The 142,452-nt window shown below is 49.0% G+C and overlaps 2 protein-coding genes and 1 long non-coding RNA gene across 7 annotated transcripts; 2 read left to right on the top strand and 1 right to left on the bottom strand.

The window, feature by feature from the left end:
- The first annotated feature begins 42,471 nt into the window (after nt 1-42,471).
- SIX2 (SIX homeobox 2) lies at nt 42,472-46,777 on the top strand. 2 transcript variants are annotated; one of them, XM_019970086.2, is made up of 2 exons: nt 42,472-43,303; nt 45,462-46,777. In XM_019970086.2, the coding sequence occupies exons 1-2, from the start codon at nt 42,738-42,740 to the stop codon at nt 45,790-45,792; spliced, it is 897 nt and encodes a 298-aa protein (XP_019825645.1). In that variant the 5' UTR covers nt 42,472-42,737; the 3' UTR covers nt 45,793-46,777. The 2 variants fall into 2 exon arrangements, with proteins under 2 accessions (XP_019825645.1, XP_019825647.1); XM_019970088.2 differs by having other exon boundaries at nt 42,474-43,297.
- A 26,142-nt stretch (nt 46,778-72,919) lies between these two features.
- On the bottom strand, nt 72,920-114,271 carry SIX3 (SIX homeobox 3). 2 transcript variants are annotated; one of them, XM_070798589.1, is made up of 4 exons: nt 114,136-114,271; nt 104,831-105,632; nt 102,862-103,021; nt 72,920-73,235 (listed from the first exon to the last, which is right to left on the bottom strand). In XM_070798589.1, exons 1-4 carry the CDS (start codon nt 114,269-114,271, stop codon nt 73,137-73,139), a joined length of 1,197 nt encoding a protein of 398 aa, XP_070654690.1. In that variant the 3' UTR covers nt 72,920-73,136. The 2 variants fall into 2 exon arrangements, with proteins under 2 accessions (XP_070654690.1, XP_070654691.1); XM_070798590.1 differs by lacking the exon at nt 114,136-114,271 and adding an exon at nt 113,266-113,418.
- LOC139185759 (uncharacterized) lies at nt 105,818-119,123 on the top strand. Of its 3 annotated transcripts, XR_011569236.1 has the most exons (5): nt 105,818-106,013; nt 108,303-108,835; nt 112,210-112,372; nt 114,193-114,399; nt 117,418-119,123. It is a non-coding gene; the product is annotated as an uncharacterized lncRNA (long non-coding RNA). The 3 variants fall into 3 exon arrangements; XR_011569237.1 differs by lacking the exons at nt 105,818-106,013; nt 108,303-108,835 and adding an exon at nt 108,855-111,553 and having other exon boundaries at nt 114,193-114,469; XR_011569235.1 differs by lacking the exons at nt 105,818-106,013; nt 108,303-108,835 and adding an exon at nt 108,860-111,553.
- Nucleotides 119,124-142,452: the final 23,329 nt, after the last annotated feature.

The following is a 142,452-nucleotide window of genomic DNA, read 5'->3' as shown; positions in this document are numbered from 1 at the left end:
CAGGGCATCTGGGAGAAGAGGGCTTGACCTGCCTTTAAGGACCCTGTTCTCTGTGTGGGAGGTAAACCATATGCAAAAAGGACCAGGGAGGTGGTGCCCTGAGGGAGGGTCCTCAGAAAAGCAGAAAGGATGGTCTGGTGGGAGCTCCGTTCCCTGAAACACTGGAAACAAATTCAGTGCTGTACTTGCCGGGGGGGGGGGGGGGGGGGGGGTTGGGGGGGTGGGGGGGGGGCGCGTCATCTGAGGGAGCAAGGTACACCCTGACTGGCTAGGCACGCAGAGTCTGGGAGGAGCAGGAGGGGGCTGGCTGGAGGGGATAGCCCAGCAGGAGCACAGCTGTGAGCCCTTGTGGGGTCATAGTCCTGCTAGGGTCTGAGACGGAGCCGTCCTTTGCTCCACAGCCTGCCTGGGGCCAGATTGAGGGGCCCCAGCTCGGAACTAATGCCCCCGGTGGCCAGGGGCAATCATTTCAAAATGAAGGTAATGATCCAATTAGTGGTTATCCATCAAGTTCAGTTATCTTTCCTTGGGCTGGGGAGCAGAGAAGCTGAGTAAACACGTGCCTTGGACTGTGACATAAAACCAGACCCCCTCGCGCTGGAAAATGAGTTCAAGATGCGGCCTAAGCTGCCTCTCAGGACCTGTAGGTTGGCGTCTCTCTGGCCCCAAGAGCCAGGAGAGCCATGGAGCTTACAAGAAGCAGCACTGGTGAGAGAGCAGCCCCCAGCCTCGGCTCCTTCTGAGCAGGTGGGAGGGGGCTGTGAAGATTGGGGGAGGCCTGGCAGCTGGGGGTCTGGGAAAGAGCTTCACAACCCCTGCCAGTATCCGACCCATGTCCCAGTCAGAAGGCTTGGGTTCAGCTCAGTCCTGGCCCCCAGGCCCCAGCTCTGAGCTTCCCGAAGCATCTCAGGCCTCCCTGGCTCCCCCCCGCCCCCCATCCTCCCCACATTCACCATTTGTGCAACTCAGCTCCACACTGTGCTCTGTGTGAACCTCCTGACTTAGACTTGAGGTTCCCTGAAGATGCGGGCTTTCTGTATCTTCTCATAGGACAGAATTTACAGTTGGAAGGCACTCCCGGGAGTCCTCTAGTCCAAGCATCTCACTCAAAAATGAGGAAACAGGGACTTCCCTGGCAGTCCAGGGGTTAAGAATTTGACTTGCAATGCAGGGCACACGGGTTTGATCCCTGGTCTGGGAGGATTTCACATGCAGTAGGCTACTGAGCCTGCGTGTCACAACGAGAGAAAAGTCCAAGTGCCACAATGAAGAGCCCATGTGCCATAACTAAGACCTGATGCAGCCAAGCAAATACATAAATAAAATGTTCAAAAAGAAAAATGAGGAAACGGTAGCCTGGGAATGAAAAGTGATTTCAGGCACACCCTGACTGTGAGAGCTCTCATTCACTGAATGGATGTCCTCCAGTCTCTTACCCTCATCCTCCCCAGAGGAGGGCACCAACCATCATGTTCAACAACCACTCTAAAATTGGTGCGTCATTCACCAGCCCTCCCCTCGCTCTGTCCCCTCATCTGGAAGGCCCTGGAATTGTTATCATTGAGTTTGAAACTAGCCCTCAGTTTTCCCTCATGGTACCCCCACTCCCTGCTCAGACTGTTGGAAGAAGGCATCACGGGATTATCCTGCCCCATCGTTTTCCTCTCAGAATCTCACACCACTGTACCCCAACCCCACCTGATGTTCAGTGCTGCCTCAGGAAATTATTTGGCAGAACACAACTCAAACCTCCCACTGACTTGGCTCAGCATGGCCTTGCCACACCAGTGCATCCCGGCTCCTCTTGCTGCTGCTGCTGCTAAGTCGCTTCAGTCGTGTCCGACTCTGTGCGACCCCAGAGACGGCAGCCCACCAGGCTTCTCCATCCCTGGGATTCTCTAGGCAAGAACATTGAGGTGGGTTGCCATTTCCTTCTCCAATGGCTCCTCTCGCTAGCCAGACTTTACAGGGACCATTGAATGACACACCATGCCCCCCAAGTCTGGAAAGATCAGAGAATGAGATGACTGAGCCTGGAGCACCACCCACCCCTCTGCACTCTGTTCTCTACAATGAACCATGATGTGGAGGGACTCCTCTACCCGTCCTGGAACCTACCCCTCCAGTCATGATCTGTCCTCCAGGCTCTTCAGAGAAGATGGTACAGGGGCCCAGCACTGAGGCCTGCCCTCTTCTGTAGCAAGTGTGCAGGAATTGAGGCACAGAACTCACCAGTCTGCAGAAGTTTTCTAGTGGATTCACTGCTCCTTCCTTTTGGCCTGACGAGTGATCAATGACCTTGAGTGGCTCTCTCTTCTCTGGAATGCAGGTCCTTCTTTCAAATGGGCCAGTTTTCCTTGTGTGTTCCTCTTACATTGATCTCATTACGCATGAGCCACCTGCATATTAATCGCAAAATGTTTTAAACAGTTATCAATTTTCTTTTCCTCAGGCCTCTTCTGTCCCCTTCTCTCTGTTTCCATAAAGGGTATAAGTTCTGTATCTAGATTCATCTCTTTTTTGTGCACGTCCAGTAGTTCCAGCACCATTTGTTTTTTTATCTTTGCTCCAGTGATTTGCCTTTGCTCCTTTGTCAGAGATCAGTTGACTGTGTTTAAGTGGGTCTATTTCTGGGCTCCCCATCCTGTCCCACTGATCTATTTGTCTATTTGGCTCCAACATTGTTCTCTTTCGATTTCGTGTTGGCTCTACTGGGCCATAAAAATGTCTCTCCATATACATTTAAGAATAGGTTTGTTGATATACACAAAATAACTTGTTGGAATTTTTATTGGGATTGCCTTGAACCTATAGATAAAGTTGAAAAGAACTGACTTCTTGACAGTATTGTGTCTCCCTTATCCATGAATATGGAATATCTGTCCTTTTTTTTTTGATGGAGATGGTTTGACATCTCTGATATCTTTCATCAGAGCTTCATAGTTTTCCTCATATAGATCTTGTACATATAAACTTTGTTAGATTTATACCTAAATATCACATTTTTTTATTGTGCTACTAGGGGCCTCCTCTGTCTCTTTCCTTCTATTTCAATCTATGAAAATCCTACTCAACCATCAGCTACCAAGTTGAATCTCAGCTCTGCACCTGTATGCAGTGTGTTCCTGGGCAAGTGATTTAACACTTTTTGATTCTCAGTTTCTTCACCTGTAAGATGGCAGAAATAAGTATCTTGAAGTATTGTTAGGATTAGTAAGATCAAGGGCAGGCTCAATGCCTGTCACTGAACAGGCAATCTGCTAAATGGTAGTGGTTATTAGTGTCATTGTTCTAATATTATTTCAAATGCCACCTCTTCCATGATGCTGCTCCTCATTGCTTCATCCAAAAATCATACCCACTGCATCTTTCTCATAGAATTCCTGCATGTCACCAAGGAAACTAAGGGACTAGGGAAGATGGGAAGATAAAAAAAACTTAAGTCAAAAAAAAAAAAAAAAGAAAGAAAGCTATTCAATAATAGACTGGTGATTGAATGAATAAACCCAGGAGGAAAATGAGTTTCATCTCGTGGTAACATGAGTTGGGAAGGTATTATTTGAAGCATAGAAAAACAGTACTGTAATTAATTAATGGTGTCTACTATGGGCAATGAACCCTATGTAATGTATTTGCCAGTGATGAAATAAACTATAGATCTATAGGATATTATTAGCTGGATGTGACTTCCAGAGAAATTTAATCAAAACTCTTCATTCCATAGGTGAAGAAATTAGAGTGTATATTAAAACGTACAGTTGTATAAAATTTCTTCCCTCCTCCTTTTCTTTCTTTTTTCTGTCATTTGATTATTTCTTTAAAAGCATACAGCTGTGTCTCAGAGGAATTAGAATATAGTAAGTTATATAGTTCACTGTAGTCTACAATGCTCCTCCGTCCATGGGATTATCCAGTCAAGAGTACTGGAGTGGATTGCCATTTCCTTCTCAGAGGATCTTCCCAACCCAGGGATCGAATCTGGGTCTCCCACATTGCAGGCAGATGCTTTACCATCTGAGCCACCAGGAAAGTCCAAGTTATATAGTTCTCAACTACAATTCTTATTTGCATCCAGCTCTTTCTTCCCCAAGTGAAACCCCAGAATGTTCCAGAAACTTCGAATCTAGAAAGAAGAAATATGTTGCTCCAGAACATAGTGAATGCTTACCATGGTCTCAAGAAAAACAAATAATGTATAAAACCATCAAATGAACAAAGCATGTGTGTTGCTCCTGCAGAAGAAGGATGAGAGGAGAGGTTACAAGGGAGAAGGATCCCCTGGCTCATGAGAATCTAAAGCCTGTCATCAAAATCTAGTGTCTGGGTACTTCAGTAAGCGAGGACTCAGGACCCATGAGGACTGTTGGTCAAAGTGTGGGGGATTCAGGATGCCAGCAGGTGACCTTATTGTCCTAAGACTTGGTTTCCTTGGGAGTTTAAGCGCTTATGGAGGAGGAATCATGCTACAAGTGAGGTCATCCACAGGTTGCCTCCCTGAGTTGAAGCCACCATCTACAAAACAACTCAGATGACCGAGCATTTTACCTGTGTCAGCATTTGGTTCTCTCAACAACCTTCTGAGGTGCAAAACGTTATTTCCATTTTACCTGTAAAAACTGAGGTTTAGGTAAGTGAGTTTCCCAAGACAACACAAACAGTGGCCGAGCCAAGACGTGCAGGCAGGGATTCTGACTCCAAATCCTTACACCACCCCACACTGTCTGATGGGCCAGGCCCTCCATACGTGCTGTGCAGAGGTTTGAACAGAGTCCTGCTTCCACTCCAAGCGTGAAGGAGCTGTCCTCTTGAACTCCAGTCCTCTTAGATCCTAGGGTTTTGTTTCCACTGTTGCCGAGGCCAGGTCTCTGAGAAGAATATCCTTACCTCTGATGATCCCACTGGAGAGTCCCTGCTTCCTGAGGGGGAGTTCCACGAGGAAGGTGCAAAACCTGAAGCCCCATTTTCCATCAGGCCTCACGCGGCTACGCGGCACTGGCCGTCCACGAGGAGCCAGCCAGCTCTCGCTTGTTGTGTTTTGTTGATTATGCATCCTCTGCAGGGTCCAACCATATTAAATTGCTTCAAGCAGCCTATAAAATGAAGACAATTGCAATGCCATGAGGAATAGTGTATCTCCAACCATAAATAAATTAGGGCTCTAATTCCATCAAGGCATGTGGGTGACATCACACATCGTGAGAGCAGAGCTTTCACGGGCTGTTCACAGCACCACAAATCTAAGATGGAATTACCATCTTCGTTTATTTACATCTTCTGGTGGCTGGATTGCTGTGACAGATGATCTCTGGAAAGTCTGGTCCCTCCAGATTATGACCTCATGTTCTGCTCTTCTCCCCGCTCGCTTTTCCCTCCCCTACACTCTCTCTCCCACCCCCTTTCCTCTCTTGTTTCTCTCTCTCATACCCCTAAGCATTTCTCTCATTGTGTTTTATTTTCTCCTTGGTCTTGATAAAGAATGGAAGGAGGGAAGCACCTAGCACCAGGAAAAGATGGCAAATTCCAGACGTGGGGGAGGCTCAGGAGGAATGAACATTTCCTACAGCCGTGATTTGTGGCATTGCCCCAGGGCCATTTATCCATGACCTCTCTGGGGACATATAGCCTTTCCTTGCTTAAAATTTCAATTTAATTAAATCCACTAGGTGTGTTCTTGGATGTCAACCATGTCCTAGGCAACATGGGGCAGTTAGAACCATATGGAACCAAGGAATTTCAGAAGCAGACAGGCTTTCAGCAGTCTCTGAGTGAGTTCGACTCCTCGTTTTACAAATGAGTGACTCAAGGCCCAGAGAAATAAGGTGGCTAATTAATGACAGAGCCACGTCTAGACTGCAGAAAGAGTGAGAAACCTTAGCAATGTCCGCCTGGGCCTTACAGCCTAGTCAGAGAAGAAAGGCATCATCAAAAGAATTAGCTAATAACAAGAGAGGGCACATAATCAGAGCCAAACCGAGGATTACAAAAACTGAATTTGAAGGAGAAAGGAAGTGATATGGGTAGGCAAGTTTGGGACAAATTTCACAGAGAAAGCAGCAGTTGGGTTGGAGGCTGAAGGGTAGAAGGGGTCTCACTGGCAGAGATCAGAAGGGAAAACATTATAGGCAGAGAGACAGCCTGACCCATGGAATAAGCCTGGGGGCTGGAGGAAGCATTGCCTAGACACAGAAGTTAATTGGAACCCCAGTGAGAAAGATGGGTCAATATCCAAGTATCAAAACTTGATGGAGCCACTGGACCCTGGGACTTAACCCTGAAGTCAGCTGAGGGTACTGGAAGTTCTTGAATAAGAAACTATAAAAAAAAAAAAAAAAAAAAAAGGCATGTTTTGGAGCTTTGCTATGCAAAACGTGGTCTAGCGATAACTAGCATCAGCTTTACCCCACCTTGGAGCTTTTCTAGAAAAGCCCAATCTCAGTCCCACCCCAGGCCGACCAAATCAGAATTACATCATAACTAGATGCCCATGACTCACCAGGCACATCAACCTTTGTGAAGCTCTGTGTTAAGAAAACTGGCCTAGTGTGAAGGCCGCTTCTGGGTTATTCTAGAGTTGTCCTCTCGTGTTGCCAGTTTTTTTCTGATTAAGGTTGACTTAGCAAATGTTATTACACTCAGAAATCCTTGCAAAATGAGAGAAACCAATTAACTTTTCACATCAAATGTGGTATTCATGAATATTAACAATTGATGAAGATGACAATATTAGATTTTTAAACACAAACATTTCTTCGTTTCCATTTTGCTGTTCTCTTTCTGGATTTTAGAGCCCACAGGCTTTCTTCCAATCATCAGGTATTCTCTGAGCCCTTGAAAAGCTCTTAGGCATGTGTATCTGATGGATAAAACAGGCTGCGATGGGTCCTACAGGAGCAGGGACCCCCATACAACTCCAGGCAGCTTCTGGGGGGACATGGTAAGACCATGCAGGAAAGATGAGAGTCCCTGCTGCATCCAAGACCCTCATTTCATGTTGCCAGACGTTAAGGGAGCACTCAGTCCTGGAATTTGATTCACTAAGGCTTTAAGGCTCTTCCCCAGATCCTGGTCCTGCCTGGGCCCAGGTGGTAGATGGAGCCAGCGATAACCCCATGAGCCCACAGGATGGGAGCTTAGAACTGGAATTAAGCAGATTTGAAGAAAATACATAAAGTCATATGTGTGTGTACCTGGATTTATAGACCAAGATGAGTACTTGCTCTATTTTCTTTAAAAAGGAAAAACGTACTCGCCTCCCAGGGCCTCCTTCTGCGGGGAGGGGAGAGTGCATTGCTTGAGGTAAGCCACAAGGGAAAGTGCAAAGAGTCAAAGGAGTCTTTCAAGCCCTCAGCTCTAGACTGACACTGACGCAGACCAGTGCTCCCACTACCACCACCAAACCACAAAGTATGTGCCGAGTCTGGGTCAGAGCTTCCTCTCCCAGGGACCATCACGAAGTGCTTGGGGTGTGCTGTCAAAGGCAGAAATTCCACCAGGGTGCCCTCAGTCAGTAGTGGCTGACTTGCTTTGGTCTTCTGGGGACGGGGTTGCCCAGTGAAGAACAGGCCTGGGGGGCCAGAGTGGGTGTCTGTCTGCCTCTCCCTCCACAGGAGGTCTATGCAGGGCTGGGGAGTGCAAGGGTCTGCTTAGAGTCTAGTCCTCAGTCAGCCCCCTCAGTGGGAGGCATTCTCTGAAGCTCTGGGTCCCTGGGCTTCCCCTCCTGTCAGAGAGACGGCCACAGTGAGGAATCTTCTGTGTCAATGAGAACCTTGCTGGGAGCCTCCTCTCTTGATTTCATCTTTTTAAACTGAGATTTAATTCACATACCACGAAATCCACACTTTTAAACAATGTGCTGGTAGGGACTCCCCTGGTGGTCCAGTGGCTAAAATTCCAGGCTCCCAAAGTAAGGGGCCCTGACCAGGGTTCCCTGACCAGGTTTGATCCCTGGTCAGTGAACAAGATCCCACACGCTGCAACAAAAGATCCTGCATGCCACAACCTTGATCTCCGGCACAGCAAATAAATAAAATAAATATTTTTTAAAAACTAAACAAAGTATACTATTCAATGCTTAATGTATTCCCAAGATCATACCATCATCACCATCTAATTCCAGAATATTTTTATCACCCTCAAAAAGAAACCCATGCCCATCAGCAATCATTCCCCATTCCTTATTCCTCTCATCCTCCAGCAACTGTTAATCTGGTTTCTGTCTCTATGGATTTGCCTTTTCTGGGAACTTCATGTAAATGGAATCACACACTATGTAGCCATTTGTGTGTGGCTTCTCTTCCCTTTTATTTTGCCCCAAGCCAACTTGTCTCAGTAATTTCTTATGAAGGTCTCGAAGTTACTAGTCTGAGAAAGGTGGTAATGGTCCTGGAGAAAGTTCTCCTAAGAAAAGTCATTGGCCTTTATCTTTTTTCAAGTGTTTCTCAGGGCAGTTCCTCCAGACCCCACATCCTTGGTACTCACCTTTACTGAGGGACAGGTCAACGCAAGTGACTACATTTCAGTTGAGGGCTGAGGACCAAGTCCTGTGCTTACAATACAAAGCAAAGGTTGGCCTCTGGTACAGAAATTAGCTCTGCTCAAGTACATCCCACCTCGCCATAGACATTTCATAACATTTGAATGGCCCTTGACAGTATAAAAAAGGCATGTGCAGTTGCTCGTAACTAAGGGGAAAGTGGGGTAAAAGACTAATCCAAGGTCACGCGGGTAAGAAGCAGTAAAGGGAGAGTTCAAATTCAGGACTCATGTTCCAGGGCTTTCCCCATCAGCTGCTTTCAAGTTTCTTAATGGCTCAGATGGCACCTGTGTAGACTAACCCACTAATCCTGTGGTCCTTATCCCTCCCCCCAAATTCACTCCCCACCACCAGAAAACCAACCTGGGGAAAAGGAAGTGAGCTGACAAGCAGACTCTTCCTTTTCTTTCTCTCCCCATCCTCCCTCACTGAGCTTCCTTCTTTCCACATCCTGCAATTGCATGAGTGGTCACCAACATTGCTCACAGTCCCATCAGCACTGAAGCCAAATGCTTAGTTTTCCAACTTTCTGACTGTGATCTCGAGAAAGTTATTGAACTTATATCTCAGTTTCTTCCTTTTACAAGTGAGGATAATATTCATACCTACCGTCAAGGCTGACAGTTGATATGTGTAAAGGGATTTGAACAATACCTGATATGTGGTAAGCATTCAATAAATGATAGATTTCATTTGGTACCATATTTGTATTTGGTACCATATTTGTATTTGTATTTCTCATGCTGCTGAGTAAAAAACTGTGCATACTAAGTCTTGAATGAAAGACATGTTCATAAATATGAAAGGAAAGACGAAAGAAAGGAAGGAAGGAAAAGGAAAGGGTGGAAGGAAGGCAGGGAAGGGGGGCAGAAAGGGATTCATAGTAGCCTCTAACTGCAGAACAGGGGACTTCCCTGGTGTCCAGTGGTTAAGACTGCACACTTCACCTGCACAGGGTACCGTTCAATCCCTATTTGGGTAACTAAGATCCCACATACCGCATGATGAGACCCACCCCCCACCCAAAACAAAAATCAAAATTAAACACAGAACAATCTGAAGCTAAGTTTTCTTTCATCTTTTAAAATAGCATCATATTCATGCCAAGAGAAAATTCCTGGAGTGCAGAAAAGACAAATGCATTGGCAATTATGAAGTTCACTTGAAGTTGCAGACAGAAAGGCTAGGCTGTGTCCTCTTTGTTGGTCAACTCCATAACAGGATTGGAGAATCAATACTCAGTCCTTTAAAGTGCGCTCTCATAACTAAGGCTGCTTAATTACATCAATTGCCATTTTATTAGATTCTCATTTCAGCATCCTAAGGGCTTGGCTTATTTCATCCTCTAAGTTGGCTGGCTATCAAGTTCTCTGTTGGCTTTATCTAACTTTTCTCTCTTTGTGATCTTCCTAGTGAAGTTTGATGTTCTCACTTCTAAAATGCACAGCATTTCCTCACGTCAGTATTAGGACTGCTTATTTGCTGATTTCCTTCTAGCTCACCCACCCTCATGTTGGGCAATGTTCTCAGCATCTGGTGAGAAGATGATGGGGGCAGGAGGAGGTGATATTACGAGAGGACTGAGATTCAACCAATGAAGAGGTTCTTTCTCTTGACTTTTCCTACATTTACTTGGTTTCCTGGTTCCCAATGCAGCAGCCAGAAAGAGCACTGGATGACAAACCTAAACTGGGCAAGACCAGCCACGGAAGCCTTCCACACCCTCCATGCTACGCGCAGAGGACATCTGTGTCATGAGTAGCCTTTAAGTAGCCATATTTGGACCTTAATGGCCCACTCTTCCCACTGTTCCAGAACTCTAAAAGCTGATTGGACCATGGGAAGACACCTAATCCACACCCAATCTAAAAAAAAATTCATATTCATCAGATTCTTTTCCTATGGCCTTTGAACCAGGAAATGACAAGGGCCGTATGTAGCCATAAGGCTACAACATAAAGTTTGTGATGTAAGAAGAAACCAGAGAAGCCATGATAACCTAGTATAAGCCAACATTACATGGAAGCAAAATTTATAAGTAACAGATCAGAACAGTCGCTCAGTCATGTCTGACTCTTTGCAACCCCATAAATCGCAGCACGCCAGGCCTCCCTGTCCATCACCAACCCCCGGAGTTCACTCAGACTCACGTCCATCGAGTCAGTGATGCCATCCAGCCATCTCATCCTCTGTCATCCCCTTCTCCCCTTGCCCCCAGTCCCTCCCAGCCTCAGAGTCTTTTCCAATGAGTCAGCTCTTCGCATGAGGTGGCCAAAGTACTGGAGTTTCAGCTTTAGCATCATTCCTTCCAAAGAAATCCCAGGGCTGATCTCCTTCAGAATGGACTGGTTGGATCTCCTTGCAGTCCAAGGGACTCTCAAGAGTCTTCTCCAACACCACAGTTCAAAAGCATCAGTTCTTCGGCACTCAGCCTTCTTCACAGTCCAACTCTCACATCCATACATGACCACTGGAAAAACCATAGCCTTGACTAGACAGACCTTTGTTGGCAAAGTAATGTCTTTGCTTTTCAATATGCTATCTAGGTTGGTCATAACTTTCCTTCCAAGGAGTAAGTGTCTTTTCATTTCATGGCTGCAGTCACCATCTGCAGTGATTTTGGAGTCCAGAAAAATACAGTCTGACACTGTTTCCACTGTTTCCCCATCTATTTCCCATGAAGTGATGGGACCAGATGCCATGATCTTTGTTTTCTGAATGTTGAGCTTTAAGCCAACTTTTTCACTCTCCACTTTCACTTTCATCAAGAGGCTTTTGAGTTCCTCTTCACTTTCTGCCATAAGGGTGGTGTCATTTGCATATCTGAGGTTATTGATATTTCTCCCAGCAATCTTGATTTCAGCTTGTGTTTCTTCCAGTCCAGTGTTTCTCATGATGTACTCTGCATATAAGTTAAATAAACAGGGTGACAATATACAGCCTTGACGTACTCCTTTTCCTATTTGGAACCAGTCTGTTGTTCCATGTCCAGTTCTAACTGTTGCTTCCTGACCTGCATACAAATTTCTCAAGAGGCAGGTCAGGTGGTCTGGTATTCCCATCACTTTCAGAATTTTCCACAGTTTATTGTGATCCACACAGTCAAAGGCTTTGGCATAGTCAATAAAGCAGAAATAGATGTTTTTCTGGAACTCTCTTGCTTTTTCCATGATCCAGCGGATGTTGGCAATTTGATCTCTGGTTCCTCTGCCTTTTCTAAAACCAGCTTGAACATCAGGAAGTTCACAGTTCATGTATTGCTGAAGACTGGCTTGGAGAATTTTGAGCATTACTTTACTAGCGTGTGAGATGAGGGCAATTGTGTGGTAGTTTGAGCATTCTTTGGCGTTGCCTTTCTTTGGGATTGGAATGAAAACTGACCTTTTCCAGTCCTGTGGCCACTGCTGAGTTTTCTAAATTTGAGCCAGACTCAAAGAATTAGCAGGAGAATGGAGAAGATATACCAAAAGATTCAGAAATACAGTGAGTTGGAGCAACCAGGCCATTAATGAAAGAGACAAGTTTATAGAACGTTAAATCTCAGGGTTGGGGTGGGGGTAGGGGTAGACTCCCTGGTGGCTCAGACAGTAAAGAATCTGCCTGCAATCCAGGAAACCTGGGTTCAGTCCCTAGGTCAGGAAGATCTCCTGGAGAAGGGAACGGCAACCCACTCCAGTATTTTTGCCTGGAGAATTCCTTGGACAGAGGAGCCTGGCAGGTCAAAGTCCATGGGGTCGCAAAGAGTCAGACAGGACTGAGCGACTAACACACACAAGCTCATCTCATACCAGCCCCCATAGACCTTTATTTTTTAAAGTACTTTTGTGTATTTTATAATTTTATAAACAAAAGTTTCCTAGTTTTGTTTTTTTAATTTTTTAAATGAAGTATGTTTGAGTTACAATCTTATATTAGTTTCAGGTGTATAACATAATGATTCAATATTTTTATAGATTATACTCCACTTAAAGTTATTATAAAAATATTGGCTATGTTCCCTGTGCTGTACATTACATCTTTGTATCTTGTGTATTTTATCCCTAGGAGTGTGTACCTCTTAATCAATCCCCTTCCCCTATTTTGTCCCTCCCCCTACTGCTCTCCCCACTGGTAACCATTAGTTTGTTCTCCGTATCTATGAGTTCGTTTCTGTTTTGTTATGCTCAGATACCTTGGTTTTTCAAAAGGATTCAAAGAAGGCAGAAGCCCTTAAAATAACAAGTGAAAGTATGCTGCAAATCCTCTCTCCCTAAAGAAAAGCACCATTTATTTTTTCCAAAATAGTCTATGCACATGAAAACACAATTCACTCTCTTTAAAGTAAAAAAAAAAAGTATACACACTGATGGGCAGCTTAGGGTGGTTTTTTTTCTTTAATTTTTGAGCATATTGTGAACCTTCTCCCAGATGGGTATAAACAGATTCACTTCAACTTTTTTCAATAATCATACAGGATCCCATTGTGTGGATTATGGAATTACAATTATTTATTTAACTAATTCCCTAATGATTCATCATTAGGGGGTTTCCAACTTTATGCTATTATAAATAATGTAATGAATGTATCTATTTCCCCCCCCAATTGTATGAGTATTTCCAAAGGATAAATTCCTATCTGTGGAATTTCTGGTTCAAAGGATATGTACATTCTAATTTTTATAAACAAGACCAAATTGCTTTCCAAAAAATGTGCCAATTTACTCTTCCATTCCAGCACAGAAGTGTCTATTTCCCACACACATTTGCCAAGTGGGTATTAGCAGTATCTGTCATATTTCCTACTCTGATAGAAAATTTTTAAAGTTGCTATTGTTTTACTTTGCCTTATATGTGATTGGAGAGACTGAGAATATTTTTTAAATTAATTTATAAGTAACAATTATTGTTTTGTATAATTAACATAGTATATTAATATATATTGTTTTATATAATTATATAATAATTAAAGTAACAATTATTTTAATTGGAGGATAATTACTTTACAATAGTATGGTGGTTTTTGCCATACATCGACGTGAATCAGCCACGGGTACACATGTGTCCCCCCCCATCTTGAACCCCCTCCCTCCTCCGTCCCCATCCCATCCCTCTGGGTTGTCCCAGAGCACTGGCTTCGAGGGCCCTGCTTCATGCATTGAACTTGCCCTGGTCATCTATTTTACATATGGTAATATACATGTTTTAATGCTATTCTCTCAAATCATCCCACCCTCGCCTTCTCCCACCTAGTCCAAAAGTCTGTTCTTTACATTTGTGTCTTTTTTGCTGCCTTGCATAAGACTTAAACATGTGTAACTTACCTTCTATTGATTTCTTCTGCAAGATTCTGTAAATGTTCTTTTCCCATTTTCTAATGAGTTGATGGGTTTTCCCCTACTCAGAATATACATATTCAAAGAATTACACAGATATCTGTGCTAGGAAACATTTCTAAACTGTTTAGTATATCCAGAGAGCATACCATTTCCAACAATTAAGTACTTCATGGGTCTTCATGGTAACAAAGTGGATAGTTTATGCAGTAGAAGTACCATTGATATTGTTTATAAGACTGAACTTGGGGGATTGCCTGGTGGTCCAGTGGTTAGAACTTCATGCTTTCACTGCCCAGGGCATGGGTTCAATCCCATGTCAGAGAACCAAGATCATGGAAGTTGTAGAACAACCAAAAGAACCACCAGAAACAACAAAAACTGAACCTCAGCATGAGAGACATCAGTAATAAGAATGTTTGCAATGACATATTACCTTGGATTCAAGGAAGGAGCACTTCAACACAGACACCACCTTGTGATGCAGAAGCAGACTGGACAACGACTCAAAACCAGGACAGAACGCTGCCTTGGACACCTCTTCTTTAGAAAGAGCATTACGGAGCTTGGGCGAGGCGGCATTAACCACCAGAGCACGGCTACTATCATACACCTCTGTAATATCTAACTTACTGTTTCTACTGATGTGCTTGGGTTAGCTGCTTAATAAACTGTGTATTCTATTCCATCGTGTAAGTTCGGATCTGCTCAATTAATCTTTTGCTGTCCTTACAAAGACCCAAGAATCCTATTTTATTAAGGGATGATACCGCGACCAGGGCAAAAATATGTGAATTAGGAGGCAGGGGTGAGGCAGAAACAGAGAAGACCAGCCAACACTTCCATTTACACAAAAAGAGGAGGGGTCATATTCTAATCCCATGGTGCCCAAGACCAGACACTTGATAAATATTTGTTAGTTCAATGGAAATTTTGATGGTGAAAGTCCCCCCTGAAAACAAAGGATAAAAATGTAAAGCTAAAACTTGAAATGAAAACCAAGCATAAATAGGTTCATTTATATTTTATCCTTAGGCAACAGCTCTTCCCCAGGGGACATGGTTTTTTTCCTTCTCCTGGTTTTCAGTTTCTTCCTTCTGCAGCGCACACTTGCTTCTCCTTCTTTTACGGGTTGCATGAGACCAAAGGTATTACCAACTGCTGCTCAGTTTCACTGTGACCAATGATTGCACCCTTTCAAAGCACCAGCTGACTGGGGGCTTGTCCTGGCAGCCCCGTAGTCCAAAAGGCCTGCCTCGATGGCTCTGTAGCTTTCTCCAATGCACATGACTGAAAACATGCCTTTCCCAAGGAGGAAAATATGTAAGCTTTAGTTCTCAAGTTATGTTTCATGTTTACAACGGTCTTCTCATCATCGTTAGTTGGATTAAATTTAGTGATTACAAAGATTTTTGTTTTTATCAATAATACCCTTGATCTTGAAAAACAAGGGCAATTTAAATAGACCCAGATGCTCTAAATTCCACCACATGTTTATTGCATGTTTTTAATTGCATTGTATTTGAGGCTGTCATTTAAATCAATTAAATGTGAATGTTATTCCTGTGGCCACGTTTCCCCAACTTCTCACACTAACCCTTTGCTGTTTCTAGTCATTAGGTTGCAAAATCCTTGAAGAGAAACGATTAATGGTAATTGTTATGTTCTCCCCCACACTTCTGTGAAACAGGTATATCCTCCAACCAAAGCCCACATGGAGCTGAAACATAACCCCAGGAAAAATTCCCTTGGCCCTGCAAAGTCATTGGATTTTAAGTCACTGCTCTCTTTTTATCCCCTTTCAATGAAAGATCTATCCCGCTTGAAAATGCATCAGTTAGTTTCATTATTATCACTACGATTATCAAGGACTCTGTCAATGTAATTCAACCAGGACTTGCTGTGTGTCTGCTGAGCCTATAAACATTTCCTCCATCTGTAAATCAAAGCAGCTTCAGTGATGTTGGTCACGCGATGGTGAATTTTGGTGGGAGAGCAAAGAGGAGTGGGGACGAAAGGCATGAAATAATAAAAATAGCAGGCTATGTGGACAAAATAAAGAGAAGGCAGCTTGGCATGAGGGGACATGAATTGAATCCTGGCCTTCACATCAATCAGGGACCCTGGGCATGTCATTTAACTCTGTTTGAATTTTATTAGTAGTTTTCTCACCTGTGAAATAAGTGAGTCGGTAAATCCTGTACGAGAAACCACCCCTCCTGACACGTTGTATGACTGTTTCTGCAACGGACCTGAACAGGGCCAGACTGCCTCCTGTTTGTGCATCACAGGGCCTTCTTTGAGAGCCAAGCTTCTTCCTGGGTCCCTGAAGTCTTGCAGATTAAGGGGGAGCCTGAGATGTTGGCCAGAACCAGGGGAGGGCTAGGATGTAGAGGGGGCCCTCCTGGATGGTACTGGGGATCTGGTGCTAAGAAGGAAAGTCAGCAAGGGGCCTGCCCAACCCTTGGGATGAGGATGAAGGAGTGAATCTCTCTGTGGGACCCTCCCGGGAATGAGACAGGGCTGAAGGGACTGGATTTCTTAAAGCTTGACCGATTTTTACTCTTACACTCTTGCTTTCTGGTTTATCTCCCTTTTGCCCTCTTTTAAGAAGATTTCTTAAAGAAATTCCAGTTGTCACAGCTGAGCTAAGGCAAGTTGAGAAGAGGATTTGTGTCCAGTTAGGCTAGGCCATTAGAAGAGCAGCCCCCACCCTTGGGGTCAACAAGGCAGGAGAGGTGGGGATCAGGATGAGAGAGCCCCAGGGACCTCTCACACTGCAGACCAGGGCCTCTTGGTCCCAGCTGTTCTTCCACCTGGAGAATCTTCTTCCACAGCTAAATTCTTTTGGAGTTTTACTTTACCACAAAAGGCAGAATTCTGTCACATTATTTCCAAGTCTCATACCCCAGATATCCCAGTCTTTGATATCCCAGTTGGCTAACAACCCCTGTCTCATGGTTAGCTGGATCAAACACTCTGAACTGTTTTTAGCAGTGGTAAAGGGTTCCATGAGCCATCCACACTCTCTCCCAGGTCCCCAGATGACCCATAGCACATACTAGCTAGCTAAAGAAAGGTGCAGCCTGTGGTCTGAAAGAGCATTTCTCTGGTTTCCGTGCTCAAAGGTTGACTTCATCATCTCAGATTTAGCTCCAATCAATAGTGCAGAGCAGCCCACATGACTCTTCTTTTGTGATGTAAAGAGTTGGATAACCATGAATGGACACCAAGGTTGGGACCCTGTTCAAGAAGTTAATTTGCTGTCAGGGGTCAAGTGCCTTCCACTGGATGTCAAAAGGCCACTTAAAGATCAGTGTGAAACCCTTTGTCTTCTGTTTGTTGGCTAAGTGCTCCACCAAGCATGGTAAACAGGAACTCAGGGTTCCAGCAGCCTGCTTCCAACTCTTTAAGCTCAAATTGTAATAATAACAGCAGCTAACATGTTTGCTTGTTTATTTTTTCAGAACATAATGCATGCCAGACATAGATTATCTCATAAAATCCTCAGGATAAATGTATGCATTCGGTCTTATTTTCCTTATTTTGATAAGAAAACAGATTCAGAGAAAGTGATCCACCCAGAGTCACATAGCTGGTGAGCCAGGGAGGCCAGACACACACACAAGCTTGGCTGCCTCCCCACGAAGCCACACTGTAACAGTGGCTGGTCCTCATTAAGTTTCTTGTGGTCACTGGGACCAGACACCAACAGCGGCCGGATAAATAAATAAATACAGAAATAAGAGGGTATGGAGAGGACTTAGCATTTACTGGAAGATTTCTAGAAGAGCCCTCAGAATCCAGTGAAGAGCTCTGCCCCCAGGCCAGAAGGAAACAGGGTGGCTGGGGGCCTTTCTCTTCAGGGCGCTTGGTACCAGCTCTCATCTTCAGTGGCTCAAAGTGACACCCTAGGGAAAAGAAGTCAGGCTATCCCAGCGTAGCCAGGTGTACATCTGCATCAATTAGCTTTGCCCAACAGGTCAGGGGCAGGAGGAGACACAAGGGTACCAGGAAGAGACAGGGGTACCCCCAGCTTCTCATGCAGGTGTCATTCTCCTCCCTGGCAACTGATGGGTGATACATGAATGGATTATCTACATAAAGGTGGCCACAGGGCCAAGAAGGAGCTGTTCCAGTGCGCTTCTCTGCTTCTGTGCTTTCCTCAGACCCCTCATATCATTTTGGACTCTAACAAAGTCTGAGAGGTGCCCACTTTCGAGGCGCTGAGAAATAATTCTCTTTGCTAGCTAAGGAAAAAAAATAAAATGAAGACATCAGTGCCAGATGTGTGCATTGTGTATTGATCATGATATCAGCGAGCAGATTTGTCTGTGGCCCGTTTCAGGGGCCAGCTCCACAATCGTGCACAGCAGTTAGGGCTGAGGCTGGAGGCTGAGGCTGGGGCCCAGGAATCAGAGGTCTTTGACTGCTCTGCTTTTCAACTCCATCTGACACTCAACTCAGAGCCTGCATGCCTATTCACACATCTGTTCAGCACTCGCCTGCAATCATTTAAGTTTTATTATTGGACTTGTCACCATATTAATGTAGCTGTACATTTAAATTGATTTTAATTGTAAGTTTCCTGAAAAACCTCGAGTTTTCTGCAAGCATTAATTAACCGATGCACTTACATTAAAAACAATTATGTAACCTTAGACCTGCCTTCCTTGCTCACCATGTCAAAAATGGGGGTTTCATGTAATGCATAAAACATGTGGATTAATATTTCACAATTAAGGTCAATTTCCATTTAGAAAGGAAAGATAATTAACTGCCTCTCACCTGTACTCTCCTGACATGTTTCAATTAAGAAAACAATTCTTTATAAACTTTGTAATCTGGGTACTCGGAGAACATGTTAATGAAGCTCCCAATAAATAGAATTATTCACAAAATAAATCAGGACCCTTGGCTGCAAAACTAAAGTGGCATCTGTTGGCACATTAAGCCAATAAGGCTGGGGTTTGGGAAAGCTCGCACAAATGCACAGCTGGGTCCTTAAGCAACAGAGGGAAAAAATGTGGGGTTCTCTGGCCTCCACATTCACCTCACAGTAAGGCGAAGCCCTTCTCACAAAAGTGGAGTTAGGTGCCAAGACTTTTCCTTCTTCTGCTGCAACTTCCTAGCTGGGTGACTCTGCAAGAGAGACTTGATCTCCATTCCCATTTATTAAATGGAAATAAGCTGTAACTGATGTTTTGATGCTTTTGAACTGTGACAATGGAGAAGACTCTTGAGAGTCCCTTGGACAGCAAGGAGATCAAACCAGCCAATCCTAGAGGAACTCAACCCTGAATATTCATTGGAAGGACTGATACTGAAGCTGAAGCTCCCATACTTTGGCCACCTGATGGAAAGAACTGACTCATTGAAAAAGACCCTGATGCTGGAAAAGATTGAAGGCAGGAAGAGAAGGGGACCACAGAGGATGATATGGTTAAATAGCATCACCGACTCAATAGACATGAATTTGAGCAAGTTCCAAGAGATCGCGGAGGACTGGCATGCTGCAGTCCATGGGGTCGCAAAGAGTCAGACACAACTCACCGATCGAACAACAAGTGTTGCTCATATTGCCGCTGGAATTGTACATGAGCCAGTATGTGCTTAGCACTGCTGCTGGCCTTCACAGGGACTCAGTAAAAGGAAGATGTTACTCTCCTGTTCGCTGAGTCCAGGAGGAGAGGTCAAGAGAGAGTGTGGGGAATCTCTAGCTGTGGAACCTTGGGCAAGTTCCTCCCCCTCTCTAACCCTCCAACCCTATCTGTGGAGGAAGGTTCCTGGATCCTGTCCTTCCCAGTGGCCCTCCTTGACTTTGCCCCCAGGTCCCTGATCCCTCACTCCCTCTCACATGCAAGCAGCTTACCCAAAACCCCACACCCACCCATCAAGTTAAGGATGGAAGCTCCTGGAAGCCAAGGATATCATTCTTTAACAAGGTCTGCTCAAGATCATGGCAAAAGAGCAAATAAATCCCACAGCCCACAGCCACTGTTGCAACAAGGCTCTGCCTCCTTTCCTTGCCTGGAGAAACCAGCACCAGAAACACTTCTTGTTCCTGTTTTAAAGACTCTACGCCCCTCAGTTCAGTTCAGTCGTTCAGTCATGTCCGACTCTTTGCAACCCCATGGACGCAGCACGCCAGGCTTCCCTGTCCATCACCAACTCCTGGAGCTTGCTCAAACTCATGTCCATAGAGTTGGTGATACCATCCAACCATCTCATCTTCTGTCATCCCCTTTTCCTCCTGCCTTCAATCTTTCCCAGCATCAGGGTCTTTTCAAATGAGTCAGTTCTTTGCATCAGGTGTTCAAAGTATTGGAGCTTCAGTTTCAGCATCAGTCCTTCCAATGAATATTCAAGACTGATTTCCTTTAGGATTGACTGGTTTGATCTCCTTGCAGTCCAAAGGACTCTCAAGAGTCTTCTCCAACACCACAGTTCAAAAGCATCAATTCTTCAGCACTCAGCTTTCTTTATAGTCCAACTATCACATCCATGATTACTGGAAAAATCCCTCAGGCCTAAGCCCCTCGGGGCTGCTTAACTCTCCAAATGATAGACCTGACCCCTTGAGACCCAGAGTCACCCAATTGCATTCACTTCTAGATGTGTGAGGGTAGCAAGATGGGGGAAAGGGAGCCTGGGTCTATCATCACCCCCACCCCCCACCTCTTCCGAGTGGCAAGAGAACTGGGCCCATCCCACTCAGCCTCTCCCACCTTCGTTTCCTTATCAGTAAGTGGGGTCTGATCAAAAGACCTCGAAGGTCCCTTGTGCTCCAGTTACATATAATTCTCTTTCTTCTTTCCTCCAGAATCTCTTATTTTATTATTTTCACAAAGTCAGAGACTCAACAGAGGTGTTTGACATTATTTTTCTGAAACAAGACATTTGCCTCCATTGGACTGGTGTTTTGAGATATGTCTTCGGTAATGTGTGTGTGTGGCGGGGAGCGGGGCAGTGCAGTTCTTTCCCTAACTCATCCATTCCACGTGGCTGTGAGATAGCTCAGTGAGATGAGCCTTCATCCAGGTTCAGTGGCCAGTGAAGTTCCATGGGGCAGATGATAGGCTGGGGCTCAGAATCGAGCCAAGGAGGCTGAGGGACAGGGGTCACCACCCCCACCCGTGAGGGTGTCAGGTCAATTTCCCATCATCCTCCACCCCTCAGTAGGCGGTAACTGGTGGAGCAGAGATAGGCACTCTGCCACACTGGGTTACTTTAGTCCAGATCTCTTTCCAGAATACCTCTGCCTCTCTATTCTGAGCAGAAAGCAGCGCTGTTGGGAAAAGGCAATGTTCTGGGCTAAGTTCTCATCATTGCAGAGAGCGCCCCCCTCTGCGTACTAGTCACACCCTTTGCCCCTCCTGGGAGTCCTTTGGCTCACTCTCCTGCCTGACACCAGCACCTGCTGATACCCAGCAGGATGGTAGGAGTGCCTGGGATTTCAGGACACAGCTCAAAATACTGCCCTCCCCAAGCCCACCCCTAACATGCATCCTCACACAGTCCCCCAGAAGCAGCTGTTGCATAAATTCCCTGGCTCCAAGAAGGCTGCAGGGCAGCAAAGAGATGACAGGGAAAGCAGACAGCCTCAGAAAGACAGAATCTGACTGTAAGCCAGGAGTCTCGGATTCCCTCATTCATCCATTCAACAAATGTTTCCTGCAAACCAACAAACTGCCAGGCCCTAGGGGACACAGATGTAGGAATGGAGATATGAAAGACACAGATGAGATCTGTGCCATCAGGGAGCTTACACTCTAGTAGGCTTAGAGAGACTATAAAAGAAGTAAATAAGACAGATAATATGGAGGAAAAGTACAACAAGGAAGATTCCCACTGGATGGGTCTACAATCTCAAATGGGCAATCAGGGACAGTCTCATTGATAAGGTGAAATTGGAACAAAGACCTAACACTGGTAAGCTTTCAGCCTGACTCATGGCTGGCTCTCTGGGGGAGCTGGAAAAGTCACTTTCCTTCCCTGGGTTTTCTTGGAAAATAATCAAGAGGATTAATCTAAATCAATAACTTGTAAACATACTTTCCTCTGTAGCAGACCTCTTTATTCAAATGAAGAAATACCTACAGCCCCATAAATTAGAATCTCCAGGTAAAAGAAGAGCTGCTGCTGCTGCTGCTGCTGCTAAGTCGCTTCAGTTGTATCCGACTCTGTACGACCCCATAGACGGCAGCCCACCAGGCTCTGCCGTCCCTGGGATTCTCCAGGCAAGAACACTGGAGTAGGTTGCCATTTCCATCTCCAATGCATGAAAGTGAAAAGTGAAAGTGAAGTCGCTCAGTCGTGTCCAACCCTCATCGACCCCATGGACTGCAGCCTTCCAGGCTCCTACGTCCATGGGATTTTCCAGGCAAGAGTTCTAGAGTGGGGTGCCATTGCCTTCTCCGAAAAGAAGAGCTACTCAAGCTAAATCTGAGTAATTTCAAGTAACACTGAATCATTGATTAACATAGTTATATCCCAAGTAATGGGCCTTCCCTGGTAGCTCAGTTGGTAAAGAATCTGCCTGCAATGCAGAAGACGCCAGTTCAATTCCTGAGTCAGGAAGATCTGCTGGAGGAGGGAAAGGCTACCCACTCCAGTATTCTGGCCTGGAGAATTCCATGGACTATATAGTCCATGGGGTCGCAAAGAGTCCAACACGACTAAACAACTTTCACTATCCCAGGTAATGCATGGGGTGTGCTTATACTAAAAAGTATTGTTTATCTGAAATTCAAATTTAACTGAGTGTCCTGTCTTTTTGTTTGCTAAATCAGGCAGCCATACAGGTGACATGGGGATGGGGAAGTCCTTCTCAGGCTCTAAAGTCCCCAGTGGAATCCCCTCTCTGAGCCTTAGTCTCTCCGTGGACAAGAGATGATAGATCTCCAGGCACTAGAGAGAAACAGAGCTCTCAGATCTTAGAGACTTTCAGTAAATTACATGATGAGAAAGCACCCAGTGCTTTCTGGCAACAATGGGTGCCCAGAAATCGTTTTGTTTGGGTCTAGTTTTCTGAAAACCCACCTTGTCCTCTCACCCCGACACCCAGGCTTTCAGGAGGTCAACTTCTGGTCCATTTACCCCAGATGGTCCCTCAGTCCCATGGGGCCAGGAAGAGATTGATTAAGCATATTACTGAGTCTGGGGGGAAAGCCCAAGAGTGCTTGGGAGTTTTCTTTCTTCCTGGAAGTTTGCTCATTCCTGGGTTGAGAGTTGAGTTCTTTCACACTCATTTGTCTTGGAAGGGCTGGCTGTGGGCTATCCTGCCCAGTGAGAGTTAAACTGGACAAAAAGGTGACACTTTTCAATAAAAAACAAACAACAACAATGTTCAAGGCTAGATAAAGACTACAAATTGGAACGTCAAAATATCTGAGAGCTCTGGTCAGGTACTGGAAATGCTGTCTTAATGCATGAGACAGAAGGAAAGCCCACAGCTTCTCCCCAGCCCAGAGCTTCAGAACATGCTGTGAGCAGCTGGGACCTCTCAGCTGAGCACAGTGCTAATTCTCCCTGGGGTAAAATCATGGCCAAGGCAGCCTGCTCTCAATTATCTGCCTTACGGCTTGTCTAAGGTGGAATAACTTCAGAGTGAGGGAGAGGGAGACTGGACAGAGGAGACGAGGTAAAGGAGGCCCTGACGAGGAGCTGGCAGAGCTGGAAGAAACCCTGACACGTGTCTGCGCCCATTCCTTTATTTCCTTTTATCTATTGCCACATAACAAACCACCACCAAAACGCAGAGGCTTCAAACAACAGTTTATTTCCATTTCTCATGTTTCTGGGCTCAGCAGGGAAGCATTTCCTTTGGGTCTCTCCTGTGATGGCCTTCAGGTGGTAGCAGGAGCTGCAGTCATCTCAAGGCTTAACCAGCCATGCCTGTGTCAGGCGTCCAGACCCAGACTGTCCCAGCTTGAGGACACCTCCACCCACTCTTGCTATGGGGCTGCTTGGGCTCCCTCACAGCATGGTGGTCTCATAGCAGTGGACTTCTTATACCACAGCAGCTTTCTCCAGATAATATGTTTCCAGAGTCCAAGACAGACAGCTGCAAAGCTGTCAATGGGCTGACCCCAAAGCTACACAGTGTTACTTCCATTGACTCTGGTGCTTAAAAGGGCCAGCCCAGATTCAGTGCTGGAAAGACTACACCAGGGCATGAATTCTGCAAGGCGAGAGTCAGGGCAGAGAAGTGGGGTGGGGGGTGTATTTTGGGAGAACTAGCTACCAGAGGATTCTTGCTGCATGGCTGGGGCTGGGGTAGGACAATACCAGCCGGGGCCGGGGGGCAGTGGAGGGGGGCTGGTGGAGGCTGCCTATCAGCCCAGCTTCCAGGCAGAGCAGAAGCAGAATGACAACGACAGCCACTTTGCTCACTGATGTAAATGATACCCTCAGACCCTCAGAGAGTAGGGCTATGTGGAACAACCAACCAAGAAACCTCGGTCCTCATCCTGACTCTGCCTCCCTCTGGCTGTGTGTCTCTGGGAAACTCCCCAGACCTCTCTGGGCACTACTTTCCTCATTTTATCTATTTTTTTAAAGCAGTTATTTATTTGGGTGTATTGGGTCTTAGTTACGACATGTGGGAACTAGTTCCCTGACCAGGGATCAAACTCAGGCACCTGCATTGGGAGCACAGAGTCCTAGCCACTGGGCCACCAGGGAAGTCCCCCTCATTTTAAAATTGAGGCAGTTGGATGAAATCACTCAAAGTTTCTGCTCACCTCTGAGTTAAGGAATGTGTGTGTGTGTGTGTTTATGTATGTGGGCGTGTTTATGCGCATACACTAAGTCGCTTCAGTCATGTTTGACTCTTTATGACCCTGTGGAATGTAGCCCACCAGGCTCCTCCTCTGTCCATGGGATTCTCCAGGCAAGAATACTGGAGTGGGTTGTCATGCCTCCTCCAGGGGATCTTCCCAATCCAGGGATGGAACCCGAGTCTCTTACATCTCCTGCATTGGCAGGCAGGTTCTTTACCACTGGCACTATCTGGGAAGCCCTGAGTTAAGGAATAGAACATGTTATATGAGTTCATGACAGAAATCAAGTCTCTCTCTCAAAGAAGCAAGGAGACCAGAGTCCCAGGGCTGTTCTCAGAACAGGCATGAAAACTAGAGGTGCCAAGTTAGCAGTCACCAATCTCCCCTCCTTTCTGCAGCAACAAAATCCAGGTGGCTAATTGGTATGTGGTATTCCAGGCGCCCTGCCCATCCCTTCCTGACTGTGCGCATGTGTGCCTGTGCATATATGTACACGTGTGTATACTTGTTTATGTATGTGCTTGTGGGGATGTAAATGTCAAGCAAGTGTCCCACTACACGTTGTTTCTGCTCAAAGGCTGCCAAATGGGTAGTTTATACTGGAAACAGCTCCAGTATTTATATAACGATGTGTTGCATGGCCTTTTAATTTAGTTCTCATTCCAAATGCATGACACGTCCTTTTGACACCTTGAAGAAATGTTTCTCAGATGGCAAGCTGGGCACTGCCGCTCCAGGCTGCAAAAGGAAAACACACAGCCCTGAAAATTAAAAGTAATTTAGGTCCTCTCAGGAAATGCCTCGCTTCAGGCTACTTGATGTGGTCATTTATTAAGTGACTTAATCAGGAAAGTAACGTAATCTCAGAGTAATTAAGTCCCTTTCTGGGCACTGCTGGATCCTCCCAGTGATGAAGGGGGTAAATGCATTCATAGTGGGACTATCAGAAGACAATTGATTCCTAGGGCTGAGGAATGGTTAGCCGTTCCACTAGGGCATCTCTGTTGCCAAGAAATGTACCTTAAATCACTGACTCTCAGGAAACTTCCTTTTGACTGAATTCAAGCAGTTTTTAACATGGTTTCACTTGCCCAACAGTGGGATGAGTTAGAGTTGTAAAATCATAGCCCATTAGGATCTAGGGAATCTCAAAGCTCTCCTGGCCCAAGCTCATCTCATCTTTCTGCCAAGGGAAGAGGAGGAATGGTAGTGTCTGAGGCTGTGTACCCTGTCTCTGCGGATCTGAGACCAGCACTCAGGTCTTCTTTCAAGCAGTTCAAGGTGCTTGGCTACTATAGAGGAGAAAAGGACTCTCAGACTCTGTTGGAATAGCAGAGTGTCCAAATAACCAGATGTGGGACTTCCTTGGTTGTCCAGAGGCTGACTCCCTGTTCCCAGTACAGGGAGCCCAGGTTCGATCCCTGGTCAGGGAACTAGATCCCACACGCTGCAATTAAAAATCCCGCATGCCACAACAAAGATCGAAGATCCTGCGTGTTTCAACTAAGATCTGGAGCAAACAACAAAGATCAAGATCCTGTATGTTGAAACTAAGATCCAGGGTAACCAAATAAATGAATATTTTTAAAAACATATAAATAACATCATCTTTAACAACAAAAAAATCAGATATGGCTCCAGTGATGAGCAGGGACAAAAGGACTCAATGTTCTAGGAGGAGAAACATCCTATGCAAAATGTGAATTAAGTGAATGTTCAGGGGGCAAATTTGTTCAACAATATTTTTTGAGGACCTACTATGTGCCAGGAACTACTGTAGAAACCAGAAATACAGCCAAGAACACAATCTCTGGCCTAGAGAGGGGAGAGGGGAGGAAGGCAGAGGATATGAGAATGAGTGGATAAATAAATGGATGGATGAGTAATTATCGGATGGATGGATAATTAGTCAATGGATGGAAGGTTGCTACATTTAGAAAGATGTGTGCTTGCCAAGTTACTTCAGTCATGTCCGACTCTTTGCGACCCTATGGACTATAGACTGCCAGACTCTTCTGCCCATGGGATTCTCCAGGCAAGAATACTGGAGCAGGTTGCCATGCCCTCCTGCAGAGGATCTTCTCAACCCAGAGATTAAACCCGTGTCTCCTGTGTCTCCTGCACTGGCAGGCAGATTCTTTACCACTAGCACTGCCTGGGAATCCCCTTTTAGAAAGATAGCAGAGCCATAACTCAGAAATAAGTTAGGGCCTGGATGCAGAAACCTGGAGTCCTGCCCTTCTTTGCAAGCCTACAACACAACCAGAATCAACTCTCCTGCTCAAAACAACTTCAATGAATATCCAGTCCTCCCTCCCATACCCTATGCTGCTCCAATATTTGCCTTTCCCTTGAATCCTGGTTAATCTTGCCATAGTGCCCCCACCACCACTAGTCAAACCCCTCGTGCTCTGTGCTCAGGCTGACACCCCTCCCTAGCACGCCTTCATCTGTGCCTCCTGAGTCTTTGCCAACTCTCTGCTCCTCCACTTAGCACACTCTGCTCCCCCCAGGCCTCTTATCCTGGCCTGCCTGGGCACACACCTAAACTCTTCTGGGAGGTCTGCTGTACCTACTGGGCCCGTCTTATCTCCCCCACGCTCTGCTTCATTATCAGGGCATCACAAATGGGAACTGTCTTCCCCATCAGAGTCCCCGAGAGGGAGCCTGTTGCTGAAGACTTTAGGAATAACATAGACTTTGGACAAAGCAAATGGGAGGCAACCCCAGGACAAGTGCCCGCCCTGGCCTCACCCCTAGGAAACACTGAAACTTGGGCTTTCCCCCTAGAACTGGTTCCGTTAAGCCCCACCCACACCCACACCCACACCCTCTGCAGTGTTCTCCTGGAAGCAGTCCCTCAGAACCAAAACGGGGTTGAGGCCTACCTAGCTTTCTGGGCAGGGGTTAAGGAATAGGCCTCTTGGACTGTTTAATGACAAAAACTACTCTTCTGGTCTGGCCAGTGACTCAGCATCTTGGATCCCAAATGAAAAAAAAAAAAAAAAAAAAAATCCACTTTCAACCTGGCATGCAGGAAGGGCACAGGGTCCAGCTGACTTTGTTAAGCCACGGTGCCAGGCTCTGCGTCCAACCATTTCAAATCCAGGCTCCTGAAGCTTAAAGGGCTCTGCCAACCTCCTAACCAGTCAGCAATGAGGAAACAGCACCTCCTGTTGGTGGGTTTGACCACCCCATTTTATAGATGGAAAGTTGAGGCCTAAACATACCAAAACTTCTTAAGGTTCCCCAGGTTGTTCCTCTTTCTCCCTGACATCTGGCAAGGCCCTCTCTGAACAAGTGAATGATGAAGAAGTAACTCTTCTTCAAAGCTGCTGCAACTCTGTACTGAAGGGACGATCCCTAAATATACATCAGTTTCACACGGGCCCAGTTTTTGTGTCTGTGGCAACTGGTGAGTAATACACATTCTTTCTCAGAGTAGTATTTTCTAATACATAAAATACTCATGATTGCAAAGAAAACCAATCATAATGAAGTATAATTATAAAAATAATTTTTAATGTGATACAGAATGTGTGTCTTTATTAACATTTTTTCTTTCTTGGTTGCACTGGATCTTCATTCACTGCTGCTAGGGCTTTCTCTAGCTGCAGGGGGCAGGCCCACTCTGCATTGCACTGGCTTATTGCAGTGGCTGCTCCTGTTGCAAAACACAGGATCTAGGCACAGAGACTTGAGTAGTTGCAGCACGCAGACTGAGTAGTTATAGCTCACAGGCTTAGTTGATTTGTGGAACGTGGGATCTTTCTGAACCAAGAATCAAACCCATGTCCCCTCCATTGGCAGGCAGATTCTTATCCACCAGAGAAGTCCTAAAACATTTTAAAGTGCAAGATCCAGCAGTAGGTCTGATCACTATCATAATTCCAAAGTATTGATGAGCATAAATATTTCAAGGTCCCTGGCAAAGGAAATGGCAACCTACTCTAGTAGTCTTGCCTGGAGAATCCCGTGGACAGAGAAGCCTGGCAGGCTACAGTCCATGGGGTCGCAAAGAGTTGGACACAACTGAAGCAACTTAGCATGCACACATGCACCAACTAAGACAGAAAAATATCTGAGGTTTCTGCCAGTGGGATTTGCTATATGACACAGGGAGCTCCACCCAGTGCTCTGTGACAACAGAGAGGGATGGAACGGGGTGGGAGGTGGGAGGGAGGTTCAAGAGGGAGGGGACACATGTATCCCTATGGCTTATTCCTATTGATGTCGGGCAGAAACCAACACAACATTGTAAAGCAATTATCCTTCAATTAAAACGAAATTAATTAAAAAGTCACCGGTATTGCCTAGTACTGCCATTGTTGATGCCCGCATTCTTGGAGGAATTGCTAAACGTTGGCTAGAGGTTAGTCAAAATTAAGATGCAATTTTTTCCCATCCAAGTTCACAGACACCTTGAACGCTGTCCCCTGGACCCATTAGTTCAAATTTTCACAAATTGACTACTTAAAGGTGGGATCGTAGGCAAAAGTCTCACATCATTGTCCCAAACTTAGTGCTCAACCCACTTCCACACACTCAAGAAAATCTGTCCTGAACTGAATCAAATACTTCTCAGCCCTTCCACCATGCGTGGGGGAGTGGGTAACACACTGTGCCTGTTCTTGCCTCTCAAATCTGGGGTGCTTCCTTGTTACTGATACTTGTTTAGTCGCTCCGTCTGTCTGACTCTGCGACCAGGTGGACTGTAGCCTGCCAGGTTCCTCTGTCAATGGGATTCTCCAGGCAACACTAGAGTGGGTTGCCATTCCCTTCTCCAAGGGACTCTTCCTGACCCAAGGATCGAACCTGCATCTCCTGCATGGGCAGGGAGATTCTTTACCACTGAGCCACCAGGGAAGCCCCGGGCTCTTCCTAGAGGGGCTTTATTTTCATTAGAATATGTTTGGAAGCAGCTGAGAGTGTTAGATAACAGGCACCCTGACTGCTGAGGGGGAGACCTTTGCGGCAGGAAATGATCAAGAACAGTTCATCCTTAAAAAAATACCCTCCCTCTGACACCAGCCAGCTCAGGAGACTCGGGAGGGGGCAGTCGGAAATGAATCTCCATTCCAGAAAGAGCCAGCTCTTTCAATGAGACGCTTTCCCTCCTGCCCCCGCCATCGCTGAAATAAAATACCAGTAAGGTGTTGCACTGGCTCGTCCTTGCTTCCCAGCTCAGGTTGCCACTAGGACCCGCCTGGAGGAAGGGCGGAGGGACGGGGGAGGGGAGCGTCCCCTTGCACAGCACTCAGTAGTGCGGGCGTCGATTAACCCGCCTGGCATCCAGGCCGGTCTTCAAATCTCCTTCCTCCCTTTGGTTCCTGCCAAATCGTGGACAGTGTATCAACATTAAGGACAGGTATATTACTCAGAGTAGTAACATAGGGCATAGTGACATGCCCAGGCTGCAAGATTGCAAGCAAACTTTGGTTCAACCTACTCCTCTGCTTGCTTCACTAATTTTACCTTCCGCGCATCGAAAGTACAGCACTTCATCATCTGTAAGATGGGCCTATTGAAAGTATTCACCGCATAGGAGTTGTCGGGGAAGTCAATGAAATCTTGCTTGTAAAGCCCTTTGCTTCCTGTCTGCACATAAGAGCATTCAATAAAATATAGTTATTATTGTTGAATTAACAAAAACCTTTTTGGAGCTTATTCTGGGACAAGGCACCTTGTTGGGTGTTGGGCTATGTCCATAACCACACATGGGCAAGTGCTACTGGGAGAAATTCTTCAACCCAGTTCACTCTGAACTGCTATGAGGGGGATATTGGTGTGTGAGGAAATTGCCCATATTTACTAAAGGCTGAAAACAGTACTTGCCCTTGATGAGAAGGAGACCTCTTCTCATGTGCTGTGCGATGCAGCGGGTGAATGCAAGGATTCTTCCGCTCTTTTGCTTGTCAGGCTGAGGGCTGCTTTGAAGGGAGAGGAAAGCTTTGTCCTTGACCCCAAAGAGGTGCTATTAATAGAAACTCCAAGGAAGCACAAGGCCTCCCGGGTTGGCTGTGCCCCAGCAGCCCTTCCCCAGCACACACCACAGATCCAGGCATGAGCTCAGGACAGTGACATCCTGCAACAGAACGCCACCTTCTGTGGGTGTGTGCATATAAGCATGTCCTTGGAGAGAGGACTTGCCTCACATTTCCAATGGGGTCTCTGACCCCCAGAGTTGAGAACCACTGCTCCTCAAATTAGTTTTGTCCCATTCTGCATGATTCTCAGGCTACAGTGTGAGCACCAACTCCCTTTCTGCAACATGACTCCATTTGCCATGCATGGCTGTCACTTGATAGGGCCACGTAAAATTGTAGAATTTTATTCTACAAAATATGTAGAATCCTGTATTTTTCTACATATTTTGACTTTTCTTAGAAATCCCACTCTCACTTTGGAGAGCTGGAGGGATATAGGTGATGAATATAAATCCTTTGAGGCCTTCCTAGCAAGGTGGGTCAGGAAGACAGCATTCACCCAAGCAGTGAGCCCTGTGCTCACCCAATGAGACTTTCCGCGTTCATCACACTCATGCCCCTCTCTCCACCCTAATTCTCCCTGATGTTCAAAGTCCAAATCAAGACGATCTTTTGAAAGAAGCCTTCCTTTTCCAGCCAGTCTCGCAGTATTTCTTCCATCTTGACCTCCTTGCCCCAGTCATACTGATAAGTAGTGGTGTGTGGTCTTGTTATCTCCTACTCCATACAGATTGGTTCTGTTGCCCGACTCGTCTATAAACTTCTAGAAGGCAGAACAGTGTGGCTTTTCTTTTCTCCCCCTCACAGAGCCTCGCACAGAGTTGGACATGGACTAGAAGCCCTTTTATTAATAATACTCCTTAGATCTGATACTTGAGGAAAAGAAGTATATTTGTTACGTTGACTAGAATGGAATGAGATTGAACTGAACTGAATTGCTGGTCGGCATTTTCAGTATTGATATAGGTGACATTTGACTTTCTGGAAACATCTCAGATTAAATATAAGTTAGGAAAAAAGAAAATCCCAGTAGAAACTATGGACTCCTTAAGCCTGGCCCCATCTCCAGCCATGTGCTAACTATCCACAAAGTTTATAACGCATTGAGTGTACAAATTTTTCTAATTAAGAATGCTTGATATTTAGAAGGAGAAAAGCTCAGTAACTAAACGTAATTATATTCTCTAGTTTCAACTCCTACCCCTCTATTGAGGTCTCTATCCCCTCAAAACTCCAAATCATGAACCAACTCTCATGGAAGTCTGGTTTGAGGGTGACCTTGAGATATAAACGGAGAGAGAGATGGTCCACATGGTTTCAAGAATTATTTCCTCATGTGAGCATAAATGTGTGTATTCATCATTTCCTATGAATACATGTGTGCTCTGCGTGTCCATATGTGTATGTATAGGTATTTGCCTATATATACATTTGTTTACATGTATGTGCACACTCCTGTTTGATTCTTTGTGTGTGTGTGTGTGTGTGTGTGTGTAAATTCTTCCACATACCCTTAGGAACAAAGATCCTAAATTAAACTCCAGCTAAGGCTACAAAATATACTGCTGAATAACCTTTGTGGGTTTAATTTCAGCCTCTTCCATGAGGAAATCTCATTTTATAAAATGTTCATGGACTTCACAATCTGAATCTGCTCTCTATATTTATCTCAACCTCAGTGCTTTTTTCCCGGGTCTGCTCCAGTCCTAGCCCTGGCTCCAGCCATTCCCCTTTTCTTATAACCTCAGCTGAATACAAGGAACACTCACCCACTCCTATTTCACCTTGCATCCACATTACATTATTTCTGTTTAAGCATTAAGGTGTTATTTGAAATTACATATTTTTGCCTGAATGTTCTATTTAGAAAGTTACAGTGCATATTTTTTGAGGAGGAAATATGTCAGCTGGTAGTACCAATCTACTGAGAATCAAGAGCTCCAATGCCCCTGTAATTATTAATCAGAGGCTGAAAGCAGGAGAGAGGAGGAGGTATGAGCTGCACAGCCATGGGTGGAGATGACTGCCTGCTGGTTTTGTAGCTCATCACAGACCCAACCACAGAAAGACCTGAACTTCTAGGGTCAATGCTGGAGGACTGTGTCCAGCGTGACTGGGAATATGTGTTCAACAACATGTGATTTCCTGTGCCTAGACACCTCCATGGACATGAACATGTGTGCCTGTGTGTGTGTGTGCGTGCGCAGGTGCCTGGGCACATGTGTGATGGACAACACTCCATGACCTCTGTTTTCAAACACACCAAAAGGCTAGATGCTTTGGGACTTCGGCCTATATAGATTAACTATGGAGCAGACTCAGCTTACGGAATCTAAAATTGAGAGTCATGTGTAGTAAGAAGTTCAAAAGAGCAACTTCAAGAACCCAGATCGTGCCAGCTCTAATGGGGGGTCTGCCACTGATTTGTAAAGGCGTCACTATACATCCAGGGTATAGGGACAGGGTAAAGGGTCTTTGAGATGCTGTACAGGATAGACTGCTGCTACTGCTACTGCTGCTAAGTCACTTCAGTCGTGTCTGACTCTGTGTGACTCCATAGATGGCAACCCACCAGGCTCCCCCGTCCCTGGGATTCTCCAGGCAAGAACACTGGAGTGAGTTGCCATTTCCTTCTCCAATGCATGAAAGTGAAAAGTGAAAGTGAAGTCCCTCAGTCGTGTCCAACTGTTAGCAACCCCATGGATTGCAGCCTACCAGGCTCCTCCATCCATGGGCTTTTCCAGGCAAGAGTACTGGAGTGGGGTGTCATTGCCTTCTCCGCAGGATAGACTAGACTTTAAAAAAGAAACGGTATGATGGGAACAGAGGGTAGGGGCTGACTCGGGAAGATATGTTTGTAACTGCAGCCCAATGTCCACTTTGCAAGCTCTTCCTAGGCAGTATTAATTCTGGCCAAATAAACTTGTAACAATATCAAAACTTTACCAAACATGGTAGATTGCAGGCCACCTGTGACCCTGCTTCAGGGTGGGCTCTAGTCTGTCTTCTTTTTCATCTCATGACATGGGCTGGAGCTGCACCTATCTGGGGTACAAGGGCAAAAGAAGAATGAGTCTTGGTGCCACCCTGCCATATTTCTAGAAGCATCTGCTCATCTACTTACATTTCATTGGTCCAAGCCTGTCTCATGGCCAAGCCCAGGATCAATAAGGTATAAGCGGGTGATGATGGGTGTCTACCAGAGAAGTGGAAGAATGGGTAGAAATCACTCCAGATGGCTGAAATCTTGAGAAAGAATCGGATAACATGGAAAATAAGCTAATACATGCAAAGTCTGATTACAAAGGGCCTCCTAAGCCATGCTAAGGAGTCTACATTTCATCATGAGATTAATGGGTGCCATTAGACGAATTTAAACATGAGAATAGGACAATCATATCTGGACTCTAATTTGGAAGCCCTGGCTGATTTTTGATGGATGGACTGGGGAAGGCACCGCATTGGGGAGTGGGGAGAAGGAGGAAGCAAAGGAACTAATCTGTTTAATGCCTCTATGTAGCAAGCCCTAGACTTGGGTATTCCATTGCAAACCAGAACAGTAGCCCTCCAAGCACTTCATTCTCCCATGGCATGGTTCACAGTCCTGGGGGATTGGGCATGATGCCATATAGTCCTGCCCAGGTACCCATGCATCCACCCAGCATCCCTGATTGGAGTGGGAATCACTGGGCCTAAAATGAGCCTATAAGATTCTGTCTCTCTCTCTCAAGAATTAGGAACAGAGTCAGAGATTTTGGAGTGCCTCCTGAGTGCCCAAAGAGGGAAACACATGAAAAGGTAGGGAAGTATTAAAAGGAGAAGAAACAGAGAAAGCTGCTCTTCCCAGAGAGAACAAAGATCCTCAGACAGAAGCAGAGAAAGGAGACCCTTCTGCCACCCAGAGGGAGAAAAAGTGTTGCCTTGATAGCTATTTTCCAGTTTCTGGTTCCAGCCCGCTTAAGGCCAATGGTGTTCCCTGCCCTTCAATCCATGTGCTCACCTTGAATCCTTGTAAGAAATTCATTCTTTTGTTTCTTCTGTTGGTCTGAGCAGATTTCTGAGCTTGCACTCAGCCCAGGCACATTGGAGGCCATGAGTACATACCAGAATTTACCAGCTTGGGGCTAAGACTATCGCTGTACAGTTTTCCCTGGTCACAGTGGTCTTCTACCCTGCAGGGGTTTCAGGGAGCAAAGGCCACAAACCCCAGGGTCTGGAGGCTGAAACCTGAGGCAGGCAGAGCTGGCTTCTCCTAGAGCTTAGACACATCTTCCTGACACCTGCAGGGAACTCTAGCCTCTGAGAGCTGGAAATGCCTGGGGAACCTGAGTTCAGAGAGAAGAAAGGTTTGGGGATAAGAGAGGAGAGTTTGATGAAAAAGCGCTCAGTGAAACAGATCAGAGCATAGACTCTGCAGATGAACAGCCTGGATTCAAGAACTCAGCTCTGCCATAGCTGCTGGACTTGTACTTAACATCTCTGAGCCTCAGTGTCACCACCTACAAAATGGAGCAGGTAATTGTGCCTGGCTTGTGGAGGTGTTTTGAGATGATGTGAGATAGCACAATATTTCCTAATATTACTTTTACTATTGAAAAGGAATTAATGGCAGCAAGGCTTATGGCTTTATGGATTTTGGTCTTAAGAACTGAAATTGCAGAGGCTCCTTACCAGCTGTATGACCTTGGTCAATTTGCTTAACCTCTGAATTATCTCCTCCTTTGAAAATGCTAATACTACCCAGTATATAGGATTATGGTACCCACTCTGCATTAGTATACTGTTTTGTATATAGAAGATACTCTACCCATCAAAGACATTAGAACAGATATTCCTGGCCATCTCTCTCAAGGAGCATGGGGCTGACAAGGAAGGAGTTAAGAGAGAAGAGGGGAGTTGCTTCGTTTACTCTAGGTCACATATACACAGTCCATACCCACCTATGGAGCTTTCATTGTGAGTTCTGCTTTGCACTCAACGCTGAGAACAAATACAACAGGCGGAGAAGCCTCAGTCTCAACCCCAAAGAAACATGCGATGTCACACCCTTATGCAGCTATCTTTTCTTTGAGAATTGTCTTAATGAGACCAAAACCCTGGGAACGCCATAAGATAATGCAAAATATTATGGCAGCTGAAGTTCTCTTGTTCCTCTCTGAACGGAGACCCAGTCTTTTCACATGCTTAGCTCATTTCCTTTTCCCTAACCCTTGCGAGCAAAGTAAAGGTGTTTGTTACGCCTACTTTTTATTCCCCCTAGACTGGGAAACTGACTCCTTAACATTGTAGCTCATCACACTTACCCTTGGTCACACTGTTACTTAGTGGCAGAGGCAGGATTTAACCCAGATAGCCTGACACCAACACCCACACTCTTTCCAAGGCTGCCATGGATGGTGAACTGCTGACACCAAGGGAGTTGCACATGTACAAGCTCCTCTCTTTCCAACTGCTCCAGAACCTCCGGTCACACACCTGAGCACTTCCCATGACGCTTAGCCCAGGTCTGGGAAACAAGGGGGGCTTGATGATACTCGTCACCTCGAAATTAAATTTGCCTTTAGACACTTTAGTCAGGTGCTTTCTGAAAGCACACTGAACATATGCAACTGCGTAAACACACCATCCTATCATCCCAATGACAACAGCCTCAATTATTGAGCACCTACTGTCAGCCAGGTGCTCCCAAACTTTTATCTCCAGTCCCCAGTGCAACTGTATTCAATAAGCCAATGTTGAACGCTTTTTGTGTGCCCACTGGTTGTTATCCTCATAGGCAAAATAAGGCCCCAAGATTGCGTGACTTGCTAAACTGGCGAGTCTGGACCAAGGACCCAGGCCTGTATGCTGCCAAAGCCCATGCATGTCCTCTGCCCCACCCAGCCTACCTTCCCCATATGAGAGCATTTACTAACTGTATTAGAATGGGTGGAACACAGATGGTAATTTCCAGAGGGCCAACCACACCTGTCATCCCAAAACAGAATGCTACAGTGCTACCAGAGGACACCTATTACAGACTGACACTGACCTAGTCCCTCTGCACTGGTCTCGTGCACCGGTTTCCCTGAGTTACGTGATGTCCCTGGTAGGGCTATATCTTGTTTCTACCTACTTTATTAAAGCATTCTCACAGTGCTATGCATAAATTAATTAGCACACATTCTTCTAAAAGAAACAGCCCCTGGATTTTAGCCTTAATTCACAGAGACAACAAAATACAGTATTGGATTTCCAAGTTAAGAACAATCTTGGCTTTTTCCAGGTTCCCTTTTCAAAGGCATACTTACTGGAAAGCCCTGTGTGGCTGCCTTCAATGGCGGGGTGGGAGTGCCCTCTGGCCCAGGCATAGCCACCCAAGTCAGGAGAGCCAAGCGCAGTCACCAGCCAGGGGAAAGGGGTATCACTGATGAGTGGGGCTGATGCATTGTAATTAATGGTAATAAAAATAGATACTGCAGGAGAGAGAAGTGCCAAGCCAGGAATCCCTACTCTCGGATAGAATTTCTCACAGGTAATGGAAAGAAGAAAGAAAGGAAAAAAAAAAGTCACTTCTTACAGGAAACCTGATCTACACGTTGCCTACAGAGGATTTTTGTAAAGTAACTAAGGAAATGCAACTAAAGAAGCAGCCCCACAAAAATTAGAATAGCTCAACTTGGAAAACTCTCCTGCAGCCCAAGGGAGCCTGGTACTGCTACAGGCAGTTAGATCTCGAATTGCTAAGAGCAGAGCGTTAGGTCTGTCGCTTCTAGGTAGCCCTTTGGAGGCTACAGCACCCAGGACTTCTGGCTGGAGAACGCCATGAGTCTTCCCCTGCAAAGAAAGGAGGGAAAGAAGCAGGCTGGAAGCAAAGCACGGGAGGAAAGAGGAAGAAGAGGGCCATTTTCTTATTGGCCTGGTACTTCCCAGTTGTTGCTGACAGTCTAATCCCATTGGTCATTTCGTTCGAACATCTCCTGGATGCCCACTGTGTGCCAGGCAGATCCAGAGTCTCCAGGGTGTACATGCGACGGTGAAAAGCCAGTGACGGTCCCTCAAGGATCATGGGACCAATCCCTGGCAACTTACTGTGCCCTGGGACGGGTATGTGTCTGTCTTCGAGGTAGCGCGCTGCACGGACGCGCCCCACATCTCGTGCCCTCTCTGCCCGCGCGACCGGCCGGTTAGTGCCGCGGTTGGTGAGCAGGAAGGAACCGGCGGCCCTCCCCCGGCACCTCTCCCGGCTTGGCTAGAGGCCTACGGGAAACTGCGCACCGACCCACCGACCGGGACTCTGGGACCTCCCGCGTGGGGGCGCTCGCGGGCAGACCCGGAGGAAAGGCAGGGCCGGGTGCGCGGGCCCTCCGCGATTCCGCGGGAGAAAGCTGGCAGCCGACTTCCACGGCTTCTTAACCCGAAGCCGAGAGCCTGGCCCCTTCACCTGCATGCCCAACGCTCCGCGCCCTGCAACCCCTTCCCAGGCAAAGGGCCCCGCTGTCCCCTGCCAGCCTGGGAGGGAGCGCCGCGCGGGTAGGAAGGGCTCCGGGACCGAGCCGGGACCGCGGGCGGGGACGGAAAACCCCGAGCCGGGCCGAGCGTCGTAGGCAGGCGGGCTGCGCCCGGGACCTGGGGACCCATCTCAAGTCCCACTCGGCCCTGGCGCCACCCCGGGTCAATTCCCCGGGTTTGCCGGCCTCCAGTCCAGCCCCGAGCCCTAAATTCTCGCTCTTTTCGTTTGAGCAAGATACCCTGTGAGCCCGCGGCCTCCAAACCGTTTGCTCGAGAGGGCGCTCCAGGCCGCCGCGTGGGTCCGGAGCAAAAGGCAGGCAGGGCGGAGGGGCAGCGGCGGCCCCCGCGGGATCCTGTTTTCCCGGCCCTGGGAGCCCGGGGCCGTGCCAGCCACGTGCGGTGCAGGCGACGCCACGATTCGCGCTGTTTCACGAGAGCGGCCACCCGGAGCCCAGTGCCCTGCATCCGCACCCGGGCTCGGGGCGCAGCGGGAACCGTCTTCAAAAAAGGAGAATTCCTGCGAGCGGAATTCCCGGGCCCTGACGTGCCCCAAACGTCGGCCAAAACAGAAAATAGTGGGGTGCGGCGGGGCGTGGAGGGGGTTTGGTTGCAGAGGGCAGGCGGAGGCGAGGCGATGCGAGCCCGCTTTCAACGAAACGAGAGCGAAGCCCAAGCAGGAGGCCAGGTCTGGGCGAGCGTGCGCGGGAACGGGGCTCTGCCGCCGCGGCCCGCCCACCCCTGCTTCCGCAACCCCAACCCCAGCCCCGACGCCCCAGAGATTCAGAACGGCCAGGAAGGCCTGAGGCGGGCGGCGCAAGGGCCCCTGTCTGCCCAGCGGATTTCTGCAATCTGTATAGGCTGGAGAAATAAAGAGAAAAGTTCTGGTCCTCTGGTTTGGCAACGAACCCCTGCCCCCTTCTCTGCTGGTCGTTGGAAATAGCCAGCTAGCATTTCCTTCACCTTAGCACCCCCTTCCTTCCGAAAAGCTCCAACTCGAAGTGAGGGGAGCCCTTGGGAGGATGGTTCCTCTGTTTTCTCCCTTTCTCCGAAAGTCCCTGGAGTGGGCCATGTGCCATCCCTGGGATGGGAAATGGGTGCCATCTGTGGGTGCCCAGCCCCAGACTGTCCCTGACCAAGAGTCAGGGCAGGGGCATTTGTCAGTGTGGGCTCATTAAAGAACACCCATCCATACCTGCTGCTGCCTTCCCGAAAGTCTATCCCAGGGGCCTCCCAACCTACTTGGAGGTGAAAGAGACATTTCAGTAAGACCCAAATTTCCAGAGGTCTACAAAAGTTTTCTCCTCCGCAGCCATGGAGCTTCTCCGATTTGTGCAGAACTCTCAAGTGTGTCTTAGGGGAGGAATAGACTGCATATTTCATAGATTCCTTGGATTGGTTGGAGGGGGTGGCGGGGGAGGTAGACCCAAGGCATCTGGCACCCTCAGGCTCTCCAGTGGCTGCTCTGAGCACTGGAACCTGGGGCTGAGATTGCCTTAGGGTCAGGCTGGTATCTATCAAGTCCTGGAAGACTCAAACACCTGCCAGTTGCTCTATCCTGTGGGGCAAAGGCTGACAGGGAGGGATGCAGAGTGTAAAGAGGCCCTAGCTGACCTCAGGAGCCTTTTTTAGGGCAGGCACTCAGGTGCCACTGTTAGCAATAGGTTTTAGCCCATACCTGCTAGAACCAGTCTCCTACAAATATGGAGAAAGGGAGAGTGGCATATGGACATATATGCATGTATTGGGTAATGGTGATACAGGATTTCTGTGCTTACTCTTTTCCTATGACACACACTGTATTGTCCAAGATGGCAGGTGCCATGGGTGTACTCCTGGCAGGTCTGACTCTTGGGCTCAGCGCCCAGAGGCCACAAAGAGAGCAACACTAGAAAGGATAGTAAGTCTGAAGCTCCAGAAAATCTGCCTTAGCTGAACATGGGCAGGACCCAGTCCCAAAATAAGTTCAATCTTGCAGCTCCAAGGGGCCACTGAGGGGCATATTCCCAGTAGAAGCTGTGATTGAGGGTGCAGTTTACCCACCTTTTCAAGGTTAGTACTCTTAGACTCACTCCAGCAACAGGGACCTTAAAGATCACAAAGACCTCACCTAATAGCGGAGAGAATGAGGTGGAACAGACTGTAAAGTGGCCCAGAGTCTCATGCCAGGAAGTTATTGCCCAGTCCCACCCGCCTGCACCAGACCAGGGTGCTCCCCACAGCTACAGCCTGATCGTGCAGTGGCCATAGCTGGGACCTGCCTACCTGTGGCTGAGAAAGGGGTCTTGAAAAGAGTAGGTTGACCTTTCTTGGGACCAGTAAGGTGGTCCCAGGTCTGAACCTCACTGCAGCCAGGGATATGTATTTCCCCATGTTTTCCAGAGTCCTCTAAGCCCGACTCTGAGATGAACTCTGTGTGGCAGGGCACAAGACTCTGGATAAAGTGGCCTGGACACAGCAGGGCTCCTCCCAGCAGATAGATACAGGCTCTGAACATGCCACCTGAACTTTTGCAGGGAGCTGTTCCTACCACTGGTTTGGAACATACTTTGATAACCCTGTGGTCTCAATACACCTGGACAAGCCCCCAGAGGCAAAAGTCCTAGGGAGACTTGGGTTCCACTCCCTGCCAAGTCCCCCAGAGGACTGCTAGAACGCTAGAGCAGGGAACTTTGGGAAATGTTGCTAAGGGTTAGACGAATAAATAGGTGCCTTGCTCAAAAACACCACGCAAAGTCAAAACCTGAACCGGGGGTTCTGGACCTCCCCCCCCCCATTCCAGTGTTCCTAACACCAACTTCCGAGTAAATTTAAAGGGGTAGGAACCGAGAAGCGTGACCTAGACACATACTGCACAGTCCTAAACTGAATGCTGAGCCCAGGCTGTTTTGGCCTGGGTCCTGGCACTGGGAGCCAGCGAGACTCCAGCCTTCAGGCGAAGCGGAGGTGAAAAGGACTACTCAGTGAAGGATCTAACCCCAGGGCTTTTCAAAACCGTAGAAACAGCCACAACACCCCCCTCTTCCACTCCAGCTCTCCCATCTACTCGCCTGCCCTTCTCGCAGAGAACCAGCAGCACGTGTTTACATATGCGCCCTGACAAAGAAGTAAAAAAGGCAAGATTCCCTTTTTAAGCCCCTCATTCCGGAGCTCAGCGACCCGGTTCTCATGTTGGAGTTGGCCAGAGCCGAGTCGGAGTAGAGAGGCCAGAAAGGGAGGGGGGATCTTGCCTCCACTCGGTCCTCCCCGACCACCCACAGGGGAAGCGCCACGAATTCAAGATTCCCTGCCCTCGCCTTCCCGTGGGCAGACCACCGGCTCTGCCCACCGGAGTTAACTTCCGTAGAGGCAGCACGGAAGTGCCGGGCGCATTTCGGGAGGTGGGACCCGTGGGGTTAAGTCTGTGTCCCCGCCCAGCGAGAAGCAGAGAGCGCTCAGCCGGGCGGTACCGGCCGCGGGGCAGCCGGCCCGGTTAGGAGACGAAGGAAAGGCGGGATCCTCCAAGAAGTAGATTGTCAGGCGTCTGCCTGTGGCCACTGCCAAATTTTCCCCACTTCTCTCTCTTACTCCCTCCCCCTTTCCCTAGCAGACCGGTCGGGTCCCGAGCTCCTAGGATGGGGGTGGAGCACTGTCAGCAGGAAAAGTCAAATCTTTGAGGGGCGCCCGAGAGCATCCAAACTCTTCCACCCCACTGGTCGGCTCCTGGGCACAATCCACCCGGCAAACAGCTGCCCCAGGAGCGGCGTGATGACCCAGGGGGCATCCGGAGAGGCCTTACGAAAAGCTGCCCTAACTTTCTTCCCCATCGTGGCTCCCTCCGCCCCTCTCCTTCTTCCCGGCACCCCCTTAAACAGTCCCTCCGCCTTCTCTTCTCCCCTCTTCCCTTCCCACCATGGTCCTCCCCTTTTCTTCTCCGCGCTTCTCCTCTCCGCCCCCCCACCCCACCCCGATCCAGCACCTTCCTTGCTCTTTGGGCGTCCGCCCCGTCAATCACCGCCGCCGCCAGCCCCAGCCCGGCCCTCACCTCCTCCCAGGCTTTTGGAGAGCCTCCGGCTCCTGTCTCGGGCCGCCCTCCGCTCTGCGCCGAGCCGGGCGATCTGTCAGCGGAGCCGGCCGGGGGGAGCCGCCTGGCCCGCCGGGGCTCGGGTTACCAGTGACTGACAGCGTCTCCATGGCGAATAATTTGACTCCGACTATTGTCTGGCGCGGGCAGGCCCCGGGTCAGATAACCAGACCAATCAGGGCTCGGGCCGCAGCGCCTCATGCCCGCTTAGAATAATATTATTAAAAAAGCAGCGAGCAAGCTAGACGGGAGGGAGAGAGCGAGAAGCGAACGAGGGAGCGGCGCGCGGGAGGGCGGGAGGGCGCGGAGCATGCGGAGCCGCGCCGCGGGCGGCCCCCGGGCTTGGACGAGGGCGCTGGCTAGGCGCGCGGCCGGCGGGGGCGTGGAGCGGCGCGGGATCCACGGCCTGCGCGGGGACGTACTGCAGTGACTCCGAGTTCGCCGGGAGCCAGAGCCAGGCCAGGGGCCCCAGTCCGCCTCTTGGCTCAGGACGGTCCGGCGGGGAGGCGCCCATGCCGGACCGCGCGGCGCGCTGAGGGCGCGCGGGCGGGCGCGGGAGCAGCCGGCACCATGTCCATGCTACCCACCTTCGGCTTCACGCAGGAGCAAGTGGCGTGCGTGTGCGAGGTGCTGCAGCAGGGCGGCAACATCGAGCGGCTGGGCCGCTTCCTGTGGTCGCTGCCCGCTTGCGAGCACCTCCACAAGAATGAAAGCGTGCTCAAGGCCAAGGCGGTGGTGGCCTTCCACCGCGGCAACTTCCGCGAGCTCTACAAGATCCTGGAGAGCCACCAGTTCTCGCCGCACAACCACGCCAAGCTGCAGCAACTGTGGCTCAAGGCACACTACATCGAGGCGGAGAAGCTGCGCGGCCGGCCCCTGGGCGCGGTGGGCAAGTACCGCGTGCGCCGCAAGTTTCCACTGCCGCGCTCCATCTGGGACGGCGAGGAGACCAGCTACTGCTTCAAGGAGAAGAGTCGCAGCGTGCTGCGCGAGTGGTACGCTCACAACCCCTACCCCTCACCCCGCGAGAAGCGCGAGCTGGCAGAGGCCACGGGGCTCACCACCACACAGGTCAGCAACTGGTTCAAGAACCGGCGGCAGCGCGACCGGGCAGCCGAGGCCAAGGAAAGGTACGAGTAAGTAGAGCTTCCACACCAGCTTCCCCAGGGGTCGAGGGAGAGGGGGTCCCGGGACGTCTGCTCAGCCCCTGGAGAGGTCTGAACTGGGCCCCTGATCCCAGCCAGGGCCCTGCTGCGGCCTGATCTAACCCGGACTGCTCTTTCGGGAGACCAGAAGATCAGAAATTTGTCTAAAGCGGGCAAAGCAATCGGAAAGTCATCAACTAATTCCCTGGTCTCTTGTGCGCAAACGTGGAGAAGCAGCGAGCCTCGGGGTCAAGGCAAGACAGTAGGCCTGGATTCCAGGCAAGGGGGGCGGGTACCGCAGGCAGAGCCTGAGAGTTCTCTGAAGGTCGGAGGGCTGAGGGGTTTGGCGAGGACTATCGGGGTTGCGGGTTTTAAGACTGCGTGCGAGAATTCACCAGCTCTTCCTGGAACTTTCCGTCTGCCTCACTCAGCAGCACCAGGCTGTGTGATTAGGGGTCAGGACTGGGATTGGAACTTGCCTGATACAACCTGGATGTAGAGGGGCCTAGAAGAATTTTCCTTGTCTGGATAAGGGGGTTGATAGGGAAAGCGTTTTATCCCGCATTGAAAGGACCAAGAGGCAAAAGGCTTGGGGAGGAAGTGTCAGCTCCCGGAGAGAAGAAAAACACATGTCCCCTTTTCTGCCCTGTTGGACCCAGCAGCCTTGGATTGCCAAGCCTTTAGCTCCTCTCTCCTTAGGCTCTACCCTCTCTGGCGGGTAGGTCGGTAGGTCTAGGGTGAGCTGAGAGCAACAGAAGGGCTGGGAGTCACCCGTCCTCAGGGAAACCTGGACTTCCTAAACTAGCCTTGCAGTTGACAATGAGGTCCCTGTGGCTTTGGTCTCTCAGAACCCCAGATCTGGAGGAGGAGATGGGAGAGAAACTGTGGGAACAGACTCCAACCTGAGTGTAACAGAAAAACAAGACACCTGGGGTCTGTGGTACTGGGTGTGTGCAGCCCAGAGTGAAGGGCGGGGGTCAGACTGGGGGTGCTGAACAGTGTAATCTGAGGTGGGGAGGAGGCTTCCAGCTGACCCTGGTCTCTAAGACCATGAGGGTGGGGTATCCACAGTTGTAAGGATTCGGCTCCCAGCCCTGTGGAAAGTCCTCTTCCAGAAAAACAGAAAGAAAAGGCCCTGGAAAGCCAGTACAGAGAGAATTTACCTAAGAATTCAGATTTCCAAATTTGGGTGAGGGGCTGTTGGTGAAAGACCCTGCGGGAGGGGGGTTCTCCCTGTGGAGGTCCCCCTCCAGCCAGACTGGCATGTATCCAGAATCCTGAAGAACTAAGTGCACAGGCCAGGCCCCAGGTGAAGGCGGAAGAGTTTCTCAGTTTCTAGTATGGTGGGAGAATCTAGGCCAGGATTAGCAACCGTCTTCCCTCTCTCTTCTCTCAAAAGTCACCCTCCACATGCCCAGCCTCAGGCCCCAGCTGAAGCTTCCACTGGGAGCTGGGAAAAGGGCATCTTTGCCCTGGGAAAGGGCACCTTTGCACCCTTCTGGCCTGGTTCCGTAGGCCCCACAGGGAAAACTCTAACGCGGCCCGACAGTTTGGAACTAGAGGGAAAAGACCCTTAGCTCTGGAAACCTGTCCCTCTGACAGAGATTTCCCTCAGGCAGAGGAAAGCAAAGGGAGATGAGGACCTGCGAGATTTCTCAACCTCAAGTCCTCAAGTGGACCCTCAGCCTAGAATCCAGGGTTCCTGACTCTCCTGGTACCAGTTCTCCGCAACAAACCCTGGCTTTGTGTTCAGCCAGGAGTGATCTGAAAATCCAGGCACCTTCTCTTGCTCCCTGTTCCTCTCGGTGACAACTCCATGAACCCTGCTCGCCTGCCCCTCTGCTCTGGAAAAGAAAGGTTAGCCACTCAGTGGGGGCAGGCATGGAGGGCAGACACACGGAGAGCAGAAAGGTATTCCTGAGATTAAGAGCTGGAGAGGTGGGGAGACAGAAATGATACCGGGAGAAAGTACAGAGGAAGAAATCGGGTCTGGAGAGACTAAGAGAACCAGAGCCCAGACCTGGAAGAGAAAATGGTAGAAACCGAAAACACCCGCAGGCTGCGCGCGGCGGCTCTGGCTCCCGGCGACACTGAGCCGAGCGGCCTTGGTTTCCCCGCTGACCCCGCTGCTTTGCTCCTGCTCTTGCAGGGAGAACAGCGAGAACTCCAACTCTAACAGCCACAACCCGCTGGCGGCGTCGCTGAACGGCAGCGGCAAGTCGGTGCTAGGCAGCTCAGAGGACGAGAAGACGCCGTCGGGGACGCCAGACCACTCGTCGTCCAGCCCCGCGCTGCTGCTCAGCCCGCCGCCGCCCCCGGGGCTCCCGTCCTTGCATAGCCTGGGCCACCCTCCGGGCCCCAGCGCCGTGCCCGTGCCCGTGCCGGGCGGAGGCGGCGCGGACCCTCTGCAGCACCACCACGGCCTGCAGGACTCCATCCTCAACCCCATGTCGGCCAACCTCGTGGACCTGGGGTCCTAGAGCCCCTCCTGCCTCGACGCGCTTGCCTTCTGGCCTGGGCGCTGGGGACCCAAGAGGGACCGTGTCCGAAGGGCGGCCCGCGCCGGCGGCCCCACCAGGTACTGAAAGGCCCGCGCGCTGAAAGGGCAAGAACTGCCGGCCTGGCCCGGGTAGTACGGATGGCTCTCTGGTTTAGTCTTTGTTCGGGATTTTTTTTTTTTTTTTTTTTTCCAACAAGTTGCTTTGAAGGTCCTTTGGAGGCCGGACCGGGTCTTGAACCAGGGAAGGGAATAAATTATACACCATTCTCCTACTCTTTCTCTCTTTCCCTGCCTTCTCCTCCCCTCTCTTCTCTCTCTTCCTTTGCCCTCCTTGCTCATTCGTTCTTCCTCTTCCTTCCCCCTCTTCCTTCCCCTTCTTTCTCTTTCCTCCTTTCCCTTTCTTCTTTCCCCTTTTGTACTGTTTCCTCTGTGCCTCTTACTTGCCACCTCTCACTAGATTTCTGTTACTCATGTCTGTTTTTCTGTCTCCTCTCCGCCAGCCTCTTGCGCCTCGCAAGCTGTACCCCTCAGTGTTTCTCCTTATGCCTGACCATCTATGTACCCTCCACCTATTCCTCACTTTCCTAGGCTGGGAGTGGGAGGGGAAAGAGCAAAAAAAAAAAAAAACAAAAAACAGGGCCTTTGAACCTGGGCTTTCTCCAGAGGCCCTTCCCCAAGGTGTCAGCTTTGTACCCAGTAACTTAAGTGAAAGAGAACGGGCCAAGGAGCAGAAGCCCCTGCACGCCCCCTTGCCTCCAGCCCCTCTGTCTTGGTGAGGCCCCGCTATGCTCTCTTATTCCTCCCCGGACAGTGGCCACCCGGCTCCAAGCGGAGCGTGCCTCCGGAGCTGCGGACTTGCCATCTCCCTGTTATGCCCTCATGTGAATGTTCTTCGGGAAATATTTCTGCTTTTATTTTATAATAAAATTAGAAATCATAAATATAAATATGGATATATACCATGAGGCCTGCCAGCCGGACGTGCAGCTGTGTCTGATTTCCCTACAGGGACTCAACACCCCGGGTGGATCGTTCTGGGCAGCCATGCCCGGTAAGTCCTGGAAACTGGGAGATGCCTTCCCACATACACAACCTATATCAATAGCTAAGTGAAGGGACTGAATACTCTGAAACCTCCTGCCCCAAAGCCCTCTGTCCCTTTTCTTGTCCCTGAAGCTCCCCATAGGAGTGAGGAGGGGGCAGCTGCTCTTGGGGACTCCTCTGCTCCCACCAGCCCAGCAGTGTCCTCAACCGACTCTTTCTTCACCTGGGAATGGGGGTAGGAAATGAGGGGCTGTGTGCGGAAAGTGGGTACATGTGTTTGAAGATGCCAAGGCTGGGGAACAAGTTGGGCCGTGGAGTTTTCCTAAAGGGCAGACTCCTTAGTGGTGAAAGCAATGCCCAGAACCAGGTGGAAGGCACTGGGCAGATTCGCTGGATGAAAGGGCAGCCGCTGATCCAGCCGTGAAGCCGGGATCAGGCGTGTGGCCATGGAGCAAAGGTCTCCATACTTCGAAATCTGTTGGTTTGGGGTGGAGACGAAGGGGCTTGGGGAGGAGGGGAGTCCTGGAGACTGGACAAGCCCAGCTCTTGGAACGCGTGTTCTGAAAGGGAACAAGCAGATGCCAGGACTTGGCTGGTCAGATCGAGGAGTCCCTGCCATGTGTGGTGCCTCTGCGGCCATAAATTAACCTGCACTGCCCCCTCCCCTCTCGGGGATCCAGCTTCCCCGCGCCCCATTCAGCGACACGTCTAAGCCAGTCCTGGCAGATCTGAAGCAGGCGGGACTCCTCGCCAGGGAAGTTGTGGCTTTTTCGTGTCAGGTCTTGGGGGGCTGTTGAAATGATACACTTGGCTCCTCTGTGACCAGGACACTTCTAACTAGATCTGGTGGCCCTGGGTGAGAAGGGATGGAGAGGATGAAGCGTTCTTGCGACCCGTGATCCTGGAGCTCGGGGACTTACTTCTCTGGCACTTGACTCTTTGGTGAAATTACCGCTAGAGGAGAACCGTTTTGCGCCGACTTTCTAAATACCAAGGATCTTTCCCAGTAGAGACCCTTACAATTCCGGAAGCTGGGCGTCTAATTTGGAGCAGGAGGCTTTGCCCCAGACTTCGTTCTGTGCAGGCGTGGGGGTCAGGTTTTACCCAGCAGGGTGAGATCACATCAAGCACCCAAAGTTCCCTGAACCCCAAGAGGAAGTCCAGCCCTGGCAGCTCCTGTGGCCTCTCCTGGAGGCTGTGCTCTCTGCCGCCGAAAACTCAGATTTTCCTCGGTGGGAGTGGCCCCACCCTCGCTGCCTGGCAGGGTGTAGAGCTGAGGATCCAAAGAGGCTCGAGGGATCGAGAAGCTGTCTTGGGTCAGCCAGCAGGTCGGTGATTACTTCTGGAAGGGAGGAAAGACAGTAGTCCCTGGAGCCTGAATCACCCCTATTGCCCCCCATTTTCACACTCACAATCACAGACAAACACACTCTACACCAGCTTTCACAAGGACACATACATATTTACAATTCAATTCACTGTGCCATGCACTGTGGTTAGCACAGAAACACTCACCCGCTCACACTTGGTGGCTACACAAGGAAATCCATCACACAAAACTCCATCACACATATAGTTCACATGCACACGAACAGAAACAAACACACACAGAAACACACAGACACATGTCCTCAGGTGAAACACTCTCCTGCACAGATGTAAGTAGTGAGGTACCTACACAAACAAGCCCTTCCCTCACCCCTGTATTCATGCACTCGAACACAAACCTCTGCTTCTCCCCAGGAACCTGCATATCCACCCCCATAGCCAGTGCCCTTGCCAGCAGCCAGTCCCAGCACATAGACCTGCTGGGGCCAGAACACAGCCCTGAAGCACAGCTGGCCGGGAAAGCCTAGGCTGCAGGAGCTGTGGTCCAAAGAAAGAGATGATGCTAACCCATCATCTCTGCAGATGGTCAGGGCTCCCAGCTGCAGCACCCTCTCTCCCCAGACCCAGATGGGATCCATGGAGTTAGCTGGGAGCTCTGATTTGGCCAGTAGGGGGCAGGGTGCCTGTCTTGGAGCTTTATTCAGGCTTAGTGGTGCTACTTGTTGCAACTTCCTTTTCTCTCTGCCTTGGAAAGTTAAGCCCAAAAATATTTATTTAAAAAGGGAAACTATGCAGAAGTTCTGAAAATAAACCTAAGCAGCTACTTACCCACTGTATAAATCTATACAAGCCAGTCCTCCACTCCACACTCCAATAGACCTACCGCACCAACTGTACATAACTTTTGCACAGACGTTGCCAGGTGAATACAACCATTCCCTGTCCAGGCCTTCATCAAACGGGGTTCTCAATGACTTGTCACCCCTCCCCTCTGCCAGTAGTCACTGAAACTGAGAGTTTTACTCAGGCCACTTGAAGGGAACGCAGCAACTAGAAGCATGAGTCTCCCTTTCTGCTTCCCCAACCACACTTGCTGTTCATTTATTCCCAGCCAGGTCCCATACCCATGCACCCTTGAAGGTGAAACGCTAATGAAGAAGGTAGAATTTAGGCCTTGAGAGCAGCTGGCCAGCTCCTCTGCTTGGGGGACTTAAAAGCCGAGGACTACTGAGGGCAGAAGGGAAACTGAGGGCTGGCTATGCTGCCTCCACAGTCTCCTTCCATGCCGGGCACTCGGCAGCCCTCTCCAGGCCTCAGGTCAGGCCTGGACCTGATGTTCCGATCTTGCAGGGCGTCTCGAGGGAGTGACTCGTCTACCTAAGGAGCAGGTGGTGATGGTGTGCCACACAAGAAAAGGTTAAACAGAGCCAGGGAGATTTGGGGAGACTACAAGTCCACTCAGTCTTCAGTTTAACCCAGTCCCTGTAGGACACACCATTTCAGTACCTGACAAAAACAGGGACCAGTCAAGTGGGGGTACTGAGTCAGGACACAGGGAATTTGGCCTCCTGTATTCCAACAGCTCCCACCTCTTGCCCAGAAGGATGCTGGGCGAGAAGAGGGAAGCGGGCTTTGGACAGGCGATATGTGAACGTCCTCATATTGAGGGGTGGGTGGAGGACGGAGGGCTTGGGCTCATGACTGGGCCCCTTCGTTTTTTTCGCGTCGCCCATCCCAACGCTGCGGCTTAGGTACCCTTGGCACTCGGAGCCGACTAGGGAAGCTGGAGAGGAAAGCGACCCAGTGCGCGAGGATGTACTGCCAGACGTGAGAAGGCTCGTAAGAGTGCGTGAGCGCCGGTGCGCCTTGAGACGGCAGCTCTTTTGAGTACATAGGTGCGTGGGTGAGCCACTGAGCTGCCCAGGGCACTTGGAGGAGCCCAGAATGCGGCTTGTAAATAGAGGCGCCTGGGGCTGGAGGAGAACCAGCCTCTCCTCTCGCGCCGCGGGAACCCAACCCTGCCTGAACTGGTCCTGATTCCTGGACCCGCGGCTGGACGCAGGCAGCCTGAGTGAGGAGGAAAAGAGCGGGGGCTGGGTTGCTGCTGCCAGGCGTGGGGGGCGCAATGGAGCCCGGAAAGATCTGGAGTCCCTGTGTTAGGGTCAAGGCCTCGCGTGCCTCTTCTCCGGAGCCTCTTCTCGAAACTCCGTGGGTCCCTGTGCGGCTGAAACTCAAAAAAGGTTTCTCATGGGTTGTGGGGTGGAATCGGAGAGGAGAGGATCAGAATAGTGTCCTTCAGAGGGGTGAGTTTTCCCTCCGTTTCTCGTCAATCACAACAGCAGGGTTGCTCCCGCGCTAGGTGAGAGACTAAATAAGACCATGTGGATGCGCCAGAAGAAAGACCCCGACAGGCGGCCCTAGTCGCCCCCAAAGGCTCCCTTTCTTGAAGGGCGCACAAACCCGACAGGCTGGCACAAGGGACGCCTTCTTTAGGATGCTAGCAGCCCTGGCAAAGGCCAGGGCTAAATCCAGAACTACCGGCCGCCCGGCCCAGCCGGAGTACCCCGTGCGTCCTCACTGTTTGACTAGCCCGAGGCGGCTGGGACTCTGGCAAGCTGCTACGGGGCGGCTGAAGCCTTCGAAGACCCAGCCGCGCGCTTGATGCCAGGCCCGGCGCGACCGGCTTTCCCAGACAAGTGACCCGCGCGCTGCTGGAGATGACGCGAGGCTCTGGGGCCTGAGCTGCGGGGAGCAGGGGCCCGCGGGACTGGACAGCCTTCTTCTCTGGACCTTGAGCTAGCGGCGCGAGTAGGCCCAGGAGCCGGAACGCTTGGGACGCGCCGCGGGCGATAAAACCATGCGCAACCCCGCAGCCGTCCGGGCTCGGGGCTGGGGGGTGGGCGGGGCGCTTCAGCTCTGCAGGTCCAGAGCACTCAGGCCCAGCTAGCCCAGGCCTGAGATCCTGTAGTCTGCAGGCTGCGTTGCCTCGGTTGCCCCGGCCGGGGAGTCAGCCCAGTCGCCCGAGGTCCTGTAAAGAGAGCGACGGGTCAGACAGGAAGGCGAGAGCAGCCGCGGGGGCGGGCCTTGCAGAGCTGCAGGCCCTCGACTCCCTTCCTTCAGGGTTTTTCCAAGGATTTGTGTTGGCCTCCCAGCCAGGACCTTTCTTTAGTTCCAAAGCTCATTGCTGGCAGCATTATCCGGGTAACTCGCCCTGGGCCATGGAGACGCGGCTCGATGCTAGTGACTTCCCTAGTGCCCAGAATAACAGGTCATACTTTTCCTTTCTTGAACGCTCACTCCACATCAGGCACTTTACACACCTGGTATCTGTTTAATTCTCACAGAGGCCACACAAAGAAGCTATTATTACTGATACATGAAACCGAGACGTCAGGTTCGGGAACTTGCCCAGAGTCAGACACGTTTACAGCGGTGGGACCGGCATTTGAACTTGCTCCTTGCCAGTATGCAGCGCATGTTTGCGCGGGGCCAGGGATTGGAGAGGCGCCTGGCCCCGGGGTCCTCGGGTGGCCGGGGGTGGCGGGGCGCAGATGCTTCCCTGGGGATCGGGGCAGCCCTTTGCCGTGGGAGCGAGCTGCGGCATCGGGGCTCGCAGTCCCAGTGACCCGCCCAAGTCCGGTGCAAGCGTTTATCCCTTCAACCATCAGCGTAATTACCCCGTTCCCTCACTTGAGCTCTTCTAGTTTTGAAGCACCATCGAGTACCACCAAGCAGATTTCGACCAGCGCAGGTTACTAGATAGAAAAGATAGAACCTTGGGATCCTAGGGTCAATCTGCTGCCGCTTCCCTCTTCGCCCTCCTGAGACTCCGGCCTTGTCTCTGCCATTCTGATAGGGACAGTGAGGCTGATTGGGGACCCTGAGGGCTGAGACCAGAGTCTTCGGTGGGACACTCTCCTCTTTGTCCGCTTCCAGCCCCACCTCCATTAATCCTGTGCTGCGGACAGGGCTCTCTGGTGGGCTGTAAATAAAAAGCATCATTCACTTAACACAGGTTTACTGCTGGGGTGCAAGGAGATTAGTAAGGAGGCGGAGTCCAGACACTATTTTTCAAAGACCAGAGCGCATCGGACCCATCCCAGTCCGGCTCCTCCCCTGCTTCCCCAGCACACACCCTTCGGGCCCCTCTGGAAGCCCCCATGCCCTTCACCCGTGAAGCAGTAGATGGTGCAAGCGCTCAGATTCCACCCGAGCTAGGTGATTCTGTCAGTGTCAAGATAAGGTGTGTGCAATACCCTGTTGTCCCCAAGCAGAGCCATTGGCGACCCTGAAAAGCTGCCAGGAGACACCTGAACTGATGAGGGAGATTGCTTGTCCAAGTGAATGCATGGGCTCAACTTAAAGCCAGTTCGGTATGAGTCACTCCTTCGTCCTCCTAAGGGAAGAGCAGGCCCTGGTGGGACGGGCTAGGCAGCTGAAGGAGATTAGAAACAGGGCAAGGCAGAATCGTTTCTAAAAGCAAAATAATGTAGGGATTGCTAGGGTTTGTCCAGTCTTCAGTGGGCTCGTGCTCTTTCTTCTGCATTCTGTTGTTGAGGTGGCTTCTTGAGTTTGGGGGAAATTGTTGTTCAGTCACTAAATCATGTCTGACTCTTTGTGACCCCGTGGACTGTAGCACTCCAGGCTTTCCTGTCCTCCCTATCTCTGGGAGCTTGTTCAGATTCATATCCATTGAGTCAGTGGTGCTATCTGACCATCTCATCCTCGGCCGCCCTTTTCTCCTCCTGCCCTCAATCTTTCCCAGCATCAGGGTCTTTTCCAATGAGTCAACTCTTCGTATCAGGTGGCCAAAATATTGAAGCTTCGGCTTCAGCATCAGTCCTTCCCATGAATATTCAGGGTTGATTTCCTTTAGGGGGAAAAAGCAGACACCAAACCAGCCCAAAGAATAGAGATTGTTCCCTTGGGATTGGGCAAGGGTGCAGAAAAATGGCCACCATCATGGAGCTCCAGATGCTGCTACAGAGACTTAAATGTATCTCAAAATCAGAACAAACCATCCCTGAAATCATTCAAAGGAATGCCTAACCACTGAAAGAAAGGGATCTGTTCTGACAGGCCACTTCCAAACCTTCCCCGGAGGAAGCAGGCAGAGCTGAGAACTTGAGTTTTGGTCTCTCACTGGACCTGTCAGTTAAGGCTCCCAACAAATGAGTTGTGAGCCAGAGATTTCCACAGCAGGTGAATGCTGAATTTTGTGGGTGATCCCCAAAGGGATGTAGCTTTTTTTTTTAACTGAAGAAAATGGAGAGTCAAGAGTTCTATTTACTCTGAAAGACTAGACCTTGGTGTCAGTTCAGAGCTATAGATAAAATCAAGAGTTACTTTATCATTTACTTATTTCTTTAAAGAACTAGGTTAAACAATCACCCTAAAGGCAGATAAATATTTAGTAGGAATATTAAATAGACAAGGCTTCAGAGGAAGGATGAAGGTCCAGAATGGGTGGAGCCAAGACACAGTATCCGGGGTTAGGCAGTCCTCCTTCCCTAGAGATCAGGAACCAAGAGGGGGCAGGGAGGCACAAGTAGGTAATGCCACATCATCCAGAAGCAGCTGGAATGTGTTGGGCACCAAACTTGAGGCCAGGAAAGAATCAAAATGTCACCATACCTGGTAGCTATGTCAACAAAAGTGTGCCCCAGGCTCAAAGTCTACCCAACACAAACCAGCTTCCAATTCAGATGGAGCTGAGGCAAAGCCCAAGAAAAGAGACTGTATTACGTATGTTTGTAGACAAATCCCAAAACAAGAGTTTATTTCTCATCCACATTCATAACAGTCTAGTGGAACATTTCTGGGCAACAGGTGGCTTCCCATGGGGTGGTTCAGGGACCAAGCCTTCCTTATCAGGTGGCTCCACCCTTAGAGTCTTTTGTATTCAGTTGCCATATGGGTAAGAAGCATGAAAGACAGGCATGGGAGGGGTGGGTGAGGTGAGGGGGTTTGGAGTGGTACACATCACTTCCACTTGCATTCCATGGAACGGAACTTAGTCATTTGATCAAGTAAACTGCAAGGGAAATTGCGAAAGGAAGCTACCTGTGTGACCAGAAAGATATCCCAGGAAACAGATTTACTGACTTTTTATGGTTAGTCAGCCCTCAGTGATTTTAAAGCTGAGAGATCTGTAAATTTTCCCTTTGCATGCATCTATATGTATTTTTTTTTACAATTATGAGTTAGAATACTGTTTTTTGTTTTTTGTCTTGCTTGTCTTGGTTTTTCTGGGGTGAGGAATACACATGGAGATACCACTCTTACATTATAGGTCACTTCACTTCTCTGGGCCTCAGTTTCCTCATCTGTTTCATAGTATATTAATTAGGGCAAGGTTCAGCTAAACGTGATTAAAAAAAAAAAAAACCCAAATCAGAGTCGCTTAAGCATAATAGAAGATCATTTCTCTCACAGATTAACATCTATGTAGGCAATCTAAGATTGATGCAAACCCAAGCTCTTCCTACTTTGTTGTTGTCTCTGAAGAAGTCTAGACATTGACTTACAAGATGGGCACTATAAATCACCTGATTTTATAATTTTTGTTTACTTATTTATGACTGTGCTGGGCTTTCTCTAGTTGTGGAGATCAGCGGCTACTCTCTCGTTGCAGTATGTGAGCTTCTCATTTCAATGGCTCCCCTCATTGCAGAGTCCAGGCTTTAGAGCACGGGCTCAGTAGTTGTGGTACATGAACTTAGTTGCCCCTTGGCCTGTGGAATCTTCCCGGACCAAGAATTGAACCTGTGTCCCTGCACTGGCAGGTGGATTCTTAACCTCTGAACCACCAGGAAACTCCTAAATCACCCATTTGAAATATGCTCAAAGAGCTAAAAGAAACTATATCTAAAGAACTAAAAGAAAGCATGAGAACTATGTCACACCAAACAGAGAATATCAATAAAGAAATCAGAACTACAAAAATAAATTATATAGAAATTTTGGCATTGAAAATTACAATAAATAAAATGAAACATTTTTACTAGAGGGAGTCAATAACAGTTTTGAGCTGACAGGAGAAAGAATCAGCCAACAAAATTATCCAGTCTGAGCAACAGAAAAAAGAATGAAGAAAAATGAACAATGTCTATGAGACCTGCAGGGCACCAGTGAGCATACCAACCTAGGCACACTGGGAGTTCCCTGAAGAAGAAGAGAGAGAAAAGGGCAGGAAGACTATTTGAAGAAATAATGGCTAAAAACTTCCCAAATTTGATGAAAAACATTAATTTACATATCCAAGAAGCTCAATAACCTTTATGTAAGATAAATTCAAAGAGAGCCACACTGAAACATATCATGATCAAACCATCAAGACAAAGACAATCTCTTTGGATACACTGTATGCAGAATCTTAGTTCCCCAACCAGGGATCAAACCCACACCCCTGGCAATGGAAGTGTGGAGTCTTACACACTGGGTTGCCAGGGAAGTCCCAAGAATCTTTTTTTAAATTGAAGTTTAGTTGCTGTACAATATTATATGTTATAGGTGTACAATACAGTGATTCACAATTTTTAAATGTTATGGTCCATTTATAGTAATTATAAAATATTGGCTATATTCCCTGTGTTGTACAATATACCCTTGTAGCTTACTTTGTACAGAATAATTTGTGCTTTTTAATCCCCTATCCCTGACTTGTCCCACCTCCTTCGCCCCTCCCCACTGGTAACCACTAATTTGTTCTCTATATCTGTGAGACTGGTTTTGTTGTTGTTGTTCTATTCACTAGTTTCTCCTATCGTTCAGATTCCACATATAAATGATATCATATAGTATTTGTCTTCCTCTGTCTGACATTTCATCTAGCATACTACAAGTCCATCTATGTTGCTGAAATGGCAAGATTTCATTCTGTTTTTATGGCTGAGTAGTATTCCATTGGAGAAGGAAATGGCAACCCACTCCAGTGTTCTTGCCTGGAGAATCCCAGGGACGGGGGAGCCTGGTGGGCTGCCATCTATGGGGTCGCACAGAGTCGGACATGACTGAAGTGACTTAGCAGCAGTAGCAGCAGTATTCCGTTACATATATATACCAGGCTTCCCTGGGGGCTCAGGAGTAAAGAACCCACCTGCTAATTCAGGAGATGTGGGTTTGATCCCTGGGTCAGGAAGATGTCCTGGAGAAAGAAATGGCAACCCACTCCAGGATTCTTGCCTGAGAAATCCCATGGGCAGAGGAACCTGGTGGGCTATAGTCTATGGTCGCAAAGAGCTGGACATGACTGAGAGCCTAAATATCAACAACTATATATGGACTTTCCTAGTGGGTAAGCTAGTAAAGAATCTGCCTGCAATGTGGGAGACCTCGGTTTGATCCCTGGGTTGGAAAGATCCCCTGAAGAAGGGAACGGCTACCCACTCCAGTATTCTGGCCTGGAGAATTCCATGGACTATATAGTCCATGGGTCTCAAAGAGTCAGACATGACTGAGTGACTTTCACATATATATATATATCACATCTTCATCCATTTGTCTTTTGATGGACACTTGGGTTGCTTCCATATATTGACTACTGTAAATAGTGCTGCTATGAGCATTGGAGTGCATGTATCTTTTTGAATCTGTGTTTTTGGCTTTTCCAGATATATACCCAGGAATGGAATTGCAGTGTCATATGGTAGTTCTATTTTTAGTCTTTGAGAAAACTGCATACTGTTTTCCACAGTGGCTGCACCAGTTAACATTCTCACCAACAGTCTTCTACTGGAATAGACACCTACTCAGGATATGGATTTACTTTCCCTACCAAAACAACCATCCATGGGCTTGTAGATTGCCTTAGTCACCATCATGGTATTTCATACAGCATTGCTTCTGATCAAGGAATACACCCACACAAAAGAAGCGCAGCAGTAGAGCCATGCTCCTAAGATTGACTGACCTTACCATGTCCCCCACCATCCTGAGGAAGCTGACTTGATAGAAAGGTAGAATGATCTTTTGAAGATTTAGTTACAGCATCAGCTGGATGGCAATGACTAGGGTGAGGTTCCTGAGAAAGCTGTATATGCTCTGAATCTACATCCATTTATGGTGCTGTTTTTCCCATAGCCAGACCTCACAGGTCTGGGAATCAAGGGGTAGAAATGGCAATGCCACCACTCACTATTCCTCCTAGTGACTCACAAGGAAAGTTTCTGCTTTCTGTTCCCACAACATGATGCTCTACTAGAAGTCTTAGTTCCAGAAGGAGAAATGCTTCCACCAGGAAACAAAACAATGATTCCACTGAACTGGAAGTTAAGACAGCCACCTGCCCACTTTGGGTTCCTCATGCCTCTGAATCAACAAGCAAAGAAGGGAGTTACTGTGCTGGCTGTGGTAATTGGTCCTGATTGCCAAACGGAAGTTGGACTGCTCCTGCACTCCGGAGGTAAGGAAAAGGATGTCCTGGGATACAGGAGATCCCTTAGCTTATCTCTTAGTAGTACCATGCCTTGTAATTAAGGTCAATGGAAAACTACAACAACCCAGACCAGGCAGGACTACTAAGGGCCCAGAGCCTTGAGGAATCAACCCACCAGTTGAAGAACTATGACCAGCTGAAGTCCTAGCTGAAGGCAAAGGTTTAGAATGGGTAATGGAAGAAGGTAATTATGAATACCAGCTCCAACTATGTGACCAGTTAGAGAAATGAGGACTGCAGTTGTCAAGAGTATTTCATCCTTATTTTTCTATTTATATTTTTGTGTATAATATAAGCATATATATTGGGCTGCCACAGTGGCTCAGTGGTAAAGAATCCACCTGCAGTGCAGGAGACGCAGGAGACGTGGGTTCTGTCCCTGGGTCAGGAAGATCCCCTGGAGAAGGGCATAGCAACCCACTCCAGTATTCTTGCCTAGAGAATCTCATACAGAAGAGCCGAGAAGGCTATAGTCCATAGATTGCAAAGAGCTAGACACAACTGAAGCGATTGAGCATGCAAATGCATGCATATATATCTGCCTGTCAAATGCAGCAGATGCAAGAGACACAGGATCGATCCCCGGGTAGGGAAGATCCCCTCGAGTAGGAAATGGCAATCCACTCCAGTATTCTTGCCTGGAAAATTCCATGGACAGAGGAGCCTGGTGGGGTTCAGTCCTTGGTGTCTCAAAGAGTTGGACACAACTGAGCAACTGAGCACATACACATGCATATATATTAAGCAAATATCATTGGGTTTTTTCCTCTATTTCCTTATCATGTAGCATAAGATGCATTGACGTATATTATAGCACATACATTTTGTTAATTTTACATCATAGTATTTAAGTTATGGGATATCAAGGAGAGGAGTGAACATAGTTCAAGGATTTTCCCTCCTCTTCTGGGGATGGGGTTGGTGCATTTTCAATCGTACTCAGGATAGTTGAATCATTCTTGGAATTATGACCTAGTTATTGTCTTAATTTGCACATTAAGTTTGGTTTAAGGAGCTATATATGTCAAGTTGACAAAGGGTAGGCATCTGAAGGTTTTAATTTCATGTGAAGCTTGGCTGGGCCACAAGATAGATATCTGATTGAACATTATTTCTGATGAAAATCGAAATGGCCATATGTTATCATGTCACACTTGTTCGAATGAGTATTATCAAAAAGGCAAGAAATAGTAAGCATTGGCAAGGAGGTGGAGAAAAGGGAATCCTTGTACACTGTTGGTGGGAATGTAAATTGGTGCAGCCACTGTGGAAGACAGCATGGAGATCCTGAAAAAATAAGAATAGAACTATCACATAATACAGCTATCCCACTTCTGAATATGTATTCAAAGAAACCCAAAAACACTCATTTGGAAAGGTATATGCACCCCTATGTTTATCCCAGCATTATTTACAATACCAAGATATGGAAGCAGCCTAGGTGCACATCAATAGGTGAATGAATAAAGAAGATGTGGTGTGTATATATATATATATACACACACACAATATATATACATACAATATATATACTGTATATATTGTATATAATATATATTGTATATATATATATATACAATACAATATTATTCAGTCATTAAAAAAATAAAATATTGCCATTTGCAACAACATGGACCTTCAGGGTATATGGTAAGTAAAAGAAGTCAGATGGAAAAAGACAACTAGGATATGATTTCACTTATATGTGGAATATAAAGAACAAGCAAAAATGAAATAAATGAACAAAACAAGTGAAAACCAACATATAGATACAGAGAACAGAGTAATGGTTACCAGAGGGAACTAAATCTATGTATATGATATGGCCTCCCTTGATTCTGCTTCTCTGGACAATGACAGTGACAGTCGCTCAGTTGAGTCTGATTTTTTGTGGCCCCATGGACTGTAGCCCTCCAGGCTTCTCTGTCCATAGAATGCTCCAGGCAAGAATACTGCAGTGGGTAGCCATTCCCTTCTCCAGGGGATCTTCCTGACCCAGGGATCAAACCCAGGTCTCCTGCATTGCAGGCAGATTCTTTACCATATGAGCCACCAGGGAAGCAGCTTTTCCAAGATAGACCAACCAGGTGACCCAAGCGGAAAAATATAAAGAATTATTTTTCACACTCTTTAGTACTTTGTATGTGTGCCCAGTAGGCTATTAATATCATTTATTTTCTGGTAAATGATATACTATACCTATATCTTCCCACCTCACCACCATCTGCTATTGACCCTTGTAATTTAGTCTCCACACCTTTGTTAATGATAGAACTTGCAATCTGTAGCTGACCAAATGCTGCGCAGAATAAAGACTACATTTTCTGACCTCCCTTGCAGCTAAACATACCACACAACTAAGTTTTGGCTAATGAATATTATTGAAATGTTGTATGTAAACTTTTGGAAGTGTTTTTCAAGGAAGAGGATCCCTTTCTTCTCCCTTCCTCCTTTTTGCTGATAGGAATATAGATGCGATGGCCGGAGCTAGCACAGCCTTCTTGGACCATGAGGCAACATGCTGAAATTGGTGGAGCAGTCAAACAGAAGGAGCCTGATTCTAATATAACTTTGGAGTAGGTATTCTAGCCCTCAACCTCCTACTCCAGATTTCCTTAATATAAAAGAGAAATAAACCCCTATTTTATTTAAGCTACTAATCCCATAGGTTTCTCACATGTGTAGGTATATCTAATTCTAACTGAAAACTACTTTTCCAAATTCAAAGAGTATAATATTCCTATCTGGAACCCTATGGCTCTTTTACTTGTGTAATTTGCTTTTCTTCTTTCACTGTTTCTCTGAGGTGTAGTATTCTCTGACCATGCCTAGTTCACAAAAGTACAGAAAACTTGCATTCAAAGTATTGCCTAAGGCAAAGAAATGGCTTAACTGAGAAGTTGTAACTCCTAGTTCTCCAGTGCATGCTGTCCCCACGCATGCACTTGTGAAAACATAAGTTCAGCATAGTCCGGGCAACCAAATGAAGAAAGTTTCCAGCTACTCCTATGCCTAGATTAATTTGTCTGGACCCAAGAGGCTACCAGATATGTTCCCACTTTTATTTTGGGTCCTTCTCAGGCTGGCATACCCCTAAAAGAGATTTAAAAATCCACAGATGTTCCTTGATAGCAATGGTGGGGGTGGGGGCTGTGATGAGCTTTTGGAAGGCATAAAATATTGACTTTATCCCCTTCCCAGACTTGGTAAAACCTTGGTATTCCCCAGGTTTGGTAAAATCAGTACCAAAACTATTTCATTTTTATAAATGATCTGGAGGACCATGGTGAAACCGCTAGTTTTGAAAATGACACTGTGCTCTAGTAGTGAGTGAAGGACTCAGAGGCTGAGAACAAATTCAGGAAGATCTCATAAAGGCACCTGAGTAGGCAGACCAGTGACAGGTAAACTGAGGCAAGCAAATAAGCGACTGGAGGTACATAATAATCTAAATCTGTGGGTTGGGGAGCTGGAGGTGAAGGCACAGGGATTATTATTAACTCCTCTCCAAAGACATTACCCAATGAGCTTGTCTAGCTGAGAAGGTCAATGCAGTTCAGCTGCACAACATTGATCGAGAGTCTCTGATGTGCCAGGCATCATACCAAGTGCCAGTTTATAAACACGTGTCAGAGGTAGGCCCTACCCTCATGGGGTGTGTGCTCTAGCTCCAAATGTCACCATGGAGGGAGTTGGAATATTCTCCTTCCTGCTCTCTGGGACATTGTGTGCAAAATTGATCACTGTGCCCAGAATCCAAAACAGAGCTTGGGAAGGTTCAATGAAGAGGTGGAACCAGAGGGCAGGCATCTGCCATCAAGCATTGGTTGCAGAGGTGAGGGTTCCACTCTGACCCCAGATTATACGTCACCTCCTCTGTGAAGACCTACCTGACTGTCTCCCCCAGGTAGAAATGACCTACACTTACTTTAGTTTGTAAACAATTCTGTCATGTAACTTCACTCCAACTACTTTTTTTTTTTTAATATTTCTTATCTTTCCTTCCAAAATACCTGAAAGCAAAGACCTTACAAGGTTTTGCATCCTTAGTATTTAGTATAGTATGTTCATATAGTACATGCTCCATAAATATATTTCATTGGTCTCTAAAATATATTGTTCATATGCTATATCAGATAAAAAACATTTGATCATGTTCCATTTGTTTAAGTATATTGTATACTTTTTCTATACATTAGAAAACAAAAATAATGTGAACTGAATGAGGTATGAAATTGAATATAATGTTCTAAAAATCTTATTTTTTAACAAGACGTCAATAACAATAATGGATACAAATTTATATTTCAAATAGCCCTTGATAAGTTCAGTTTTTTTTTTTTTTCATCTGACTGGGTCTGTCCTGATTAGAATATCATTGTTTTTACCCAATAACATAGCAGATGAAGTGTCATCAGATAAAATGTCACTGAACAGGTGCCTGATTTGCCATTAGAATATATATATATTTAAATTTTTTATTCTTTTTTTTTTTTTTTTTTGGCTGTGCTGGGTCTTTGCCAAGGCAGGCAGGCTCCTCGGTATGTGAGATCTTAGTTCCCCAAACAGGGATTGAACCTGCGTCTCGTGTATTGGAAGTGCAGCGTCTTAGCCACTGGACCACCACAGAAGTCCCTAGAATATTTATTTTTATTTTTATTTTTTTTAGAATATATATTTTTAATAAACTAATTTCAGAGCAGTTTTAGGTTCACAATGGACCAGAAGATACAGAAATTTCCCGCACACTGTCTTCCCCAGCACAAGCATAGCCCCCTCACAGATGCACCATTATCACCCAGAGCCCGTCGTGCAGAGTTCACTTGCAATGCTGCACTTTGCGTGAGTTTGCACAAGTGTATGTGGGTGTGTGTCCACCATTATAGTATTATGCAGAATAGTTTCACCGCCCTGAAAATCCTCTGCACTCCCTCTATTCATCTTGCCCACCTCCTCCAATCCCTCATCTTTTCACTATTGTTACGGTTTTCCTTTTTTGGGAATATCACATAGCTGGAATCATACAGTGTATAGCCTTTTCAGATTGACTTCTTTCACGTAGCCATATGCGCTTAAGTTTACGCATGGCTTTCCATGGCTTGATAGCATATCTTTTTAATGCTGCATAATATTGCATTGTCTGGATGTACCACAGTTTATTTACCCACTCATCCATTGAAGGACACCTCAGTTGCTTCCGAGTTATGGCAATTATGAATTAAGTAGCTATAAACATCTGTGTACAGGTTTCTACATGAACATATTTTTCAGTTCCTTTGGGTAAATAGCAAGGAGACTGACTGTTGAGTCAAATGGTAAGAATATGTTTAACTTTGTAAGAAACCACCAAACTGTCTTCCAAAGTGGCTGTACTATTTTTCGTTCCCATCAGTAACAAATGAGGGTTCCTGTTGCTCCACATCCTTACCAATATCTATCTGTGTGTGCATGAGTGCTCAGTCATGTCTGACTCTTTGCGACTGCATGGACTACAGCCTGCCAGGCTCCTCTGTCCATGTGATTTTTCAGGCAAGAATATTGGAGTGAGTTGCCATTTCCTACTCCATGGGAACTTCCCAACCCAGGGATCAAACCAGTGTCTCCTGCACTGGCAGGCAGATTCTTTACCACTGAGCTACCTGGAATGTTGTCTATGTTCTGAACTTTGGCCATTCTAATAGGTGTGTAGTGTTCTCTCGTTGTTGCTTCCTTTTCCCCCCATTGTTCTGCTTGCATTATTGTTTAGTTTTTCAACCTAAAGATTATTTGCAAAATTCTCTTCTTCAACCACTGGGCATGAGTAACTTCCTTAAATCTTGCAATGAGCATCCTGGCACTCAAGCGTTTCTCTAACACAAGGAAGACGAACGATAAAGGGCCTTGCTGACAATCGTTTTGGGGAACATCACCTCTTCCTTCAGAGGATCTTGTAGACAGCAGGTAGCATATCTCCACCTGAAACAAGATCTGAAGGTGGGTACCAACCTCAACCTATATAATATCTTTTCACTTTTTACTGATTTATTTCTTTTTGGCTGTGCTGGGTCTTCATTGCTGTGTGGGCTTTTCTCTAGTTGTGGTGAGCAGGGGACACTCTCTAGTTGAGGTACACTGGCTCCTCATTACAACGGCTCCTCTTGCTGTGGAGCATGGGCTCCAGGGAGCTTCAGTAGTTGGGGCACATGGGCTCAGTAGCTGTGGCTCGAAGGCTCTAGAGCACAGGATCAATAGTTGAGGTGCATGGGCTTAGGTACTCTGCGGCATGTGGGATCTTCCAGGATCAGGGATGGAACTCGTGTCTCCTGCATTGACAGGTGGATTCTTTACCACTGGGTCACAGGGAAGCCCCTCAATCTATATGTGAAATATTAGTAAAGCTCCATTTAAAATTTTATAGGTAAAATTAAAATATGAAGGTAAGTTCTGTTATTTTCTTGTCTCACCCCTAATGGATTATTTTGTGAATTGAAAACAGAATAATTTGAATAGAGAAGAAGGAGTGTAGAGCTAAAGGCAGATTTAGAAAAGCTAATTTTGATTCACTAAGTGAATCAGAACATGGTGGCAAATCTTTTTACACCTCTTTCAGCAAGAGGCGGAATTTATCTCCTTTCCCCTAGAAACTGGGTGGGGCCTCCGACTACTTCAACCAGTAGGATGCAGTGGAAGAGGCATTATGTGACTTTTATGGTTGTAAAAGGCCGTAAAACTTCCACCTTCATCACTGGAACCCTCACTTGTAGAGCTCTAAGCTTTCGTGTAAAACGCCCTACTTCCCTGAGGCTACGTGCCGGAGCACCAAAAGGGGCCCTGACAGGTCCAACCCAGGCCAAGGAGCCAGACATACAAGAAAAGCTGCCCTGCACCCTGCAGACCAGCCCACAGGTCAATTAAGTGCCCCTGTAGGACCTCTGTCGATGCCACAGGGAACAGATGAATCAGGCAAGTGATCTCTGACTTCCTGACACATGAGGTCATGAGATATAAGAACATGGCTGAGGTTTTTTAAATTTTTATTTTATATTATGATCCTGTTGATCAAGGCTTCCCAGGTGGCACAGTGGTAAAGAACCCACTTGCCAATATAGGAGACACAGGAGACTTAGGTTTGACCCCTGGGTCAGAAAGATTCCCTGGAGTAGAAAATGGCAACCCACTCCAGTATCTTGCCTGGAGAATTCCATGGACAGAGGAACCTGATGGGTGAGCTACAGTCCATGGGGTCGCAAAGAGGTGGCACAGCTGAGCAACTGAGTGCACACGCACGCATGGCTGATTTATAATGCGTTAGTTTCAGGTATACAGCAAAGTGATTCAGGTATACACATCTATTCTTTTTCAGATTCTTTTCCCATATAGGTTATTACAGAATATTGAGTGGGGTTCTCTGTGCTATACAGTAGAATCCTTGTTGATTATTTTCTATATAGTAGTATATATGTTACCTCTAAATTCCTAATTTATCCCTTCCCCAGCTTTCCCCTTTGGTAATCCTAAATTCGTTTCCTAAGGCTGTGGGTCTGTTTCTTTTTTTTCAATCTTGTCTGGGCTGGGTCTCAGTTGCAGCATGCAGGATCTTTGGTCTTCATTGCAGCATGCAGAATCTTTAGTTCTGGCCTGCCAACTCTTAGTTGTAGCATGTGGGATCTAATTCCCCAACCAAAGATCAAACCTGGCCCCCCTGCATTTGGGAGCTTGGAGTCTTAGCCTCTGAGCCACCAGGGAAGTCCCTGTGAGTCTGTTTCTGTTTTGTGAATAAGTTCATTTGTATCATTTTTTTAAGACTCCACATTTAAGGAAATATCATACGATATTTATCTTTCTCTCTCTGACTTTCAGAGAAAGCAATGGCACCCCACTCCAGTACTCTTGCCTGGAAAATCCCATGGAAGGAGGAGCCTGGAAGGCTGCAGTCCATGGGGTCGCTGAGGGTCGGACACAACTGAGCGATTTCACTTTCACTTTTCACTTTCATGCATTGGAGAAGGGAATGGCAACCCACTCCAGTGTTCTTGCCTGGAGAATCCCAGGGACAGGGGAGCCTGGTGGGCTGCTGTCTATGGGGTCATACAGAGTCGGACACGACTGAAGTCACTTAGCAGCAGCAGCTCTGACTTTACTTACTATGATGATCTCTAGGTTCATCTACGTTGCGGCAAATGGCATTATTTCATTCCTTTTTATGACTGCATAATATTCCATTGTGTGTGTGTGTATATATATGTGTGCGTGTGTGTGTGTGTATATATATATGTGTGTGTGTGTGTGTGTGTGTGTGTGTGTGTGTGTATGTCACATCTTTCTTTATCCATTTATCTGTTGATGGACATTTATGTTGCTTCCATGTCTTAACTATTGTAAATGGTGCTGCAGTGAACATTGGGGTACATGTATCTTTTCGAATTATGTTTTGCACTAGATATATGCCCAAGAGTGGGATTGCTGGAGCATATGGTAGCTCTATTTTTAATTTTTAAAGAATCTCCACACTGTTCTCCCTAGTGGCTGCACCAATTTACATTCTCACCAACAGTGTAGAAGGGTTCAACGTGGTTACTTTTTTAAGTCACTAAATTTGGAGGTAGTTGTTATACAGCAGAGAATAACCAGACAATAAGGAAAGTGTTTCTCAAAAATCATAGCTACCAAACAGTGGAACAGACCACACTGAAGGGAACGATTGTGGGCAGCATTCAGTAAGAGGTAAGAACTGGACAGACATTGCCAAGGGGGATTGGGAGGAGCTGGTCATGGGAGAGGGCTCAGCTGGAAGTTGGGTGTCCTGCGTACATCCTGCCACGGAGGAGCCAGGAATCCTTGGGCAAATCTCTTCACGCATGTATCTCCCATGGTTTGAAAAGTTTTTAAAGAGATATGACATCATCTGCAAACTGGAAAGGGACTTGACTTCCCTTGCCTTGTCACACTACAACCATGCGTTGGTTGAACAGCTGAGTTAGGTGAATTAATTCTGAGATTCTATAAAAGGAGATGGAGTTGTACTTCATGTAACATGGCATAAATGTATGCTGCTGGGGATGATTGATTGGTCAGGGTTTCATCTTCCCAAAGGCAGAGTTCAACCCAGGGCGTGTTCTCCTCACTGCCTCCCCAGCCCCTGAGATGTGAGAGTGTCAGTCTAGCAAGCGGTCTCATTATTAAGTTGAAAATTAGATTGAAACTACATCTGGAGAGCAGATCTTTCTACAGGGAGACTGGGGGTGTTCAGGAGAAAACTCCAGAATTTTAGGATGATGGAGAGCATAGTTAGGACTTGCCCCAATTCCTCCTCAGGACTTCAGGAGGTTTAAGACAATAAATATTTCTGACAAGTTTGTTTATGAAGCTGAGATAAAGAATCAGAAATATTGCGGGTATGGCGAGGAGAGTGATATGAAGAAGGCTGGTTGGAATTAGTTTGCTGTCCTAAGGGTTATCAAAGCCCCAAATACTGAGAAGGGGAGTCCCAGGTGGCGACTTACATTCCTGGTTTGGAAACTCAGAGCCAACTTCCCTGTCCATGGAGGCACCGGAAGGTTAAGTTATGGTGCCACCTGCTGGAAAAACATAGGCTTGCTTCTCTTTGCTTGCTGGTTCTGTTCCTTCCTGCTGCTGCTGCTGCAGTCGTGTCCGACTCTGTGCGACCCCAGAGACAGCAACCCACCAGGCTCCCCTGTCCCTGGGATTCTCCAAGCAAGAACACTGGAGTGGGTTGCCATTTCCATCTCCAATGCATGAAAGTGAAAAGTGAAAGTAAAGTCGCTCAGTCGTGTCCGACCCTCAGCGACCCCATGGGCTGCAGCCTGCCAGGCTTCTCTGTCCGTGGGATTTTCCAGGCAAGAGTACTGGAGTGGGGTGCCATTGCCTTCTCCTCTGTTCCTGCCTACACTTGCCCTAAAATTCAGTCCCCCAGAGACCCAAGACCTGGAGGGGAGCCACATCCCAGACAGGTGGGAAACCACAGTCGGGCTTATTAATATGCCTTCAGCCTTTCAAAACCTGGGCTCTTGGGGCTGGAGAATTAATATGTTATAGATCTAGCAGACCTTCTCAAAGGAGATGGAGATAGGATGAACATGCCCACCTCCCTTAAAAAGATAGGACCAGAGACTTCCCTGGCTGTCCAGAGGTTAAGATGTCAGGTCCCAATGCAGAGGGTACGGGTTCGATCCCTGGTAGGGAAGCTAAGATCCCACGTGCTTCACTAAAAAACCAGAACAGGAACAACAGAAGCAATATTGTAACAAGTTCAATAAAGACTTTAAAATTGGCCCACATTAAAAAAAATTTTTTTTTTAAAAAACAAGCTAGGGCCAGAGGAGGGTTAGCTCCTCTGAGGTTGCCCTCAACTCAAATAGACAGCCTTCCCTGTGAGCCTACCATGATCAGCGTCCTCTTCCCTGAGTTTTCAGGAAGGACACATCTGTGGTTCTGAAGGAAGAGACATGGACCGGTGAGCCACGGAATGCCTTCACCAGCACGGGATCCAAAACCCGTACCCACGCTCATCAATTTGCCAGTGCCCCATTCTGTGTGGACCAGGTCTAAAAGGCTCCATAATGACCCAGTAATGGCCAGCAGATGCCTTGAAAATGGTTCCCTCCTCTAAGGATCATTAGAAAGCTATTAAGGGTATCTAATGATTCCCTAGTGCTAATAAAGGTGCTAATAAGCCAACCAAGTTTTCTCACTTTTATGGAGATAACTAGAAGACCAATTATTTTTTATGTACATAAAGGAGCAAAATCTTAGCTGCTGTTCCTGTAGCTGTATTTTATTCTGCACTGTTACAGAAGCTGCATTGTAGCCCTTCGTTATGCATTAACAAGAAGCTTGGATTTTTAAACTCCACACCACCAGCTCACCTCAGGTTAAGAGTTGGTCTGGAGGAAGCAGAGAGAGAAAACAGAGGAGGATTGATCGTGGGGAAGGGGCCACCTTGGCCATGCAGCCCACTTCAGAAATTGCGTCCTTCCCTGCTACACGACAGAGAAGGCAATGGCACCCGACTCCAGTACTCTTGCCTGGCAAATCCCATGTGGATGGAAGAGCCTGGTAGGCTGCAGTCCATATGGTCGCTAAGAGTCGGACATGACTGAGAGACTTCACTTTCACTTTTCACTTTTATGCATTGGAGAAGGAAATGGCAACCCACTCCAGTGTTCTTGCCTGGAGAATCCCAGGGACAGGGGAGCCTGGTGGGCTGCCATCTCTGGGGTCACACGGAGCTGCTCCATGACGAGGCTTCCCCGGTGGCTCAAATGATAAAGAATCTGCCTGTAATACAGGAGACCTGGGTTTGATCCTTGGGTCAGGAAGATCCCCTGGAGAAGGGAATGGCTACCCGCTCCAGTATTATTGCCTGGAGAATTCCAAGGACAGAGAAGCCTGGTGGGCCACAGTCCCTGGAGTTGCAAAGACACGACTGAGCAACTAATACTTTCACTCCCACTCCCACTTTATGACAGGGGTTCTCAAACTTGAGCACATATCGGACCCACCCAAATGCTTGTTCAAACTCATACTGATGGGTCCCATGCTGGTTTGGTTTTTTTTTTAAGAAATTTATTTATTACATTTTTACTTATTTACTGCACAAGGTCTCGGCTGCAGCATGTGAGATCTAGTTCCCTGACAAAGGATCAAACCCAGACTCCCTGCATTGGGAAATCCCCTCACCCCAGAGTTTTTGACTCACTAAATTTTCATGGAGGGGCAGAGTTGAGGGGAGATTTACATTTTTAATAGGCTCCCAGGTGAAAAGACCACTGTAAAACAAGCTTTCAAACTTGGAAAACACAGATACCCTCCTTCCCTCCCTGACAAGAGATTAATGGATAAGCTTCCAAGGAGTCTTTGACTTTGGTGGGAAAAAATGACATCTTTATCTTCACTAATTTCTCATCGAAATTTCCATCTTTTCTTAAGTTACAAACATAAGCAGACAACCACAGCAGTACTAGCCATGATAACAGATACTTTCAAATCCCATCACAGTCTAACAAGTATCTTCTGTACATATCACTGCTTCAAAACTCCAGTGGTTGTTAGTCCTGCTGGAAGATCTTATAATGTAATCCATTAATGCAGAAGTACAAATATTACTATATCACTACTTTAAAAAACATTTTGATCACTGTATTTCAACATGATTGGTTTCCTTTGAGAATCTCTGCATTTTTTTTTTTAATGCATTGAAAATGTTCTTCAGGCTGCAGAGGAAGGAAGAGGGATAGGAAGCAGGAACTATAGCAAAAAAAAAAACAAAAAACACCGCAGTTCAAACCTTGTTCTTAGGGTGTGCAATTCATTCTCAAGAAGAATTCAGAGTTTCCTTCCAGGGGAAAATTTGAGAGAAGTGATGTCACCACTTGGATGGGCAAGGAGAGGTGTGGAGGGGGTGGTGACCTAGAGGCAGGGTTCAGACAAGATGGCCATCTATGCTGTTAGATTAGGCCTCTTAAAACCTCACCAGCTCAGTTTGGAATAAGCAGTGGCAATATCAACAGTAATGCTGATGTATCATCAAAAACATGATTGACTTCTATCAGGCACCAGATGGTTTATTAAGGTCTAACGTGTGTGATACACTCTATTTGGGAGACTTGATGGAGGTCATAATTTTATGACGTGCTGAGACAGGGAGGCTGTCCACTCAATAATTGGGAAGATTAAGCTGATTTCTCTACTCCCAAATCCTGCACTTTCCAGCCATTTGAAGGGATGGGACCAAGCGTGTGTGCTATGGAGGTGGCAGTTGAGACATTTGCCCATATAGTAAAATCCTTCTTTATTCCCCATCTAGGCTCACAGATCTTGTCACTGTGGTTCCCACATCCAAACCCAATGTTTTTCTCCATGTGGCATTAAGGGAAGAACCTGGAGTGTGGGGTCACTTAGACTTGAGCTCCACACTGATTCTGCCACTGTGAATTTGGGTGATTTATTTGATTTCTCTGAACCTGACTCTTCATCTGTAAAATGACTACAGTATCGACTTTGCATGGCTGTTGGCACCCACTGGGTGCTTGGTAAACACCAGCCGTCATGGTGTTTTCACCTACACTTGTTCCTGTGGCCACATACCATCACCCTCTCCCTCCCTGTCAATCTTCATTATTTCTGCCTGGCCACACCTCCTCCATCTTCTGTCCCCTTGCCCGAGCCTGCTCGCTCCTCCTAAATCTCCTTCCTTGCAATGCCCAATTCTGTGCATTTATGAACAGCTCACTGGGTATCTTCAGCTTTGCCGAAGAGGGCCTGATTATGCCTCGTTTGAGGGGCCAGGCTTCCTGCCTGAACAGAGAACTCAGTGCCTCATCAGAGGAAGAGACAGTGTCATACAGAAATCTTCCCTAGAATAGTTCTTTCCATCATATTTTTCTTTTGTTTTATTTTAATTGGGGTATAATTGCTTTACAATGTTGACTCCTGCATGAATCAGCCACAGTATAGTATAGCCCCTCCCTTGTAAGCCCCCTCCCACTGCTTCCCCATCCCACCCTTCTAGGTCATCACAGAGCGCCAAGCTGAGTTCCCTGTGCTGTACATCAGCTTCCCACTAGCTAGCTGTTTTACACTCGGTAATTTACATATGCCAGTGCGACTCCTCGATTCGTCCCATCCTCTCCTTCCCCACTTGTGTCTACAAGTCCTTTTCTCTACGTCCACATCTCTATTCCTGCTCTGCAAATAGGATCATCTGTACCATTTTTCTAGATTCCATATATATGCATTAATAGACGATATTTGTTCCAACATGTTTCTTAGCCAAAGATTGTCTGGGACTTGCTTTGATTGTGTTTCTTCCCTTCTCCTGTGTAGGTGTTGAGACAGGTTTCCCAAACCTGTGGCTTTGAGAGCAGCCCCCAAAGCTCTGTGTCATCCCCTTGTCAACTCACCCACTCTTTCTGGCTCCAGAGAAACACACTGAAGCTTTGTCTGAGAACTGGGAGGCCCTGGCAATGTCAATTTCCTCAATGTCCTGCATTCCAATGTTTTAATCCTTTTATGTGCTCCGTGTCTTTAGGCAAGTCCCCTGTCCTTTCTGGGCCTGGGATCGACACATCCTACAGAAGGAAGACACGGTTACTCCATTTTCCTGAGTGCTCCAGAGGGGTGATGGAAGGTTCAATTAAAGTTTAGAGAGGATGAGGGCTCTGTTGCTAGACCAGAGATTCACAGTGCTTTTCCATGGCCTCTTTCTTGCCTATCCATCCATCACTGACACCTCCCTTAAAAGAAGCAGAGAATGTGACCCTTAGGCCCTCCATATAGGAGAGAGAGATTTCAATACTGGGTCTCCTGCATTGCAGGCTGATTCTTTACCATCTGAGCCACCAAGGAAGTCCCAAGTGAAAGTATTATTTGCTCAGTCGTGTCCGACTCTTTGCGACCCCATGGACTGTAGCCTTCCAGGCTCCTCTGTCCATGGAATTCTCCAGGCAAGAATACTGGAATGGGAAGCCATTCCCTTCTTCAGGGGATCTTCCCAACCCAGGGATCAAACCCAGGTCGCCTGTATTGCAGGCAGATTCTTTACCATCTGAGCCATCAGGGAAGTCTATAAACAAAAATTTTGTGCTAAATGCTTACCTGTTCAGGACTCTTGTAAAACACTCCAGGTGCAGGTAAGCCACTGACTGACCCTTCCTGGAGTTGAGCAGCTGGACTGGGAGGTGGGTCTCACACTGGGCAGAGGGAAAGGGAGGATCTGGGGTGATTCCACATATTGGGGGATGATGGACCACTAGCCAAACTGGGGCACTTAGAAGAAGAAGCAGGCTTGCCACAAAGGACAACACCTTTCCTGGTAAAGCAGGCAAGAACTTCCCCCCTTTTAACATAATTCCATTCTACAAAGGTAATGTTTTTATTATAAGAAATTTGGAAAACAATAAAAGTTTACAATTTCACTACTCAAATGAAGTTATTTTGCATTTTATTATCTTAGTATCTTTATGTACATATATATTTTTAAACAGCAAATGTTCTATATTACTGTTTTATAATTGTTTTTGTTAAGCAATAAGTTGTGATAACCTTTTTTATGATTATGAAATTAATCTATGTCAGAAAACTTGTGAAAATAAAAATTGTGAGTAATTACACTGCCCAAAGACCAAAAAAAAACCATAATCCATGAGGATGTAGGTATCTGATGCCAGGTATCAGAAGGAGTTAGAGCTAGGAGATTGTGACACAAGGGCTCCTGAACCCAGGGCCTCCCCGGAAATTCCCACAGGCAGAATGTGCCAGAGGATAATAATAGACAAAGCAAAAATAATAGTTACAAGAATCATAATAACCATTATTTATTGAGCACCTATTAAGTGCTAAGAACTTGCTTGGTGTTTTGCTCCATTTACTCTTAGTAACAAACCCACAAGGTGGGTATCACCGCTCTCATTTACAAAGAAGAAATTGCATCTCCAAGCAGATGGACCATGAACCCGTACCCAAGCCCTACTTCGGGACCCAGTGAGCACCCATGCAGGATCCCATGGAAGATTCCTTTAACTCCAGCTACTGGTGGAGGGACCACCAGCCACCATGGTCTGAATGGCCCCTCTGCTGTCCCCTCCTAAATTGGCTCCTAGCTTCAGTAGCTCCATCTGTAAGAACAAGAAAAAGCAGAATCATGAGCAACAGAGAGAAAGTCCCAACTTGGGAAACAAGGCAGTCAGCCCATTGGGTCCAAGCTATAGGTTCACATCCACTCCAGTGGGTCACCCACACTGTGGGTGAGTCGCCCACAAAGGGGCAAGAAAGAGGCAGCCATAAAAAGTCAGAAGGGGCATCTCTCCCCCTGGAGATAGCCTGGTAACTCTGATTCCGGTTCAGCTTATTCAGACCCTCTTCTTTAAAAAATTTTATATTTATTTAACTGTGTCTGCTGACTCATTGGAAAAGACTCTGATGCTGGGAGGGATTGGGGGCAGGAGGAGAAGGGGACAACAGAGGATGAGATGGCTGGATGGCATCACTGACTCGATGGACATGAGTCTGAGTGAACTCCGGGGGTTGGTGATGGACAGGGAGGCCTGGCGTGCTGCGATTCATGGGGTCGCAAAGAGTCGGACACAACTGAGCGACTGAACTGAACTGAACTGTGTCTGGTCTTGGTTGCAGCATGTGGGATCTAGTCATCCAACCAGGGTTTGAACCCCAGCCCCTTGCATTAAGAGTTCAGAGTCTTAGCCACTAGACCACCAGGGAAGTCCCCAGACCCTCTTCTTACTTGATTGGGAAATTATATATCCTTGCTAGGACCCTGACCCATTACTGAGTGGGGTACAGAGGAGCTGAAGAGATAAGAAGCAGACAGGAGCCTCAATATCCCCCACTTTCTGCTCTTTCTCCTGTTAACTTGATGGGTACAATAGCCAAGCCACAACCAAATGTGGACATCACGCCCAACTCCACACCCAGTAAGGAATCTTCCAGTGGTGTGTGTGTGTGTGTGTGTGTGTGTGTGTATTACCTCTGACATTTCCTGAACTCCTCTGGCTTCAGCTCAGAGAGACAAGAGCCAGATATGCTGAAAACGGAGCTGAAAGCCAGGCAACAGCCTAGGCAGCTGACTCCACAATCCCTGAGGGCCAGGCTGAGAGGCTGGATTCCCACGGGGTCTGGGAGACAGGCTAGACCAGCCCTGGGGGGCTGCTCCAGTCCACACCAGGTAGGGTCCTATCAACAGCCAGCAGCTTCTCCCCGAAGCAGTGCAGGTCCCCCTTCCCACACTCCCATCTCAGAGAGTCCCGCAGATTTCCTGAGGATATAAGGACCACCTTCTTTCTCCCCCTTCACTTCCTGCTTTAGGGAAATAGAGGAGCTGCTGCTACTTTTATTCAAAAAGTGAGATCGCAGTGGCTTGTGCTTACCCCAAACTCTTGTCAGGAGTCTTAGAATTTTAACTTCACACAGTCTCAGTTTCCCCATTGATGAAGTGGGACTAAGACTAAATAGGATAATACATGTACAAAGTCGACAACCGTTGGCAGCCAACAGCCGCTGGCGCCTTTCCCTCCCTTCCCCACGCCCTGCTATCAGCACTGCTCTTACTCTCAAGACTAAGAGTGGAGCGGGACCAACCAGGTCCCTGTGGCTGTTGCTGGCCTGAAGTCCTAAGTCAGGTCTGGGCACGGAGTTCTAGAACTAACATAAAAAACCAGGATGTTCTGTGCCTGCAACGCAGGAGACTCTGGTTTGAGAGGATCCCCTGGAGGAGGGCATGGCAACCCACTCCGGTATTCTTACCTGGAGAATTCCATGGACAGAGGAGCCTGGCGGGCTACAGTCAGCGTCGCAGAGAGTCGGACACGACTGAGCAACTAACACTTTCACGGTCACCCTCAGGGCGACTGGGTACTGGTCTGTAATATGCAGTGGGGTGCCGTGCTTGGAAAAAAGGGGCTGATGGTACCAAAGAGCTCCAAGGGCTAGACAATGGACCCATAATGGAAGCAACAGGGAGAGAGTCATTGACTTGGGAAGGAAGAGCTCTTCAGAGGGGAGTCCAGAGATGCTGTGGGCTGGCTTCAGTAGTGACGGTATATCTGATGTTCAGGCAGAGGAAGGTGAGATCAAGAGGACTGGGGGCGTAAAAGAGGGGATGGAATAAGTAAACTTATTCCTCCCCTAGTCTGGAGTTTCTGGATCTGTCAAAATAAGAGGCACAATTTGAGAAGAACTCTTCACTGCAAACCTCTCTTCTGCCCAGAGTTAATGTCTGAAATTCCTTCACTGCAGATCCATTGCTTTGGGTTAAGATGTCCCTTGGAAAATGCCAGACTCCCTAGCTGGTATCACACACTGATTAATCAAAGCCCTTATGAAGGTTCTGAAGGCAGGAGTAGGAAGATGAGGATGAGGGACATTGGCATTGCATCAGCACATTTTGGGGAGTCAAAAAGGCCTGCTGTGTTTTTAAAGAAAGCCAAGTATAAGCTCAGTACTGGAATGATAAATACATTGCATGCTTGGGTTTTTTTATCTTAATCATTTTTATTGATTTATTCTTATCTAGTTAAAATAAGACATATTAAATATGTCTTCTTACTGTTCTATAAATACATGTATCTGATTTTATATATCCAAAATGATAAATATGATGATAAAATACCAAGGCAGTTATAAAGATGACAGCCCAACCTCAAATGTAGTATTTACCAGTCCAATCTAGAAAAAAAAATCCCAACAATACATAAAAGGGCCTCACATGAAAACAGGCAGCTTGTATATCTACTCCAATACTGGGCTTACACTTGATAGTCTTTAAATACACAGTAGGTTTTTTTAATTCCCTAAAAAGTGTTATATGTGTGTGTTTGTGTATTCTCAGTCATGTCTGACTCTTTGCGACCCCATGGACTGTAGCCCACCAGGCTCCTCTTTTCCATGGAATTTTCCAGGCAACAATACCAAAGTGGGTTGTCATTTCCTACTCCAGGGGATCCTTCTGACCCAGGGATTGAACCCACATCTCTTGCATTGGCAGGTGGATTCTTTACCACTGCACCACCTGAGGAGCCCTTGACAAGATGCAAAGCAGCTCAAGGTGTTACCATTGTTGAGAGGTTCCTGCCCTGCCACGGGAGAAGTCCCCATTTGACAGGAACGTAGGGCCCATTACAGAGGCAGAGGGAGGAGCCCTTTGGGAAGCATGTAAAATACACACTCTGGACTCACACAGATACTTGTCTACAAGTTCATAGCAGTATTACTCACAATAACAGAGAGGTGCAAATAACCCAAGTGTCCATCAGCGGATGAGTGTATCAATAGAATGTGATACCTGCATACAATGAATACAATGCACAGAATGGATACTGGAATTCAGCCTTAACAACGAATGAAATTCTGATACATGTTACAACATGGATGACCTTGAAAACATGTGAAATAAGCCCATCACAAAAGGCCAAATACCATGTGATTCCACTTACGCAGAGGTGCCTATAGGATTCAAATTCACAGAGCTACAAAGTGGAATCGTGGTTGCCAAGGAATGGACAAAGAGAGGAATGGGGAGTCAGTGCTTCATGGATATAGAGGTTCAGTTGAGGGTGATGACAAAGCTCTGGAGATGGATGGTGGTGATGGGGGCACAGCATTGTGAATGTACTCAATGTCACTGAACTGTGGACTGAAAAATGATTCCAATGGAGAAGCTTATGTTACATATATTTTACCACAATTAAAAAATACACACTCTGAAGTTTGGGGTTCAGACAGGCTCAGTGAGAAAGGCTGTGGGTTCTGCTTCCAAAGACATAGCGTGTCGGCCCTTTGCTATGGGCTCCAGTCTACTGCCCCCCCAGTGGCTGGGCTGGTGGTTGGGACCCAGGCTTTATGTTGATGGGGAAAGAGGTAGAGGGGCTTAGCAGAACCTAGTGAGGGGTTCCAGGACAAGCACTTGTGGGTGAGGGGGTTCAGAGTACCAGGGGGTATGAGGAAACTCACAGAAGCCCCACTCAGCATGTGCACAGGTGCCTGGGATGATATGAACCTGGCTGGAGTGATGGCTGAATGGAACAGAAAGTTGATAGGTGTCTGAAGGGACAGCAGGGGCCACTGGGGGAGCGGTGGGAAGTTTACTGAGGACAACAATCCTGAAAGTCTCCCCTCACTAGGAAGAGTGATATCCTGTGGCCAGTGGGCACTCCAGAATTCCATGGAGAGGGGAGCTTGGAGCAAGCACTCTTTCTCTGTGCCTTGAGCAAAGGATTATTTAGTGCTTCACTGCCCTGGATGGAGCTGCAGGCTTGGAACCATGACCCATGGGAAAAACAGCAGAGTTTCTGCTTCAGTCAGCACAAAAATAATAGAGCTGTCCAGAACTGGAGATGGAGTGGGCTACCTTCAGAGGTGGTGAGTTCCCCATCACCTCTCCTAAGATAAGCTGTCCTCTACAGATTCACAGCAGAGGACCCTGGGCTGCTTGGTTAGAAGAGGGGGCAGGAGATCCGCAAGAGAGGAGGTATTGTCTGAGAGAGTGGCTGCGGCTTTTTCAAGAGGAAGCCACTAATCCTCACAGGGAGCCTTTCTGGCCCAGGGCGCTAGATAATCCCAAACTGCCATTCTGGGGTTTCTTTCATCCTAGTGACTGGCGCGAGGGGCAGGGCGGCAGAGCTGTTCCCGACACTTCCTGGCAACAGTGCTGGGCGGGGGCAGACAGTCTGGCTCCCCATGCCTTTGCCCTAAATGCTGGGCTGGGAGGAGACTGGCAGCAGGATGGCAGAGAGAGAGAGAGAGAGAGAAAGAGGAAATGTCACCCTCACTCTCCCAAAGGACTACTTCAGAACCTAGGAGTTGGTGGCCCTGGGCTGGCCTGTGGGGGAAGGCAGAGGACTGGGCTCCTGGGAGTGGGCAGGTATGAGGGTGCAGCCCATTTCACAGGCAGGTGGGTCCTGAGTGGAATGAAATGAGTTTTTGCTTCCAGCGGCTTCCAACCTTTGGAAAGAGAGATGGACTCTACAGAGAGAGCTGTCTTGTTAGGAGTTTCTGGAGGACGACACTTGCCCAAAGACAGGTGATGCTGCATGGTGGGATTTAAGGAGGGTATGGCAGGTTAGGTCTTTGGAGGCAGAGGGAATTTTCTAGCACTTTTCCACCTCATCCCTCTGCCTGTCCTACCTGAGAGTCCATCTGGCCTTCAGAACAAACCTTGAACTTCCAGTCAGCACTTCCCAGGCAGAAAAGTGTATGTATTAGGGACATAAGGGTCCCTACTGGAAACCCGCATCAAAATCACCTCCAAGATGGATAGAATGCTAACACTTACCTGTCAAGATTCCTTGCCTCTGAGGCTCATCTCTATTAAAAATATAGGTTCCCATAGCAAAGGGCTTTCCACGTGGCGCTAGTGGTAAAGAATCCGCCTGCCAATGCAGGAGACATGAGACATGTGAGTTCAATCCTTGGGTTGGGAAGATCCCCTGGAGTAGGAAATGGTACCCCATTCCAGTATTCTTGCCTGGAAACATTCCATGGACAGAGGAGTCTGGCAGGCTACAGCGCATGGGGTCACAGACGGACACGACTGAGTGACTGAGCTCAGCATGTGGGGAGACCCTGGAACCAGAACCACCATCGCTGTGGAATTTTTGCCCTGCAGGGGGCACCAGGAGGACCTGTGTGTGCCCAGGTTCGCAGGCATCCCATGGAGCCATTTACTGCTCTGTGCTAGCTCCTGAGGACAGGAATATGGGAGAGGCAGAGCACACAGCCAGCAAACTGACGACTTCTCCAATTCTCTGGATCCCAGTCACCCCATGAGCCACCACTCCAGGGCCCAGCATACAACCACACATCAGCCAGGCTCCAGGGACAGCCTCAGTGGGGGATTAGTGACTCTCCAGAGCCTCACCCAGAACCTTTGGGCACCAATTCCTCCAAGCCTGCACTGGCCTGGGCATCTGGGGTTGGATCATTTTGCCAGCTGATGAGTGTTCAGAAAACCCAGCAGGAGCTGTTTTCTCCCAGTGACAGGCAGACATCTGGGGGTGGACAGGTGTGACTCATTCATACTTCTGTGGCAGTGTTTGCTTCCAGCAGCTTCCAATCTTTGGAAAGAGGAACGGACTGACCCCTAGGTCAGAGGTGAAGGTCAAAGGGAGTTCATTTTGAGAGCCCCAGTGCAATAAGGATTGTGTCCTGACTGTATATTCCCGCAGTGGGGAATGATAGGGAGTTGGAGTGGATCGAAGTGCTCCTATTCCTAAACCTTGGGCCCTTTTCTCAGAGCTGATTAGATCTACTAAGAGCTTAAACATTGTCACAGATGCTAGACTGTGTGACCCTGGTGCCTATAGAAGAAATGGTCTGAGGATGTTAGTGATGGATGCCACCTGCCAAGGCGGCAGCCATATAACTTGATTCTCAAGATGCCTGCAACCCTGAGTAACCTTCTGATCTCTGAATAACTCCGATCTTAACTCATGCTATATTCCAACTCAGGTTCACATAGGTTGTCTACAGCCAATGCACTGACTGATTCCCTCTGCCTTCTTTTACCAGTCCTTCTTAGAGTTCTGCCTGGTGCCTTAGTGGGGCATGCTGGGTGGACCCCTCATAGACCAAGGCCCACCATGACCCTGTTATGGGCTTGCTTCACACATCTTCCAAAAGGCCCTCTTTTCTTGCCCCCTTACCAGCCCCGTCTCCTATGATCAAGGGAGGGTAAGAGGCTAGGTCTTTTCAACATTTTAACATTAATCATGAGTCTTAAGAGATGGTGAGGATAAAGAGCACTCTTTCCTGATAGAAGTAAACACAGTACATTTTAAAATGTACAAATAGGTCCCCATGTTTACATCGCTTGGGCAGCCTCTCCAAATTCCTGCAGGACTGGCATTTGTCACTGCCCCACCAGCGTCACCCAGACACAAATGCTTGCAAAGAATTTTCTTCTCCAGGATGTCAGCAATCTTCTCCAGGATATCGGACCTCAGAGATGACTGTTTATGATGTCATTTAGCACTTGCACATTTGGTTCAAATGCCCCTAGCTATTTTTCCTCCTCTGTCCCCTGCCCTGACCAAGGAAGAGGACCCATTTCTGAAGACTTTGAAAACCACTTTTCCTCCATCTGGCTGGGGATGTGAGTGGTCTTGTCTGCCAGCAGAGGGATGAATGAAATCAGTGGGTCTTTGGCTCCCACAGCCCATAATCACCCATGATAGCCATGGGCCTTCATTCTCAGCTGCTGCTGCCACAGTGGAAGCCTCTTTTCCCAAGTTACCACCAGCCTGACCATCAGCATGGGAGCCAGGGGGAATTAAACCCCAGGACAAAAGTATATACCGAAAGCCCTAAGGTAGGAGACCACCCCACAATGCCCTTCACAGCAGAGTGAGTCCTGGGGGCTTCAGGCTCTGACCCCACCTCTTGCCACATGTCCTTCACCACCCCACCATCCCTACATCTCTGTGTGTGTAAGTTAAGTCTTCATCGCTCAGTCGTGTCTGACTCTCTGCGATCCCATGGACTATAGCCTGCCAGGCTCCTCTGTCCATGGAATTCTTCAGGCAAGAATACCGGAGTGGATAGACATTCCCTTCTCCAGGGGACCTTCCCAACTCAGGGATCGAACCTGGGACTCCCACATAGTGGGCAGACTCTTTACCATCTGAGCACACAGGGAAACCCTGTAGATGAGTCCAATTAAACAGAACGGCCTCAAAGAGAAGAAACTGCAAAAAGATAGTCTGAGGAAAGCTGGGAGGAAGCAGTCCCTCATTCTGCTTTAGGGCTTGGGACAAAAAGAGTGGGGGGTTCCGTATTCCCTGAATCCTGTGACTCTCTCAGGGGTCCTGCTAGTGGGTCTACCCCACGCGCCTTGTCTTGAGGGGACCACTAAATCATCTGAGATGTGCAATCTCAGGGACCACGACAGCTATCCTTGGCCTCCACACCCTAGAAACCTCTCAAATCCTTTGAGACAACAGAACATCAGTATCTCTCAAGATTCTTTCCTGTCAGTAAGTTCTGTTTTATTCCAGGGGAAAGGGGAGTATACTAAAAAGGCTTTGTGTCCACCTGTTTATGCTGTGCATTCCTTTTTCAGGTCTAACCACCCATATGTGCGTCTGACTGCAGGAGGGCATTCGGCAGGCACCGAGCCAAGCCAACACGAGGGACGGAGATATCATCCCCTGACACCGCAGGGGAGCAGGGGACACTGGACCCTGCTTTTCCCTCTGAATCCATCAATAAGGCACATTGTAACAAGAGCGGGGCACACTCTCGGATTCTTTTTACTCTACCAACAAACCTAACATCTAGCCGGTATCTAGCTCCTCAAACTTTGCCCACAAGCTATGAACACTGAGGGCCAAGGGAGAAGGGAGGTGAAGAAGAAACTGAGGCAGGAGCAGAAGCTGGACTGGTGGGTATCACTGCTTCCGAGGCAGCTAGGGAGGAGGTATTCCATTTCCTGAGCTGTGCTTGTCCCATTTCAGCTTGAGCAGATGGAAATATAGTTCAATGTTTCAACATCATTTGCCTTTCTCGTGCTAAAATATTGATAAGTGCTGCCCAGGCAGATGCCCCTGCGGTTCCGAGCAGTAACTGGAGCATGATGTGTACTGAAGTGAGACACGGCAAAGCCTTTAACGAGTGTTTAAAATTCCTGGAATAATGCTCAAAGCTGGCTTAGCTCACTGGGCTCCTGAAAACCGCCCCCACTGGGCCGCCTCCTAAGCGGCAGGAGGGGTGTGAGCCCGGCCGGGACCCCCTGCTGGTGGCAATTAGTGCGGCAGCTGCTCGTCTCCAGGACGGGAAACAAAGCGGAGGTGCCTGCATCTGCCGCGGAGCCGCGCGGGGAGGCAGGGCCGCTCAGGGGCGCCGAGGGCGAGGCGTGATGCGTCTCCCGCCTGCAAGGGCCCGGCACGGGGCACCCAGAAAGAGGGGGCTCTGGACAGGGCTCTCGAGAAAGACAGGTGAGGGGAGGGCCAGAAAAGGGAAGAGGGAGAGGAAGAGGGTGGGGACTTGGGAAAAGAAAGAGGAAGAAGGGCTGGGAAGAAGGGTTTTGCCAGGATCAGCAAATCTCCTAGGACCAGCTCGCCAGGCCCTGAAAGGAGAATCCAACACTGCCTCCAAGACAGCCTGATGAGTGGCATCCCTGTCCTAAGACGCTCATTTTCAGATTCCATTCATGACTAAGGCCCCCCTGGATTGAGGGTGTAAAAGAAACCTACAAGAGCACCTGGGATGTCACCCAAGACTCAGAACAGTGCTGGTTGCTGAGGTTCGGATCTCCGTCATCTCTGTCCCCACGTGGAGATGGGAGGGTCTAATTGTGGAGATCCCTCAATATTAGAGGTCCTCAATATTTTAAGTTTTAGGGTTTCAGAGTCTTGATTTAAATAAATAAATAAATAAAAACCTCCTTTGGGATCTTTGTGAGATTGTTCAGAAGAATGTTCTCCAAGGAGCCTACTTGAATCTGATCTGGGGAGAAAATATCTGCGTTTTTCAGGAGTGACCCGATTAAAGTGCCACCCACATGGGAGAATGCAAGGCTGTGTCCCAGCAAGCTGGGGGGCACCCCCAAGAAGAAATTCTGGGCTGATGGTTTAATAGGACTTAAAGCAGTGTAACTTGATGCCCCTGATGGAAGACTCGCAGAAATTATTATTGTTGATTGAATAACATCTGCAATTGGGGAGACAGAATAAGAGACCTACGATGAGTTGGGAAACAGGGTCTAATGATTATGCTTTTCCTCTGCCTTCGAGGAAATCAAACTCAGTGAAGTCATGTAACTATAACTATTCTATTTTCTGAGATAAAAATTCAAGGGGGATGTGATCTGACACACAAGAGGACATTTATGGGGACAAACCAGATGGAGCATAACACTGAAAGGGAAGGGACAATAAAGTCTAAGACAGACATCTATCACGAATACTGGAGGCAGATTGAGGGGCTCCAGGACCCACCAGGGAAGCTGTGTTGGAAAAAACTTAATAGAGGAGGAATTGTCTGGACCCAAGACATACCATGCACTCCGGAGAGGCTGGCAGCAGTCCTATCTTGTTCTCCATCCCGAAGCCATCTAGCTGATTGAGGAACATCTCCCCTGGTGACACTATGGTACCTCCCTCCACCCACATCTTCTGCTACAGGTATCTTCCCACTCCTGTGTTGTTTCAGCTGCTGGCCCCAGTCCAGCCATCCTCCAACCACAAGCATCCTCAAAAGGTGAGCCCGTCACACAGATCAACATCTACAAGGACTGTTGCTGAGACCAGCTCTGTAGCTCTGGGCTGAGGCCCTGGCCATGGGTCTGTCCCTCTGGCACTGTGGCTCTCTCTGTCATTGTTCTCCCAGTTTTCCAGTTGCAGAGTCTGTCCACTGAATGATGGGGCATCTGGCTTCCATGGCCAGAGGCCTGTCCACTCATGGGGCGGAGTATGGGTGTGGCCAAAGTGAAGACCTGCCTGATGCTGACCACCCTCTCCAGGAGCTTATCTGCAGAAGCTGAGGAGCCCTGCCTGCAGGCACTCAGCCTGGTCACTGTGGAGGAGGAAGGCCAGCATCTGTGAGAAGACAAACAGGATGGAAAGTCCCAGGTGGCCAGAGTGAAAGGAACGATAGCAAGGGCAGGAGCCAGACAACAGTAGTAGTCACCCTTTCTAAATTTTGACAAATCTCCTCTGATCATTACAACCCCGGCAGGTGTTATTAGTGCCAATTTATAAAGAAGAAAGCCAGGAACTCAGATCAGTGAAATCACATGACTAAGCTTACAGGCCTGATTTTCCCTACACAATGTCACCTCCTCGAGGAACTAGAAACCCAGCGAGGCACTTTTTGTGGAAATCTCCCAGGGTTCTTATTAAATCAGTGTTGGAGGGACCTAAGGCTCTTCAGTCCTAAGAAGTCCCCAGGTGATCCCAAATGCTGCTGGAATCTCCCCCAACACATACGCGTGCACACACACACACACGCATGCATGCATGCAAACTGTGAGTGGCAAGGTCCTGCAGCTGTGTTTTTGCATCTCCTTGTTCACAAGCATCTCCTGGATTCTGACTCAATAAGGACTGATCTCAATAAGACTAAGTCTCAATAAGACTCAAGATGCTGACTGTCTGACAAGAGCCTCAAGCACCCTCAGATAAGCTTGGGAAATGCCCTTCAAGTGTGGGAAACATGAGGTCCCAGCTGGGAAGTTTCATCAGGGAACCAGAAGCTGGGTCCCGTCCCCTTCGATGTTCTCCTGGGTTTACCAGACACCCTTTCCTCTGACAGGAGAATGCCTGCCTTGACCCTGATGTTGCTCTGGTGTTCAGTCTTGAGCAAACTTCTTCCCATCTCTCTGCCTCCACACTCTCCTCTGTAACATGCGAAGTGGTAGCTGAATGGTAGCGCATGCAGAGGATACGATAGAGGGAGGCACCTAGAGAAGGAAGTGAGGGAGAAACAGCCAGTGTCCATCCAGCAAGTGGAAAAGAGATGGATGATGGGGAAGCCACAATTGTGCTGCCTGCTAAGGAGCAAAGGTGGTGGAGTGGGGTGGAGGGGGGGCACCATATCCTGCCCCCACACCCTTGCACTGGCTTCCCTGGTGGCTTAGATGGTAAAAGAATCTACCTGCAATGTAGAAGATCCAGGTTCAGTTCCTGGGTCAAGAAGATCCCCTGGAGAAGGGAATGGCTACCCACTCCAGTATTCTTGCCTAAAGAATTCCATGGACAGAGGAGCCTGGCAGGCTATAGTCCACAGGGTGGCAAAGAGTCAGACAGGACTGAGCAACTAACACACACACACACCCTGGCATTAGAAAACATGGAGCCAAAGGACCAAAGAGACTTTGGTCTCAAAAGCAGGAATGGAGAGGATTCTAGAGACCTGGACCATTTCCACCATGAACAAGTATGCAAAGCCATCATTTTTTCCTCCATTTCACAGGAACAGAGAAGAAGTGCTAAGGGGGTTTGGGGTGGGGTGGCCAGGGGCTCTAACTGGAGTGAAGAAGAGGGCAGAGTGGCCCAGAACCAGGAGAAGCCAGGGGGCTGGACACAGACCCTCCCAGCTTCCCACTCACTGGCTTGAACCCAGTCCCAGTTGCCACCACCCCACCTGGGTCCTCTCCATAGACAGGTACTGAGCACCCACTGTATAACACGTGCTGGAAATGTCCATTATATCCTTGATGTTCTGTCTACTCTGGTAACACATGTGTTCTTGTACCCATTATACAGATGAGGAAAGCAGACCCAATGCTCAAGTTTACAGAGTTACTACACGAAAGCACTGACATTCAAACCCAGGCCTCCTACTCGAACACTTCTGACTTCTACACTTCAGCATCTTTCTGAAAAGGGTGTTTGCATAGGGGCTCCAAACCCAAGGGAACCAGGGATATATTTATCCTTTCCCTCAAATCAAATTAAATGCATATTAGAGTGGTGATTTGGGCTTGTGGCACATGTGTGGGAACCTTTCACGGAGAGATATTGACCCACAGAAACTACTGGTTCCAATTCTAGGTTCATTTGCTGGGAATGGGCTTGCTAAGTATGTAGGCACATGGTGGTTTTTACCCTGCTGCTGCTAAGTCGCTTCAGTTGTGTCCGACTCTGTGCTACCCCAGAGATGGCAGCCCACCAGGGTTCCCTGTCCCTGGGATTCTCCAGGCAAGAACACTGGAGTGGGTTGCCATTTCCTTCTCCGATGCAGGAAAGTGAAAAGTGAAAGTGAAGTTGCTCAGTCGTGTCTGACTCCTAGCGACCCCATGGACTGCAGCCTACTAGGCTCCTCCGTCCATGGGATTTTCCAGGCAAGAGTACTAGAGTGAGTTGCCATTGCCTTTTCCGGGTTTTTACCCTAATACACACCAAACACAGAGAGTTCATTTTCTTGTTTCCCTTCATGAAATCCATGACTTCACCAGGTATTCTGGGCCCACTCACTAACCAGCATTTACCATGCAAAGCCTCCCCACCCCACACATCCATGTGGAAAAAATGGGGATGTCAATTTGAGCACATATGTTTTTCCTATTTTTACAATAAGGCAAATAGGCATGAAGATTTGAGTTTAAATGGATGACTTTGAAATTCAATGAAGAAACTAGACAGGAAAAGACAAGAAGATTCTAAAATTGGTCAAAATAAGATGGGTAGATTTAGAAGCAGATAAGAGCTGAGTACCACTGTCCAAACTAACCAGATACGCTCAGACAAGGATATTCTAAGTCTCAGTTCCAGGTACTTGAGTGTGAGGTCATCTCCAAGGCCCCTCCTCCCCCTCCCCTTACCCCACCCCCAACATAGCTTTGTTTCCAACACTTTCGGGGTACCCCCCCCTTTCTCTTGCTCTGTTCTGTTAGCACCTCCTCCTTCAAGCTCCCTGGTTGCTTCCCTTACCTCTGACCATAGAGAATCCTCCTGTTGGTCCAGGTTATCCCACCTGCTCAGGCTGTCCTCACCTCCACTCCCTTTTTAGGGATCTCTCTGACTCAGCATAGGGCTTCCCAGGTGGCACTAATGGTATAGAACCCACCTGCCAATTCAGGAGGCAGATTCGGAGGTTCAATCCCGGGGGCATGGCAACCTACGAGTGTTCTTACCTATGGAATCCCATGGATGGGGGATACTGGCGGGCTACAGTCCATAGGGTCACAAAGAGTCAGACATGACTGAAGGGACCTAGCATGCATGTATGCACTCACCGACTCAGCATGTCCTTCCTGGATCACCTGTTGATTCTAGAAGCATATTCCATGGCAGCCTGGAATACCTGGTTTCGTTGTCTATGACCATGAGCTAGTATTTATCACTCACTCACTCATCAGTTCAACAAATATGTACCAGACTTTGGGTTAGATGCTGTGGGCAATACAAAGGTGTGTTCAATACAGCCCTGTCCCACTCTAGTCAGACACTGAGCCATACACCCAAGGCACTGTCAGTCCAGGTAGAGTGTGTCTTGGGCTCTCTGGTGACCAGGGTATCTCAGTAAAGGCACTGTGTCTGTCTGATATGCACTGCACCATAAACTTCCCCCACAGCCTCAGTGAGTCCCTCCTCCTGCTCTGAAAACCCCAGCTCCCCTCTGGATGGCCTGCAGAGTTCCTGTTGCCTCTGCTTCTGGGCAGGCCAGGATGACTCAGGTCTCCCTGAGTCAGTCTTCTCAGCTCAGGTGACCATTCCCCACCTGTCTCTAAGCGGTTCTCCCATGACTCAGGTACCCAGATGGTCCAGAAGAGTGTACTTCCAGGCTCCTATCACTCCAAGCGTTTGGTGTTATAATAATTTACATAAACATCACAAACAACACAGTTGCAGCTGGGGGGCAGGGAGGGGAAGTGTCATCATGCTGACACTGTTGCCTATGGACTGTCAGGGAAAGGAGCTCCAAGGGGTTATCTTCAAGCCAGGCCTTCCTGAAGACAACCCTCTCCAGAATGCAGGATTCTTGCCATATCCTCACAAGCGATGCTACCTCCCCATTAGACCCAGAAGAAGGAAGAGATGAAAGCTGATGATGAAACTCCTTACCTGCCTGCAAAGTGACTTCGGGCAATGGAGAAAACTAGCAAGCATCCTACAATTCCCTCAGCCTTCAACTTCCTCAACTGTAAAATGAGGATAAAGATACTAGCCACCCACTATGCTGGGAGGGTTAAAAGAAATAAGATGGTAAGAAAACCCAGGACACTACCTGATGCCCAGGAAGCCTTCAATCAATGTTCCTTTTCCTCCTTCCTCTGGGGGTGCTGTCCCTCGTGTAAAAGTTTAAAGCTTGAGGCACTGATCCGTGGCTTGATGGTAGAGATGGACTTTTCCCAGAGGCACCCAGGGGTGAGATTAATGAGTCCCTGGCTGTCCCCAACTTGACCTGGGAGGTGGAGTCCAGGGTGTCCTCGGGTCTGGGAAAGGGTGAAGGCTGGCATCAAGGGGAAAGTCCAACTCGAGGAGAGAATGGCCATGAAAAATGAGAGCTATGAACTTCCCTGGTGGTCCACTGATTAAGAATCTGCCTGCCGGTGCAGGGGACACAGGTTCTGTCTCCTCCTAGTCCAGGAAGATTCCGTATGCTACAGAGCAACCCAACCCATGCGCTACAACTACTGAAGCCTGTCCCACGCTCTAGAGCCCATGCTGCGCAACAAAAGAAGCTACTGCCCGCGAGAAGCCCAGGCATCACAGCTAGAGAGTAGTCCCTGCTAGCTGCAACTAGAGAAAGTCCACACACTGCAACAAAGACCCTAGCGCAGTCAAAAATAGTTTTTTGTTTTTTTAAATGAGAGCTGGCCCTGGGCAAGGGGTCAGCCTAGCTGTTGATTCAGAGATCTAATCTCTGCAGAACTGCATACTTCCTTGAAAGGGACCTTTTTGCTTTTTCAACTGTGAAGCTTCTTGAATCAAGTCCCTTCTTTCCAGTGAAGGTGAAGATTGCATCTTCCCCTTGACTGTACAGTAAAAAGAAGAGGGAGCAGGCACGGGGAGCAGGGGCAGGGAAATCCACAGGGATGAAGGACACCACCCAGCTGCCCGCTCTCTCCTTCCAGGCTGCCCCCCACAAGCCTTCTTCATACCCAGGTGGGAGTCTGCTGTCACCACCACCCCTCTGGCCCCAAATACCCGCAGACACCCTCACCTCCAGTCCTGGGCACCAGAGAGCCCCATTTCCTCTCTTCATCCAGGGTGAGGATAGAATTGTTCTCAACAGATATACTGAATAGTAACAGGCTGTGCAGGGTATGTGTTGGAGGAGGAGGCCCTGGAAAACTACTACAGCCCAGTGCACTCAGCTTGGATGACTCTTCCTTCTGTGGCTAAAACATAGTCGCTGGCGGGTCCTCCCCCTTTACCGCAATCCTCCCTTGGCAAGGGGCTAAAATCCCCTTTCATCAACTGATAAATAGATAAGCAAAATGTGGCATATCCATATAATAGAGAATCTTGCAGCCATAAAAAGGAATGAAGTAGGGTACAGGCTGGGCTCCCCTGGTAGCTCAGCTGGTAAAGAATCTGCCTGCAATGCGGGAGACCTGGGTTCGACCTCTGGATTGGGAAGGTCCCTTGGAGGAGGCCATGGCAACCCACTCCAGTATTCTTGTCTGGAGAATCCCCATGGATAGAGGAGCCTGGCAGGCTACAGTCCATGGGGTCACAAAGAGTCAGACATGACTGAGAGACTAAGCACAGCAAAGGGTACAGGTTAGAAATGAATGAAGATTGCAAACATTTTAAGTAAAATAGTATAATACAAAAAGGTATGATTTAAGTAAAACGGTAAGACACAAAAAGTACGATTATATTTATACAAAATGTCCAGAATAGGTGCATCCAGAAAAACAGAGAGTAGACTGGTGGTAGCCAGAGGTTGGGGGCAGAGAAAGAGGGGACCCCAGGGAGTGACTACTTAATGGCTATGGGGTTCATTTTGTAGGATGATGAAAATGTTCTAAAACTAGATGGTGGTGATGGCTGCACAATACTGTGAGGGTACTAAATGCCATTGAATTGTATGCTTAAAAACAAAGTGAGGACTCTTATTGTGTATTTTACCACAATTAAAAAGCTTTTCAGGCTTTGAGTATTTCCTTTTCCACTTCCATCTTTCTAACTCCACCTCCATTTGGGAAAAAGAGTGTTCTAGAGCTCACTTGAGGAGAAGGCAATGGCACCCCACTCCAGTACTTTTGCCTGGAAAATCCTATGGAAGGAGGAGCCTGGTAGGCTGCAGTCCATGGGGTCACTAAAGTCAGACACAACTGAGTGACTTCACTTTCACTTTTCACTTTCGCGCATTGGAGAAGGAAATGGCAACCCACTCCAGTGTTCTTGCCTGGAGAATCCCAGGGACAGGGTAGCCTGGTGGGCTGCCGTCTATGGGGTCGCACAGAGTCGGACACGACTGAAGGGACTTAGCAGCAGCAGTATATATATATATATATATATATGTATATATACACACACACATACTGAATCACTTTGTTGTACACCTGAAACTAACACATTGTAAATCGACTATACTTCAATTTTTAAAAAAAGTTCACCAAGGACAACGCCACAGGGACTTGACTGAGAGAGTGTTACTCTCAGACCTAGTCCCAGAACTAAGAAGAAAGACGCACCCTTGTGCCCATTCCAGGCTTTTATCCTAACACATCTCCCTGCCCAGCCCACTCTCTTTCTCACCAGCACGGAGCTTCCCAGATGGTCCCCAGCCAGGAGCAGAGGAGGCTAATCCACTGTGTCCATCTTCCTCCAGGTCCTCTGGCTCCTGTAATAGGGGAGCAGGCAGGATGGAGCCGGTGCTCATGAGGTCCAAGGAGTGTTTGTCACCTGTAAGACCACACATGAGGCCTCGCAACTCACCAGGTCTGAACACAGCCTGGTCCCTGCCCCCATGCTGACCATTCCTACTGCTATGGCTAGGCCCAGATGACCACAGGAAGCCTGGACCTCCTCCCTCCTCAGTGATAACACGGAACTTCACAAGATGCCACTCAGTTGGTTGTGGACCAAATCTGACCTGGGAGTCAGTCAGCTCAACTCGCCACGACATGCCCAGTAGACACCTACACTGGGCTTAGATGCGTCAAGAAGGAAGAAGATGCTTGGAGACAAGGGCCTGGGCCAGTCATCCAACTGGATGGCAGGAAGGCATCCAGAAAGATCAGTGTTCCCAGAAGGCCCTGTGGCTTCTTCTTTCCACCCTCAATGCCAAGAACCAAGATTAACCTCCTTCCTCCAGCTTGGGCAGAAATCAAGACGCTAGCCCCTTGGGTCCTCCAGGTTGCCACCAGCTGGGTAGCCTCTCTGACCTTGTCCCACAGCCAACCTGACCTACTCTTCCTGTGGACCTTAGCCTTTGTGGTTTATCCACGTACATTATTTAAATTCTAATTCCCCCAACTTCCTGTCCCACTATGGCCCTCTGTATCCTTAGACAGTACAGGCTCAATCCAATAGACTGCAATCCCCTGCCCCAAACGTTTAGGGTAAGATGCCTTTGGGAATTCAGGATCTGTGGGATTTCAGGAAGGTGCATATAATGGGGCTTGTATTATATGTTCTACAGTACCACCCTGGGGGTACAGAGCCATACCTGTAATCAAATACGCTAATATTTCCACAGTGAAACATCTGAGATCTGTGCCAAATGGGACAAATATAGACTATAAATAGCTTCACTTCAGCTTAGGTCAGATTTTGTTTCCAAATAGCTTTGGCAGCAAAAATACCAAACAAACAAGCAAAAATAGAGCTTTCCAAGTTTGGGATTTGTTGAGAAGAGATTGAAGATCAGTATTTATGCTGCTTAAGAGAGAACCAGGCAAAACTATCCCTGTGAAAGGAAAAGAGCCTGCAATGGAGACTGCCCCCTCCCACCACCGGCCCCCTCCCACCACCTGCCTGCCCTCTGAGATCCTGGCTCTGGTGCCCAGGCTCCTCAGGCACTGTTTGGGACTCTATAGTGTTAGGGGTGCTTAAGGTCAGAGCCTGAGCCATCCTGGGTCTGTTTCCTGATCTCTTTTAACTGAGAAGGAAGTGATTCCACAGGCTCCTTTGACCTCTGACTTTTTATGGTCCTACTAAAAACATTAGCCAGCGCTTGCCACACTGTTCACAGGAGGCAGTGTCTTCACCATCAGAACAAGGAGCACCCCAAGAAAGCATCTGTCTCTTTCAGCACCCATGAGTGTCTTTGGACACACAGTGTCTTCCCAGCCCCCTGGATGGTCCTCTCCTCCTCACCAGCCTGGAAAACGTGTACCGGAGAACCACTTCAAAGGCCCTCCTCTGGGATCCTTCTTTATTCATGCTCCATGTGGGCATTTCTCTGCTTCCGGTGAACCGTAACTGGGTAGCTGGAGTCTACGTTGCCACCCACTGTCCCAGAGGGTACAGCAGCGCCTGGCACACAATAGGCACTCAGCAAGACATTGTGGAGAGGATGAGTGGGTGCTAGGTCCATGTGACTTCCCGCCAGGTAAGTTATCCTGGTGGAAGCAGGGCCCCTGTGCCATCTGGATGAGGCCCGGAGGCATCTGAGGGAGAGGAAGTGAACAGTGAAGGAGGAAGGAGATACACATTATCAGTCCAGGTGGACAACTCTGGGACCACATAGTAAGGCAAGAAGATGGAGCAGGAGTTCAGTTCAGTCGCTCAGTCGTGTCTGACTCTGTGACCCCATGCACTGCAGCACGCCAGGCTTCTCTGTCCATCACCAACTCCTGGAGCTTACTCAAACTCATGTCCATTGAGTCGGTGATGCCATCCAACCATCTCATCCTCTGTCGTCCCCTTCTCCTCCTGCCTTCAATCTTTCCCAGCATCAGGGTCTTTTCCAATGAGTCAACTCTTCGCATCAGGTGGCCAAAGGATTGGCGTTTCAGCTTCAGCATAAGTCCTTCCAATAAATATTCAGGACTGATTTCCTTTAGGATGGACTGGTTGGATCTCCTTGCAGTCCAAGGGACTCTCAAGAGGCTTCTCCAACACCACAGTTCAAAGCATCAATTCTTCGGCACTCAGCTTTCTTTATAGTCCAATTCTCACATCCATACATGACTACTGGAAAAACCATAGTTTTGATGAAACAGACCTATGTTGACAAAGTAATGTCTCTGCTTTTTAATATGCTGTCTAGGTTGGTCATAGCTTTTCTTCCAAGGAGCAAGCGTCTTTTAAGTTCATGGCTGCAGTCACCATCTGCAGTGATTTTGGAGCCCCAAAAATAATGTCTGTCACTGTTTCCATTGTTTCCCCATCTATTTGCCATGAAGTGATGGGACAGGAGAGGTAAACCCAAATCCACAGCCAAGACGGACGGTCCTACAGACGCAAAACTGTGGATTTTGGTATAAGACAGGGACATTTTAATAAAAAGAGGCGATCCTAGGGTAAGCGATGCTCGGAAAAACCAAGAGGAAAAGGAAAGGCCCGGCAGCCCATCTGCACAGTCAAAGCCCTCAGAGCCCGGGACGGAGACGCTGCACCGCAGCCGCGAGGTGGCACCAAAAACCCGCCAATTGCCCAGAGCGCACGCTGCCTTCCCACCTCCGACCAAGTTCTGCTTTTGGCCTGGGCGCGCACATCCGAAGCAGAAGGGCATCCCTTCGCTTTGCCGCCGGGTGGAGGCTGAGCACCCCGGCCAGGTTTTTCGGATCCCCGGCGGCGGAAGACGAGTCTTCCTCGAGTGCCCAGCTCAGAAAAGCTCCTAATCTGCTATCTGGAAGCTTCTCGAGGGACTCGTGGAATCTAGATGCGCTGCCCCGCTCCCCTCCTCTCCACCCCTCACCCCCACCAAGGAAACTGATCCCTTCTCCTTCCTCCCCGCGTCTCTCCGAAGGCGGGCTCACGTCCTGAATTCTTCTGGGAACAGAACTGTGGTCCGCCTTCATCCTGTCGCGTTCCCACTCACAGCTCGGGTTAGGGCCCGAGAGCGATTCTGGAAGCTGAGACTCCCCGGTCCTGTTCTGCTCCCTGAGACCTGTCACACCTTCGCGCACACGCAGTAAACACTTGCTGGCGAGAGTCACACGAAGGAGGCTCGCCCCGGGCTCGTGAGGGGCAGGTGTGAGAGGCCGCGAGGATCGCTGGACTCGATGCCAAGAGACTTGCGTTTGACTTTGACTCACTTGTTTTCTCGGGGTCCCTTAAAACCCCATTCCTCCAATATCGAGATCTTAAAGCCTCCTGGCGGCTCCAAAGCCGACGCCGTCTCCGCGTCGAAGAGCTTGCTGCAGCCTAGAAAGCTTTCTTTAGTTGTCTCTCAAATAGCAGATTTCTGCGCTGGGCCGTCTGGATCCCCGGAGTCCAAGACCCGAACAACGCGCAGAAACAGTTTGCAAAAGGCAAACCCCCAGGGCGCACGAAGTTACGCGGAGCTTGTCGCGGCAAGAGGAATTCTCCAGGCTCGTGAGTCCTGGGTCCCCCTCTCCATGTCTGACTCTCTGGGACCCTGCACCCAGGCCACACTCCCATTCACCTAGTGTGTTGGTCTCCTCGGGTCACACCAGCTACTCTCTCACCCTAGCACCCGCTCTCACTCGGAGTGAATGTTGCTGTGGGGTGAGACTAAAGCAGACGGGTGGTGGGCAAGGGAGGAGACCTGGCCACTAACATCCTGGGTAGGGGAAGGGTTTCCGAGAAAGGTACAGGGCTCTGATTGGCCCTCAGGATCCACCCACAGAACCCCTCTAAGGAGAACCTGTGAGCCTTTTAAGGAGTTGAAGGTCATGATGCTTCCAGAGTTAGAAGGTGAGAACAGGGACCTCATCACAGACCTATGAAATTGGGACCAACGCTGAAATCACATCAAGGGAGCCCAGAGGTCTCCCACTGGCCCTCATTCCTCCTTGGCACGGTGTTCAACCAGCCAGACAGCCTGATCTCAGTCCCCTTCACCTCCTGCCTACCTATGGGAATAGCTTCTTGACCTGCCTTCCAGCCTACAGCCTCACTCCCTCAAAGTCTTGAAGCAGAGCTCTGAGTGTGATCTCTAAAGCTCTCCATAAAGCCTTATTTGGCTCCCCAGTACCTATGGGATCAAGGCAACACAACTTACCTGACCTTGAGCTGGATCCAGACCCACCCCGCCCCCACCCGCTTCTCTCAGATTCCATTACCAGCTTCCTATGCATGTGGGCGCCTGCCGCGTGACTTTGTTCAGCGCTGGAATCCAACCTCCTCCAGGCCTTTGCTCCTACTGTTCCTGCCTGGAATCTCCTCCAGGGAGTACAATTCATCTTTCTGGTCAAAACCATCTCTTCTCCTGGAACACTCCAAAGTTGTAATTAATCTCCAAGTTGCCTCCCAAAATGCTCGGTATGCAATTCCTATGTGCGTCTGTTGGTTTTTCAGTGATATTTCAACTGTGAGTTACTCCGTGGTTAGCTACTTTAGGGCAAGGCTTGACTGTGCTTTGGCCCTCCCTCCCAACTCAGTTCTTATTTTGGAATAAGTTGGATGCAGTGGTATCCAAAGCATACATCACTTTCAACAATGTCCCTCCCCCTCTGGTACATATACAGGTAGAGATATCACAAGGGCACGAGGTCAGTATTTCTCCTGCATCTTGGGGGAATGTGGAGGGTCTCACTGTACACTTTTCAAGGTTCACATGGACACACACTTCATTTCCAAAAACACATCATGGAGTCCTATGCCACTTGGAAGAGCTGGTGGTTCTTGCGGAGCCCTGTCCAGTCTGGAGGAGGAGCCCGCTGAAATCCCACTCATCCTCTGGGCTTCATGGGAATCCAGCCTGTTGCCCTTTGCTGGGTGCTTCTCTCCCAACTGGGCCCTGAAGCAGGAGCGTTGGTCCAAGTAAGGAACTTGGATCTACCTTGCAAGGTCCAAGTTCAGGAGCTTGAGAGAAGGTGCCTCCAAAAGGGCAGAGCCTAGGGCCACTGCCCCTGGGCCTTCCCAACTCCTTTCTCTCCCATTTTTCCTCATCTTTTGCGCCCACCTAAGGTTCTTAGGAAAGTATTTCCTCAGCTACCCGGAGTGCACGGGCTAGGAAGCCTGGGGGGGTGGGGGGTGGGGGCTGGGCATTAGAGACACAGGGTGACGGGGTTAAGGGACAGGCCGGCTGTGTGACAGTAGCCACGGCCCTCTCTGAGCTTCAATTTTTCCTTTCCGTGGAATCAGAGCCTCTTCCATCTCAAAGGCCCTGGTGCCAGGGCCTGGATTCCAAAAATCCGCAGGTGTACCTCGGTCCCTCCTTGCCCCCCAGTCCAACCTGACCCTGCGGTGCCAGTGGGACCCGGACCTGGCGGGGGCAGGCGGCAGGCGGCAGGCGGCGGCGCGGCGCTACCGAGCCAGAGGCGCGCACGCCCTTAATTAGCAGCGCGTTCAGTCATCAAGGGGCCCTGCTAGGAATTTGTTTAATAAAGGTCGCAAATTAGTTATGATGGTAAATAGTCATCTCAAAACCCAACAAACTAAAGCTATTGCCGGCCTGGAAGGGCTCCAGGCTGCCTCCCCAAGTACAGCCGGGCCCTCTCCCGGGACGGCCCAGCACCGCGGGGATCCCCCGGGGGAAGGTTGGGGCGAGGCTGTGGAGCTGGGGCGTCTGGCCCGGAGAGGCTGGGGCTTCGGCCACAGCGCCTCCCAGCGGCCTGAAAGAAGAAAGCCGGAGTCCGAGCCAGAGAAGCCGGGACAAAGGCCCGAAGCCAGAGAGCGCCAAGAAGGCTGGGAGGGGGAGCGGGCCGGAGAGGAGCGGAGAGCATCCCGCAGAGCCAGGCGGCAGCCTCCCAGACTCCAAGGACCGCGTTACCCCCGGACACCGCCGGGCTCCCCTCCCCGCTGGGCCTTGCCTCGGTCCCCTCAGACCCGTTGAGATTTCTGGGCTGAGTGCACTCCCCCCGCTTCACCTCTAGAGGTCCAAGAACTTATCCTTGGCCCCAAGCCCATCTTTTCCTAGGGGAGAACACCTGCGCTCTGGAGGTCTGTAGAGCGACTCCAGCCCCGCGGAGAGGCTCTCCCGAGTCCGGCAGTGAGAGCCGGAGGCTATGCATACAAGTATCTGTAACTTTCCGTGTGCCTTCCTTCCTTGCCAGCACATTCTGTAACATCCTCAGTGTCTGAAGGGTTAGACTCCTGCAGGTTAAGGCCCTTCCCTTTTCCGAAAAAAAGTGTGTGTATAAATCCGTGAGCGTCATGGGCTTCTCTGTGAAAAGTGGGGAGATGTTGCAGGGAGTGGAGACCCTGCTTCTGTTCTGAGGAGGAGAGTGGGAAGGCTGAGTGTGTGTGTGTGCGCGCGCGTGCACGCGTGTGCGGCGAGAGTGGGTGAGGTTGGGCAAATGGGTGGTGTTCAAGTACCTGGAGTCAGACTGAAGTTTGGAGGTTGCAGTGTCTCCCGGTGGCATTTCTATTGTGTCTTTGGGTTGCCGCATGTATGTTGTATGTCTGAAGGGTTCCTCTGTGTACCCTCCATGTGTTTTCTGGTGGATGTGTGGTGGCTGTGTTCTCTGACTGTATGGATCGCTCACCTGTTCTTCTTCTCTGATGTGAACTTTGGGTGAGCCCTAGTCCACTGTGCATCCCAGGCTCCATGCCAAATGTTCTTGATGTAAAGACTATTGTATGCAGATGTGTTTCTTTTGCGGTGTGAATTGCTCTGGACCGCTCCATAGGAGGATGCGGTTATGAAACTGACCATGTTTGTGTGCATCTGTGCAGTTTGGAGTGAGCACACCCTGGAGAGTGTGCCTGCAGGGGAGGAGAATGAGGGGTTCTTGTGTTTGTGTCTGAGAACCGATATGGAATCTCTAAAGAGGAAATCAGAAAGGCAGGCAGGCCCTGTGTTGTGTTGGGAAGGTTTATGCATGTTGGGAAACTGCTCTCAGGGCACGCGGATGCCTAAGGGAGAGGGCTCTACTGGATTTGTGATGACATGGCTTGGAGTTGAGCTGTGTGCCTAACATGGGGGGTGGTATATTTGTGTAGATAATTGTGTGTGTGTGTGTGGTGTAGCCTCTGTCAGGCTGGCTGTGCCTGCCTGCTCCTGTAGAGCCCCGCCCAACACAGCCAGCTCAATCAGCCCCTGCATGAATACACCCGAATGGAAAGTTGTGCTCAGCTGACCGGAGAAATCAGAGCCGGCTAGCACTGCTCCCCTCCTCCCGACTCCCTCCTGCCCTCCCATAGGCCAGACGCCCGCCTGGCCAGGGCACTGGGACAGTGGAGGCTCAGCTCAGCTGGGGCCGGAAGGGGCCCAGGTGGTGGGAAGTTGAGTAGGCCTGAGCCCAAGAACTTGGGGCAAGCATCCCAGGGGGCTGGACATCTCAGCGCAGTTCTTGGGGGTAAAGGGGTTAGGGGAGCTCCAGGGAAATTCCCCAAGGTGGCAGTGGGTGCCTCAGGTAACAGCCGCACAAAGACCTAGGCAGGGAAGGAGACAGAAAAAGAGAGGGAGAGGGAGAAGAGACAGAGACAGCCCCTGCTTGGAAAAGCCAAGTCCCAAGGCACCACAGACTTGTGATCTCTAGCGACCTGAGCGATGAGCTGGGTCCATATTCCAGGCTAACCCATTCTCTTTTCAGAAGAAGCTGAAGGAGCCACTCTACCACCACAGCCCACACTAGGGTTTGAGTTCTACCCCAGTTGGTTCACCTAGGCCTGGGCCTGGCCCTCCCAGTGATCACTGGAGCCCTCTGTGCATGCAAGTCCAGCCATCCTTGGCTAGTCCCACGGCCTCCAGCCCCAATCCCAGGCCAGCCAGGCTCTTGTGTCTCCAATCCCACTATTGATCAGCATTCCCACTCTGCACCGTGGCAGCTTCCAGGTCATTTCATTTTAATCAGCTGTACATCTCGCCAGGGATAATCAACTGCACTGGCGCTGGGCAGTCGATTCCGCAGGATCCAGGAGGGCCAAAAGAGGGGCCTGGTCGGGGCTCAGGACAGAGCTGGGGGCAGGGCTGGGAGGGAGAGGTGAGCAGGCTGGAAAGGAGGTGGAATGACCTATCTTTCCTCAGGCAGGCAGCTTCTAGAGGTCAATGACTTTGATACAGATTTTCCTGGTTTTGCATCCCACCCTGCAAGTTCAGGTTTCCAGTGCATCCCAGATTGCCATTGTGTTTTCTTTGAGGAGGGCAGGAATAAAGAAAATCTTCCCAAATTGGCAGTTCTTCTTTAAGCCCATCACACCCTAGCTACAGGTACCCCCACAGGCCTATGCACACAGGGAAGCTTTCCAGCCTGAGTGTGCTGGCTGGGGCGCCAGAGGGGAAGTGCACTGAGTTCGGGCAGGATGCACCCAGGGCAGCGTGTGCCACGGCACACCCAGAGTGCAGCTGGCCCCTGGGCTGCCACGGGTCCAGACAGCGGAGGGCGGATGGACATTGGGTCCTGCTTACCCAGTCTGCCGAGCAAGTACACACACTCCCCTTGCCAGGGCACAATCTGCAACACTCCCAGGTGGTAGAGACTTCGTGCTGTGATGGCTTTTCCCCAGCAGGGCTTCAGCCAGGCCTTGCCCTTGAGCTCTGCCTCTGCGACCCCTGGGACATTGACTGCCTTGGCTGTGGCTTTGAGGGACCCAGATAGAGAAGGGGCAAGCAGCCGATTAAAGGAGAGATCCGGCCAGAAAGGGGTCTCTTTCCCTCTCTCTCTAATATTTAAAGGGGCAGGGGCCAAATTCAGTGTAACATCCAAACGTGTCAGGGTACAGGGTGGACTTCGGGAGTAGAAGAGCCTGGCTCCCTCCACCCTCTGGTCAAAGACAACCCACCAGGACTCCCATTCCTTAATGAGACAGGAAGGTGGATTAGGGGTGGGCAGCTGCCTGATGGACTGACTAGAACAAGGGAACCCACACATGTCCACACCAGATTCAAGACTCACAAGATACCTGTCCACTGCACAGAGACTCCTGTACACACAGCATCCTGTAGGTGTATTTAACCCACTCCTTGCAGAACTAGGGACACAGAAACTGCCCAAGCCACCCCAAAATACCTACACTATAGGCAATAGGCATGAAAACACAGGGCACGCACTGACTCAGTGTACACACTTTTACATCAAACATCACAACACATGCACACCTTTATATAGAGAACTTGACTGAATGGTGGAAATCAGCTTTCAGAATTACACACATCCACACCACTCACAGCCAGCATTCATGCCTGGCCTGCAGGGAACCCATAGGTAAGGTCAGATCAGACAGTGCAGAGTGGAGTACTGGTATCTGTACAGACCTAGCAGAGATGAGGAGAGGAGAGTGGCAGATGAGAGATAGTAAGACAGATAGCTGGCTGGTGACACCATGTGGGGCCTGGGACCCCGAGGATAAAGTGGAAAAGGAGGAGTGGGCGCTGAATGCCCAAATGCTTTCTCTGCCAGTTATGTTGAGAGAAGGAAGCATTTTAATTCCACTGGTTTGCCCCCTGTCCCCATCTAAAAAGGCATCTGCTCCCTAGTGCCACCTGTCAAGGCCTTTCAAGGGGTCATCCTCCAGCAGCACCCAGTCTTTCTGTCCACCCATCACTTCTAATTGGTCTGTTGGGTAGGGTCCATCCAGACACATCCAGACACTGTCTGAAGCAGCCACGCCTTGGGTTTCCAGGCCCAAGGTCTGGGTCAGGTATGTGACAGGCCATTTGAAAATGATAGTAGGAGACAGAGCCCCTCACCCCAGACATTATTCTGTGTCTCTCATCCGAGGCCCAAGCAGAATAGAATCCAGGCAGCCCTTTCCCCAGATGCCTACCACTTGGGCCACTACTGCCAGAAATATAACTTCATGAGGCACATTCCCTCCCCCCCCCTCCCCCCGGCAGTGAACACAAGTAGAGATGCTGATACTGGCATGCCAGGCCTCCGAACTTGGAAGCTCTCAAGGTGGTTGTGGTCATAGTGTCCTGATTCTAAGTAAGGATGCAGGTGGGGAACCTTCTCCACACAAGCCAGAGCCCTAGGTGCACAAGGCCCCACTTGTCCTGGCCGCCTTTCTGCAAAGCCCACCCCACATCAACGCCATGGTACTGCCGAGGATGGGGACAAAAGGAAATCAGAAATCAAAATTAGTCTGGAAACTGGCGCAAAATTCCAGGCACGTTTCTTCTTAATCCTCCTTGCTCTGGAAATTGGACTTTCAAGTGAAGGCAAGTTTTCAGAAATTACCTCTTTGGCTCCTCCTCAGGCACAGATCAACCTGGCCCAGAGCACCAGAGTGGCAGAGGCACCCAGCCAGGCTATCACAGGGAGCCGTGGGCCCCCACCCTCACCCCTCCACCCTGTGCAGGGCAGGGAGGCTAGGGGTCAGAAGGAACCTGGTTGGCAAAATGCAGAGATTTGGGGGGCAGAGGGCGGATTCCATTTAAAGTATAACCTAACTCTGAAATGTTCAAGAGACTCCAGTTGATCCCAAAAGACAGAAATTTCAAAGAGACAGACAGCCATAAGGCCAAGTCATACAGTCACATAGATGCACACACAGGTGGTAAGGAGGGGTTCCATCCTGATTCTAGGCCCTCAATTCCTCAAACTACATCCTCACCCAGCCTACAGTAGCCCCCCCACTTCCACCCCCCGTAAAGAAGACAAAACCTATCAGCTCCACTCTAGATTTATGCTTGCATTTGGCGACCTTGTATATTTCCCCTTTAAATTAAAAAACAAAAAAAAGCAGTAACAACCAAAAGACGCCAACTCGCTCCCAAAGACCCACCAGGGCCAAGACAAGGCTACAGTTCCTGGGGATCTAGGCCTGGCATCTGGTGCTAAAGAAACTGGCCGTAGACCCCTCTCCCTGCGCCGTCTCTGCCTTTTCTCTCAGGATTTGGCTTTGGGTCCTTTCCAAAGGGCCTGTTCCCATCTTTCCACCCACTCCCCTTCTCCAGGAAAAAATTCAGATGCAGCCTTAAAATTCCACCCCAGCTTCAGTGGCTGCGTAGTGGGAGTGGAAGCAAAGGCCAGGCCGCTGCACCCCAGGGCTGCGGCACAGTGGTGGACAAAAACACCAGTCTCCCGGGAGTGATAAGAAAATGGAGAATACTGTATTTGCTTTAGAAAGTTTTTACATATAGATAAACACGCAGTTAAGATAACAGTAAAAGCGCCCTACGGGGAGTGAGAGATACCTCCAAAGCAGCTAAGAAATACTTGAAATAGCTTTTGCATAAGAATACTACAGTCTCACTCTCCGCTTTGCAAGCGACAGGGTCCCTCTTCCTCACCCAGCCCACCACGCCACGCCTTGACTGCCAAGTCGACGCCAGGAACATCGAGTGGGAGGGGAACCCCAAAAAGGAAAGAGACAGGTGAGTGGGGAGGGAGGAAAAAGGTGGGAGAGAAAGAAAGAGAAAGGGAGAGGAGAAAAAGCAATATCATATACAGGCAATTTCTACACATATATTACAAACTGGGAAAATGACCGATCATTAAGATATACATAATTCATATAAAATTTTGAAATAAAAATAAAAATCTGTTACAGTCATAACTATTCTTTTTCCACATTTATAACCAGTACCCACACAGGCAGTGACAGAGTGGAGAGAAAAAGGTGCTTAACAAGAAAATGATTGTCTGCTGAACAAAAAACAGAAGATTGCATTTTGTTTGACCAATACTTGGACTTAAAAACAGAGAAAGAAAGAGAGCAAGAGAGGAAAAAAGAGAGAGCGCAACAAAAGGCGAGAAACATTTGCTATTTCCCTCTCGAGGGGTTCTTTTTTCTTTTTTTTTTAAACAAATTCCGAACGGAGATGGCGGTTGTTTTTCTTCTCTTTTTGTCTGTTTTGCTTTTGTCGTCTTGTCGTCGTGGTGGCGGTCGGTTTTTGTATAGTCGACTCTTTTTTAATCGTTTTTAACTAGAGAGAGTATTTTCCCAGATACAAATAAATCGTCATGCAGGTGGGGTGCCGGGTCCGTGGGAACCGAAAGGAGAAGCGGTGCTTGTCCTAGAAAGTATACAATTGTCACCTCTTTTATGCTGTCTGCCCGCCGTATCAGCGCTTGTGACTGTCTGTTGGCTGTCGCGGTCCTTTGGGGTGGCCGTGGTGGTAGATGGTGGTTGGGAGTTGTTGATGGTTTGCGTTTAACTTGTTATTTTTCTTGGTTTTTATATATTTTTGGCTGGAGTGGAAGTGTGTGTGTATTTAGGTGTGTGTATGATTGTGTATCCTGATTTCGGTTTGTTCTGGGGGTGGAGGAGGAAGAGGAGGCAGTCAAGGAGGAGGAGGGGAAGGAGCGGGGAGAGGGGAGGAGGGCGGCCTTGGGTATCATACATCACATTCCGAGTCGCTGGAGGTTACCGAGAGGATGGAGGTGCCGGTGTCCGCGCGCTCCGTCAGGCTCGACACGCTGGTGGTGGGGCTGGCCGCTGTGGACGGCGACTCTGCTGAGCCGTGCGTGGGGCATCCGGGCTCGGCCAGCGAGCGCATGCCGCTCGGTCCAATGGCCTGGTGCTGGAGCCTGCGGGAGACAGAAAACGGCGCACGCCCTGACACGGCGGCCCCAAGACCCGGTTCCGACAAGCCTCCATCCCAAGCCCGCGCCGCCGGGAGCCGGGCCTGCCGCCCCCGTGCTACTCCGCCTTCCCCAACCCAGTGGCCTTCGCCACCGCCCCCTGATTCCGCTCTCTACGCTCATCCCCCTCCTGCTACGCCTAGCTGATCCCGAGCGCAGCAAAGCGTCCCCCAGCGCGGTCTGGGCTCCCGTCTCCCTTTCCCCGGGGTTCTCTGGGGTCTCCCAAAGCTTCCTAAATCATGGCGGGCCTCGGAGGAAGAGGTACAACCCCAGGCCGGCCTCCTGGGGAGGCCTGGGCGCTTGCTGTTAAAGAGGCCCAGCCCCAAAGGGGCAGAAGTCAGGGAGAGGCAGGATGTTTCTACTTCCCCAGCCCCTGGGACTCTTCAGACTCAGTTGGCTGTCCCTGGAGCAGACAGGTCCCCTCCCTGACTCCTGCCTCAGCTCCCCCAAGCACAAGTCCAGAGCTGCAGGATGCTCGCCCGCTGGAGATCTTCCCGTGGAGGACCGCTTGGCTTTGCTCTCTGGATCCCTGAGCAGAGCGCAAAATCGGGGGGAAGAGAAAATGGTGAAGCTGGGAGCAGAAAAGCGGGGGAAGAGGAGCGAGAGAGAAAGTGGGCGACAGAGGAGGCAGGAGGAGACTGTAGAGCCGTCTTTGGCTGCCCCTTCACCCCTCCAGGCTGCCGGTACCTAGTGTCTCTGGAGTTCTCCCCACAAGGAGGCCTTCCCCTGGTCCTGGGCGCTGCCCTCATCGGACGAAAAATTGGCTCCACAGGCATGGGTGAGAGGGCCAAAGGTTCAGGCCTGGGCCACCTAAACCGGAAAACACTCCCTCCCTCCAGGGATTCACACCCAACCCGCAGCCCTGGCAGCTGTCAGCAGCTGCGGCCTGGCTCCCTGCAGTGCATTAGGCCAGGGCACACCCAGGCAGGCCCGGGATACAGGCTTTCCCTCGGGGTTTCACCCAACTCTCTCCTTCCCCAGTGTCTCTCCACTTTATTTTTCTCCCTACTTCCCCCAGGCCCAGCTCTGCTGACAGGTCAAGCCCAGTGCAACTTTGTGACTTTGTGGCCAACTTGCTGGGGCAGCAAGGCAACTTCTGTTTCTGCTTATTCCCTAACTTAGTGGACCAACGGCATGTTCCTTGGCTAAGGCAGGAGGGCTGCACCGACACCCACGGCCCCTCCACTCCCAGCCTGGTTCTCCAGTTGCTGGTCAGACAACTTGCAACGCCTTGGGAACAGGCCTGCTGCACGGTGGCCACCCCGGCCTTTCCCCTTTGTGGCAGGGACCCAGTTCAATTTCCTCTCCCAGACGTTCGTGGATTCCTCCCAGGGTTTTTGCAGTGCGTGGAAGTAAAAGCCAGGTGGCAAGGAGCTCTTTCCTTCCTTCCCTGTCTGCAGGCTCCAGCGGAGCCCAGAGCCGGATCCCGGGCTGATAAGGCTGGCGCGGGTGCAGCGCGGGGCTAAGGCTCCCAAGGACCCAACCCAGAGGTTATGGACACTCAGGACCTCATACACTCTCCACACTGACAAGAGCCCCTTCGGGGCAAAAACAGCCCATACGTCCACGCTCGCCCTTCTTCCGCGCTCCCAGGCAAGCGGAAACTTTCTCCAAACTGACCAAGAGGTCTAGGCTTCTCGTGCGCTCGGCAGCCGCTCGCCTCCTGCCTCCTGTCCGCTCACGCCTCTTTTCCATCCATCTCCCCCTCCCCGTCCCCGGAGATGGTAGCCAGGCCGCGGGGTCCCCGCCACTGACCTGTTCTTGGCCGCCGCGGCGCGGTCGCGCTGTCTCCGGTTCTTAAACCAGTTGCCTACTTGTGTGGGAGTGAGGCCGGTGGCCTGCGCCAGTTCGCGTTTCTTGCTGGGGTTGGGGTAGGGGTCCTGCAGGTACCACTCCCGCAGCAGGCTCCGAGTCCGCTCCTTGAAGCAATGCGTCTTCTGCTCGCCGTCCCAGATGGTGCGCGGCAGCGGGAACTTCTTGCGCACGCGGTACTTGTCCACCGGGCCGAGCGGGCGGCCGCGCAGCTTCTCGGCCTCCTGGTAGTGCGCCTCGAGCCACATGGCCTGCAGCTTGCCGTGAGACTCCTTGGTGAACTTGTGGTTCTCCAGGATGTGGTAAAGGTCGCGGAAGTTGCCCGTGTGGAAAGCGACCACGGCGCGCGCGCGCAGGATCGACTCGTGCTTGTTGATGGCCTCGCACGCCCCGGGGGCCACGGGCAGCGACCAGAGGAAGCGGCCCAGCCGCTCGATGTCGCCCGTCTCCTCCAGCGTCTCGCAGACGCTGGCCACCTGCTCCGGCGAGAAGTTGAGGGTGGGCAGCTGGAACATGGACAACTCTTCCGGGGGGGCCCTGGAGCCGCCGCCGCCGCCGCCTCCCGCTCCGCCAGCACCGCCGCCTCCCACACCGTTCCCGCCGCTGCCGCCGCCGCCGCCTCCCGAGCCGTTCCCGCCGCCGCTACTCGCCAGAAGTAGGGAGCGGTGGTGAGAATCGGCGAAGTTTGGCAACAAGAAGTGGGAGGAATAGAGGTCTAGGGGGGAGCGGAATACCATGGACTGACCTGAGAGGAGAGGAGAAAATTCAGGGAGAGGAAGAGAGAGGGGAGGAAGAGGAGGAGAGGGGCGATGGGGACGAGGAGGAGGGAGAGGAGAGGGGGGAGGCGGAGGAGGGAAGGAGGGGGGAGCAGGAGGAGGGGGAGGAGGAAGGGCGTAAGGGACACCCACACCCCGAACACATCCACACACACACACACCCGCGCAGCCACATAGAGAGGGAGGAAGGAGAGCGGCCCGGTGCGCGCGCGCAGAGAGCGAGCCCGAGACAGAGAGAGGGAGAGGGGGAGAGAGCGAGCGAGAGCCAACCACCGCCGAGTCAAGATTCAGCGATTCCACAGCAATCGCCCTAATGACAACAGCCTCATAATATCTCCCCTAAATCCACAGTGAGTGCAGCATTGAAACATTTTGTTTCGCTTTTCTATTGGTCTGCGGAGTGTCGTTGTAGCGTTGCCACGGCAACCGCTGCCAATCACTGTCAGCCCTGCCAATCAATACCGAGAACGTAAGGACGGTTTTACCACTTAGCCAGAGTGGGGGGGTGGGGGGAGGGGGAGAGGAGGGAAAAAGGGAGAAGGGGGGAGAAAGAATTTTTTTTTTTTTTTGAATCTTTGCAACTCTTAATCTCACTACTTCCCCTTCTCTTCCTCTCTCTCCTTGTTTCTCACTGTTTCTGAGCTCTTTTCCCCTCTTCCCCAAAGAAGTTGGTCCAGAAAATTTACAAGCCATGGACATACAGTCGTTAAAAGGGATGAGCAATTAAACGGGGGGATTTTGTTGGGAGGTGAGAGGCTCCCCACACTGCATGAAGGCCGGGGGCCAGCCCCCAAGGAGAGGCCGAGGGGCAGCGGAGCCAGCACGGTTTGCACACGGTGTGCACGTCGGGCCGCCTCTTTCTGCCTATGTGAGCACTAATAGTGGCGAGAAAGAAAGGAGAGATGAGATCATGGGGCCCACCGCGCGCCGACCCTGGTTCCGCGGGCTCGGCGCCCCAGGATCTCGAATTTTGGGGAGCATATGGCTCCTGGGAGCCGGATCTCAGGACCCAGGGCTCAGGAGGCCACTCTGGCCTCCCTAGTCTGAAATCTTCAGCCACATTTACCCCCAACTTCCTCTGCATTGAATCTGGTTTCTCTTTAATTCTGTTTCCAGTCAAGGAGCCTTGATTTCCCCTATTGCCTTATATTTTTAAATAGCAGTAGAAACAACAGTACCCTTTCCATCATAAAAGGCGGCCCACCTCTTTGTTTTCCCCCAGGTTTCAGCTGCCTCCCTAGGAGTGGTGGAGAAGGTTGGGTTGAGACAACTGAAAGCCCTCTTCCCCCTTCCCAAGATGCCCGGTAGCCCCACAACCCCCAAGGGGCTAGTGGATCTGGCTACCAACCCCAGAAGGCACTCAAACTTTGGAGGCTGCCCTGAAGAAGCAAGCAGGCCTGAAAATTGCTTGTTTGCTCACATAGTAAAGAAAAAAAAAAATCCATGTAACATCATAAGCCTAAAACAAACCCCAAAAGGCCCATGACATGAAGAGAGCCCTCCCTCCCCCTGGCCACTGCAACCTCCAGGCCAGGCATGGGTTTTATTCTAAGGTATGTTGCGTTAAAGAACATGTAATCAGCATCTTGAGCCGGGCCTCCCTTTGTGAGGCTTCTGTAACTAGGGAAGTGTGATTTACGCAGATTTGTCGGGGTCAGTGATGTCTTTCCCCTAAGCACTGTGTATATTTAGACAGGACTCGGTTTGGTGTTAAAAAGTGTATATTTTGAATGAGTTCACACACAGTAGCCAACAATGCCCACATTGTCGGCCCGTGTACAACGTGTATTGAAAACGCAGCGTCCAGACTTCAACTAATCTGCCCTCAATAAAGCTGAAATAATTATCCTAAGCTGCCTTTCCAGAAGAAAAATCATTGAGGAATTCAAAACTTTTTTTCTTTAAAAAAAAAAAAAAGGATCTTTTCTACATTCCGATGCAGATCTGGGGGTGAGGCACTGAGACCAACACCACTTTGCAGATCTCAAAGAGGAAGGCGAGAAAGACAGACTGTGAGAGAATTTAAATAGGAAACCTAACGCTACTAGGGCTGTAAGTGTCCCAGCCCCTAAACCCCTAGTTCTGGCCTCCTTAGGCCTTGACTCCCCCAACACCAGGCTTCCCGGGTGAGACATGCAAGCTGCTTTGGAGGCTCCACGGCAGCTGGGAGGCTGTGGGCTGAGCGAAGGGGTAGACGCCGGCCACTCAGCCCCCAGGCAGCTAGGGTCGCTGGTCTTAAACCCGCTGACTGAGGCAGTTAAATATTCGCCCAAAGGGAAGACCTGCCAAGCCCCACTTTGTGGGGCTCCATGTATCTCTCCCCTCCGTGAATCTTCCTCCCGTTCGAGTCCTTTTCTGCTCAGCTGAGAAGCTCTAGGCGGTCGCTCACTGCGGGCCCAGAAAGAGCCCTAAGGTTGGGACACAAAAACAGACACTTCATCTTTTCTTCCCGACCCTTTCTCTCCTTTCTCTCGTCGGGGAAGGATTATAGGCTGAGGGGTGGGAGGGGGAAGGGGCAGGAGGAGGAAGCGGGGGAGGAAGGAATGAAAAAGGGGAGGGGAGTGGGTATTGTGCCGCGTGTGGGGGGAGAATTCCTACGGGTGGGTTTCCGAATATTGTGTTCAACTTTTTGAAAACAGCTCGTGACCCCGAAACTGCATCCCTGGAACCGAGGACCCAAGGCGCCGGGCGGGCGGGTGAATCCAGCCAGTCCCCTCCCAGTCCCCGCAACCCCCGCCTCCGGGTTGGGGCGACCCGGCCTCTCCCCGCCGCTGCTGGGCCAACCCCGGAGGGAGGCAGGGCAGGTGCCGCGGGCTCTGCCGAAAGCGCTGAAATCGAAAACCGTCGCCACTCCAGGAGAATTGAAGCAAGTGGGGCTGAGGTTCAGCTCGGCGGCACCTCTGCCCCTAGCCTCAGCCGGGGAGCCTGCCGAGCCGCCGCACCCCTCCGGCGGCTTGCTGGGTGCAAACCGGGGCGGAGGGCGACAGCCAGGCGCGCAGCTTTGTGCGCCCGGCCAGGGCCGGGAGCGGCGGGGTGAGCGCGCAGCCCCGGGCTGTCTGAGCCTCCCTGCAGAGCCGAGCTCCGCGCCGCCCACCGAGCCCACCCCGCGGTCCCGCAGCTGCCAGCGGCTCTCCGCTCCGGCCCGAAGCACCACGCCTGCCGCCGGGAGCCCGTAAGTTGAGAGTCCAGAGAGCTGGGGAGGGAGGCGGGGCGGCTTGTCCGCGGCACGGATGGCTGGACTGGCTCCCGGCCGAGCTGGGAGGACAGACTCGGCAGGATGTCGATCTAAGGTGCTGATGGGAGGTTGGTGGGGAGGTGGAGCGGCAGAGCTTCCCCTCCCAAATTCCTAGACGCTGGCGTTGGGGAGGGATGTTAGGAGAAGGACCTCGGGTTCTGGGGCCCAGGCTGTGTGCCCTGCTGCTATGGGGATCCGAAGTGCTGAGCAGCGCGAGAGCCGGGAGGTGGGCCTGGGGGACGCCTGGAGGAGGTGGCGCGCAGGGGCCTCCGGCTCCCTGGGTCTTTCAGAGAAGGGCGATCTGGATGGCTAGGTCGGCCCGCGGAGTCTCTAGGTGTCTTCTGCTCTCTGGCCGCTCAGACTCCGGGATCTGGGATATGGCACCAGTACAGGCCGAGGTCACAAAATTGTCACCATCGTCTCTGCCTTAATCCTGACCCAGGCGATGAGAAGGACAGCAGCACAGGTGATGAGGGGAGAAAGGGCCTTTGGGCTGGAAGATAGCCTTCTCTTCCCAGGACCTACTGGGCATTTACTTACAAATGTCATTCCCAACCGAGGCAGTCTCAACTCCACCAGAAGAGGTGTCTAAGAGAGTCCCACGCTCTCCTAGTTTCTGTTACCGGCAAAGCCAAGGGGTCTGGAAGCCTCCAAGAGAGGAAGATCCGAGGGCTGGGGCAGCGGCACCCACTTGACCTCGCTCATCTCCATAGGCCAGTTTGTCTTGGGGGGCAACGCTTGTCCGGCCCCCAAGATTTAGGGAGGCGGAAGCTGGCCCGTGGTCTGGGCCTCCCCGCAAGCTGCAAACTGAGGCGCTTGGCGCCGACGGCCAAGGAAGGCGCAGGGGAGCGCAGCACGCAGGCGGGGAGGCCGCGAAGCCCTTCAAGGACCCCGATTACTTTCCTTTGAATGAAAAACAACAACAACAACAACAACTGCTCCCTTCCCGAGCCCCCGCCCCTCCTTAGCCTCCGGGCACCCGCGCTCCGAGTAATTGTCGACCAGGACAGTAAACACAGCTCAGTTGCCTCAACTTTCTCCATACATAAAAGTTCCCGGCGTGCGGGGAAATTTGAATATTTGATCAGCCCCTTTGAGTGACCCTCATTAGCCTGGCGCCCTGCTAAGGCCCCGACATTGCAAGAAAGCTGCTGGGCCCGGCATTTGTATGCCTTGTTAGCGCCGCTTAATGAAGCCGCCCCGACCGCTCAAAGGCGGCCTCCCGGCTGGCGGCGCACACCTCTCGGCACCCCGCTCTGCCTAATGAGCCCCACCGCCCGCCGAAGGCCCCTCTGCCCCCCACATCCTCAAACAAGAAAAGTTTGGCTCTGTCTTGGGCCACCGCACCTCCCACTGCCAGGCCTAGGAGAGTGGGCACAAACAAGGCCTAGGTGGCTGTGGTTACCCAGCCACAAGAGAAGAGGTGGGAGATTTGGGTGGGGGGCCAGGGGATGGTTTGTGGCCTTTGGTTGTAGCCTAAGGAAAGCACTGCCAACATTTCTCAAGAGGGTCAATTTCAAATCAGTCACCCCAGTTCCTTAAAGAACTGCAAGTGGACTAACCTTGGCGTGGCAGAGAGTAGATGCCCGTGGAGGGTCAGCTTTCCATCTCCTTCCTCCTCCAAATTCCTTTGGTCTCCACTGCCCAGGAGGCTGCCTACTTTTTTTTTTTGCAGAGATCCCGGGTGTAACAGCCAGAACTGGTGTGCTAGGGCTTGGAGTTAAGAAGGGGTGGGCACACCATCATTGCTCCCACCATCCACAGACCTCAAGCACAGTCAAATGTTATGATAGTTGACACTAGGAAAGGCAAGGTACCACAGTGCACCCTGTTCTTGTCCCCAATCCTAGTCACGATGTCTCGGATTTTTTTCTTTCATCACACATCGGGTCTCCAGGAGGCCTGAAAAAAAGCACTCTAGGCAAAAGGCCACTCTGCACAGGATCAACTCGCTGCTAGGGTGAGACTAAGAATAAAATAGGCCTGAAGGAGAAAAAGAGAGGGAGAGCTCTGGAAAGAAGGAGGACTAAAGCACCATCTACTTCTTTTCTTGGTGGGGCAAGTGACATTGTTGACCAGCAAATGTCAGGAACCTTGTTAGCAGTTGGGCTTCAGTGCTTTGAAAGAGTAGACTCCTTCCCCTCTCTACCCGCTCTCTCCCCTGATGCCCCTTTCCCTGGACAGTTGTTACTCAAGGCCCCTCCTTGCTCACCCAGCTCTTGGGCTTTTAAGGGTTACTTTTGGGGGGATTAATATACAAAGCTTGGAAAGCAGGTTGCTTTCAGGTCCACACTCTGGGCGTTCTGGAGGTGCCTACCCTCCCCCCACCCCCATGCCCACAATCTCTCAGACACACATGGGCTGGCCAGATTGGTAACCTCTGGAACCCATTCCAGAATGGCCATCTCTAGGAATGAGTGGCTCCATCCAGCTCTCATCCTCTGCCAAAAGGCCAGGTAGGCCTTGGGATAGCACAGCCTTCTGAATCCATCTGGTCTGCTCCTCTTCACTTCTCTCCCCCAGCTCAACTGGCATGCTCCGCCCCTTTTTCCATTCCACGACCTCCTAATTCAAGCCCAAACTGATGAGTTTTAGAAATCATCTCTGCCCTGGGCAAGGCAGTGACCGGGGCCTTGATCCATGAAAAGGCCAAAGGTAGGAGCGGGGAGGAGAGGAGTTGAAGCTGTTGGAGAGAAAAGGGGTCCTAAGGCGGAGGGTCTAACTCAGCTCTGTGGCCCCAAGGCCAGGCCCACCAACTGCTCAGGGGAGGAGGCGAGAGGAGGGGGCTAGGAGTCCGCGGGCCTCGGTCGGGACAGGAGGGACCTGAGGCGTCGGCGTGGGGGGCTAGATCCATAGGAGAGGGGCGGGGAGGCGGGGGTCGGGGGAGCGCGCAGGGCGAGGTGGCGGGGGGTGGGGGGGGTTGGGGGGGAGGTTTGCGGTCTTTAAGAGCCACACCGCTGGCAGGAGAAGCGCGAGGCCGGGTGCTGGTAGCGCCTTGACCCCAAGGGGATTTAGCGGGAAGGGAGCGGCCGGGCTCCAGGGGCTTTGTCCCGGGGCAACCAGAGAGGCCGAGGCACAAGAATAAGGAGCGACCGCGTCTTGAAAGGCCGCGAGGAGGCGGCGGCGCTGCTGCTCTTGACTTCTGAGCAGGGCTTAGAAAGCCTGTCCCGGCTTAAGCCGAACTGCGGGTGCTGGGCCCTGAGCGCCGAGTCCGGGGGCTCCCAGCTCCCGGCCTCGGAACCGAGGAGGCGTGGGATGAGGGGGACACTGGGGTGGCTAGAGACCTGGCAAAGTTTCTTTTGGCTCTGCAGCCGCCGGACCCTGTTGCCGAGCTGCGAGCCTGACAGGCTGGCTGCGCCAGGCATGGCCAGAGAAATAATTTTCTTTTTCCAACTTGGGCGTTTGGTTTTGTGTGTCCACCACGCGCAGCTCCGGAGCCGGCCGACCCCACATGGATTCTCAACAGGTGGCCAAGTAAGTCCATTTAAGAATTCTGGTTCTAGCACCAGCTCCTCCCCGGGCCCCCTTCCCTTTTCCCCTCCCAGTCCCCCCCCCCCCTCCGTGGCAGCCCCGAATTCCTGCTGCTCCTCCCGCGGGCGAAGGCGGGAGGAGGAGGTGAGGGAGGGGCTGAGTGGCGCTCTCTCCCGGGGTCCCTCCGGCTCCCAGCTGCAGCCCAGGACGGCTCCACCTGGGACCCGCGGGCCCGATCACCCTTAGGTCGGTCGTGGGCCTCGGTGCCCCGAGGCGTGTGGGTGGCGGAACGCGCCGCAGCACCTCCAGAGTGTAGCGGGCTGGAAGGGGACCCGGGCCCCCGTGGCCGCGCGGCCTTTGTGTGTGTGTGGGGCGGGGGGGGGACTGGGGACAGAAACCCACCTATACACCCTCTCTTATAAGAGACCGGGATCCAGCCCCGGGGGAGCACTCGCCAGCTATATACAGTAGCCCGCAGAGGAGCGTCTCAGGGGCCAGGGCTGGGGACAGGGTGGGGGAGGTGGAGAGGGCAGAAGCAGGAGGAGAAGGAAGCAGAGAAAGGCAAAGGCAAGAAATCCGGAGCGTCCGAGTGAAAAGTCAGAAAAATGTCCTCAGAGCGCGCGGGAAACAGGCGCTCGCGCCCGCGGGTGCACATCCTCTCCCTCTCACACACACGCACTCGCACCCACTCCACACAGGTAGCCCACGCACGCGTCCTTGGCAGTGCCGGGTCTCCTGCGCCGGCGCCCCAGCCCAGCCGGGAGGGACTCGCCCTCCTACTCCCTTTCCTCGGCTGCCAAGAACCCCTCCGCCCCTCCAACTTTGCCCCGAGACTGACTGGGGGAGCTGGGAGCACCCCCACCCCTCCCAGGGCTGGGAAGCAGGTAGGATCTTACCTGTGGAAAGGTAAGGGAAGCCGGGAGCAGGAAGCAGCGGCGGATAAATATTCATTAGGAAGTGTGTCTCCTTTTAAACCTCGCGGCGCGCGCTCTGGCTCCTATCTCTCTCTCTCCCTCCCTCTGTCCTCTTGTGAGGCTCTCTCCCCCTCTCGCTCAGTCTCCCCCCAACCCCCACCCTTTCCTGCGAAATGCCGGGTGGATCCCTGTCTAGCTAACCTGTTGGGAAGCCTGAGCTGCGGGCAGCGCCTGCACAGCTGTTTGCCTTCGCTCTTGGGGCGCGTGTTCCCCATCCTTCCTCCTTTCGCCCAGCCCCTTACCCCCTCCTAAATTACTACATCATTAGCTTTATTTTCCGGTGGGGGGGGGGGGGGTAACGGCGCAGCCCGATGCACCTCCCCAAAGCAGGGCGAAAAGCCGGCGATTTCAGAAGCTGCCCAACTCCATCTCCACCCAGTGTAGTTTTTTCTTTTCCCTTCTTTTCATCTCCACCTCCACCCTGTACCAGCACTACTCCATCCGGATCCCCGGCTGGGTCGGCAGTGAGGCTCCAGGTCTGCAGGTCCAGTGCTCAAGCTTGGGACTTCACCCTGCACTGGACGTGGGGATAGCTCTCCGAGTCCCCCTTTCCCACGTAGGTTTTCTAGGTTGACCCAGTCTGGGCACCTGGGCAGCTTGGAATTCATGATCAAAACCCCGGGGGCGCATAGCAAGACCCTCACCTCTCCAGGCCTCAGGGGCCCCGGGTCTTGGCCCTTTGGCCGAGCCTGGGAGGCTGTATGGAAAGTGGGAGAGAGGTGGCCTCACTTTGGGCGAATGCGCAGGAGACAGGCCGACGCACTGACAACAGCCTTTCACGAACAAACTGACCTGAAGTTAGCCGCGAATACTCATCTTTCTCACACTCACGAGAAAACACATCTACAGGATTCCAGGAACGCACCAGTCCCCGCACCATCCCTGCGAGAACAGCTTCCAGTCGCGTGCTAGCCACCCGCATTCCCATCCCAGCACGCTGGAGACCAGCGCTCCCGCCGGCTTCGGGGACTAGAAGACGCGCGGGCCAGCAAGGCGGCGCCCGGCGGAGGGATACATCGCAAGGCGGTCGCGGCACGACCCTGACCACCCTTCTTGGTACCCTTCCTATCCGCTCCAGGCCCTTAGGCCTCTCCAGGGACTCTAAGAGATGGCGTGGCCCTTTAGGGTGCGTGGCGGTGGCAGGGGCTCAGGGTCCGGCATCCGGCTGAGCTTGGAGCGCCGAGGTAGGGGCGGGAGGAGGGGCCGAGGGGGCGGTCCCAGGCCAGCTCCCAGTTACAAATACAGCCGGTCCCCGGAGGAGGCCGAGGAAGAAAGTTTCGCCCCCAAAGACGTAGATTACTCACCCTCGAGGCGCCTGGACTTTCACTGTTGGTTCCTAAAAGGTCCCCAGGATCCCGGGGCGCCCTGATCCAGTTGGTGGCCTGAGTGGAGGGGTGCAGTCGCGAGCCTCCAGGCGACTTCGCGGACTCCCCCACCACTCCCATTTGCCCTGGCCCGGCCAAAATCGACCAAAAGAGATCCCAAAAGCTGTTTCGACCCTTTTCTCCCCTCCCCCCACCCAAGGAACAAGGCGCAGGATCCTCGGAGGATCGCCCTCTTCCTGAAAAGTTAAGATGGGGAGATGTAAGGTGTAAGAGAGGCCTAGAAGGCCCTGGGGCCGGAAAACCTTATTAACCTCGAGCCCCACCTAAAGCCCCGAATTTACACTTGCACACTTCCTCCTCTTCACGCAGACTCAGGGGGTCGCATACGTCGGAGCTCAGGCTTAAAGCTGAGTCACCTGACTGTACACGGAACGTACATGCAGTTGTACCCGAATGCACAGGAGAATTAGAGGAATACTAACAGCAGGATTTGAGGGAGGGGGGAAGAAATGTCCACAGACAGTATTATTTGAATGAACGGGTGCACACCCAGTTGTGCAGATGCAGACAAAAGCAGCAGTGCCCGCGCTCGGAGTGAACCCAGCCACAGGCAGGTGTGCAGGAAGCCACATACAGGGAGAGTGGCTCGAATGAGGATGCGGAACGCGAGGCCAAGGGCTTCCTGCTAGAGAGACGGACGTTGGCTCCCCGAAGGAGAAACTTTGTTAAGCAGACTGGGTGAAATGTTCCAGATCAAGTGCTGGAGACTAGAAAGAGCACCGCATCCACCCCAAAGCCGATCCTTTCACCTTCTTCTAAGCTGGGCTGGAGACCCCCAGAAGAGGGCAATCCAGAAAATATTCATTTTGACCCGGATTATTTATTTGTTATTACTATTGGTTTATGAGATTGGGTTCTGAAGGATAGGGTGGAAAGCATAGACGCCTTCACTCAAAAGCTGGGAGATTTCTAATAGGAACGTTCAGCCCCAACCAGGATTCAAGAAGCCAGGAGGCCCTTATTTTGCCCCCTTGTCTCCCTTTATGCCAAATTTAGTCGTTAAAAAGAGCCTTAGCTAGCTGCATACTCTCCTGCCTTCACCTCCACCCCAATTCCCTTTATATCAAATAAATCCACAAAAGAACACTCCAAAGCAAACTGAATTATTTGGTTTGTTAGACTGATTTTCTTGGTGAGATATTGGCAACTTCTCACTCCCTATTGCTCAGTTCCAAACAGAACCTACTGTCCTGGTCAACTTGGAAGTCAGGAAGGGGGATTCCTAGAGTAGCTCTCCCAAAAGACAAGTGCACAGGCTTGATTGTGGTTTCAGCTTTTTGCCTGCCCCGGTCCCAGTAAACCTTGCAGATAGTAGCCACCATGGTTTTCCTGCAGAAGAGGCTAGCACCCTGGGTGTAATGGTGCCCTTACATCCACTTCACTTCCCTCCCTAAATCTCTCTCTAAAAGTAGAGGGTTCGCTTGGAAAATTCTTTTAGACTAAAATAGGATGGGGAGGGAGGAAGAGGGTTTTCTGGGCTAGCAAGTAGATAACATCCTGCAAGGGGTAGAGGAAGGTTCCTCTTGTGAAAAAGAGATGAGCCATCCTGTAAACCTGGAAGGACAGGTTGAAGCAGATGTAGTTGCCCTAGAAATGTAGAGGGTAGAGTAGGGATCTGAGTAGGAAAGAATGTCTTCCCTTTTGGGGTCAAACACTCTGCCCCTTCTCCCCCTATACTTAATTCCTGGAAATTTTAGCAAGAGTCGTTTTGAACAATAAAGAGTGAATCACTTTAAAGTCTGTTAATGTTTCTTGGAAGGACAGTTTCTTCCAAGACCTTTTTCTTTCTCCAGGTCTGTTTTTCCTTATTCCCTAATAAGGGTCCACCTGCTGTTGTACCTCAGAAGGAGACTGTGACAGAAGGGGTGGGGGTGAATAAAGGGACCATTGCTCCCACACCCGAAGTGTAACTTCCATTCCCTGTAGCTGAGATTCAGGACATGTGGAAGCAAACTCCTTTCCCTTGGGGCATTTCTTTCTCCCCTCTTTGGATAGTTTATTTAGACCAATAATGAATAATTATTGGTCTCTCTCCCAATAATAAATAACAATCAGCATTTTAGAGTTGGAGATGTTGGCTATTACTTACCAATGAATTCTACAAGATTCTCCAAACTCTGCTTGTTTGATTTAGAAAACTCCGGTTACATAGCTAAGCTCATTGCAGCATTTATCACTCAAGCAGAAAAGCAGCTCGTTTTCTCATAGCCCCACATGCCCCATGTACACTCACTGGAGCGAATTTATTTTTCTCTGTGTTTCCTAAACGCCCTTGTCACCGCTGCCCAGCCACCGGGCTCAGGGTAAAACTAGGGAGGTTTGTGACCTCTGGAATGGAGGTGCACTGTGTTGTTAGAGTTTTTTGTTGTGATGAGTTCTTAGCGATCGTGAGCTCCTCTCCCTCCCTCCCTCCCTCCCCCGTCCCAGCCTCTCTCTCTTTCTCCCTCTCCTTGGTCCCAAATGAGCCAACTGTAGTTGCACGCGTCTTCCTTACGAGAAACCCGCCGCGCAGATAGAAGCAAACCATTTCCGCTGCCCGGGGCAAAGGGCTGAACTTCGTTGTCCAGTCCAGTGCTGAGGCGGGAAAGTGTGTCGGGGGCGGGGGATGTCTATGCGGGTGGGGGAGGGGCAACCATCACTTTCCACAATAAAAATAACCAGATACCCCTTTAATCGCTCCCGTTAACAGTGCCCTTGCGCCAGAGAGACCGTCTCACCTCCAAAGGCGTCTTCACCCCCGGAGGGCCCAGGCTTCCAGCCACAGCCCGGCAACACTGGGCCCGCGCGCCCGAGAGGAGGTGCTCCGACGGCAAAAATCCCATACATTTTTAACTACAGTGATTACTAAATTAATAGCAGGCACTAAGACAGATGTCAAAACGTCTTGAAAATGTTTATCTGTGAATAATTGAGAAGGTGGTGGGACGCATTATCTGATTGTGTAATGAAATATGTATGAGGAACAGCTGTTTGCAACAGTCCCCTCCCGCCGCCTCCTCAGCCGGGGCCCTTCTCTTGAAAGCAGAAGTCTCGATGAAGTTGGTTGCCCACTTCCGAACACTTGGGAGCCCTCTGGGCCCCTCTGGGGCTGCTGGCAGAGCTGTGGTTCCAGCGCGCGCCGGGGACAAACTCGCTTCTTGGCGGAGGACATCAACGTGGAGTCACCCCTCGGCCTCGCTCTTTTGGCTTTGGTGGCGGGGTGAGGCTGCCCTGCCGGCCGACCTGGCCTTCGTGCCTTCGGGACTGGCAGCGGGCTTGACTTGCCCGACCCAAGGAGAGCGCGGGCTCCGGCGGCGGCGGAGGCCCGGTCCTGGCTTGCGCCCCCTGAGTGGGGCGACCTGCTCTAAGGCGAGGGCCTGGAGTCAACGTGGGGTGACGGGGCTCCCAAGGGGGCTTTGTTTGGCGCCGCGGCCACACCGCGAACTTCCTTCCAGCCCCCAGCCGGTCCCCACCCCAAACCCGCGCGCCGGCCCCGTTTGTTTTTCCCAGTCCCACGCCCTCCACCGGCGCGCGCCAACAGTTCTCGGGGCGGCGTCAGCGGCTCCGGGCTGTGGCCCAAGGCAGGCCCGAGTCCCGCTGGGCTCAGCGAGGCGAGCTCCAAACGCGCAAAGCGCGGAGAAGGAGCTCGCGGTCTTTCTGAAATTCTGGGGTAGGGGTCGGTCAGGCCGGGGAGGTAGCCGAATGAGGCGCATGGCCTTGGCGGGAGGCAGAGGCCCAAGTCCTGGTCTCGGAAGGGAGCGGGCGGCCTGCGCCGCCGCCACTCACCCCACTGCCGCCGGGCCCCGTCCCCCTGCCCCAGCCAGGCAGAGAGTGGCAGCGGCACGGGAGTTACACGAGGACTGACCCTCTAGACTTGGACCTTGAACGCGGCGTGGGCAACATTCTAGACCTGTGACCCCTTGTGGGCGTGATGTTTTCTTCTCCGAGTTCCAGGCGCCGCGTATCGCGGCGAAGGGTGCCCTGAGCCCTGTGCTACCCGCGGCCCCCAACCGGGCTATAGGCCAGCCCGCGCCCCCCACCCCCCCGCCTTTGCGGCCTCCCAACTCTTCGTCCTCCCGAACCTGGCGACCCCGTCATTCGTTCCCGGCGTCCAGCCTTTGGCCCCGCCAGCCCTTCGGGCACCGCCGGCCCTGACCGCTCCGGGGCCGGAGAGCGGAGGAGCTGCGGCTCCAGGGCAGCGAGCGTCTACGAGGATTCCACCCGCTGCCTCTGAGTCGAGATGCGCTCGGGCGTTATTTCTCGGGCGTCCCCCCTTTTACCTAATCCCTATGCTTTTATTCTAATCCCACACATTACGGTTAATCTGTAATGATACCGCTTCGGAGGTACCTGTTGCATGGGAGGCACGGTAATTTGTAGCCTTGGAAACAGTTTCAAATAAAGATTATAAACTGATGTCAACTGTGTTTATTTTCGGCGCAGGGGGGAGTTGGGGGCCTGGCAGGCCTGGGGCGGAGAGGACGGAGTCTGGGGAGAGAAGGACCAAGGCGCGTGGGGCAGAGCCGGGTGGGCAGGAGTCCAGGGGCGGGCGAGCACCAGACCCCGCTCCACTTGCTCCCGTCGGCGCCTGGTGTCTTTTTGAGTTTTTCTTTTTGGGAAATCGCGTGGTCTTAAATCTTGAGGCATAGCGAAAGAGGAACAGTTTGCAAAATTGAGGAAAACTTGGTGAACTTGAACCACTGTGTTTTATGAATTAGCATTCAGCCGGGGCCCTGCGTCTCTTGGAGGGACGTTGAAACCGCTGAGAGCAGAGAAAGCAGAGAAAGGGCGGCTTGCAGGACCCTTCAGCTGCAAGAAGGCAGAGCCGCGTCGGTACCGATCACTCAGCGCTCGGAGCTTCCTCCTCTATTAAACACACCCGCAACTGCAGCAACAACAACCAAAAATTGTTCGCACACCGAAAGCAAAATTAAACATAATTGCTTTTATTTATCTCTTGCTTTTAAATCATTAAAATATTTTTAGTTACATTGTATAAAATAGCATCCACTCTGATTATTACCTGCCATATCTGTTGATCCGCTCCTTGAGTATTCAACCCAGAAATATTAACAATTAAGAAAAAAGCAGATCTTATATATTGTATCTGTCAAGATATGTTACAATTTCCATTAACAAAAAAACATTATTCTTGTTGAAGAAGCTATGAAGCATATCTTTCATGAGCACTTTATTAATAATCATAGTTGTCAAAAAGAATTAGATATGCATAGATTGTAGATGCAAAGGAAATATTAGATGCACAGAATAAAATATACAGTGGGATTGAAGCATAACTATTTTTCTTTTTAAAATAAAATTTTACCCAGGTGAAAAAAAACTGAGCTATTAAGCTTACTTAAAAGATGGCTTTGTTGGTTTAATTATACTGTAGTTATTTTATAAATATGTTTCAAAGGAAGCTTGCCATATTGCATGTCAATGAGGACTGTAAAGAAAAGCTCACAAAAGCTAATGCATACCAAATACCAAATTTTAGTCATTAGCATTCCTATTTATTACAAACTAAAGAAACCTATTAACAGACAAGAATTTCTATTTAGCTAGCATTACAATGTTTGGCCATTAAAATAAAAAGGGCAAAGTATATACGTATTTTTTCCCCTTGGAAACTATACTTTTTTTTTTTTTTTTGCCTAGAAGCTCTGGTGAAATTGGAAGATGTTTTTCATTGGGGAAATGCGGTTCTACAGTGGGAATGGGCCAGAGGGGCCAGAACCACTATTTTTAGTTACCGAGCTTAATGCTATTCTTTTGGGAGCAAGAGCAGTGCAGGGCTGGGTCTGTGCAGCTTGTGGAGGGCTGCATAGTTACCACAGTCTGTGAGGGGGCCCTTTGTCTTTAATTTGTGTCTTGAGCATATGCAAATTATTAATTGTTTTCCCTCTGGGGGAGGGAGTGGATAGCAATGGTAATACTGCTTTTGTTTGGATATTAACATTTCCTTAAATGCTCCCCAGGCAGGGTACTTCTCCCAAGGCGGATCCCCCTAGTTGGAAAGCCCACCACCTCAATGAATACAAGTGTATTAATTCTAGAAACACACACAGACAGGTTTGTGTCATTTCAAAAACCTTTTGCGTTGAGCAAAAGCGGCAATCCTGTTCTCACAACAGAAGTAAATGGATGTATAAATATTTTTGAATGCTGATTTGAGAAGGGAAAGAAACTTTTCAACCATTCTTACAGTCAGAAAATTTAAAGATCTTTTTTCTTCCTAAAATCGGGGCAGATTTTTTTTTCCCTAATTGGGTATGGAAAGAAGTAAATATTACAGGAACTGAAATGAAATGTTTGGGATGATAAGGAAGGGTTATTTTGAATTAGGTGAGATATTTTTAAGTGCCCAATAGGAAAAAAATAATAGTTATATGAGCTTGTTAAACCAAGCAACTTGAAGCATAGGTTCTTCTGGCCTGATGTTGGATTCTGCCGGCATTGGTGGACTTCTGGCATTTAAAAGCTTGAAAAAATGTTAGAAAAGTGCTTCCCCAAAAGACCCATATGAAAACAGCAAGTATCAGAAGGAAGGAAGAGAATACGTGAATTCTTGATTTAAAAAAAGAAAATCTCTCTGCCAAAGTCATCAACATTTGCAAACCCCACAAAAAATGTTTAGCTTTCCAATAGTAAAGTTCACTGTGTTGTGTTGGTGGGGGCAAGTTATCTCTCTTGTGATTACTCGGGCAACAATAAAGGGGGGAAAGTGTACTGATTCCTACACTGCAAACTTTCCCTGAGGGCAGTAACAAAAGTCACTGTATTAAGCAGGAAGCTTGGTGACTTAATGCTGGCAGTTTCAGAAAAAAAAAAAAAAGTGAACTCTCGCCATTTCTATCCCATTATGTCTGGACAAAGTATCAGCCCCCAAATTTCTAAAGCATATTTGATCCAAAGGTGGGGAAAATTGTTTTAAATAGCTAAGTGTATCAAAAAGGATGAGGCTTGCCTCAAAGGCCAGATCTACAGAATTATTTGGATAATTTGACTCATCTTATTCATCCCAAATGAACAAGTCTGATTTTGCCTCCACTTCAAGAAAGCACATATTATCTAGATGGGCTTCCCACTTGCCTCTCCCTTATCTGTATCTTTCCCCAGCATCAAATAGCCAAGGAAGAGAAGGCTGTTTCCCCTCAGTTGTGTCCGACTCTTTGTGACTCCATGGACTGTAGCCTGCCAGGCTCCTCTGTACATAGAATTCTCCAGGCCAGATTACTGGAGTGGGTACCAGGGGATCTTCCCAACCCAGGGACTGAACCCAGGTCTCCCTCATTGTCGGCGGATTCTTTACCATCTGAGCCACCAGGGAAGCCCATATTTAAACTAAGGTCATTTAAATCTTAACATGGGTGAAAGATAACCCTGCTTTCAGTTCTCTTAAATCTCATTCCAAAGAGCGTATCAGGGAGACCATCTCAGTGATAAGATGGAGACCCTTTTCTCAGGGAGCTAATCCTCATCTTGGGGAGAGGAACTTAGATAGGTCAGGATGGCACAGAACAGTGCTGTTCTTATGGGTGTCCAGTCTGGGAGCCCACAGGAGGGAAGCATGGGAGAAATCTTAGAAGGCTTCCTGGAAGAGGTGGGCTTTGTGTTGAAGCCTTGAAGGTTGAGTATGACATGAGATGGTGAGGAGGATGATTTATAAACAGAATTACTATACAGTTAAGATATAGTGACAGGTCTTACATAAACAGGCATTCAAAAGTGCTTATTTAAATAAATGAGTGGAATTATTTAGAAGCCTAATAATAAACTCCTCTAAACTTTTCTCCTTTGGACAGCCCATCTACCATGTTAACCTGTTAGCATGTTAAGCTCTCTCCACCCATTTAGTGTTGTATTTTCCCCTCATTCGGGCTGAGAGACCACAGTTTGTGGTTACTGATGTCTAGGACTGAATAATACCCATTGGCACCAGGCAGTGAGTGAAGGTTCTTATTCAGAGGAGACTTCTCCAGTCTTGCAAAAATGAGGGCATTCCTGCAATCATAAGGAGTTTGGGGTTTTGTTTTTTCACAAATCTTCCTCTTAGGGTACCAATTTAATGTTTTGTTTGAAACATCCTGGAATGCAAAATGATGAAAGGGAACTTTTTAGGTTTTTATACACAGAGCAGATTCCACTGAAAATGACCTCTGGATTAGAAACAAGGAAACCAGTTAGTGCCACTAATTAGTGAATGCATAATGTGGTTCACTCAATTCAGCTTCACTTTTTTTTTTCCCTGAGAGATAGGGACATTACTGGCTACCTTTGTCTATGTGGTAAGACTTTGTTTTTGTTCTTTAAAGAAGAAACAATAGTGAGGTAGTCTTTTTTCATAATTCTGGCTTCCAGCAGTTACAGGATTTGGGTGATATTAATCAATTACGGATAGGTGTTTTTTTTTTTTTTTCTCCTCTGGAAACAGATGCTTATTAGTTTAATCTTTAAGATACAAATTTTAAAATGACAACAACCAGAAAAATAAACAATACTGCCAAGCTGGGAAATCTACACCCATAGAGTCTTTTCTTCCAAATGTATTTTTATGCTTTAGTAGAGTCTGGATGCCTAGGACATACAATCCACATTAGGATACGGCAGAGATTTGCTCTTCAGAAAGTATTAATACCTTCGCTGAGCACAGTGGTGCCAGACTTTATCATGCACCAAGCTGAATATCTCACATGGCCGTTCTTTCTGCCGAATCTTCTCTACTCTGCCCTCACCTCCACCTCTGCTCCAGAAATCTGACTTTCTTCTGGTTCTTCTTTTCTTTTTTTCCTAAACAAGCCATTGTTTCTTCCTAAACTAAGCATGAAAGTCAACAAGTTGAGGGCAATTCCATTTCAATAATAAACAGATGTCTTTTGAGTTCCCGAGACCCAAGTAAAGGCCCTTCCACGGGAAGCACCTTATTCAAAAGGAGGAAACACCAAGGATTATGAAGGATTTGGCTGTGAGTGCAGCTGAAGTGGAACCAGCCTCCCACCCCCACACCCTGTACAGTCCCTCCGAGCTCATCCGAGGGAAACTTGCTTTCCCAAGAGCCCATCTTTTCCTGGTTGTAAAATGTGTTCCGTCCTAACATACACAGGCTAAACATATGGCAAACAGTGTGAAGAGAACATGTGTCCATTACCACTTCCAAGGGCAGAGCCAGGACGTGTGTTCAGTAAAGGAATTCTTGTATGGGAGCCCTACACCATAATTCTCCAATGAAAGTTGAACTGACCTCAATTTGTGTGGGCAACCTGCTTTGTGTGTGTGTGTGTGTGTGTGGTGTATTTACAAGGCCAGATGAATTCAGGCCACTCAGTTTCTTGGTATTGAGGAGGAAAAAAGTACTGGATGACCTTGTGTGTATGTGTCGAGAAGGAGGGGTCCCCAGAGATTAGAAAATGAAGAGGGGCTGGAATTTTTATTTTAATTAGTCTCATATTTCCCTGGAGAGCTTTTCTGAGCATATGATCTTCTTTCTATTTACTTGTCTGCAGCCAAGTGTGGAGACTCACCAAGCCCAGGAGGAAGAGTGGACCATCTTGACCTAAGCTGAATTATGAAAAAAAGTTAGCCCTGGCTTCCAGAAATACTAAGTCACATGGAGGCAAAGTTAAGGCCGAGTCACCAAGGATAAAACAGAAGCTGCTTCCATGACTCAAAGGTCCACATTAACCAGAGGACACACTGAAAACCCTCTTCTTGCGTGAGACATGGAAAGCCTGCCTCAAGGGTGGACTTCGCTTGATACGGCAAGTGAGGACTGTATCCTTCAGTCCTGATACCCAGGTCACATCTTCAGCTCCTGCCAGATCATGCTGTGAGGGAGGGTGGATCAGGGACAGGGGAGGGGTCTGCAGCATCAGCCAAAGCAGCCAGAATTGGGGCGGGAAGAACCTATCAACTTGCCTTGGAGACGGCAAGTCCCTCCACCCACTGAAGGAAGGTACCCACCTGGGACAGAGAGGGTTATTAAGTCCTCCCCTGAGTCACAGCACTGATGTCCCCAGAAGATCTCCAACCCTCTCTAGTAATCTATAGTATGAATCAGTTGGGGTGAAAAAGCTTCTTCTATCAAGTTTAACAACTTTCTGGTGTAACTTCTGAGAGGGTTGATTGCTTATTCATGCGGAAGCAGGACGCCCAGTTCATTTTGCCTGTTTTTGCTACTCTTTGTTGGGTTTGGGAGGCTGTTATGGTAGCTGCAAATGGCTTCTCAAGTGACATTTGCTGACATTCAGTGAAGTACATTTATCAGTATTCGGCAGCTCACCTCTACACATGCAATCCATTTTGTTTTGTTCTTCATAGCAACCTCCTTTCCGACACCCGTGCCCTGAAAATGATAAATGGCAAGGTGGCATATTTCTCAAGCTGCACTCAAATGTCACTGTGAAAAATCTTTAATGGACTAAGTGTAGCTCTTCACATTACAACTTGTCAGGTACTGAGAAATTCTAGAGTTTCTCCCTAATCCACAAGTCTTTGGAACCACACATCTGCAAGCAGAGACTAATTATAAGCTATACCATTCAGACCTAGGCAAGTAGAAACCAAGAAGAAAACATCTGATATCAGCTAATTCATCTTTATTCTTATTCTCATTCCATTTTTGCTACTTCCCTTCCTACTCAGAGACCATGCCAGGTATGAGTAATCTGTTACTCTAATTAAGTGGGTGACGGCCCCCACCCCATGCCCCATGCGGGCTTGTAATCCAGTTGTTCAACCAGCCTTCTCCAGAATATCTTCACTCTTCTCCTCCAAGACTCAAAATCTCTAGGACCTCTTCCATCCCTCCACCAAATCCCTGATTCCAAATTATAAATCCTGGCCCCTAACTGTTGACAATGAGATAATTCAGAGGTACCTAAGATGTCTGGCTAGAAGGGCCCTTTCTCCTGTCTCCCTAATTTTTCCTTTTCAGACCATCCTTCCAGAGAGCTGAAAGTTTTACCTCACTGCCAAAAAGGTCTGCCTATTTTTTCATTACCACCACACTGCTCTCAGGGGAACAGCCTTCAGGCACTCATTCACCCCTCAACATGGCTTGCTCACTCGGATGCTATCTTTGCAAGGGGTCTCTATTCCCTGGAGTGTGGGCCAACATGGAATCAGCCCTTGCCCACTGTGGTTGGGGGAATTTGCTGATTTGCCTCTATTTGAGATGTGTTCCAATGAGAGAACCATTATCAATTAATATTGATTTTACAATCAATGTTCGAAGGTCAATGAAGTTGGGAGAAGGTAACCTAAAGCCAAGGGAAAGAAGCAGTGCCACCCCAAACTGTGCCAGCAAGTTCATCTTTGGCCAGATGCTGAAGACTGGGATGTTTTGGTTTTCCTCTGACCACTTAAATCTCACCCAGTTTCTAACCTTGGTATTTGCTTCTAGACCCCTTGGTTGGGCACCTCCCTGGCTCTCCTATTTTTTCTCTACTATTGTCCTTGGCCTTTTTCCTCCCTTACTAGCTGTCCCCTCTGGCTCCTAGACCTCAGGGACCCCTCCAATAAGGACAGGTCTTTGGTCATATAGATGCTCAACAATCTAATAGTCTCACAATCTAAAATCTTTAAATGCCTCCATTTCTATGCTTTTGTGTTTATTGTGTCTCGGTTTTCAGACCTTTTCAAAGTCTTCGAGCTATGCCAAAACTAGGCTAAGAATTTTGTCGTTTCTCATATCTTAGAATAAGAAAGGGAAATAAATTGTGCCCCTAGTGGTCAGGCGTGGTAGGGCACAAAGAGTATAGATAACCTGCTAGGTATTAAAAAGCAGAGACATTACTTTGCCAACAAAGGTACCTCTAGTCAAAACTATGGTTTTTCCAGTAGTCATGTATGAATGTAAGAGTTGGACTATAAAGAAAGCTGAGTGCCAAAGAACTGATGCTTTTGAACTGTGGTGTTGGAGAAGACTCTTGAGAGTCCCTTGGACTGCAAGGAGATCCAACCAGTCCATCCTAAAGGAAATCAGTCCTGGGTATTCATTGAAGGGACTGATGCTGAAGCTGAAACGCCAATCCTTTGGCCACCTGATGCGAAGAACTGACTCATTGGAAAAGACCCTGATGCTGGGAAAGATTGAAGGAGAAGGGGATGACAGAGGATGAGATGCTTGGATGGCATCACTGACTCTATGAGCATGAGTTTGAGTAAGCTCCAGGAGTTGGTGATGGACAGGGAGGCCTGGAGTGCTGCAGTCCATGGGGTCGCAAAGAGTCAGAGATGACTGAGCAACTTAACTGAACTGAACTGAAATGCCTGCCCAGCAGGGCAGAGACAGAGGATCCCAGGTGACTGCCTGGGGATGGCACGGATATGAGACCAACAAGGGCCCAGCCATACCCGAACCCATGACTTAGCAGGCTAGGACATATCCCAGGGAAAAGTTGGTGTGTCAATTGTCCCTGTAATTTGATCAGGGCAGACAATTAAACCAGACAGCTGAGGGGGAAATATGTCATAATTTTTGGAAACTGCTAAAAAACCAACACAGGGTTGGGGCTGATTTTTGGAAGCAATGATTAAATCTGTATTTTCATGGCTATTTTGTGCATTTGTATAAGCTGTTTTAGATCTAAAGGTCAAAAGATAGGAGACAGCAATATCCTATTTTCTTTGTTGGCTGTTGGCTATTCAATTGTTCCATTATTGCTTTAAAAAAAGAAGAAGAAGAAAGAAGGAAATGCTTGAGTAGTTCTTTCTAAAATCAGTGGCAATTCCATTGTCTCTCATTTGATGATCAAACAATACCTGGGTTGGATGTTGAACCTCAGATGACATATGTGACTACTGGGTGCCCTGTATATAAGTGTGTGTGTGTGAGTGTGTGTGCATGTGTGGGAGCAGGCTCTTGAAGGGTGGGGAGTAGAGGTGAGGAGGGGCACTTTTCAGAACCTGGGAAACTGTAAGGATGCCGCCATCCAGTTCTCTCACCTGACAAATAAAACAACCTTAGTTACAATCCATAATTACAGTCTGCATGTAGTAATTAATACAAGGTTTCTTTTTCAGACAATCTCATACATTCTAGCTATTCTTCCTTTTATTTAACCATTTCAGAGCCCAGGTTAGGAAGAACTGTGTTGACATCGTTTTGGTTGGGCACATTCTCCGAGGGTGAAACCATGTCCACAGTGTGGAGCCTGCTTTGCCACCTCTTGTCACTTCCCAAGGTACATCCTAAGCTAAGGCTGGGGTCAACATTCTTTATGCATGACCTCTTTATTAGCCTCCATTGCAGAGATGGATTGTCAAATACCTTCTTTGGAATCTGCACACCTCCTGGGCTTTGGCTGTGCTGTTCTCTGTGCCAGAAACTCTCCATACCTTTCCCCCCGACCCTACCTGTCTGAACTTTAGTCCTTTAAACTCCCTCAGGCATTGTCTTCTCCAGGAATTCCCTATCCTCCCCTCCTCCTACATCCTGCAACACCTCCCTCCATCAATCCTCTTGTTTATTGGATCTTTCACATCCACATACAAGCATCCTCTATAATCTATTAGTCAATGTTCTGCAACCACTGTGCCAACCTTGCAGCCAGGGGCCATATGTCGGCTGCAGTTGTATAGTAGACTTGTCCACATTTGCTGAGCAAATCCGCCACCCTTCCTGAGCAGAAGGACAGGTAAGGGTGCAGAGGAATTCGTTGGAAATGACAGGGACATGGAGCACAGGCAGAGCCCAGGTATGTTCGATACAAAGACAGGAGTTTAGTCTGAATCCATCTGTCCTAATTCCAGGCCCTGTCTGGGCAGGTCCTTTTCTCCAGAGCTCTCCAGGAAACCTTTTTTCAGTTTCCCCTGTATTGCCTTTGGGGGGGAGGGCAAGTGCTTTCAGTGAGCAAGTAGGTCCCACATCTGATCCAGGTCAAATGGTCTCTTACATGTTCTTCAGCTATAATCCCTCTCCTCTGGCACCATCTTCTAGGCTCTTCTTCGCTGTCACAATCTATCCCCTTTGGTTCAGATTTTACTTTCTCTTTTCTGCCCCCTGCCTACCAGCATCTGCCTTGTATCTGAAGTCACAACACAGTTTTACTGACAGAGCAGACTGTTGCTTACTCCATAAGAGGCTACATATCGCTCCTCTTCAGGTAAACAATTTCAACAGGTGAGATCCACACACACCTGTTTCTGCCTTCACACCCGTTCATTTACCTATTGTCTGTGACTGCTTTCCTACTGAAACAGCAATGCTGAGTGGTTGTGACTGAGGTCATACAGCTCAGAAAGCCTAGCATTTACTCTTTGGCCCTTTATGGAAAGTGCCCTGATCTCTGTTTATAAAGGATGCTTATATGTGCATAAGAATGATCTGGCAAAGAGGAGGAATTGATGATATTGGAGCTAGGGAGTAGAGGGATCATTGGGGCAAAATCCCTGAGAAGGGAATACACAACAGGTTCCAGAGCCCAAGGGAAGAACTGGATTTTGATGGGAGTCAAGACATATCATCTGCTAAAACAGACAGGAAGATGGAGCGTGCGTACAGGCACAGGCAGGTAGGACAATGAGGGCGTCCCCGTCAATTGCCTCTATTAGCTCCATTGTACGTGTGAGGCAAGGTCACAAGCTAGAAATTTAGGGGATAAGGGAGGTGTACGGGCAGAGGAGAAATTGTAGACAGTGGGGAAGTGAGCACACGAGAACATCAACTAGGATGCCTGTTCCGTGTTGTGGCCACCGTCTAAATGAAGGCAGTGAGCACGGCGGTGTGCTATTCTCCAGCAGTGTCCACAGGCTCCAGTGCCAGCAGGGGTGGTTGAATTTCATCAGCGGCAGGGCTCTGCCAGGTGTGTCAAAGGGGTGAAGGGAGAAAGGAGTAGTGACCTTCGGTGCAATGGGAATGACTAAGGATCACAGCAGGTCATGGAAGCTCAACTGGTGAGAAGAGTGGTGAGGAGTGAGAAAGGGGTGAGGTAGTGGGAAAGCGGGAGGGTCAGTCCATGGGCTGGAGTCATGACGAGGTCAATGCTCCTTTGGAGAATATGAGAGCTGGAAGGATCAGAGGTCAAAGAATGGGGAGCATGATGTCCAGATTTCCGAGGTAGAGCAGTTCCTGGTGATGGTAGGATATAGATAGAGTGTAGCCATGGGAGTGGGAGAGAGATAAGTGAGTCAGGGAGGTCAAGACACTGAGAGGCCATCCAAGAGCATGCACTCTGATACTCAGTCGTGTCTGACTTTGCAACCTGAGGAACTGTAGCCGCCACACTTCTCTGTCCATGGGATTCACCAGGCAAGAATACTGGAGAGGGGTACCATTTCCTCTTCCAGAGGATCTTCCCAACTCAGGGATCGAAACTGCATCTCTTATATCTTCTGCAATGGCAGGCAGATTCTTTACCACTGAGCTACTTGGGAAGCCCCAGGGAGGGCACCTACAGTTAGCCAAACTGGGGACAGGAAGTGATGTGGAAAGGAAGTGAATGGATGGGGGACAGAATCTTCAATTGGGTTGGGGGTGACTAAGATGACAGCAACAAGGGACGAGAAACAGGAGACACAGTGTAATTGTCAAAGTGTCAGGGGCCCTTGAAGCAGAGCAGAGATTGGTCTAGAAGTAGCAGTGGGAACAAGACGGACCCCATCTCTCCCCAAACTCAGTGGTTTAGGGAGAGTGAGGGATAGATAAAAGAATTTCCACCTCAGAGGACTGCCAAGTGAGGCCTCGGGGAGAATGAGCTTCAGTGAACGTAAGAAGAGAAAAACATTCAGGGAAGTTTTTGAAGAGGTAGGAGCTGTGCTGGTTTTCCAGTGTGCCTCATTGGCAGGGCTGGGGAGTGGGGGGAGAGCTGGGGAGGACCCTGAATTAGATTAGGGTGGACAGAGCTGTACTGGGTAAGGTCTGGGAGGCGAACTGGAAGACTTGAACTTCTGGGGAGGACCAAGTTGGCAAGGATGTGTAGACATAACAGGATTCAGCTGTGAAAGCCTCTCTGAGGTGGGAGAGGTGGAAGAACAGGGGGTCCCCAGATGGTGTCCAAATCTACTGTAGCTCAGGATGTTGTGTAGTCTGGTGGGTAGTGAGAGGCTCCCCAAGGATCTACCATCTTAGGCAACATGGAGGGGGAGGGCGCCTGGGTTGGGAGGAGCCCTGGCAGTGACAGCAGTAATCACTAGGGTTGCTGTGACCCTTCCATGGAGGTCAAGAGGCGGGCGGGGGTTGGCGGGGTGCAGGCCCTCAGCTTGTGCTGATCATTGTTATCAACACGCTCCAGTACAAATAAACGAACCAAGTCACAGCCGTCAGATTCCTCCCTTGAACCTGCTGACCTCTCCAGCCCCCACCCCATTTACCTGCTTCTCTTCAACATGAAACAGCCCCAAAGAGCTGAGGATGTTGTCTGGTCTGTGTCCTGTCCCCACCCCTTCGCTAAGATCCCTCTTCTCAAAGACAGGCACATGGTACCCATGGAGGCCTTCCGTCTGCTCTTGAACATGCAGAGTCCCCTGAACCCCATTCCCAAACCGTCCACCTTAATGCCTTTGCACAGCCTCTTCTCTTTCCAGAATGCTTTCCCCTCACATTTCTGTTGTGGCTTCTTACTGTTACATCAGTTCTAATACACCCTCTGAGAGAGGCTTTCCCTGTGGAGCCCTCTAACCCAGCTTCTGAAGTCACTCCATCACATCGCCCTGTCTTATTGTCTTCACGACTTGTCATGCCCTCAGAAATGATCTTCATTTATTTGGTTAATTTATTTATGTCCCACTTCCTTGATCTAGAATGTAAGCCCATGGAAGCCAGGACCTCATGTCTTCTTCACTGCTGTATCTTTAGCATTGGAAACATTAACTTTTTCCTAGATGTCCAATAATTACTTGTTAATAAAATTAGCCTTATAAAGAGAGCCTTAAAAGAGAACTCTTGAACTCAAGAATGCACAATTTGTCTACAGAGATAATTAAAACCCGTTCAGCCCTCTGCCAGGATGGCCTAGGGATCATCATAAAAGTACAAATCCATAGGACCCATCAGAGACTAAATCAGAATCTCCAGGGGTGGGTCTGGACTTTGTATGCTGAATCAGCTCCCCAAGCAAGCCATCGGCAGTCAGCAGGTATGGGTGTGAGGAATGGACATTTGGAAACCTCATTCATTTTTTCCCCCACAAAGAATCATTGAAAACTTCTGTGGTACCCAGCTCTGCGAGGGACTCAAAGAACATCCTGTTACAAGTAAGAGAAACCTAGTCAAACTAGCATCATTAAAATAATGGGGAGCTTTCAGTTAAGGGATGCAAGAGTATCTCAGAGAGCCAACAAGCAGGAATGGTTGCCTCAGAGAGGTCTTGGGGAACTTCCCTGGTGGTCCAGTGGTTAGGAATATGCCTGCCAATGCAGAGGACACAGAGCGGATCCCTCTGTCCTGGAACTAAGATCCCATATGCTACAGGACAACTAAACCCACGCACCACAATCACTGAAGTACACACGCCCTGGAGCCTGTGCTCTGCAGCAAGAGAAGCCACTGCAGTGAGAAGCCCAAGCACTGCAACTAGAGCAAGCCCTTGAGCTGCAGTGGAGACCCAGAGCAGCCAAATAGATGGATGAATGAATGAATGAATTTTCAAAATTATAAATGAAAAAAGAAAGGTCTGGGACCAGAAGTGGAAGAGGCACCATGAGAGAGGTGGCCATTCTCACTCTTACTCACTCTTGCCTCTGCTTTGTTCACACTCCACTGCTGGTTGATGGTGCTGCATCTTTGTATGCATGGTAGGCCAAAGCCCCCTCAGTTCTAGGACTTCAATCTCCTCCCTTCAGGTGACCAGCAGACAGTACTCTCTTCCCTTTTGGCCAAGTCCAAAATGCCTGGAGAGAGTTTGGCCTAATGGGTCAGAAGTTGACCCAGAGGACTGATCCCTTATATGAATGGAGGCTTGTTCTCAGAAGGTTGTGGATTTGACAGTCTACAACATATTAGGAATGACGAGCTACCACTGGGGTATGGAATCTTTGATTAGATCTTCTATGGGGTGGAAGTGGCATTTTTTTTTTCAGTTGCTGCCACCTGTTAGTGAATGAATTTATCAAGTTCTTTCCTGATGGAGAGGTCTTAGAGAAGTCTGGAAATAACCCTGAAGTCACTGAGTACCCAAGAGAGGGTAGGGAAGATGTCATGAGGGTTTAAAAGGTTGCACTGCTCTTCCGAGAGCTCTGTGAGGCATGTAGACAATCTGAGGTAAGGGCAGCTGTATGTCATGCGAGTCACTTGAACTTAAGGTTAGAAACACATGAGCTCCTTGAGTGACTGAATCCATATTGCCTGGTACTTTCAGTTGCTTAGGTAGTTCATAGAAGAATGTAATAGGATTGAGGACCCAGGCGTGCTTTCTGGAAGCCTGTTCCTCATGGCCCTGGGAGAGTACCTTGACCATCTGTTTGGAAACTTATAGACAATATTCCCCTTCCCTTTCATCTCATTTCCTAGAAGGTCAGCAGGCCAAGCCTAGGGGATCAAGGGAGCAGAGGGCACCTCATTCAGATCAAGGTGTCGGGGCTCCACAGATCTACAATCAGAAGCTTTGAGGAGCAAGACTCTCTTTTCAGCTTCACTGCTGCTGCTGCTAAGTCACTTCAGTCGTGTCCAACTCTGTGTGACCCCAAAGATGGCAGCCCACCAGGCTCCCCTGTCCCTGGGATTCTACATTGGAGTGGGTTGCCATTTCCTTCTCCAATGCATGAAAGTGAAAAGTGAAAGTGAAGTCACTCAGTCGTGTCCAACTCTTAGTGACCCCATGGACTGCAGCCTACCAGGCTCCTCCATCCATGGGCTTTTCCAGGCAAGAGTACTGGAGTGGGGTGCCATTGCCTTCTCTGTTTCAGCTTCACAGGGCACACTAATTTACTCTGATAAACCTCCTCCTTAGAAATCCCCTTTTCCACGACCTAAGTCTCAGCTTCATTCTCTCCATTCACTAGCTGAGGTAAGATTATTGGTCAGGGAATCAACACCTAAAGAGGGGGCCTCACACAGTGTTGGGGTCTTTGAAAGCTATAGAAACAACTTCTAGTGGGGTTGGGGCCTGCTGAGTCCACCAGGTGAGGGATGAGGAAGCCAAGTGGTTCCATGGCTTGGGAGCAAGGCTGCGGAGGTAGGGCTGCTGTCTCCCTGAGGGCCAGGCCACAGGATATGTTTCAAGTCCCAGTCATTGCCCCCTCACAAAGCAAGAACCAGGAAATAGTCCTTCTCCTAGTTCTCCATCCTTTCTCAGAGCAAGAGGAAACACTGATGGAGTAAGAGAGAATGAAGAGACTTTGTTTCTAGTTCTAGTTCATTCCTTCCATCATTCAGCAGATACTCAGAGTGCTTACCACAGCACTGGGGTGAATGTGAGGGACATGCCATGAGCGAAACAGGTCCCATCTCTGCTGTGACCAGAAGTACAGCTCTTCCTGGGCCTCCATTTCCTCCTCTCTAAAGTGAGGTGGTTGGCCTAGATCAACAATTCTCAAAGCTTAGCATGCATTCAAATCACCTGGAGGATTTGTTAAACCCCAGCTTGCTTGGCCTTACTCCCAGAATTCCTGATCCAGTAGATCTAAGAATTTGCATTTCTAACAAGTTCCCAGTTGAGACTGATGCTGCTAGTCCAGGGACCACACTTTGAGAACGACCACACTAGATGACCTCTCAGACCCCTTCAGTGATGTGACTGGCTTGGTGGTCACTGGAGTGGCCTAATCAGAAAGGGATTGTGCAAAGTCAGGTTGGAAATGGAAAAGTCCCATAAGTTTCCTGAGCTTAGGGGTAAATGGATCAGAGAAACCTTAACAGAGCCACTAAAGCATCTGCCTCATTATTTTTTTAAAAAAATGATTAAAAAGTAATTTCCTAACATGAAAGTTCAATCAGATGCTGGAGAAATTATTTCAACTTTTCATTGGGGAAAAAAAGGCTCCACTAAAAAGCTACAAGGGTATTGATGTCTATTAAATATTTGCTTTTCTCTCTAGCCCACACTAGACTGAGTAATTTGTATTTGGCAGAAACCAGCTGCAATTACATTAGTCAATCCAAAAGCCCAACTTGCTCATACAAAATGCAAACAAATTAGTTAAAATGGCCTAATTAGTGGACTGTAAAAATACAAACTGAGGCTGGCAGCCTGGTGTGTGTGAGTCAAGAGCACTGTCTCCCCACATGGGGAGCCCAGAGCTAAGGAGACATGAGACTCAGCTTTCAGCTGATGGAGGGTCTTCTTCCGGGACCTCTGATAGCCAGTGACCCCGATGAATCCCAATGGTTCTGCCTCAGGAAATGCCATCCTCTCCTGACCTGGGGCATGGCCTCAACTTTGGCCAGGTGGGTGCAATAGTAGAAACATGGGGTTTGGATCTAGATAAACTCAGGCTTGACTCTCAGCCCCACCAATTCACCAGTTAACCCTTTGCTCAAGTCACTTCACTTCTCTAAGCCTCTTATTTCCTTTTTAAAATGGAAAGGATGCATCCTGTATTGAACAGTGGCTGTGAAGATTAGCAATTAGGTATATATGTATCTGGGCTTCCCAGATACTAGTAGTAAAGAATCCACCTGCCAATATAGGAGATACAAGAGGCTCGGTTTGATCCCTGGGTCAGGAAGATTCCCCCAGAGAAGGAAATGACAACCTGTTCCAGCATTCTTGCCTGGAAAATTCCACGGACAGAGGAGTCTGGCTACAGTCCATGGAGTCTCGAGGAATCAGACACGATTGAGTGGCTCAGCACACACACACATCTACATATCTGGTGCATAATGCATAGTGTGGCTCTGGGTTTCCTTGGCCTTGACATACCGGAATGGCTCTATAGATCAGGATTCTGGTTTCAATTTAGGGCACCAGTGGCCAGTTTTGTAAAGACTGGATGAGACTGAGGAAATGACCCTCAGTGCACCGACCAAGGTCAAGGACTGTGTTGAGTATTGCGGTGTGACTCAGCTCATCTGTGCTCTCTCCCCAGGGGCTCCAGGCTTGCAGCCCTATAGATGCATGGGTCACAGAATCAGAGAGCTGGCAGGGACAGCAGACACCTCCCAGTCTAGGGGTCACTGTGCCTCAGGGTCCCTCGGGGAGCTTCTACAAAAGGCTGGAGCCAGGACCCCACTCCCAGAAAGTCTAGCTCAAGCAACCTTGGAGGGGCTCAGGTGTCAGTGTGTTTTGATGTCTCTCCAGGTGATTCTAAATGAAGTCAAGGTTAAGGGTCATTCCTCTAATCAGACCCTTTATTTTGTGGGGGAAAAATAAAAACCTAGCAAATATGCAATGAATATTTAAAGATGAACAAAGCAGTAAACAGCGACAACTCAGAAACTCAGAGAGATGTGAATTATCTAAGATCACACAGAATCAAAATTTCCTGAATTGTTGGATCACACTGTTGGCTCTGATAGGCAGAATGTGTGCACAATGCCCACAGAGTCCTGGGGCTCTTTACCAGGCACTTAAAGAAGGTTAGACTTTGGTGACACTCAACATCTTGTATTTCATAACACCTTCTCGCCTGAGCACATTTCCAACTCAATTATAGTCACAACATCAGCCAGCTTGAGACTTGGGAGTCTCGGGGAAGTGCTACACCATTTGTTTCAAGATCACACAGCCAATCAGTGTTGGACACAAGACTGAGAAACCCAGGGGATGGGTGTTAGAGAAATAGAGTCCACATCAGTTCTGGATGCCAGACTTTGTGAATCACAAGGGTGCTCCCTGGCCCTTACTGGATTCTACCGAAAGGCAGACAGCAAAGTTACACGCTTACATAGAGAGGACCAGAGATTTAAGATGTCCTGAGTAAGTGGAAAAACGTTTAGTTACGGTGTGACTCTTAACTCAAAAATAGAATCTAACCCTTCAGGGACTGTGTCTCATTTACACTTTTTAAAAATTAATTACTTAATTATTTTTGGCTGGGTCTTTGTTGCTGCACATGGTCTTTCTGTAGTTGCAGTGAGTGGGGGCTACCCTCTAGATCCTGTGAGAGGGCTTCTCGTTGCAGTGGCTTCTCCTGTTGCAGAGTATGGGCTCCAGGGCGCCCAGGCATCAGTAGCTGCCCCCAGGGCATGTGGAATCTTTCCTAACCTGGAGTTGAACTCACGTCCCCTGCACCAGCAGTGGATCCTTACCTACTGGGCCACCAGGGAAGTCCCTCTCAAAACCCCCTTACTTTTGTATCCCGCATTTAATGGAGGCTCTTCTGAATTTTCCTGCCTCTGTTCTCATGGGCCTCTGTTCCCTCTGGAGTCAGACACCTGGACTCAGAGTCCAGGACACAGGCAGAATGTAAGGGCTTCTCAACTTGAAGGAAAGGGTAAGGAGGGCTAGTCCTGCTCCTACCCTCATTCTCCAACTCCAGGCTGCCCTTCTGTCCACCCCAATTCCCAGAACCAAAATTCTAGAGACACGAAAATATAGTGTCATTTCTGACATGTGTGGCCTTCAGTGATTTCATCACTACATATGTTCAGACCTTTCTAAGTGCTCTGAGATGCAATTCACTCTTTGACATATCTTTGACATAATTATCTCAAATCGTGGCATGGCATCAGGCTGAGGTTGGATCCCTCAGCTTTGCCTACCTTAAGTCCGATTAGTACTTAGCTTCTACATCCTCATTTCTAATCTCATTTAAGGTTAAGCATTTCCCTCGAAGAACTGTGTTAGATGCTTTCCACAGCTCTGGGTTTTATTGTATTGAAATGTTGTATTTTATCTTTCAGTATTTTTTTTTATGTATTTATTTTTAACTGAAGGGTGTCTATGGCAATACCACCCTGAATTGAGGTTTTGAACTGTGGTGTTGGAGAAGACTCTTGAGAGTCCCTTGGACTGCAAGGGGATCCAACCAGTCCATCCTAAAGGAAATCAGTCCTGAATATTCATTGGAAGGACTGATGCTGAAGCTGAAGCTCCAATACTTTGGCTACTTGATGCGAAGAACTGACTCATTGGAAAAGACCCTGATGCTGGGAAAGATTGAAGGCAGGAGGAGAAGAGGACAATAGAGGATGAGATGGTTGGATGGCATCACTGACTTGATGGACATGAGTTTGAGTAAGCTCCGGGAGTTGGTGATGGACAGTGAAGCCTAGCATGCTGCAATCCGTGGGGTTGCAAAGAGTCAGACACGATTGAGCAACTGAACTGAACTGAATTGAATTGAAGGGTAATTGCTTTACAGTGTTGCATTGGTTTCTATCAAACATCAACATGAACCAGCCATAGGTTTGCCCATGTCCCCTCTTACTGTTATGGGTTTTATTGTATTGAAATGTTGTATTTTATCTTTCAGTATTTTCAAACCTTCCTCAGTGAAGGTCTGCTGGTAGAAAAATAAATTTGTCTGAAAATGTTTTGAAATGTATATTTCTTCTAAGTACTTTCCTTCAACACATTGATAAGATCTTTTTCCAGTATCTTCTGGCTTCCATTGTTGGTGTTGGGAGGCCAGCTGCTACTCTAATTATCAGTCCTTTGAAAATCATGGTTTTCCTCTCTGGCTGCTTTTAAGATTTTTTTCTTTGTCTTTTGTGTTCTGTGATTGCGGTGTGATTCGCATGGTTATGCACATTGCCACATACATGGGTATATGTATTGAACCATACTGATAAATATCAGTTGTAGGTTTGGATTGACAGGAACTTCACACATGGACCTGGATAATTCAGATGAAGTTTGCTTATCTAAAAAATACAGGTGAAAGTCTACACCATGAGAATACACAGCAGAGAGAGACAGCGGTATAAGCTTCAGGACCCCCGTTTTCATAAAGGAATACATACATTGTTGTAGACTGCAATATCTAAGTGAATGAGCATCCAATAAGACTTTTTGAAAAAGTATCTTCTTCTTCCAAGCTTAATCTCATGTACAATCTTGGTGTTATCCGATGTGTAGCATGCCCACACAATTCAGTGCTGTATAATACAGTGTACTGGAATAGGAACACAATCACCTCAGCCACTCCCACGTTGGTCCTGGGAAAGCTGTGATAGGAACCTAGAACAAATATCTAACCCAAATATCTGTATAAGTCCTGCTTACTCTGCCATATAGTTAAATCTTTTATTTATCCTTCTTGACTTTTTTGCTTAGAATCTGTGGGAAAATCCTATCCTTTCAAATATTGCCTCTGCCCTATCCTTCCTCTCCTCTCTGCTGTAGTTTTCTTCATGTATGTTAAACGTATTCACCAGATCCTGAATGTCTCTTAACATTTCCTTGATGTTATCCTTCTCACTGTCTTTCTGAGCTGCATTCTGGATCATTCTTTGCAGAATATCTAATCCTCTGTTGAAGCTATCAACTGAGTTTTTAATTTCAACAATTTAATACTTTTTATGGCTTAAAGATCTATTTGAATTTTTTTTCTAATCTGTTTGGGCATTTCTACAGCCTCTTACTACTAATGATACTTTTAATCCTTGCCTTTACTTTTAAAGTTATTAAACATACTATTTCATAATTATACCTGGTCATTTCAATATCTGATGTCTCTGTGGGTTCAATTCTGCTATTTGCTGGCTCTTGCTCTTGGTACTTTGTTTCCTTGAGTGCTTTATAATTGTTGACTATAAGTTTATATCTTTGAAACTTCATCTATATGGGAAATATTTGAGGTTTGGATTAAAGTTCCTTCAGAGAGGTAGCATCTTATTCCCCAGGTCTCTGGAACTACTACTAATTTACATTCACTTCCTCGACTTCTTAACTGGGGCTTTCTTGGACCACTGGGGAGTAAGCATTCGATGTGTAAACTCATGGAAGAGCTGGCACTTGTTTATAAATTCTCAGAAAACTTCTCCCATCTGTTTAGAGTCAGAGCTGGATACACATAATTTTTCTTGTGCTCCCGTTGGTAGGAACAGAGTCTAGGTTATTTCTAAATCACCTTTATGATGAGGGGGCAGTGATGTGGAATTTCAGGTTTATGCATAGGTGATCTCTACTACATTCCCCCAATTTAGATAAGCACTAGGTTTTTTCTTCTTTCCCCTCTTGCCCTATAAGGTTGTGAAAACTAAATCAAAATTTACATGATTCAGCACATGCCCTCAAGGCCAAAGCCAACTTCAGTGGTCCATTTATTTCTCTGCAATTTCACTTTACCTATTTTTTATCTAGGACTATTCCCTAGTTTCTTTCCAATTCATCAGTACGTTGAAAAGTGTTCTTTTAATTTTATCCAGATTTTATAGTTGTTTTTATTGGGGAGATTGATTGGCATTTAGTCCACTGTCTTGTAAGAAATGGGCATGGCTACCTACTATCCTTCCAATCCTGAGCAAACAATTGATCTCATCAAACCTCAGTCTCCTCACCTAAAAAAATCATCTATTTCCTAGAGTTATTTGAGGATCAATTGAAATATTGTATGAAAAAGATTTTTTAAACTTAAAACAGTTTATCAATATTAGAGCATTTTGTGACTCTGTATCTGATAAAAAAAATGATTTCTTTTTCATGAAAATGAGAGAAGAAAGCTTTGCACAGGCTGTTTATAATCCAGGTCAATATTCACCTAGTCATTCAACAAGCATTTGCCAAGTAGCTTCTATATGGCACTTTTCTAGCCTAGAGGTTACCTGATTAGATTATTTACCTGAGGTGTTGAACCCAGGACAAAAATGTAGTTTATTTAGAAATTAAAAAAAAAAATCCTCTGCTGTTTGCTTATATGAACCTTTTCTTTCTTCTAAACAACAGACACAATACCTATATTTCTTTTCTAGGCTGTGCTTAGTCACTCAGTCATGTCCAACTCTTTGTGACCCCATGGACTGTAGCCTGCCAGGCTCTTCTATCCATGGGAATTCTCTAGGCAAGAATACTTGAGCGGGTTGCCATGACCTCCTCCAGGGGATCTTCCCAACCCAGGGGTTGAACCCAGGTCTCCCACATTGCAGGCAGATTCTTTACCCTATGAGCCACCAGGGAAGCCCAAGAATACTTGACTAGGTAGCCTATCCCTTCTCCAGGGGAACTTCCCAACACAGGAATTGAACTGGGTCTCTGGCACACAGGTGGATTCTTTACCAATTCTAGCACATCCTTATTTCCTCTGCAGGTCAAAAAGATATTTGTTTCTCTAAGAGTACTTTTAACGTTCTGATTTCTTCTGGGCATTTCTCTCAAGGACTGTTTTCAACTCAGGTTAAATAACCTGAGTTATGTCTGCAGCCTGGGCCAGCCCTGTGAAGGCCTAGGCTGTTGGTCTAGACGGAGAAAACCTGGATTCTAATTCCCTTCTCCCTTACTTGGCTGTTTAGCTTGGGAAAATCACAGCCCTCGGTTCTAAAGACCACACCCCCTCCGTATAAAAAAAAGGAATGCTTATCACATTGTGAGGGTCACCTGAGGGTAACGCATATGAAGATACCCTGGATATTTTGAAGATTTCCACAATTTAAGGGAAAGGAATTATTATTTCCTAGCATTAGAAATGATTTCTTCTCATACTGCCAACCCCCACTAATAATATCCCAGGCCAGAAAAAAAATTTTTTTTCAGGGCACATTCTTGTGGAAGCCAGAATTTGGGAATGCTCACAACTGCGTGTCATGGTGGGACACATCCCTGCTGGCTCCAGGGAAAAATTACATTCCCTCTGCCTTTGGCTGCAGCAGCACTCATGTCCCTGCTTCTCCCCAGCTGCCTGCCTCACAGGGGCAGCCCTCCAGGCCCAGCTGCGGGGACTTGCCTCCTCCGGGTCGGGCGCAGAGTGCCAGAACAGGCTGATATGCCAAGAGCTGTGGTATCAGGGGTCAGTGTCAGGATGCGCTGACTGCAGAGGACACGGTGACAGGCTGAGCTGGGGCAGTAATTAGACAGTGAGAGCTTCCTCCAGCAAGCTGCAATCAATAGGTCCGCTTACCGAGGGGAAAAAAAGATTAAAGTAAAGCAGATGGCGGAAGATAATAACATCTCCCACTTAACTCGTGTTTTCACTCGTTGAAGCACTTTCATCACCATTTTCTCGTTTGGTCCACAGCTTCTCTCTCCTCAGATCCTCTGGTGAATGTAGCTTGCCAGTTTTACAGGCAAGGAAGCTGAGGCATAGGCATAGGGGCTGATTAACCTTGCTCTAAGAGCTGAGACATACATTTCCATTCTTTTGTGCTAGCCATCCCATCATCAGTACCTTGGAGAGAATGCAAACATGTTCATTAATGCCACACATTTTTATTGAGTACCTACTATGTACCAGTCACTGTGCTAGGGATGATGGATTCAGCAGGAAATGAGACAAAGTCCTATTCTCATTGAGATTCCCATTTAGTAGGAGACGATAACACACAGACAAATGAACATGATAATTTCAGATAGTAGTATGTGCCATGAAGACAATAAACTGTAACAATTCAGTAGAGAGGAACCAGCACGGCTAATTGATCCTGCAAAGAGCTCTCTGAGCAGGTGATCTCTGAGCTGAAACCTGAATATCAAGAAGTTGCATGAATGTCAAGAAGAGGTAGAATAATGAAGAAAAAGCAAATGCAAATTAATAGCAAATTAATAATGCTTTGGACCTTGCAGTCTCTCAGGATTGGAAGAGGAGGCTGAGGAAAAGGAAGTCCTCTTGTGAAGCACAGGGAGGCTGGCCTGGAAAATTTGAACTTCCCTCTGGATCTCCCTTCTCAGGCTACCAACTTTTCTTTACTCCTGGCCTCAAGTTGCCCATCTGTGAAACGGATGCAGTGGTGGTAGTCATTACTGTAGACCTCAGGGTGAAGAGTTGTGAA

Source organism: Bos indicus, chromosome 11 (assembly GCF_029378745.1).
Source record: "Bos indicus isolate NIAB-ARS_2022 breed Sahiwal x Tharparkar chromosome 11, NIAB-ARS_B.indTharparkar_mat_pri_1.0, whole genome shotgun sequence".
In the NCBI taxonomy this organism is placed as follows: domain Eukaryota; kingdom Metazoa; phylum Chordata; class Mammalia; order Artiodactyla; family Bovidae; genus Bos; species Bos indicus.
Note: the sequence above shows the minus strand (reverse complement) of the source record. Positions and strands in the feature narration are given on the sequence as shown.

Excerpts from the sequence above, each read along its gene's own strand:
- SIX2 (XM_019970086.2), top strand. The coding sequence starts at position 42,738 with ATGTCCATGCTACCCACCTTCGGCTTCACGCAGGAGCAAGTGGCGTGC. Across the intron at positions 43,304-45,461 it reads GAGGCCAAGGAAAGGTACGA|GGAGAACAGCGAGAACTCCA; the intron begins GTAAGTAGAGCT and ends CTGCTCTTGCAG.
- SIX3 (XM_070798589.1), bottom strand. The coding sequence starts at position 114,271 with ATGGGAATGCGGGTGGCTAGCACGCGACTGGAAGCTGTTCTCGCAGGG. Across the intron at positions 105,633-114,135 it reads GTATTCGCGGCTAACTTCAG|GTCAGTCCATGGTATTCCGC; the intron begins GTCAGTTTGTTC and ends CTCTCCTCTCAG. Across the intron at positions 73,236-102,861 it reads CCGGCACCTCCATCCTCTCG|ATGGAGCTACTGAAGCTAGG; the intron begins GTAACCTCCAGC and ends TTGTTCTTACAG.